This window comes from Siphateles boraxobius, unplaced genomic scaffold, assembly GCF_051911475.1.
Source record: "Siphateles boraxobius isolate OS27281-9 unplaced genomic scaffold, OSU_SipBor_1 13, whole genome shotgun sequence".
Taxonomy (NCBI): Eukaryota; Metazoa; Chordata; class Actinopteri; order Cypriniformes; family Leuciscidae; genus Siphateles; species Siphateles boraxobius.
The window spans coordinates 17,122,236-17,266,414 of NW_027508733.1; the positions used below are offsets into that span (position 1 = coordinate 17,122,236).

A 144,179-nucleotide genomic window follows, 5' to 3' on the forward strand; every position below is an offset into this window, starting at 1 on the left:
TCTTTGGACTGAGATGCAGAACAGATCGGATAATTCAAGCATGATGTTTTTTATTACTGTAGACACAGATGTGGCATTAAAGAAATGTTTCACGCAAAAATGAAAATGCTGTAATCATTTAAACCTTAATTTCCTACCAAACCGTATTGGTTTCTTTCGTCCGTGGGAAACAAAAGAAGATGGTTTGAAGAATGTTCATGCTGCTCTTTTACAGTTCACCAAGCTATGTAAAACTCCAAAAATGACAAAATAGCAACATAAATGCATTGTAAAAGTAATCCAAAAACTACAAAATGTAAGCTGAAAATCTTTCCCTTGATAGCCACAGTTCAAGTCAAAATAGCACATTGTCTTTGATTACAAAACACCAGTAGTGTCTGGAATTATTGTCAAGGTAATGCGAAGGATTTTAAACGACTTAAATGTCATTTGTTCGTGACATTAAATCATTGTACAACTTCATAACATCATATGGACACATTTATCGTATTTTAGGCATTGCCATAGCTACCACGGTGAAACATAAACATCGATTACGTTATATTAGATTATAACGTTATATTAGAACATTACGTAACGTTACATAAATGTTAAATTAGATGTGTATTGTTTAATGGTTGATTTGTTACAATTTACATTTGGTCCTCTCTAATCCTAAACCTATGTTACATTCTAGCCTTTAAGGGCCTTTCTAACAGGATGCACTCACATAACCGTCTAGAATAAAATTATTCTATGTACATATGTGCTAGAGGGACGTCTTTGACCATTAGGAAGCATCTTACTGGTCTTTCAGTGTCTCTCGAAATCAAAGTGATGTATTTAAAACATTGCATCAAGTTGAAATAGTTGTCGATCTATGAAAAAATATTTAGCATTTTGTGAAATACCATTGCCTTCTGTTTAGCTTTTTAGAAATGCAAGAAAGCATCATTTATTTATTTTTTATTTTTTTGTTGCTCTTTTTGGGAACAAAAATCATCGATCATCTCTCAGCATTCAGGAAGACATGGCATTTTCCCTTTAGACAATTAGACAATGATTTGTCCTTTCCAATAACAAATCTCTTATTAATCTTCACACCACGCGAGAACCAGACTGAAGCTAAAGCATTCCAGTTTAAACTGCCTTCATTGTTACGCCTGGGAATGAAACCATTTGTAATGATGACGCAAGTAATTTATGGGCAAGTAATTTTTAATGCATTTATAGCTTATGAGCTCTGAGTATATAATTTTCTCCTTTTAAAAGCCTGCAGGGTATAAAGTCAGCATTCATTCTCTAAACTGCAGCGGTAATTGCGGCACGAGTTCATTGAAGGGAAAAGTCATCTACGTTTCCCATTCCTTTCCTGAGCGAATGGTGATTGGTGGACATGTGGCGTATTGCAATTTTTTTAGGCATTCTAAGGAAGCAGGTTTTTATCCCAGTAGTTTCATTTTCACAGTGTTGAAGTAGAGTCCAGTTGCCGGTCTATATTCAAAGGATACATGCTGGTGTTGAGCTTTATTTTGAGGGTTATTGCGTCCTGCTTACCTGCGGTTCTCAGTGGGTCCGTCATCTTTTCTGATTGCTCTGCTTCTGACAATGAGAGCCTTAAGTTTCCTCACGCTGAGAAAATACATATCAGTCCAAACTATCAAACAAAACCAGACCAGGCCTTTTCTCGGTTGCCAGCCGTTCCACTTTCCTCTCATTTTAGCGCCGCAAAAGCCATCCTGATCATCTCAGTGTGGGACGTTCTGGCAAGTAAAAAAAAAAAGCCTTCCAATTTACTTTTACATGATTCAATCAGTTATTATTGTATACTAAATCTACAACAGAACCCCTTTTTGTTCACTGAAACAAAAAATGAAATATACACAAAATGGTTGAAAAAAAATAAAACAGATGAGGACTTTTGTCTTGTTTTTCAATAAAGCATCCCTAAATCAAGCGTAATTTTCCTTTTGTAAGATATAAAGCCTTTATACATTAAAAATAGATGTGTAATCGAATGCATGTATAAAACACCAATTTTTTTGTATTAATTTGTTTGCATTTGTGAACAATTCTCACAAAAGTGTCAAGTTTAGACTTTTTTGTGTTCTAAAGGATACAGGTCAATTAAAGTTGCAGTAAGCGATTTCTGAGAAACACTGTTGATATTTGAAGTCAACCCAAACAAGCTCTTCTTACAGACATTGACATGTTGACATTGACACCATTATCTTTTAGGTCTTGAATAGGTCATGTATGATGTGGTGTACACGAGGAACGAGTCCCAAACTTGTCCAACATAATGCCAAAGGACTGCAACACTTGTTTACAAAATGGAAGGAATATGACATAGTTTTGTAATGACATCATCCTTCAAGCTGGTACCCGCGAGCAGGATGTACAACTGGAACAGTCCACGGGCTTTGCCGTGAATGATGTCTACCCCAAACAGGACACTTTGGGGGAGTCTGCGTATTGATCAAAAGCCGTGCTTAAAATAGAGACAGCATGGAAAACACGTTAAGCTGGTTTTAGAATCACACGTGTTGACAGTTTGGTGATCCGCAGCTCTACGACTCTCCAATTTTGTGGCTCGGTACTTTGAAATTAATTAGTCTCAACTGGTATTTAATTAGTAATTGATCTGCAACCTATTTTGCTCAGTTGAAAACCAGCAGCTCATATACTCCTACAGGCCTGCGCTAAAAATGGGCCTTTATGTAGAAAGAACTGCTGTTTCCTTAGGCGGTTGAATTTACGGTAATTACCTCAGAATAATGTAATTGCCCACGTATTTAGCAGACGTGAATGTGCAACGAACAAAGAGCGCAGGCTTCAGTTCAGAGCAGTTTTATGTAGAGTGGCTCTGACGGGCCGCCTTCCAGCTGTATTGCACAACCTATAAATCTTCCTGCGACATTGCTTTCCCCCTCTAGAACCAGTTAATTAGAATCTTTTCAATAAATTAACGAACTTGAGGCACCTGGCATATAAAAATAAAAAAAATCCAGAGAAATGGAGCTCAAAAGTGTTAAGAGCTCCTGGGAAATCGGATTCGTTTGCAACAATTAGTCACCGATTGACACGACGACCACCAGTCAGACCCACGGCGATGTGGCGCTCACTAGATAAGGCTGCGTTTATTAAACATTTTGACCCAGATCCAAAAAAACAGCATTGCTCTATGTATTTGGGTACAAAATAAAACTTGCCTGCTTTGACAGTGTATTTCATAATGCATAATTAATCACCCACCGCTCAATTATTTACCACAATGCGGCGGTTCTGCGCTTTTCCCCAGCGTTGAGGGATCAGCTGTGTATACATTTGTCTAGTCTATGGATCCCTGTTTGGCTTCTGCCGACGTAGTTATAATCACCTGTTCATCTGAGAAAGGCCTGGAAGTCAAGCAGATGATAAAATAGTGTGTTCCATATTGTGATAACAGAATTGAAAGCATGTTGGGAAGCCTTTTTGTCCTTGTGCAATCTATCACTCTCTTGATATCATCTTGTTTTTTGGTGCGTTAACCTTGTAAATAAGTTAGTTAAAAAAAGTGAATTTTTTGATATTGATGACTAAATTGATTAACTAAAATGCTTTGATAGCAGGTTAAAACATGCAGTAAATGTATGTGTTCATATAATATAAAATATTAATATCAGCTAATAATATTATTAATAAACAGCTAGTTCTAACTATAGTTATCATCAAATGTATTAAGTATATTATACCATAGTGCCCTTTATAATATAATATTACACACACGCACACGCACGCGCACGCACGCGCACGCGCACGCACACGCACACACACACACACACACACACACACACACACACACACACACACACACACACACACACACACACACACACACACACACACACACACACAGTAAAACAAAATGAAACAAAATGGAGTGGTTTTAAAAAATCTAATAATTAACTAATACATAAATTTGAATGAATAAGACGTAACGACTGATTACATTTAAAAAGGAAATTATTTGGCAAAAAAACAAACAAAATATTGACCCAAAAAGAATGTGTTCACTGAAACAAAATAAAACAAAAGGAAAAACTTATCTAAACAAAACAGAGTGGGTGAATAAATACACTGTAAAAAATTCACCCGTATATTTACAGTAAAGAACTGGCAGCTGTGGTTCCAGCCCTTTACCGTAATTTTACAGTTTCAACAATACTGTAATTTCACAGTAAAGTACTGGCAGCTGTGGTTCCAGCCCTTTACCGTAATTTTACAGTTTCAACAATGCTGTAATTTTACAGTAAAGTACTGGCAGCTGTGGTTCCAGCCCTTTACCGTAATTTTACAGTTTCAACAATGCTGTAATTTTACAGTAAAGTACTGGCAGCTGTGGTTCCAGCCCTTTACCGTAATTTTACGGTTTCAACAATGCTGTAATTTCACAGTAAAATACTGGCAGCTGTGGTTCCAGCACTTTACCGTAATTCTACAGTTTTTAATTTTACGGCTGTGCTGTAATTTTTAAAGTACTGGCAGCAATGTTTCCAGCTATAATTTTACAGTATAAAAAAGTTAGAATATAAATACTGTTTTCTATTTACTCTATTGTCTGATATCTATTAGCATCCCTATATGTAGCATAATGTATACAGACATTCCAAACAGACATTTTACTCAATGGAAAAAATAAAGACAAAATAGAGTACATTCTTTGACATTTATTTAAAACAGGTACATGTTTTAACAATACATTAACATTATTTAAGAAAATAAAAAAAATAAAACAATCACAGAAAATACATTTTAAATTCCAATGAGAGGATCCAAAAACAGAAACCTTACGAAGAGGTAAAAAAACCAACAAAAAAAACAGCCAACCTCAGCCACCATGCCAGAGAAGAAGTCTGGGACATAATCAAGTGAACCCAACGTAGGAAGAGGCGAAAAACAGCCAACGCGTCCCACATCATCTTTTGACATCTGGTCTGAGGGGAAATCCAAGTCTGAGAAGAAAGAAAATCAAGAAAATCTTAGTGGTAAAATAAAGCACATGGCAAAAACTAGTGATCACATACTCTGCAAACACTTTTAAAAGATACATAAAATTATCATGTTAATGTACTTAATTAATCTTAGAGAGCAAATGAGGGTGTATGTTTGATACAGCATGGAGGAAAAACAATCTTAACAAAGATTATGGGGTTAAGACAAGACCAGAAATTTTAGCTGCATGTGTGTAAAAGAAAGTGATTGTGTGTTTTCCAGTTAGCCGGAAAGGAGTAGATAATTAATTGATTTGAGTGTGTGTATGTATGTATATTATTAGTGTATATATGTATAGAGATCTGATAAGTTATATGTGCAAACAAATGTTTAAAGCACGTTTGAGAGTACAGTGGGAAAAAAGCTATGTTAACCCTCAACCTTTTGGAATTGGTTGGTTTTCTGCATTAATTGGTCATAAAATGTCATCTGATCTTCACCAGTCACAAGTATAGACAAACACAATGTCCTTAGAGGGATAGTTCACCCCAACAATTCTCATTTACTCACCCTCATGCTATAATACATTACAATCTTTGAGTCCATACAATGGCATTGATTGGCTGCCATTCTTTTGACACCTAAAAAACAACACAGCGATCAGGACATTAAAGGAACACGCCGACATTTTGTGACTTTAACTTATTCACCGTATCCCCCAGAGTTAGATGAGTCCACACACACCCTGTAACTCTGCCTGACGCACCCACCGCTAGCCTAGCTTAGCACAAAGACTGGAAGTAAATGGCTCCAGCTAGCATACTGCTCCCAATAAGTGACAAAATAATGCCAACATTTTCCTATTTATATGTTGTGATTTGTATAGTCACAGTGTGTACAAATAACAAGGTCATATGATACACAGCCATCTTTTAACAGTATACATAATGGGAACTATATTCTCAGAAAGCGTAGCACTACTTGGGCAGAGTGATTAGTGCAATACTCTGAGCGAACTCTCTGCTCCTCACCACCGGGCTTCTCAGGCGCTGCAAGCAAATCACTCCGCCCCAAGTAGCAGTGCTTCGCCTTCTGAGAATATAGTTCCCAGTATGTATACGGTTAAAAGATGTCTGTGTCTCATATGACCTTGTTATTTGTACACACTGTGAATATACAAATCACAACATATAAATAGGAAAATGTTGGCGTTATTTTGTCACTTATTGGGAGCAGTATGCTAGCTGGAGCCATTTACTTCCAGTCTTTGTGCTAAGCTAGGCTAGCGGTGGGTGCGTCAGACAGCGTTACAGCACGCACAGAGATGAAAAGGGTATGGACTTATCTAACTCTGGGGGATACGGTGAATAAGCTAAAGTCCCAAAATGTCGGCGTGTTCCTTTAATGTCTCGATCGCTGTGTTTTTTTTTTTAGGGTGAACTAGCCCTTTAAGCTAACAACACGCAAACAATTACAATCTTTCATGTCTTTACTAAACACATCTCATTAAACAGTAGAAAGGAATCACTTGCGCCTCAGCCTAGCCAGTGCTCTCGGAACAGGACACAACAATCTGAAAAAAGGACCCAAGGTCTATAGGACCAAGGAGCAGGACCGGAGCACAGAACGTTTTAATAAATTTATTAGTGTAAAATGACCAACGTTTCGACGCACATGCGTCTACTTCTGAAGAAGACGCATGTGCGTCGAAACGTTGGTCATTTTACACTAATAAATTTATTAAAACGTTCTGTGCTCCGGTCCTGCTCCTTGGTCCTATAGACCTTGGGTCCTTTTTTCACATCTCATTAAACATTCAAATTGCTGCAGTAAGTGAAGTTCTTGTTGTTACTTAATGACCCACAAATGTTTTTTTGTTTTTGTAATAGTTGTTCATCATTCCCTTGTTTGTTCTGAGCAGTTAAACTGTCCACTGTTCTTCAGAATAAAATCCTCCCCCTGGCACCCCTTTTAATAGTCCATCAGTAGTTCTCATTGTGAAAAGATGGGTCTTAAAATCATGCAGTCACTATTGTAAAGGTTTCAATGTGCAGAATATGCTGGAAAACCAAAGACTGTGCAGGACATGGTGGATAGGATTTTTTTCTGAAGAACATTGGGCAGTTTAACTGCTCCAATCAAAGAAAGTACTCATGAACAACCATCACAAAACAAAAAAAAACATTTGTTATTCATAGAGGTAACAACAAGGTAGTCACTTACACAATTTACATTTTTATTACACAGCACTGATAGTGGCTAATGGGATGTGTTGAGTAAAGTCATGAAAGATTATAATTGTTTGTGTAGCTAGCTTAAACACTTTGTGTTTTGTCTATACATGTGACTGATGAAGATCACATGAAATTTTATGACCAATTAATGCAGAAAATCATCCAATTCCAAAGGGTTCAGATACTTTCTTACCACTGAATATGAATGCAGTTAAGAGGTGTTGATTCTTTTAGGAAGCTGCACAAATGTGAGTGTCAGTGGGCATTTAAGTTAAGTTACCTAGACAAAATCCCATTCGAAGTCGATGAGGTTCTTCAGGAGAGAAGCAACTTTGGGATTGACAGTGGCAGACTTCTTGCTGACAAGTTTTCCCGTCTTCTTTGAAATCACCTTGCCTCTGCGAGCCTTTGAACCTCTTTCAGGGTTTATCCCAACGAATCGTCTAAGGGTAATAAAAACACACACACACACACACTTTAAAAGAGAAAACTTACAAAATCTATCTTTTATCAATTTAAATATATGCATGTAAAAGCTTTTCAATGACTCACACCTGACCCGACATAACTCAACATGACATGTTAGGTCAAATGAGGTGAAGGACCTAGCACTATACTCCGTTTGGCCCTCTCCATGTCTATAGCTGTGAGACTTAAAGGCTTCAAACTTTCGAAATGTTTTGTTGCAACCAGGCAGAGCACAACTAAAAGTTATATTAGAAACATGCCTGTGAATTCGCATGTGCCTTACAAATGCACAAATGGTACTGCATGCTTGTGCACAAAGTTTGCAAGTATACATGGTGTGAAACTCACCAAAGATTAGGGCTGTGTATGGTCTCAGTAAAACATTAACGTCATCAAGTGAATAATTCCTAGAAAAAAAAGAAGAAGAAAATAATTATTTCGAAATCTTTAACCAAGCAAAGAAATTCGACGTCAGAGCACGGAGAACATTGAATAGTGATGTCTCAGCTGCTGAGATTGAACTGTCTGTCTGCAAAAACGCGTTTCGCGCCTAAAAGTGCAGTCAATAATATCCACATCGTCTTTCAAAAAACAACCTCTTTGACTTTTTAATACTATGTGCATGTCAATCTCACAAAAACGCAGGTACTATCACCACTAAATCGAATATATATAAATATCTAACGTTATTTTGCTTTTGGGAATTTTAACAGCTTTACATTATTTGCATGGGAACTAACGTTAAACAAATTGACCACTAAATTTTAATTACTATAATGGTTCTGGATATTTCGAGTAGTTTTATAATTATTCTCCATCTTATGTGCATGATATTATGCGAATAAAATTAATGCATCTGGTAATTGCTAAGAAATTCGACGTCAGAGCACGGAGAACATTGAATAGTGATGTCTCAGCTGCTGAGATTGAACTGTCTGTCTGCAAAGACGCGTTTCGCGCCCAAAAGTGCAGTCAAAAATAGCCACGTCTTTCAAAAAACAACCTCTTTGACTTTTTAATACTATGTACATATGAATCTCACAAAAACGCAGGTACTCGCACCACTAAATCGAATATATATATATATATATATATATATATATATATATATATATATATATATATATAAATATCTAACGTTATTTTCCTTGTGGGAATTTTAACAGCTTCACATTATTTGCATGGGAACTAAACAAATTGACCACTAAATTTAAATTACTATAATGGATCTGGATATTTCGAGTAGTTTTGAAATTATTCTCCATCTTATGTGCATGATATTATGCGAATAAAATTAATGCAGTAAGATTCGCATCGTGTAACGTTAGGCTACTGAATCAGAAATTAATTTTAAATCGAGGTAAGGGTTAATACAAAAGAAAGCCAAACTAATTTATAAATGGTAACTTAACTTTAACCAAGCAAAGAATTCGCAGTCATAATTGGAGCTCAGAGAACATTCATGAGCAGGCGAAAGGCCTCGACCGTTGAGAGCTCTGTCTGCAAAACGCGATTCGCGCTCAGTAACTTAGCACAGTCAAAAATACCTCGTGAAAAAGGCGATTTTACAGGTTGGGAGCAACATAATAGAATAACAGCAAATAAATAAACTTACCTTAAACAGTGTCCTTCTTTAAAACAGCCTAGAGGAGTGCTGCGAAACAATTCTGCTCTTTGACGAAAATAGACGGCGTTGAATATGCCCCGCCCCCACGTGCTATTTTTTACAGTCCAAGACTGTTTTTTCCAGGAAAAAAATGGGTTTACACGTAAATGCTGTAAATTAACCGCAGGTAATTAATTTATGGAACATAGACTGTAAATTTACAGGATTAAACTGTTTATTGAAATAACAGTATTTTACTGTCGGAAATTGGCTGTATTTTTACAGCAATTTTTAACAGTGTATATACTTATATTTGGTTAGATTTAAGGTTAAAACATACTTTTTATGCTTTACCAGGAGTGTCTAGAGATTATAGAAGCCAAATATCGTTCAGATTGGACGAATAACCTAAGGTGAAACTGAGGGGGGATTTGGTGGGAAATTTTAAAGAAATGGAAATCCGTGTGACCTCAAAAGGATTAACAGGCCAGAAAAATTAAGAGTTTAGAAGAGTGTTTTTTTTTTCTACTTGTTCACTCTCCAACTCCAGCTTTCACACTCCACTTTTCAAATTCAAGGCTGTCATCTGAGAGAAGGTGACTCTCTGTAAGAAGCTAAAATCTTCAAGTTGACTTACTTTTATCTCATTTGACCTTTCAGTGTTCGGCTTTGTATTAAAACCACTCTGTGTTCACTGAACCCAGGGGATCTTCAGATAGTTCACACAACAAGGAAAATGCTGTCATCATTTACTCACCCTCATGTCGTTCCAAACCCTTATGACTTTCTTCTGTGGGACACAAAATTGAATTTTGAGGAATGTTATAATGCATTTAAAAAAAACACCACTTTTCCAAGAAACGTCACAATCTAATGCAACATTTTAACAGTCTGTTGCAGCATTAATAAGGTCTCAACACAGGTCTTGGGAACTGGAGTGCCGATGTTCATTTACTCGCCATTTAGCAGATGCTTTTCATCCAAAGTGACTCGCGATACACTAATTGCTGGGAGAAGCAGTCCCGCAGGAGCAACCTTGGGTTAAGTGCCTTGTTCAAGAGCCCAATGGTGATGGAGCACAGCAATGATCTCACTGACTCTTGGGTTTCAGGGTCCCCTGCTACGTGGAACTGAACCTACAACCTTCACATCAGCTGCCAAGATCCTTAACCATCACCAATTTGTCCGCTCTGATGTTGGTGCAAACACACATGTGCTGAAAACAAGTCAACTAGTGGCGATTACTTACAGCATAATATAAAATAGATTGGTTGTACACCGATAAATGTCATAAAACAGTTGGGTACACACTACACATGGTACAATTTGTCGGTCCGAGAAAAATCCTCTGGCCGTCCTCTGACCCTAGGCCAAAATCTGAAGTCTTTGATGGCCAGTTTGATCCATTTTATCTCAGATGAAATTCTGTCAGAGTCAGAAGTTTTGAGGCGCAGTCCTGCAGTCAAACAACGTTAAATCAAAAACCAATAGGAGCGCAGAACCTGATGACGGAATTAGTACAACAAAACAACTTGCTCCACAAACATCGTTTTCGCTTTTTTTCTTTTCAGGACGAGCCATGAACAAAATTGTCTAGACTGATGTACAACTCAGATTTTAATGAATCTTGACTGTCGTAAAGTCTGAAGATGACTGAAATCCCACATTGAGACATGACAGGATAATGTTCATACAGTCTAAAGTTGTAAAGGACTACAATAAATCGTACAGTGTGCACTTGGCTTAAAGGGATAATTCACCCAAAAATGAAAATTATGTCATCATTTACTTAGCCTCAAGTTGTTCCAAACCTGTATGAATTTATTTCTTCTGCTGAACACAAAAGACCAGACAGTTAATGGACCCAATTGGCTTCCATAGTATGGAAAAAAAAAATATATATATATAGTCAAATGGGGCCCATAAACGGAATTGTCTATAATATAATTTAAAATGATGTTACAATAAAACAAAATAATATATGTTCTGAGCTTGGTCAAAAATTTCAAGTCAAGTAATACAAGTAATTCCACTTTATAGTAGTAGTTTGACGAAGCAGATTGACATTTTCAATTCCACACTCTTGAAAAGAACCAACCATCACGGTTTTGATCTTATAATGACCATGGCATACCTCACAATGTGTCACATTTATTATTGAAGACGTGCAGTCTTGCCCTTTAAGACATCTCGTAATGACTGGCTACATGCAATTAAACCTGGATATGAAAGAAAGCTCCAGTTTGCATGCACGTGCACATCTAATTGTCAAGGACTATTTTACAGCTACATGCTTCAGCACCCAAGGGCTACTTTAAGGTCACGAGGATGGCAGCGATCTGACAGGAAAGTTCTGCGAGGCGCCTGAGAATGGTAAACCCCTCCAGTCGGGAGAGATTTCAAAACAACCGTTGTATTTTTTTTTCCTGCGGTATCATTCTTAGAGATTACACCACACCGCACACACACTATCTCACAGTTGCTGAAGGACAATATGGAATGAGACAAGGGTCAAAGAGATGAAAAAGAAGATGAAGGGCAGAGATTGGTGTGATAGGTGTCACGCTGAAGTGTGAGGTGTGTAAGTGTGCACGTTGTGTATATGTGTGCGCGACGCTCAGAAAAATGTCCTAGTGGATGGTGCAGAGTGATAGAAATTGAGATATTCTGTCTGACACCTTCACAAACAACTCAAAGTCAGGGCCAAGACATACACAACTTTTATAAGTCCATCTGGGATTTGAAAAACTCTCTATAAAATGAATCGCTCTCTTGAACTTGTGCACAACAATATTTAGCATAACATATGTGATGCAACCATATTTCCCTTTATGGTTTTGAGCAATATGTTGGTTTACAGGGGAAGCATGATTTTTTTTAGTCAACATGATAAACAAAAATATGAACTGGGGGGAATATGAGGGGAATCAGACAAAAAGACAAAGGTATAATAAGACTGTGTACTTAAAAGGATATTTCACCCTAAAAATGGAAATGAAGTCATCATTTACTCACCCTGCAGTTGTTCTAATGCAGTATGCCCTTCTTTCTTTTATGGACGAGTCACCACAAAAAGTGAAAAAAAAAAAAAAAAATCTTTGTGCTTGTCCATATAAAAGGTAATGATTAACGACCAGCATCATGCTTTTTAAAAAAAGATGCAAAAGTAACACAAAATGATCCCATGCGACACGTGTCGTATATTGGTGTTTTGGGGGTGTACGATAGGTCACGTTTTTGTTCATGATGGGTTTATTCTGGGTTATTTTGCGTCTTTTTTTCAAATGCTTCCTGTGGCCAAGCAACTTCAGAAAACTTTGTGAATTGCACGCAATTTAGGATTTCAAAACCGTACAATCCCTTTGAACAGATGATACTTCACAAATTAAAAACACCAGACTAAGATCTACCGAGACCAAACAACAACAACAGCACTGTAGAAAATATTTATTATCTGCATACTGCTGAGTCTCTGTATTGCCAAAACTTATTAAACATCAACAATTGTTGTTTTGGCTGGAAATCAAGAGCCGCTTGAAGTAAATTTAAAATAAATGAGCTTCTCTTGATTCACAGCCAAAACAACACTCCAGATCAGAGACGTTTAGACGTCTGAAACATCTTCCCACCCACCATCACACACACACACACAAGGGGAGAAACTCATCTTCACATTAGCAATGTGAGTCATCATCAAGCTCTCTCTTACCCCGCCAGGGTTTGATTAGGTGAGATTGAAGAAATTGCAGGGGCAGATTGCCCAGTAATGGCTTTGTGAAATGTGAGTTGAGATTCATCCTCATCTTCATCGTTCTCTGTCTGGCCTCTACATCCTTTCTACTCTCACTGACGCTCTAAATACTTTTGATGAATCCATCTTGGTCTGGAACTGATGGGTTCTTTAGAGCAGGTGGTTTTTGCTTGCTGGTCCTACCAGTAATTGTAGCCCCCGTCCAATAAATGTGTCTGATTTGGGGAGCGTTACGGTAGAAGACTTATGAACAAACATGCAATACATCACAAGGTGGTCCGTGGAGATCTCTAGTGTAATGAAGGGTAGAGAGGCTATGCTGCACGGTAATAGCTTCAAGCAATGAGAGCCTGAAATGTGTGTGTGTAGAAGTATAGAATGTGTTTGTGATATGTTAGCTACTCTCATGGCAGTCAGACGTTCGATATGTTGAGTGGTTAGCTGTATTTGAGACGCCAGGGGTGCGGGTCTGTGGCAGATAGTCTTCCAGCATTTGACGCCAACCCTACGCTGTGGGTGGTAGAAGAGGAAGCGTGTCTGTCCACTTCTATATCGATTTGTGTGCATTTCATTCTCTGGTTGTAGAACAGTACAGAGATGGTAATAGCATGGTTCTTTAATATAACATAGCATTTGCATTACACTTTAAGGTAATCCACAGAACACCAAAATGTACCAAAAACACCAAAATGTACCAAAAACAAGAAAGGTATCCATATAAAACCATTTTATACATTTGCTTATTCTTTTATAATCAATAGGCTAAAGGAATTTTTTGTACTAGGGATGCTCTAATCGATCGGCCGATAATTACATTCTATGACTCGATCAGTAGACACTAAATTTGGCCGATCTCATGAACCGATCGCAATTTGAAGACTTATGCTTTCTGTACACCTAAAGACTTTGAAAAGATTTAGAAAAGACTTTATAAGATTATCAGCTCACATCTAAAGACTTGGGTTCACAGTGTTTAGTCTCAGACTAAAGACTTGCGATAATATCAAACATGTTTGATATGAAAGACTGGCATAAATCGGGTCGCCGACTGCAGATTATCACCTCACATTTAACGATCGAGACGACGGGAGCGCGCCGAGACTCCAGTAAGATTCCTAAAGACTGACGGTCTTTAGTCTGGGACTGTGAAAATCCTTTGGTGTACGCCCGGCTTTAAACCCGTAAAAAGTTTCCGCCGACGTGCATGTAAGCAGTATACATGCTTTTGAACCAAGTTCTGCTTTGTAACTTCACCAAACATTAGTAAACCATAGTAAATTGCACCTCTTTATTTAGAGCAGGTTCAAACTCATTTCAAAACAGGTTCAAAACCCACACAACATAACATGACACGTAGATTCTAAAAAATCCTCATGGAGTGACATTAACATGCTACTTGGCTAAAGCTATGACTTCCGGCATCTGATCGCGTCACGAACTTGTCACAGTGTTTTCCAACGTCATTTAAAAGTTCAGCCAATGGTAACTGGATCTCGGGTAATAGTATCGAGACTGGAGAGTGCTTGGATTGGATCGATCGCTCAGATTGACAGGTCTTGATTTACCGTATGCCACAGAATTAGAGCGCACAGCTGAAACAGTGCTGGAAGATCATCAATCATAAATAAGGATCTTAATACTTGTTACTTATTCTGTGTAATTATAAATATTTATAGGCTTTGTGGCGTTTACACATGTAAGTAGTTCTTATTTTCAGTAAAACACTGAGATCACTTGTTTGGAGAGGTTTTTGGACTGTTGATAAAAAGGCTACTTTGGTTCCAAATGTCATAACTTTTGATTGCTTTGATATATCAACACAAAATTTGGCCCAGATGCAGTTGACATGATTATGTCCAAACTTAATCTCATGAGCTTCCATTTATACTTTCTAAATAGTCATCATGTCAATCATCAATAATAACAAAATTAATAAATAAATTGCATAACTTTTTCTAGGGTTTTCTCAGCAGTGATGTAACATAAGAACCTAGTCCAAACATGATCAAAATCTTTTTTTTTTTTTTTTTTTTTTTTTTGTAGAGTTATAAGCCACTACTTTTAATTATGCCACGTAGATGTGAAATTATTAAAAATGCCTTCAGGGTGTAAGAGGTTAAACTGTTTGAAACATTTGTTTACTTTATATAAAAAAAATGGTATGGTTTTATTGTATTTAAAATGTTCAGTTATTATTGTTATAAGAAAAAAAGTTTTTAAACCTGTTATAATATGACAAATTATTTTTTTGTTTGCAATTTATTTCAATATTGTGATAGTACCGTAAACCCTGATAAAAGCTTCAGCAATTATCGCAACATGAAAATTTTATACCGTCACATGCCTACTTTTGGTGTGAGCGTGAAACCTGTGGGAATGAGTAAAATTATGCACAATACTCACAACCTCATGCCGAAGTTCAGGCCAACACCAACACTATTGAACCGGAGCGAATGAGACAAGTGAATGAGAGAAGTAGGTTGTGTATTGCAGTTGGAGAGAAGAGAGAGAGAGAATGCACAGCTGGTATCAGTGAAAAACATGTCTGAAAACATCTTAAAATGTTTTAATATCTTGCAGCAGGACATGCAATTTCCTTTATTCATTGATATTCATTTTAAACTACCTACCCACCACATCATCACTTATGTTCTAATAGGTGCAAAAAAACAAAAAACAAAAAAACGCTCAGAACAGCTCTGCCTTTCAAAAACTCATTTTAGATGGATAATGTAGGTACTTTACTAACACAAGGTGGTTAAGCTGGTTATTATTGCAGGATTCCCACATTGATAATGTAGCAAAAGCTAAAACCAGCGTGACTGACTGGAACATGCCTTATAACAACCATAAAATGGATTTAACTGGTCACCTTTAACAGTGGCGTCAAGCTCCTTCAAAGTGAGAGGGGACGTGCCCCCTCAGATTTTTCCTCCCTGATAATTTTTTTGTCACAACTTTATTCCTATTATGCTCCATAATTACCAGAGCCTATAATGACTCAAATATATTCTTCTGGATGTGTAATAAATCGGTCAGCATCAGCCCGCCCCTTTTTCCTAATATGGTGTCTGTGTATATCAAATCTAGAGCGCTACGTGCGTATCGCTCTAGAATCTTTGTTGTGTATGTTCAAGCAACTCGCTCGTCTCGCACGTTGAGCTGGCAATGTTTTACAGATGGTCTTGAAGTGGTAAGTGGGCAAAGCAACAAATCGGCTTTGAATTAGTTATCGGATGATATTAAAAGGTAGTGGGATTATTTGTGGTTGACCTGGAAATTTTAACTTGATCAAAAAGTTATGGATTTGATATTAGCTGCGAATTCAGAGCATTAACTTAAGTTGTGTCAGTGTAACGTTATCGATAGCTAGCCTAGTCTAACCGTAAACTATTGGCTAACGTTACTGCCTGCCATACAAAGCCAATAAGCCATAGTAACGTTATCTGATCAGTTTTGAAACATCTGTTCTCTTTTGTCTTGTGTCAAAGTCTCCAGCTGGTTCAATTGTTTTCAGTTTCATAGAAACGAGGGTGTTAAATTTGTTGTAGGCTAACTGCAAAATCCAAACTAACGTTATCAAGGCATCGACTTGATGTTTCTCCCATAGACTGTTATTCACGGTTGATTAACCATTTTCAAATAAACGGGGTAGTGTTAACCTTATTCAGCACTGAAATCTGTCAAACTTCTTTCAAAGTCCTTCATCACATATTAATATTAAAATAATTTAATTTCAGAGCACCACAAAGTCAGACCTCAGCACCTTTATGTACCTTTAATGTGAGAGCGTTCTTAGGTCACATACCAATTTAAAATCATAACATAAAAACTTCAATGGTACTGTTTTTAAAATCATGTGTAGTAGGCCTAAGTGTACAGTAAGTGTGTGTGTAAACATGCTTTAATGAAGTAGACTTCAAAAGCTTTTGAATTTGAGCTTACAGTTCTTTCATCAACCTGTCTTTTACATAAACGTACAAAATAGATACTTTAACTTAGTCCTCAGATAGAGGAGGGTTGCTGCTAGCACCGTTAAGGTATTTCTGTCCCTCCCAAAATGCATTGAAATGGTATGTTTAGCAGCCAGAATTGAAAAAATTCAGGGGGAGAAACCCCCTGACCCCTCCTAACATGATCCATATCACCCGTCAGAAAACAATTGCAACGTCTCAGATTGTGCCCCCCCAGAATTTTGGCTTGCATGACGCCCCTGACCTTTAATATTCAGTAGGATGAGAGTAATTAGAATCAACAAGACACAATTTGTAGAACCTTCTAGGGCAGTAATCTTTACTGCATTCTTTGTTTTAGTTGTTTAGCTTAATCGTTTGCAGAACTACCCCCAAAAGGCCACAAATGTCCAACTTGAGGCGGAGACATCTAAATCAACCCTTACACTTCCAATTGATTTGAAACAGTTATCCATGTGAGAACTGAAAAAAGGACGATGACAAAAACTTTTCAATTTTTTTTGGAGGCTTCTATATACTGTAAACCTTCACCATTCTCACCTGATAGCTTTATAGAGCTGAATTTATGTTATGTAATGTTGAGGACCAGCGCTGCCCCCACAATTCGATTAAAGTTTTACATACCGAGACGCCCGACATCAATTGAAGTTGTGCAATAAACCAGCACACCTTGGCAGCTATTTTCCCACCCTCCAAACAGATGTAGTGTGCCATGTTTGAGCCGTTTTCCTTCACCCGAAACCTCCAAAGCTTGTAGTGCCGTCATTAAACTGACTGTACAAATCAACGAGGAGCTAATTTAGTGAATCATCCAATTTTTACACTTAACAGCCTCGCATATTTTCACATCACTAATTTGCTAAATACAGCAAAAAATTAAGAAAATTAAGCTTATTTGCATTGTGATACTTTCAAGACAATTAAGCCCAGAAGTCATAAATTGTACAATAATTAAAGAAAAAGCTGCTTTGGATTAATGTTTCACTGAAATGAAAAGAAAAAAAAAACTTTACAACATGAAAATAAAAAAGTAAATACATTTATTTTTTTATCACATATTCCCATTGTGAAAAGAGGACCGGCATAGCATTATATCTTGACATGTTTTATTTTTGTTCTCTACCTATTTATCCACCATGTAAGTGTTAGTCTTCGTAAGAGGTTTTTAGACAAGCGTCATTCTAAAAATGTATCAAACAGCTCTTCCATCCTTCCTTTAGTGGTGTGTCAATCTCATGAGAGATCTACGTTTGCAGTGACGTTTGATTGGTCGAGGCTCTACAGCAATTCACCATTCCTGACAGAATTAATAGAGGGAAAGTGGCAGAGAAATTATGTTAAATGAAAGACGCATTTACTTTTAAGTAGGTACGGAGGCTTTGACAGTGCCAGCGTCGGCCCCATCAGCTCACACAACTCTCAGTGTCAAAGCATTGGAACAAAACGCAGTCAGCCTGCGAAGAACCAGGTCAGGGTTATTTGCATGCAGGAGGGAGAAAGTATGTCAAGAAGTTGCCAAAATGCATGTGAAGTTCCAAATAACAAAATGTGCAAAATCTGACAACTGATTAAAGTAAAAGGTTATGTAATTGTGGACTGGCTAGCAACTGTTCCGACAGTTGTTATTGTACCTTCACCTATTCATTTTCCAAATAACTCAAAATCACATCGGCTACAACAGTACCACTGAAATTTGTATTAAACATTTAATCAATTCCTCCCACATAATTTATAGTTACACTAGTGAGTGGTATATTCAGTGGGAACAAAGCTACAGGACCTCACAAAACCTGTCAAGTACATGTTTGGGCAAAAAAAGTTTAAATTGAACATGAAAAACAAGATGAGTTTTAGTACATTAGCATTGAGATGTTTTGCATTATTGTCATTATCATTACATTATTAACTTTCAACGAGGAAAAAAATAGGTTACACTTTATTTTAAGGTGACGTAGTTACATTGTACATTGTATAAGTACTGAGTAATATAAACTAACTACATGTAATTACTATAGTTAGGGGAAGGGTTAGGTTTAGGGTCAGTTACTTGTAATTATGTATAATTTACTGTAATTACTATGGTAAGTACATGTAGTACTGTGTAACTACGCAACCCCGTCACACTAAATAGCATGCATTGTGTTTATCGTGCAATTTGTACGCGGAAATGAGTTTTTACGTGCATATGATATACATGGGTAGGTTTAGTAGTGGTGTGGGGTACACAGAGGAGGAAAGTAACAAATTACATTTACTCGCATTACGTAATTGAGTCGTTTATTTGTGTACTTCTACTTTTTTAAGTAGTTTTTAAAATCTGTAATTTTACTTTTACTTAAGTACGTTTTGTTTGAAGTATTGTACTTCGCTACATTTGATATCATATCCGTTACTGAGGCTACTAGGGGAACCCGGACTGGCGGATTAATGCGAAAGAAAACGGGCTTAATTTTGGATACATGAAAGACGGGGTGAATCCTCCTGTACACTGGAGGAAGATTGAGGCGGACTGTCACCGGACTAATGATTTTAGTGAGAGAGAACGGGCCAAAGAATTTAGGCACCAGCTTATTTGAAATGGAGCGGAGAGCAATGTACTTGGTAGAAAGCCACACTTTGGAACCGACGACGTATACGGGAGGCCTACGCCGGTGGCGATCGGCTTGGGCCTTGGTGCGCGCCCCCACTCGGAGTACAGTCTCACGGGCTCTAGTCCAAGTGCAGTGACACCTCTGGACGAAGGCGTGTGCGGAGGGGACCGCGACTTCGGACTCCAGACTAGGAAAAATAGGTGGCTGGTATCCTACACTACACTCAAACGGTGATAGGCCCGTGGATGACATAGGCAACGTGTTGTTGGCGTACTCCACCATAGACAGTTACTGACTCCAAGAGGAAGGATTCTTGGACACTAAACATCGCAACGTTCTTTCCAAATCCTGGTTGGCTCGCTCAGTTTGACCATTGCTCTGGGGATGGAACCCGGAGGACAGACTGACAGTCGCACCCAGGAATTTACAAAACTGTCGCCAAAATTTGTACACAAATTGGGGTCCTCTGTCAGAAACCACGTCTGTCGGGAGGCCATGTAGCCGAAAGACGCGGTTAACGACAATCAACGCTGTCTCCTTGGCTGAGGGTAATTTGGGCAAGGGAATGAAATGGGAGAATGGGGGAATTCGACTTCGAGAATCGGTCCACAGCGGTCAAAACTACCCTGGGAGGGTGGGGAGGGCGGTGATGAAATCTAGAGCGATATGGGACCAGGGTCTCCAAGGCACCGGCAGCGGTTGAAGCAACCCATCTGGGGGCCGATTGGAAGTCTTACCTGTGGCGCAAACTTAGCAAGCCAAAACAAAACTGTGAACATCGCGAGCCATGAGAGGCCACCAGAATCGTTGCTTGACTAAAAACTTAGTGCGATTGACCCCAGGATGGCAAGCCACATTGGAATAATGTCCCAACTGAATGACATTGGACCGTAAACCCTCAGGCACAAATAAACGATTCGGTGGACAACGGATCGGGAGGCCTTACCCCTTCAAAGGCCTTCTTGTCCTTCGCCTCGATCTCCCATGTGATTGTAGAGATGAATAGATTCTCTGGTAAAATGCACTCGGGAGTAGACGGGCGTTCGGAACGGTCAGAAATACGCGATAAAGAATCGAGTTTGATGTTCTTGGAACCCGGGCGGTACGAGAGAGTAAAATCAAAACGACCGAAAAAAAGAGCCCACCGAGCCTGTCTGGAGTTTAGTCTTTTAGCAGTCCAAATGTATTCTAAGTTCTTGTGGTCGGTTCAGATGATAAAAGGTACCCCCGACCCTTCTAACCAGTGGCGCCACTCCTCCAATGCTAACTTGACTGCCAACAACTCTCTGTTGCCAATGTCATAATTACGTTCGGCAGGGGATAAACGATGAGACAAAAACGCGCAAGGATGCATCTTATCGTCTGAAGGAGAACGCTGGGATAGCACTGCACCTACCCCCACCTCTTATGCGTCGACCTCCACCATGAACTGACGTGATGGATCAGGGGTTATCAGGATGGGGACTGAAACGAAGCAACCCTTCAGTTTAGCAAACGCCGCCTCGGCTGCGTCTTACCACCTGAACATCGTTCTGGGGGAGATCAAGGCGATCAGAGGTGCGGCTTGTTGGCTGAAATTGCGAATGAAATGCTGGTAGAAATTGGCGAATCCCAGGAACCTCAGTAGGGCCTTACGGGAATCTGGACTTGGCCAATCCACCACAGCCTTAACCTTTTCAGGATCCATGCGCATTCCCTCAACCGAGATGATGTAGCCTAGAAAAGGAACAGACTGTGCATGAAAAGTGCATTTCTCCGCCTTGACAAAAAGCCCATTCTCTAGCAACCTCTGAAGCACTTGTCGGACGTGCTGCACGTGTTCCTGGAGAGACGATGAAAAAATTAATATGTCATCCAGGTAGACATATATGAACTGATGGACCATGTCTCGCAATAAGTCATTGACAAGTGTATGAAAGACCGCTGGGGAGTTGGAAAGGCCGAACGGCATAACCAAGTATTCAAAGTGCCCCCTGGGGGTGTTAAACGCGGTCTTCCACTCATCCCCCTCCCTGATGGGGACCAAATGATAAGCATTCCTTAAATCCAATTTCGTGAACATAGATGCTCCTTGCAACCTCTCGAAGGATGAAGACATCAACGGCAAAGGATAAGTATTCTTTACCGTGATGTTATTCAACCCCCGGTAATCAATACAAGGTCGCAACGATCCATCCTTCTTCCCCACAAAAAAGAACCCCGCCCCCGCTGGAGAAGAGGAAGGGCGGATGAATCCCGTTGCTAGAGAATCAGAAATATATTTCTCAATGACCTCCCTCTCTGGGACAGAGAGTGAATATAATTTGCCCTTAGGCGGAGACGTACCTGGCATTAACTCTTTAGCACAGTCATAGGGACGATGCGGGGGAAGAGAAGCAGCCCGAGACTTACTGAACACCTCCTTCAGGTCCAGGTACTCCGTGGGCACGTTAGATAAATCCACTGCTTCCTCCTGAAACACAGGGACAGAAACAGACGGACAATCAGAGACAAGACTAGACTTATGACAATAGCTGCTCCACGCTGACACAGACTTGAGCTGCCAGTCCACCTTGGGGTTGTGACGGGTGAGCCAGGGGTGACCAAGAACGGTGGGTGCATGAGGAGTGTCCAGAATGTAAAAGGAGATGGTCTCGGTATGGTTGCCTGATGTGATAAGGGTAATGTCTTCGGTGGCAAGTGAGATGGTGGGGAGTCTTTTACCATTGAGGGCGTGTACTGCAATCGGGTGCAAAAGCTGTTTGAGGGGAACTTGAAATGTGCGTGCAAAGTTGTGGTTCATGAAATTACCTTCTGCCCCTGAGTCCAGAAGTGCCCGACAGTCGTGGAGGTGAGTGGACCATCGGAGCCTTACCGGAAGGAGAGTAGATGTGGATGTGGTCTTCTCGGCAGAGATCCCACCCCACAGTAGCCTCATACTTACTGTCGGGCTGGGCCTTTTAACGGACAACTGTAAGCGAAATGTCCAGCTCCTCCACAGTACATGCAAGGCCAAGGGATCTCCGCCTCTCCTTCTCCTCCCGGGAAAGCCAGGCTCGACCCACCTGCATGGGCTCAGGATCGTAAACGGGGCTGACCGCGCCCCCGCCTCCAGAACGCTGTCCCTCGATCCCTCCAGAAGGACGGTTAGGTTGAATTCGTCGATCCATTCGTGAAAGACGTGCGTCTACTCTCAGGGCCAGAGCAATGAGATCATCGAGCTTGGTGGGAAGATCCATGGCATAGATTTCCTTCTGGACGCGGTCAGCCAGCCGATGCAAGAACATGTCCCACTGCGCCTCCTCGTTCCATTGGCTCTCTGCTGCCAGGGTTCGGAACTCAATCGAAAAGTCAGATACGGATCTCTCACCTTGCCGTAGATCTGCCAGCACCCTGGCAGCTTCTCTTCCCCCAGCGGAGCGATCGAAAACACGCCGCATCTCGTCGGAGAGCCGCTGGAACGAGGAGCAGCATTCGTCCTGATTTTCCCACACTGCCGTTCCCCATAGCACCGCACTCCCAGACAGCAATGTCAGGACAAACGCGACTTTGGTTCGCTCTTCCTGGAATTTCCTGGGTTGAAGCGAGAAATTGATTTCACATCGTGTTAAGAAAGCTCGACAGTAGTTTGATTCACCTGAATAGGACTCAGGAACCGGCAGACGAGGCTCTGACTGGGAGGGTTCCGCTGGTGGTGGTGGTGGAATCGGCAGTGCGGGTGTTGCAGTGGGAATCCGAAGTTGTTGGATCTATTGGGTGATCATCGACACCTGCGCCACTAAAGCCTGAACGGCGCGAGCTGTATCATTGAGGTTTTTCTCCTGCGTGTCCATTCTCTGTATGCTGCTGTTCACAAATGCGTCTAGTGAACTTGAAGAACCACTCGCTGCTTCCGTGACGGTCAGATCGTTCTGTCAGGGATAATAAGAACAGGAAGCAAGATGCAAGTGAAATATTTATTGTAAATGAAGTAGTAGGTAGTAAGTCCAGAGAAGACAGGTTAGTGGCGCAGGGACCCCGATGGTCAGATGGATCTGGTGAAGAGAGTGCAGCGGTGCGGTGAATGAGTCCAGTGACGAGAAGAATCCAAACGTAATCCACAGGAACATGAACAGGAACAAGGAAGGCACAAGACTCGAGACGTAGACTGGAACAACACCGGGAAACCACAAACAACTATCTGACAAGGTAGATGAGAAAGTGATGAGTAGGGGTGTGCAAAGCAGCCGGTATTTGTATCTGTATTTGTATTTGTTGAGGGGGGAAAAGTATTTGTATTTGTATTTGTATTCGAGTAAAATCCAAAATAGGCGTAAAAATCTAGTTTTTTTGCGTTACACTTCTAATTTACGTTATAGTGTAAGTATTCTTTAATTATATAAATCCAGCAATGAACATGTACCAAGGAACGTCATTGAAAAGAAAATAACATAACAGCCATTACCTCATCCATGGTTAAACCAACAACTAATAAAATACCATTGTGAACATTATGAATCCCACCACCCCCCGTCCTTGTTGGAGGACGCTGGACAGACAGAATAAGTAAGGGATAATGTATAGCGAGGCGGTTGATTATGAGCCTGACGCTAAGCGGAGGGGTCTTGCATCAGCCTGAAGGGTTTGTATTCGCTATAACAACCACCTCGCTATACATTATCCCGCTTACTACATGGCTACCTACCAAATGAATCAATAATTTGACTCAAAATATTGATTTAAAAAGGAGTTTATTGATTTAAAAACGATTGTATTGCTTCCGCTAAAAAAAATAGTCTGTTTCGTCTCTACGTTTAGAATCCATGGCAACGCTCTGTTTTTCGTGGCAACGGTGTGTTATACTTAGCAGCGGTCTGTTATTAAGAAATAACCATGGAAATAACAGACCGCATTCTACATTAGAATTCAACCAAGCCATGTAATAAAAACAAATAATTACGGAGCTAACAGAGCTACGTAAACAGAGCGAACATGAGAGGACCCGGCTGCAGACGTCAAAAATGCAGCGTAATGAAATAATCTCCCGATCAAACTCCACTTCCCGAAAGTTATAAACTGCCTCCGGAACCCAGTTAAGGTACAAAAATCTATTCAACAAAAATAGTAATGCAGTTAAGTGTTTTTTCACTCAGCCGAGCCCTCTCTGTTGCTGTGTGGAGCAGCCTGTGTCAGTCACTTCCTGAACGTCACTCACTCACTCGCGCACTGCGGTCTCGTGAGGAAACGCAGCTTTTTGATATAAAGTTTTTCTTGTTCCCGAATACAAATATTTTCTAAAGTATTTGTTCGAAATAAGTATTCGTAAAAAACACGTTATTTGTGCCTTTCCGAATACCGTATTCGGGTTCGGCTCCACCCCTAGTGATGAGTATATATAAACATGATGAGATGAGCTGCAGCTGTTGACGAGAGTGATAGTGATCGCTGATGATGTTAATGAGCGGGCACGCCCACCTAATCAGCACACACACACACAACAACAGAAACACGAGACAAGAAAGAGACATAGGATTTATGAACCGTGACATTACTATTGTAGGCATACAATATAACATACTTCTCAAAATAATAATAATAACAACAACAATAATAATACAATTTATTTAAACATTAATCAAGGCATATATTTTTTGTCCATGGTTTAATTTAGTAAATCTGTTTTTTGCAGCTCTTCCCCCAAAAATAAAAGTACACACGTTTAAATTTTCATTTGATTGCCACCGTTTTTGATAATATATTTGGATTAAATCATAAAAAGAAACATTAATTTTCTGAATAAAATACATTTCATAGGACTATATTATTCTTAAAAAAAATTATAAATTATTAATGTTAAAAATGAGTTGTTAATCTAATTCATTATCAATTATTGAATTTAATTGATTAGACATGTTCTATTGAAATTTTAACAAACAAAACAAACAAATGATTTCAAGTTTGTTATAATAAAAGCATTTGTTCAACATGTTTTCTTTAATTTAACTGTCATTTTAACTGATGATAATAATAATAATAACCATAATTTAATAATACCGTTTATTTAATAATTAAATAATACTGTAAACCGTGATATTTTGTGAGACGTTATCATACTGTAAAATTCTCATACCCTTACAACCCTACACGGGAGAGTCCCCCCACCCCACCCCACCCCACCTGTCACGTGTGGGTTTTGTATATTGTTCTCGTCTATCATGTGTTCCCCTGTCCTTTCATGTTCAGCTGTTCCCCGTCATGTTGATTAGTCTCCCCATGTGTTTCTGATTAGCCACATCCCCTTGTTATCTTGTTTAGCTTGTCTGTTTGTGTATTTATACCTCCGTGTTTCAGTTGTGTGGTGTCGGGCGTCGTTTCCTGTAGCTGTTCCGTGTCCCGGTCCTGGTCCTGAGGTATTCTGTATTTCTGTATCCCTTTATTCTGTATTTCACTGTGGATTACCTGTTTGTTTAATTAAAGTGCTTGCGTTTGAATTCACTCTCCGATTCATCCTTGCTGCATCGTAACACCACCCACTGTTAAAAAAGTAACTCAGTAACTTTTATTTGAGTAAATTTTAAATGAGCTACTTTTTACTTTTACTTGAGTAGATTTTTAGACCGGTAATTTTACTTGTACTTAAAGGGTAAGTTCGGCGTTTTACAAGTAAAGCCCTGTTTTAAGATCGTTTCTGATGAAATCGAACAGTTAAGATTAAAATTTGGACAAATTCTGCTGTACCGAGAATTTTAGGTTTTTGTGTTTTTGTGTACAGCATGGAAGAGGGGGTTTTGGGCTCAGTTTAGCTCCTCCTAAATGGCACAAGGCAGGCCCAGCTCAAAGGAGGAAGCTGGTAGTCAACGAGGTGCGAAAGCAGGAGGAGAGGATGAGATGTATAAAGGCCATTTCCCAGGCCAAGCTAGGGAGAGTGGATGAGATGGGAGAGTGTGGAACAACGCAAAATGGGCTGGCAAGACCTTTGGTCAATGGAAGAGAGTAGGATCAGTTTCCTTATTAGGTTAACATATGATGTTCTCCCATCACCGCAGAACCTAAACCTCTGGGTAGGAGAGGATCCCTCTTGTCCTTTGTGTTCATCACCTGCCACATTAAGGCACATTTTGACAGGATGTAAGGTGGCTCTTAGCCAAGGTCGGTTTACTTGGCGCCATGACCAAGTATTGTGATGTTTGGCTTTAGCATTGGAAGGCAAGCGTAGTATGACCAATAAGTTGCCGCCTGTTCTAGCAAAACATTACACGCAGAAGACAATATTCCTCCGCCCAGGAGAGCAACCACCAAGAAAAGGTGCTAACACCAATTCTCGCCCAGGACAACTGGAAGCTGCTGGGGACTGGAAGATGCTGGCTGATCTTTATCAACGGCTTATTTTTCCACCTGAGATTGCCACCACTAACCTACGACCAGATATTGTTTTGTGGTCTGGATCAGCACGCATTGTTCAACTGATAGAGTTAACAGTGCCATTGGAGGATGCGTGGATGAGGCATATGAGAGGAAGAAACTGCGGTATGCTCATCTGGCCACTGAAGCAGAACAGCGAGGATGGAGAGTCCAGGTTTATCCAGTGGAAGTAGGTTGTCGAGGTTTTGTGGCACACTCTACAACCCGGTTCCTCAGAGACGTCGGATTCAGTGGCCAAGAGTTGCGTCGCACAGTAAATAACTTATCTGAAGCAGCAGAAAGGAGCAGCAACTGGCTGTGGTTGAGACGGAAAGATTCTAGCTGGCTGTGTACAGGCCGCCATGCTACGGTTTCATAGAATTCTTGAAAACTTGAAGAGTCTGTTGGTTTATTTGTATAGGTTGTATAGTACTTACAGTCATTACGTTCCTGTGTATATTCCGTGAATGACGGGTGGTTGGGCAGATATTGTGTTTTGCGGTAGGTGGTATGCCATACGGAACCGTTGCCACTGAAACTGCATATTAACGCACCAGTAGGGCTCGACAGCCTTAGTCAAACGGGTTGGCGCATATGGTTGGGTTGCAGAGAGATTGTGAGATTGTGGTTAGGTCTTAGCAGCAGGAGGGAGGTAGAGGTCAGTAAGCTGGGCTGAGTTTAGTGGGGGACGGAGGGGGGTGACTCTGGGACGCCAGACTCACTGTCGAGCCCTCTTGAGGTGTCGTGGGCTACCACGTCGCTAGTCGACGAAACACTGAGGACGGAAGGTGCCCACTTGAAGACCCTACAGATGTCCCCTACTCAGCTCAATCCAGATGCTTGTCATGGGGGGACCGCACTGTGGTTGCAGCTGTTGTGTGTGCTGACGTGTGTTAACACTAGACAGAAGGAGATTTACATCACCATATGGAAAGAAGCGTAAATGGATGGAGAAGCATAGGTTACTGTAAAGCTATGTCTTAGTTGGTGCTTATCTTGGCGAAAGCCGAGTACAAATCAGCATGAAGTTTTAACATCTACTTTCGTGAAAATGGAAATCATTCTGATTAAACAATACAAATCTTGTATTAGGGTTTTACATTGCAATAGAGTAAATAATTAATGTATGACAGTTGAGAATCTAATGAGAATTATGATTTCGAATAACAAAAAAAATAATACGGTAACATAAATAATTAATAATAATGAAATACAATGGAAACAATGTTGCAATACAAAACATCAGATATTGGGGTGCAATAAATGAGATCTATATTTGTTTTTTTTATATACATGTTCTAAATGTTGCAGTTGCAGTGACAACACCGAAGCAGATCAGATGTGTCCTGGTTATATTAGGTTCTTTTTTCAAAGGCAGAGCAAACAAGTACAGCCTATTTAGAGTACATTTGGGGGATAAGCTTGAGATAAATCCACATTAAAAAACCTTTGTCCTGAACTAAATGGCACTCTCAGCCCTTTGGTCATCCACGGAGTTTGCAACCTAGTGCCACATGGACTGATGAGTGCCACAGTAGACTCTCATGAATTCAACACAGGTACAGACTTAAAAAAAAAGACATCCAGGGAACGTCAAGGGCACAAATGAGGCGCTCACTGGCACCCTTTTGAATCATTAAATGTCAAAGGGGACAACCTCCAACTCTTTGGACTTCATAGAAGTGGGATAAAGCCACAAGAAAGACCATAAGTCCACATCAAGTAAATCTTTGGGGACAGAGCTACTATCTTTGACTTCAAATGTAGAAAATGAAGACTTAACTAACACAAACTAAAGCAGGAAGAACATCAAGAAAGTGAATGGCTTCAAAGCAGGATTTCACTGATGAAAAAGATGCAAATCAGGTAACGGTGCAAAAAAAAAAAAAAAACTGAACGCAATTGGTATGGTCATACCGCAGAAAGTCCAGCTGCAGGTGTAATGTAAGGACCCTATGATTTCAAAAGTTTGGTCTAACCTGATATAACTGACACAAATATAATTCATTATATTACCATTATGTGTAATTTACTTCACAAAGTAAAAATAAATAAATAAAACAACTAATAAAACTTTGTTTTTTTAATAATTAACTTTTCACAGGGCCCTACAAAAACTAAAGCAGTAAAAACCTCAAAAAAGTGCCAGCGTATGGCTTCGAAGTAGAAATTCACTACAGCAATAGAGGCAAATCAGGTAACTGCAATGCCCCAAAATGTTACCACAGTGTGGCGATACCATAGAGAATCCAGCTGCAGGTGTAATGACATGGAGACCTCTCACTTTCTACCATGGCTTCCACGCTTGTCAGTTTTTCAATGCAACTACAGGCCTCTAAGTTCCTTCGTATTTCTGCAGCATCCAACTAGCACGGTATTTGGAGCGAAAAGTCTAAAGAAAATCTTGAGCTCATTGGAGAGATGGAGAGAATAAGGAACACTGAGCAGGGAGGCTGTTTCAATTTCATTTATCAGACATCATTTCTCTGCTCCACTGACTCAACAAATTCAGTCTGTCGGCTCAGTGTCACCCCGCCGGGTCCCTCCACCCTCCATACACACGCCCAGTGATGGTATGTTGGTAAATGACTCTCTAATAAAGATCTAAAACCATCCCACCACTAGTATACTTCTGTTTCCATTCCAGTTATTGATCTGAAACTCATTTCCCCCATTCCCAGATGAAAAGGACCAAAGGGTGGAATGGTTCCCTAGAGGTTGGGGAGGGTTTGTGTAAGGTATGAATTGGTAATATGGTGTGACGGGGTGAGTGAAGACCAAGGAGGTCTATAATACCTTGAGTTATATTAACATTCCCATTCATCTCAATGGCAGTTGCTTGGCTCGGCATTTATTCCCCTGGCAATTTGATGTTTGTTTTACTTTTTCAACAGACTCTAACTCTTCCAGACTGGAGGACCAATGGACTATTGTCTCTAAATGATGAAATACATGGGAATGATAAAAAATAAAACTCAAATATGGTTTGAAACAAGAAAAATACGAGAAGAAAGTAGGTTAGACAAACAGGGATGTTTTGAAACTGTGCTACACTCTTACTGTCTTTTGGTGTTGTAGCTTAAGGTTTATGGATTCTAACACAAAACTCGGATCAGCCCAACTCAATTATTACCCCTTTAAAGGATAGAGTAAAAGACAAATAATGTAAAGACAAGCCAAGAAGTTACTGACTTCACAAATCCCTGCACTTGACCCTTGACCCTCACAAACATACACTTTAGGAACCCAAACATCATTTTGATTTCCATAATAAAAATGACGTCACAACTGTTGATTCCTTAGAATACAGGATTTCTAAAAGAACTACAGTGAAGTGGAGCAGTAGTTTTGTTTGTCCAGGTGTCTCTATCCTTTGAATCACAACATTTAACCATGCATAATTGCATTTACACAACATGTGAATAAAATAAAATCAGAGAGTTTTGAAACGATTTCTACACAAGGACGTGTACACAAACTACTTTGTTATGATCCAAAAACTTCACAGTGTTTCTCAACCAAAGTCACATTCTCAGCATTACCATAATAAATAGTTGACTTTAGCAAGTTGCTAAGCAAGTTAAGCTGCGGTCACATTAACAAAATATTGGTGAAATTTTAAAAAAGCTTTTTCCGAATAGAGACTTTTATTTTGAAAGGCGTGCCTGAAAGCTGTTGAATCTTCTGTCAGACACAGTTTAAAGAGTTTCAAGTTTCAAGGTTGCCTGAGAAAAACGCTTTGACATAAAGCCTAACAACATCAGCAGATACTGAATCAGGACAGTGTCATCATTCTAAAGTTATTTTCGTAACTTGTTACGAAATAAAGTCTCTCACCTCAGAAACATTAAATTTCCTGTCCGACATATACTATGCTTGTTGTGCTCACTCTTCAATTGCAAGCGTGCTGTGCGTCACTTCACTATATATAAAGGACCAAAATACATTAAGAGCATGCAACGTCATAGTTACATTGTCAATTCGTAAGTCATGATATTACCAAAAATTTCAAATAAATTACATAACTTGTACTTTTGGGTGTTCGCTGCAGGTTTGATGTTCATTCTATTCATCAGGAGCCATTTGCGTATGATTAATTAACAGTTCATGTTAGTATTGTGGATTTACCATGGTAACTGTTATTTCCGTAACCCCAAAATCCCACTTAACTTTGTGTTATTATATATATATATGACTGTGGAGGCTCATACCAACTTACTAACTTCATTGTTTTAACAAAAACTAGTTTGGGACTGCTATTTAATAGCCTTATCTTATATTGTTTATTCATCAGTGTTGGTGATATTCTTACAATTTATGTGTATGTCAAGTCAAGTTGGATAATACTTGTATGTATCAACCATTTTTGTGAAAATAAATTTGTAGTTATTATTTTTTATTTTTACTTTTATTTTTAATGACCATGGGAAAATGTAGGTGAATGAAGTGAATGAATGAAGTATACATTTTTTTCTGTAGAACTACTGATCTTCTTTTAAAGCAATCTGAATTAAGATTTTCACCTGATGGAAAAAAAACAAAACATTTGACTTCCATTGAAAGAGGGACCAGAGCAATATCTAGAGTTTAGAATGTCATTGAGATTTGGAGGTCGGCTCTATTGACTTGGACCCTTGAACTGTAGCGGTGAATTTTCGTAAATGCAAGCAGCACTCACGTTCTTCAGAAAATGTAAGAGTCTATTTAATAACTGTCCTGCTTGGTTTACTGTCGGCATGTATGTGTATGAAGTGTGTGTAGATATAGACCTGTAAGCGAGTGCAGTGAGGTCTCAAATGTCAGAGAGAGGTTTGGCGACACTGTGGCTGCGACATGGGGCACAACGGCCTCCTGGGAATAAGCTACCAGTCTCAAACTTCATCTCTCTATTTCTTTCTGTCTCTGCACAAAGATTGAATTACTACAAGACCGTGGGGCCCAAAGCTAAACTTTATACATAAAGAAATAAACACGATGGCGTGAAACCAAAGAACGAGCGAGTCTCAGTGCGAATTTCTGATGATCAGGCCTCCAGCAGAGATGAAAGTAACACGCTCAAAGACATGAAGTTTATTTGATCAAGCACTACATAAAATACATATCAAACTCTCTAGGAAATGATGGAGATCTCTACATAAACCAGAATATTTGTTATAAAGTCTAGTGGAAGATCATTTATCCTGATTCACATGCTGTAGACACACTCATGTCAGGTCTTATTTTACGCTTGGAATTGTCACAGCACATCCGACACTGACAAGAGGCTAAATGTGTTTAGATTCAACGTACCTTTCCCTCCTAAAAATAAATGTTCCAATTTGAAATTTTTAATATTTTATAAGTTTTACTGCCTGACAACAAAAAGTGATTCTTTTACTCTGTACAATTATTTCACACTGTATTTACATGGACGTGGTGATCCAACGCTATATCTGAATTAATATATATATTTTTTAAAGACCTTAAAAATCAATCACGTTGGAGTGCTCCGACATATGGTGCGGTTGCACTTCGGGCGGCCCGAATTCGAGTCCCGGCTCGAGGTCTTTTCCCAATCCGATTCCCCTCTCTCCTTTCCCTTGATTTTCTATCTGTCCTATCTAAATAAAGGCAGAAATGCTAAAATATAACTGAAAATATAACAAAAACAAACAAACACTGAAATTATTAATATTACCATGTTCCAATGGTCTGCCTGAAATATCAAAGAAAGGTTATCATCAAGGTAACGATTGCTTGATTGTATTACAGCTTTTTTCACTTTCACAGCCCACATGGGGTAAAAGATTCAGACCTAGTTACTGTTCTCATTGCTTCAGAGAGCAGATCTGTAAAATTACTCTTAAAACACTACATTTTTCACCGTTAACAGACTGTGGTGTTCACTGGGCAGAAAACCTCCTCCCTCCAAAACCACAGCTATAATTCCTTAATCAGCAGAGCCAAATTAATTTTGAAAAATGCTCTATTCTTCAAAAGACAAACTTTGCCAATTTGCATAATAGGTTTAGCATTATCAGTTCAGTAAGGTCCATATAAAAAAAAAAAGTTAAAAAAAAAGTCTTGTCCTCAGACTAATGCATGATTAATGAAGAATGCCCCAGTTACCACCAAAAAAATATTAGGGGTGAAGGTATATTTGATTGTAGATGTTGTGCAACAAATGATGATGGACATTTTTGGGCTTCAAAATCCAAGCTACCATTCACTCCCATTATAAAGCTTGAAAGAGCCAGGGTATTTTTTAAAATAACTTTATTTTTATCAGCAAACATATTAATAAATTGTTAGTTTACATAAATCATTAGATAAAGTACTACCAAATAAACACCCCTAAATCAATATTAAACATAGGATTATTTAAATTACCAGGCAGAAACATCACAAGTTAAACTTTAACCGTGCGAATTATAGAAATCAATTCACACACATAATATTGATAAAATCATTTTTAGTAGGACATGAAAAGTATGCCAACTTCATTAAGGCACTTAACATGTACACTGAGTATATATTTGCATTGCATTCAATTTCACATCAATTTGGTAAATCAGATAATCAAAATACATAAGCTGATTTAGCAAGCCACCCTTTAGAAGATACGTTCTCATGTATTTTTGATAACGCTGTTGAGTTGATTGGGTTCCGAAAATGTGAATATTCATTATTCAGACCAAATGGTCTGCAGCAGATTTACTTTATGCATTGAAAGTACCATACACATTTTTTTATAATGAAAATTTGCAAATATAAATGCCCTGTGAACATTTTAATTTCTGGTGTTGAATGAGGCAAACTATACAGCAGAGCCATACAATGTTCATCTGTGAAAAATGAAATATAGATGACTCATACACATCGAAGCAAAGAAAAACATCTTAAATTAATGATAATAGTCACAAACGTGTAGTCACAAAATAGCATGTTAAAGCAAAACACATTCATTTTATTTCTTTGAAAATGCCTATATATGCAGCCTCTAAGAAATGCATTTTCTTCCATCTGCTTCATAAGACATGTCTTTATTTTCATTATGAGAGATCTATTATGAATGCGGTGAATAGCGTTATGCTACAAAGATAAAATAATAAGAACATGAACGCTTCTTAATGTAGGTCATCTCTTAAAAAAGAAAATCGTGTACTGGCTCAGCTTCTGTTTTCCGAGTATAATTGAGTCTCCTTATGAATAGATTAATAATTTAAAGCAGTCAAATGAATAATGGATGCTGTTAAAATGCCGCTGCTTTAAGAAACGCGTTTGACTTTTACACATCTCTTAATAAATGACGGGGGCAGTCGCACCTCTAAATCAGAAATAAGTTTAGGGGTTGCTTGCTGCCTGTCTGCACGCGAATAGACTCATTTGTCCTTGTATCTCATCGTAAAAAAAGATGTCATTTTACAGTTTGCCACCCAGGTGTATGAGGTCGATATGCAAAAAAAGGCATTTGAATGCAGCTGTTGATATTTATGTTTTCAAAGGGAACTGTCGATCAAGAGCAAAGCAATGGCGGTTTCTACCAAATGTTTCTACTTTCATGTTGATACGCCAACCTTGAGAAGGTTAGGAGTGGTTTAGCGCTTCACTTTAGCTAATCCTGCTGCTGCAATTTACCAATAATCAAAAAAATATTTGAGGCTTATCACAAAAAAAGCTTGACTTGAATGCTTCAAATGCATATAAAATGTCCCGTAAAGTAAAGTTGAGCTCAAGTAAAACCTTAGCTAAAATATAAAAGAAAAGAAAAATTCAGAAAACAGATTTAACAGCCAGTTGCACTCTCGCCATGGCGGATTCGCTATTTACATGGTGGATTTTGCAAATAGAATAACTGAACACATCTCTAGCGAGGAAACGGATCTGCTCGTGCACAAGGTTAAAGCGAGCAAGCAGACCATCTATGGGGCAAAGTGTACATGCGTTGTGGACTCGCCTATAGGCGCACATTACTAACGTGCTCTTTAAATAACAAAAAAATATATATATTGCGCCATTGACTTTAGACCAGGTTTCAGTTGGTGAATGGTCCAGTCTATTTCAGACCAGAACGCCCATAGATACAGACGGTTGGTCTGGGAACGCCCCCGGGAACGCCCCGTCACGTAATGTGAATTTAGCCCGTGGGGTAAAACATTGCTTTGGCCTAGATTCAACCAGATAACAAAATATGTCTGGAAACGACATCTCCGGCCATTTGGTTGGGTCATTGATCCAGTTTTGAATTAAATAAGGGCAATCATAATGTATTGCAGTTAATTTTGCAATGTACCGTTCCCGGTCGGCAGGCGTCAATGACATGGAATACGACATTTTGTCATTCAAATACACACGACGTTCGCGGTGTTTTCCCCCAGGCCGACCACGCCCCCAACTATGACTATGATAATTGCGACTAGGCGCAAATGCATTTGCTATTTAAACCACTTGGCACAGGACGTGCGTCGGGCAAAAAACACTTGCGCGGCTGCATAAAAGTCCCACATTTGAAACGTAGCAGAAATAAAATATTAAGAACCCAACAAAGTGACTTTTTCAAGACTTCAAGGTTTTTAAGACATCATATAATAAAAATTTCAACAAAAATCTAACACACAAATTTGGCATTTGCTGAAATTTTGTTTTGCTTCTTTGGGTGTATGTTTTTTTGCTAACTTGTTGGTGGTCTTGAAATGTTGTGTTACTGTATGTTGTTTTATTCAGAATTCCCCACAGAATGTCAGATGTTCCAACAATGTTATCTTGCCTTCCCGCCTTTCTGCCTGTCCGTCTGTGTTAGCCTACTGCTGGAACGTGTTGCGGTTTTAACGAAGGCCTGGTCAGCTACATGCCATTGGCGTATTTATAAGGTTTTTGTGTCTTCCTTTTCTCTCCAACCTGATCTGTACATCCTGAGCTGAGTTCTATATTCTAGAGGGTGGCAGAAATCAAACGGGTTTTCTGTTTGGGTCTAATACTGATGTACTGAACATATTAAAAAGTCAATTTCTTTTCTTATGCCTTCTATCAATGCCTTCCGAGTTGAGATCTTGACCGTGATGTGCAAATGAATGGCTGCGTCGTGTTCCATGAAAAATGTTTTTCTTTCATTGATTACAATGACAGACACAGGTGATATTTCTGTCTCTGAAGCTGCCCTTGAACAAGTTTATGCACTGATCTATCTGAGAGTAGCATTTAAAAAAAAAAGGATTCACGCAACTAACAGTAAATATGGTCATTTAAATAAATCAATTTTACACAGGGACAGCAAAGCAATCATAATTTTATCAGAACAGCCAAGTGAATAAAATGCTTATGAAATTATTCATTTAACTTTGGATACGTCATCAAGTGCATCTGGAATCTCTTTTAATTATCTGCTTTTTTAAAGGGGCCATGACATGTTTTTTCCCCCCGTTATTTTAATGTTGAGGTTAACTTATAATGTCAACGTTTTTTGCACACACAAAAAACAAACAAGTTATTATTTCCAACTTTCATTCAGATCTTCTGCCTGAAATGATTATGAAAGAATTTAAAAAAACATTTACTTACGGTTGTGATGCAGCTGCTGTCAGATCCAATAGCTACAGTTGACAGCTTCATCTTTCAACAAAAGTTTATTTTCGAACTCTCCATTACACTGTGGGTCATTTACAAAACAGAATGCTCCGAAAAAACATAATCCTCTGACGCAATCTGGGATGCCGATAAAATAAACCATCTAATGCTGATATCCTTCTGAAGTTTGTACAGAGATGCAAATTAACTGTTTAAACTGGATGCGTCAAAGCGAACATTCCTTCACTCTTCCATTTGTCGTCGTTGGACTCAAGCGTATGGAGTATCAGAAACTGAACGGTCATTTGTAAACTGTATTCAGTGTAGACATTGTCAGCGATTATAATGGGTCATATTGCTTTTAACATGATGCTGATGCAAAGCTCACATCCAATGTAGGCAAATGTCAGCCAGCCGTTATCAACTGATCATCGGTGGCCCGGGCCTATGGTTAAAATAAATAGCAATTGAATTTAGGCTAATAGTTTGGGCTCTGTTGTTAACCTTTAATAGTATGGTAACATGCAAGTAAGGGCTCCCTATATAGTTTACAGCATTACCAGCAGGGGCGGATTGGCCACGGGAATACCGGGAACAATCCCGAAAGGCCGGTCCATTTCAGGCCGAGGAACCGGCCGGTGGTCAAAGAGTTTTTTTTTTTTTTTTTTGTATACGCGAGCGGGCGGCGGAACGCTGTATCTGTGTGTGTGTTTCAGACCGGGCCAAACCAATACTTTCAATCTGAGAGGGGATACGAGCGGCCCCTCCCAACTTGGACTGATCCTTGTTTATCCAGACATCCGATTGGCTCAAACTAGGCGCCGATCAAAGGAGTTTATTTTGGTCAGGTTTGGCGGGTTTGTGTGAATGCAACAGAGACGGACGATAAAAATGGCGAAAAGAAGGATCGAAGAGAAAGAAATGGGTGGGGCTGAAAAAATAAGAATTAAAAAGAAAATAAAATTGGCACAAGAGGCAGCTAAATGGGCCAAATTAACAGACCTTTTCCGTAGTGAAAAGGGTGCTGTGGCAGGAGGTGCAGGTGAGGATGGACCTAGCAGCATGGACAGGACAGGTGAACGATTAGTGATGCATTTATTATACACTGAAATTATTTATATTTGCATTTAAATACAGGCATATATATTATATATTTATAGATATATCATATATTATAAACAGCAGTTTGCAGTCTGTCGTGACACACAGACAACATCCTTCTATAAGCAGGGAATCTCTGTATTTCTGTATATGTATATTTGCTGTTAAGGTCAGTGTTGGAGAGGGACAGGTTGAGGATGACCCCTGCAGTCATATTGATGAGGATGGAGAGAAGGACGAGGAGGAGGAGGAGCAGGAGGAGAAGGAAGAGGAAGAAAAGCAGCAAGAGAAAGAAGAGCAGGAGGATGAGGAGAATGGAACCAGTACAAAAACAGTGACAGATACAGGGGCAGTGTGCAGGGCTGGGTTGGCAATCATATTAGGCATAGATAGAATAAGATATTTTAAAATAGAGTCATATGTTTATGCCCCAAGTTCAATCAAACAGAGAAAAAATGAGCTTGGCCACTATTGCCTTTATTTTAATGGCTTGCTGAATTAGATATCTATGTTAATTTCCAATGATAAAATGAGTTATTTTTAATAATATTTGTAACTGAGTGACGTTCTTCTCATGCAGTACAACTAGTACAGACAGAGACAGGGTCCAACAATGGTGAAGATGCGTCAGGGATAGACCAACACAGAGCTGAAGATGAGGGCTTTGGTTTTTATACACGCCCGGCCTCTGAAGATTTAGACCTTTTTTTTTTGTTACCACCCTCAACAACCCCCCAGAAAAGGCACAAGTATCTATCATACCAAAGATGGTATTATGAGAAAGTGGCTCACATACTGTAAGAAAGAAAACTCACTGTACTGCACAGTATGTTTGGCATATGCAAAGCAATCTGCAAATGAAATGCATTCATTAAGGGGGGAATGACAGCCTGGAAGCACGTACATCACAGAATAGAAGAGCACGAAAGAAGCCAAGTTCACAGAGACAGTGCAGAAGCATACTTTATGATGGCCAGTCAAGCAGACATAGCAAGCTTACTAAGTGGAAAACAAGTGTCTCTTCACCGTGACCAAGTCAGAAAGAAACACTAAGTCATGGACTGTGTCATAGAAGTGATAAAAGTCATCAGAAAGTGTGGTCTTAGCTATAGAGGCACCAAATTTGAAGCTGCATACACATGGGACAACATTGCTGTTGATCATGGAAACTTCTTGAAAATTATCATTCTGCTGAGCAAATTTGAAAAAAAGCAAAAGCCTACATAAGACCGGGGTTAAAGGCAGAGGATCTTTCGTTACACTGCTCTCTAAAACTTCTGTCAACAAAGTGATTGATGTAATCAGCCACTTAAAGAAAGCATTTCAAGGGAAGTAAGGCAAGCAGGAATGTTTTTTCTGCAGATTGACACCACACAAGATGTTACCTCCATAGACCAGTGTGCTGTTATCCTCAGATATGTGACTGATGTGGTCCATGAGAAGCTCATAAGTGTGGTTGAATGTGAGTCAGCAACTGGAGAGTATTTTGTGGAGCTACTTAAAGGTGGGGTATGTGATTCTCTTTTTTGTCCATTTTTTCAAAATAACTTGAAATCCTATTCCTAACCCACTTACAGTTAGAAGCACTGAAATTAAAATTAAGCAATTTACTCATCTGTGGAATGGGCAGGACTCGAAAAACTCCAGCCAATCATTTCCAAGACCACCTGGAATCATTGGACAGTAAGTTAGTCAATCAAACAGTCGTACCACACCCCCCTCCCCCCAGCGCGTGACCCCCTTCGTGCGCATACTCAAAGTTTGTGACGCATGCGCATGTCGTCAGTAAAGCCAGCATAATTAGTAGTAAATCGTCATTACAATCTCTCGCGCATCTGAGTTTTCGCTCGTGCATGATTGCGCGTCCAAGTTCTTCGAATGGGTGGAGTAAGAGCCCGCGTTGGAGGAAAGAAGGTAGGACCATTTGATTTGTGTATTTTCAAAATCTGCCGGTCGTTCTCCAAATCACATACCCCACCTTTAAAAGAACTCTGGCAAAGGTGGTATTGAGCTTAGGAACTGTGTTGGCAACTCAACAGATGGAGCCGCAAACATGCAAGACCAGTACAAGGGGTTCTCTGCTTTGCTGTCATCAGAGTCTCCTAACCAAGTGCACATCTGGTGCTATGCACATGTGCTTAACCCTCCTGTTACCCTCAAATCCGATAACATCTTTTACCCACTGGGGTCAATTTGACCCCAGTAATTTAAACCTCCAGAATATGATTTTTTTTTTTACAAAGGTTTGTGTCTTTGTAAAGTAATTTATATCTTTGTTGACTACTTAAATAACCTTTTAAGTTGACATCCACCCACCACCCCCCCTCCCCACCCCTTATACATCCAGAATACCCATTGCATGAATATGGACAAATTTACAAATCACCATAAAATCTTACTGATTGACCTAAAATTGGAAAATTATACATATTTTTGGTGTTTTATTTGTTTTATAATATTTCTAAGTATAGATTTTGGTAATCTATAACATTTGGAAAGAAAAACGTCTCGGTTACGTATGTAACCCTCGTTCCCTGAGTAGGGAAGGGAGACGTTGCGTCAGATGACGACGAATGGGGTTTCGCTTAGAAAGCCTATCGTCTTCGAGTATACAAAACGAGCCAAAGAAATGCCATGGGTCTGCAGAATTTGCATTGCGTATCTCCGCCTTACCTTGTGGGTATAAAAGGAGGACGCCGGCAACATGCAGATATGTTTCTTCGCTGAAGATCCGATACTGAACTCAGGCGATCCCCGCGGTACAGCGGAAGTGGCAGGAAGACGTAACGTCTCAGTTCCCTACACAGGGAACGAGGGTTACATACGTAACCGAGACGTTCCCTTCCGTTGTCACTCCGAGTTACGTCGGATGACGACGAATGGGGTTACCAGTCTAATCACGCCACCCTCTCGGCTGTCTTCCAGTGCCCTGCGTAAATCTGAGATCCCTGTCGTGATACTGGCACGGACGAAGGACTCCTATTTAGCACAGGAATACCAAGGTACACTGGGGAGAATATCCCATAGCTTTATAGGAAATATGAAATTATTGCCAACCCAGAGGGGGGGGGGGACTTAGAGAATACACATATGACCCGAAGGGATGCATATGGAGAACACTGGGGTGTCCAGCCGCAGGTGGAATATTTCAACCCCAGGGGTGGCAAGGTGGCTTGCCAAGGGAAAGACACATGCTCAGAGAGGCTTACAGTGGAAATACACATGTGGGGGTCGCTCAGAGGAGGGACCATGCACACGGGAGGCACCTAGCTGACGCGCAGGCAATAGACACTGGCGCCGACGCCAGGAGTGCTGGAGGAACTCAGGGCTTTCGGGGAAGCTCACCTGAGGATAATATCGCACATTTCCAGTCCGTGGAGTGGAATGGCGAGCAAGCGAAGACACCTGAGTGGGTCCAGTACTAGCTGGTTGAAGCGAGTACATGAGAGGACACTGGCTTCACTCGGAGATAGTAGAATCTGGCGAATGTGTTAGGTGTCGCCCAGCCTGCAGCTCTGCAGATGTCTGTTAGCGAGGCGCCATGCGCTAGAGCCCAAGAGGACGCCACACTCCGGGGAGTGGGCAGTCACACCAAGGGGGCACGGTCGACCTTGCTGCTGGTATGCCAAAGCAAAGGCGTCCACTATCTTTTCCAGTGAGAGAGCCTTTCCCTTCAGCTTCCCACCAAAACAGACAAAAAGCTGGTCTGAGGTCCTGAAACACTGCGTTCTGTCTACATAGGGGCGGAACGCACGTACTGGACAGAGCGGAGAGCACGTACTGGACAGAGCAGTGCCAAGGCTGGGTCTGCCTCCTCCAGGGGCAGCGCTTGCAGGTTCACCACCTGGTCCCGGAAAGGAATGGTAGGAACCTTGGGCACATATCCAGGCCGGGGTCTCAGGATCACGTGAGAGTAAGCCGGCCCGAATTCCAGGCACGCTTCTTCAATGGAGAATGTGTGCAGGTCCCCTACCCTCTTGATGGAGGCCAATGCAGCCAGGAGTGCTGTCTTCATTGACAGGAACTTAAGCTCCACTGATTTCAAAGGCTCAAAGGGAGCACTCTGCAGGGCATTTAGAACCACTGAGAGGTCCCAAGAGGGAACAAGAGGAGGGCGAGGAGGATTCAGTCTCCTCGCTCCCCTCAGGAACCTGACGATCAGGTCGTGCTTTCCTACGGACTTACCTTCCACTGTAACATAGTGTGCGGCAATAGCGGCAACGTATACTTTTAGGGGGGAGGGAGACAGCCTTCGCTCCAACCCTTCTTGAAGGAAGGAAAGCACAACACTGATCGAACATCTCCGGGGGTCTTCTTGGTGAGAAGAGCCCAGTTGACGAAGAGGTTCCACTTAGCGTAGACATGTCTCGTGGACGATGCTAAGCGGAAGTGATGGTAACCACCACCGCTGAGAGAGATGGAGAACATAGAGAGCACACAGAGCACAAAGAGAAATGGTTTGAAAGGCTTCTGTTCATGCTTTTATAATGTTTGCTCCTCCCCTTTGTTTGGTAAACCATGAGAATTATGTTTTCCCCTCCCCCACGGCAAGGGGGGAATAAATTTATGTAAAATTATAATGAACATTATACAATTATAACATGTTATAGTGACCTCAATAAAACAACCAAAACAAATGTGTGTGAAATTTTAATATTTCTTATGTTTTATACAGCTAAAAGAGCCTGGGGTCAAATTGACCCCAAGGAACACCGATGCTTCAAAATGTGTACAGGACATTGAAAAAATATCAGAAGGTTAATTTTATGTTTACAGAGTTGTCCCCATTAAATTAGGAAAAGTCATTAAATCTGAAGCAAAAAAATTGACCCCAAGGATAATAGGAGGGTTAATCTTGTTCTGGGAGACACCACGAGTGCTGTGATAGTAAGTGCATCCCTTTTCTCCGTTGTGAACGATGTTGCTGTATTTATCAAGGACTCATACAAGCGTGGAGGAAGTGAAAATGTGGGAGGAAGTGAGTGATGACAAGCGACACAGACGGCTGTTTCCTATCGGGGAGACAAGATGGTGGGCCAAGGACCAGGCCCTAAGCAAGATATTAGGCTGTTTTGGTAACCCAGACAATGCTTTGTATGTTGATTTAATCATAACACTGAAAAGGATAGTGGAAGATATGTCAATCAAAGCAAATGTCAGAGCAAGAGCTAAGGGGTTAATGGAGTCCCTACGGAAGCATGGGACGGTGCTGGCAGCGCAGATATTCTTGAGAATCTTTGAAATTCTCTCACCACTCTCCAGATACCTCCAGACCTAATGGAGGATGGACCTAATCACTGCTCATTAACTAGTTACGGGGACCCAAGACAGCCTAAAATCCTGCAACAGGGACATGGATGGTGTCACAAAAGCTGCAAATGTCTTTGTTGAATGGGCTGACAAGGAGCTGGAGGAAAATGGATCTAAAGAGGTGGTTCAGGGGGCTTTACCTGAAAAAAAAATCAGAAAGAAGAAGTCTATGCCAGGTGAAGTAGCAGAGGAAGAACATTCATTGAATACAGAGGATCAGTACAGGATCAAGTTGCACAATGTAATTTTGGGCTCAGTGACTCAAGAGCATTCAGACTCGCTATTCTGCATATGGAGCTCTTTATGATGATTTTGCATGCCTCGACCCAAGAAATTTTGGTACACTAAGAAATAGGGGGCTTCCATCTGAATCACTCAAACACCGACCTCAGTAAATGCCTCCTTAGGTTTGATGAAAGAGCAACATCTGGAAGGCTCAATACCGAGCTCTGTAGTCTGGCCAACCAGTGGGAGAGACTTAAGTTGCCACATTCAATTCAATTCAATTCAATTCAATTCAATTCAATTCAAATTTATTTGTATAGCGCTTTTCACAATACATATTGTTTCAAAGCAGCTTTACAGAAAGTGCATTTCAGAAATGTACATAGAAAAAATACAGTTAGTTAATCATGTAGTAATTTAGGGCATAACATATCGCCGGCGTTGAGTCGTCTCTTCACAGGCGTTTAGTCATCTCATCGCAGGTGTTGGGGCATCTGAAGTCTCCGTGAGAGGCTGGATACAAACTGGAGCTGACAAACGCTATTTACCTCGGGACTAGCGTCCAGAGATAACAGCAGAAGAGCAGATGGGAGATAATTAGCATAGCTGCTGTTCATAATATTAATGCGGAGTCATACACTGTCCGGACTGCAGAAGAGACAGAGGATGGAGAAGAGATGGAACTGAATAACACCAGCAGCACCTCCTGTAAAGACTGTGCAATTTGTGTTTATCATATCCTCTCCAAATACAACCTCCTCACTGATGCCTATCATGTAATTGGACTGGCCTACAAGTTCTTGCTTACACTCTCTTTCAGTCAAGTGGCCTGTGAGAGGACCTTTTCTACACTCAAGTTTGTAAAGAGTTGCAGAGTCCAGTGAACTCCTCCAAAGATTGCTGGTGATGTGATGTTGGACAGTTTTAGGTTTTTAGGAGTTTTAGGCATGTATACCTTGGATGTTGGTTCTTTCTGTCTCCAAATATTTGCTTTGATAAGCTAATTGTTTTTATTTTCTATTTTTGCACACATACAGTACACACGCGCGCGCGCACACACACACACACACACACACACAAAATAATTATAGAGCAGGAGGAAGAGGAGAAGCAGGAGAAGGGAGAGGAAGAGGAGGAGCAGCAGGAGGAGAGAGGAGGAGGAGCAGCAGCAGGAGGAGGAGCAGCAGCAGGAGGAGAGAGAGGAGGAGATGAGAGGAAGAGGAGGAGCAGCAGGAGGAGAGAGGATGAGCAGCAGGAGGAGAGAGGAGGAAGAGAGAGGAGGAGGAGCAGCAGGAGGAGAGAGGAGGAGGAGGAGAGAGGAGCAGTAGCAGCAGGAGGAGGAGAGAGGAAGAGGAGCAGCAGGAGGAGAGAGGAGGAGGAGAGAGGAGGAGCAGCAGGAGGAGAGAGGAGGAGGAGCATCAGGAGGAGGAGGAGAGAGTAGGAGGAGCAGCAGGAAGAGAGGGGAGAGGAGGAGAAGCAGCAAGAGGAGAGGGAGGAGGGAGGAGAAAGAGCAGCAAGAGGAGCGAGGAGGATGAGAAGCAGCAGGAGGAGAAGAGAGGAGGAGCAGGAACCAGGAAACAGACAGGTAGAGGGGCAGAGTGCAGGGTTGGGTAGGGAATCATATTAGGCATATCAATCAATCAAAGCTTTATTAAGGACACACACACAAAATAGAAAAATACAGCACAATATTACATATTTACATATAGGATAAAATGCCAATAGTTCCACATACTAGATAATAACCTGACTGAAGCACAGATTGAATTAGAAAATGTATTATTTTTAGTCATATTTATTACTGTTGTTCTTCTCATGTTCTTCTCAGCTGTACAATCAAGTAAGCAGAAACAGGGTCCAGCACAGGGGAAGCTGCCAGGGAGAGTTATAAGTGAGGACACACACACATAAATCTCTATTTTATGGGACTGCACTGTAGTTTTTGAGTATCTGAGTGGGTATGTGTTAGTATTTGTAACTATTGTATCACTCCGACTGACTGTACACATGACATGCTGGTAGTTAGCAGTATACTGTGACCTGTTTTGTCTGTTTGTTTCCTGACCTGGTTGTGTTCAGTGCAGTGGTGACTTGCTTATACAACCTGAGGAAGCAGGTGTCATCCGAAAGTTTCTTGAAGGTCTTCAGTGTAATCTGATTCTCTTTATAACATAAAAACACTATTATAATAAAAATAACTTCAAAAAATCCTTCTGCTCGTGCACCAAGGGCACTCGCGTAAAAGGCCTCTCCATCTTAAAGTCCCAGGCTGAATTTCAGTCACAGTACGTCCCTGATTACCAGAGATATTTTTTTTATCCTTAAGAAAGTTTTAGTTATAATTGAATTGATTTATTTAAAGACAGAGACACAATTTGTTCAGTAAAGCACTGTTTAATAAAAAAAAGCAATGTTATGTTTAGTTTTCTCCCCCCTGCTGTACAGAACCAAACAGTGACGTCAAAATTGAGGTAGGAACCGAACCGTCAGTTTTGTGTACCATATAGCCTATATATACAGTGCTTAGCATAAGTGAACACACCTATGATAAAGTTGACTATAAAGAGGAATAAAACATCATCTTTTGGAAATTGATCTTAATGCCTTAATTAAAAAAATGAGGAAAAATTCAACCTTTAAGGACACCAATTTTCTTTGTGAATGAATAATGTATTGTAAATAAATGTTCTTCCATAAAATACAGGGTGCACTACATAAGTCAGCACACCCCTATGTTAAATTCCCATAGAGGCAGGCAGATTTTTATTTTGAAAGGCCAGTTATTTCATGGATCCAGGATACTATGCATCCTGATAAAGTTCCCTTGGCCTATGGAATTAAAATAGCCCCACATCATCACACACACTTCACCATACCTAGAGATTGGCATGGGGTACTTTCCATAAGATCATCTCTCAATGCAAATCAAACCAGCTATTAGGCTAAATGAAATAAAACCATGCCAATCTCTAGGTATGGTGAAGGGTAAATGATGATGTGGGTATATTTTAATTCCATAGGACAAGGGAACTTTATCAGGATGCATAGTATCCTGGATCCATGAAATAACTTATGTTCACTTATCCACTTAAATCTATTAGGGCTGTCCCTGATTCCTCTATTATATTACAGTACTCAATAAAAAAAAAAAAAAAAAAAAAACCCATTATACACACATACACAATATATATATATATATATATATATATATATATATATATATATATATATATATATATTATTATTATTATTATTATTATTTTTGTCACAAATCAGTACGACACAAACAGGTAAAGTAAGCAAAAGGTTTATTTATATGCACTCGGGGACAGATAAGGCAGGTGAGAAGCAGGTTTGAAGTAAGATGAATGAATGGATGGTAGCATAATGGTTGATAGAGTCTCTTATCTGATGCAGGGTGATGAAGATATGGAGGAAGGCTGAAGGAAGACTGGCTGAAGACGGACCGGACTGGAGTGGAGTGGAAGACGGGATCGAGGTAGCAGACGGGTAAGTATCACAGCAGGTTGGAAGGGTTTCTTGATCGTGAGTCAGGTTGTCGTATGGATAGATGAGACCAGACAACTGGGAAGGGGAACTGGTGTGGCTTTTAAGCAGTGGTGAAGTGAATGCGGATTGCAGACAGGTGGTGATGACAGGTGCGGATGATTAGAATTCGGGTGAGGGTGAACGAGTGGGCGGATTGTAGAAGTATCCGTGACACATATATATATATAAAATGCAGTTAGCCTCATGGATTTTTTTTTTAAAGTGGTGGTAAAATGCCCTTTTCACAAGATGTAAAATAAATCTCTGATGTCCCTAGAGAGTGAGTGTGTGTGTGTGTGTGTGTGTGAAGTTTTAGCACAAAATACCCCACAGATATTTTTATATATGTTAAAGTTGTCACTTTTTGAGGGTTAGCAAAAATGCACCCTTTTGTGCCTGGCCCTTTAAATGCAAATGAGCTGCCTCAGAGGGCGGGGTTTCAAGAGCTCTTGTGCCTTAGCAGCTTCGATTACCTCACGCAGACACACTAAAATGACAGAAACTGTTCTGCCTTTAATGTTAAAACAGAGTCAGACAAAGATGGAGGGACTCAAGAAGAAGTGACAACATGAAAAATGCAACAGGACGTCTCTGAATGGTTAGTTGATGAATTTATGTTGCTGATGTGGAGTTAACTATCTTCAATTAGCATAATTCTGTCATGATAATCTAAAAAGCGCTCGTATAGGAAGTGTTGTGAGATGCAAACAGAGTGACATTTTTTATTGCATGTGAAAAGAGGGATGCTAAAGTTTGAACTGAATCACAAAAGTACTCTTATACAACAACTTGTGCTCTTCTCAACATGGACTGCGTGTTCCCGGGGGCGGGGTTTATGTACATTTTAGGGTAGCAGATGTCACTAACCTGGGAGGAATGTCGTGTAGTCCCTACCGGCCATTTGTTGTAGTCCTTTTCTTTAAAAGCAAATATCTTCCTTCGCTTTGAACTTTGAGCTTTGTAACTTTGCATATGTTGTTTATGCTCAAACAGCAACATTTCACACTAGCTAAAGTTAGAAAAGTGAAATCGTGTTCTACCACCCCTTTAATCGAGTAATCAGGGACAGCCCTAATAGATTTATTATGAAATATATGTGTAACCCACGACTTACAAATTCATCTCAATATTATCCTATTTCACCACCAGAAAAAGCTATTATATTTAGCTTTAAATTTATATATAAATGTTTTCCTCCAAGTTCTCAGTATAGGAATGTTAAAAAAGTAACTTATACATTTTATGTAAGCATTTCTATTTATATAATACATGAAAAATTACACAACAAACAAAACAAAATAGAAATGCTATTTATACAAAATATTGCATTTCTTTCCCTTTAAATTGGAGGTGAAATGTTACCTAGACATGCTTTTGTGAGTTTAACCCATATGTGTTCGGCAATGACCAAAGTGTAATTTATCTTCACTCATCGTTGCTCTATGCAAATGGAAAAGCATTTCGGTGTAAAACGTTGTTGAGATAAAATTGCTGCTGGATTTTTTTGGGAGAGGTGGGGGTGTGTCTATGTTAAATCCCGCTTAATATTCATGATAAACATTGGCTGAGAGAAGCAATTATAATGGGGGTAACCGGGTTCAGCGTTAGACTTAAGCCAATGACCTTCATGTGTTTGTCTCATCCCTCATTTGGTATTTAAATACAGTCATTTATCACCGCAGAGCTGTCACACTGTTGTCACTGACGCAGGTGTGTTTCTGATAAGACACATGAAACAGCTTTTCATTTGTGACTTTTTTACGGTTTATCACATTGGGTATTCTTACTGCTGTCTACTACCTCCTTATAGCCCTGTTGGTTTCCCTTCGCTCTCCCTCTTTTCCTTGCTGTCACCATCCCCAAACTCAAGAATTCAGTGTCGTCTCACTTTTTCTTTTGGTAAAGCAGTTATCTGAGCAGTCAAGTGTAACAAAGTTGACATCCAACAATTGACATTTGGGATCGACCGAGTGACACAATTTACTGAATTGTTTATTTTTTTCTAATCCAAAGGATCTCAAAATAGCCTAAAATTTCTGAATTTTGATGTATGCAAAGCAGAAAATTGTTTGCAAACCCAATTTTAAAATATTGCTGATTACTAACAAAGCACTAAATGGTACAGCTCCCCAGTACTTAAGCGAGCTCTTAACGCATTATAGTCCTTCACGTCTATTGCGATCTCAAAATTCCGGCCAGTTGATAATACCTAGAATATCAAAATCGACTGCTGGCGGTACATCCTTTTCCTATTTAGCACCTAAACTTTGGAACAGTCTTCCTAACATTATCTGGGAAGCAGACACACTCTGTCAGTTTAAATCTAGATTAAAAACACATCTCTTCAACCTGGCATAAACATAGAACAGTATACATTCCTATTATTCAAATCAGTTAGATGATTATTAGGCTGCATAAATGAGGTCAGCCGGAACTGGGAACTCTTCCTATAACACCTGATGTACTCGCTACATCGTAAAAAGAATGGCATCTACGCTAATTTTATTCTTTCTGTTTTTTCCAAGGTTTATTGTAATCAGCTGGATACAGGCCGAATCCAGATCAGATGGTGGACCTGCGCCTAGACACGACCACAACGCATGATGTAATCAGCCGGATCCAGGCTGTATCCAGATCAGATGGTGGACCTGCACCTAGACACGACCACAACGCATCCCTGAAGTGTCAGCAGAGCTTGTGTCAACTAGACTCTCACCTGTGAAGGCCTCATCGACACGACAGCCATCTGTTAGGATTCCACCAGCTTCACTCACTCCTCCCACTCATTCACTCACTCCTCCCTCTCGTTCACTATCACCTGAATACTGATCACCATCACCTGCACATCATCATTACACCTCCCTTTATATTTAGCTCCCTTTCACACACTTATTGTCTGGTCTCGTCTATACATGACCCACAGACTCTCCCACAATACTTACCCGCTACTTACCTGCCTTCCGTTGGACCTTATACAAGCCTTGCCTTCAGCCTTCATCATCAGTCTTCCGTCTTCTGTCTTCATCCGTTCCTGGGATCCTTCGCCTGCATCTGCAAAAGAGACTCAAAAGTACAGACATTCAAAGTATCATCTGTCTTCATACTCACCATATCTATGTCTGCTTCTGCAAAACCTGTGAAATAAAACTTACCACCAGTCTGACTCCTGTACCATCCGTGACAGAAGACCAGACCAAGCATGCAGCATTCAGTGGAGCCCGTGGAGAATCTATCCCGCGATCCGTTTGCTGAACTCGTCCGGGCAGTTTGCCAAACGCTACTTTCCTCAACACCTACCGATCCACCCGCCGTCTCCGAAGATATAATCCACTCGGCACGCCAGCACTTACTTCCGCAAACATCCGCTGCTTTGTCAGCTGCCTCTGCGAGTCCCATGGCCCGACCAGCGACATTCACCGGAGAGGCGGAGGACTGCAGCGGTTTCCTCCTTCAAACCTCCCTTTACTTCCAGATGCAAGCTCACCAGTTTTCGAACAATTCAGCCCGTGTGGCCTTTATTATCTCCCTGTTATCCGGTCGAGCGCTCCAATGGGCACAGTATTTGTGGAATTCGAATTCTCCTGTAGTGAAATCTCTATCGGACTTTGTGCAGCATTTCAAGGAAGTGTTTGGTCAGACAGCATCTGATCTCTCCGGGCACGATCAGCTGTTCAATCTCCGTCAAGGAGCGTCCTCAGTAACCTGTTATGCACTCCAGTTTCGTACATTGGCGGCATCGAGCGGCTGGAATGAAACCGCTCTGATAACAGCTTTTTTCATGGTCTCAACCCCGACATCCGCCAGCTGATCGTGGTGTTTGAAAATTCCATTGGAATTGAAAGTCTCATTCAGAGAACCATTCGGGTGTCCCAACATTTGTCTGTCTGCAATAACCCTGCTTCCGCTGTATGTCCTCCGCCCCCGGCTCAATCATGCGCTCCTCCAGCACCCGAGCCTATGCAAGTAGACTCCACTCATCTTTCGTCTTCTGAGCGGCAGAGTTGCTTTCAACATCAACTCTGCTTGTACTGTGGCGGTGATAAACATCTCATCAGCACCTGCCCTGTTCGACCTCAACGCCCAGCGGTAAGCACTATTCATATTCCTCCCAAGTTAGCACCTCTGAATCGTACTACTGTCTACCTATTAACCTCTCATGTATGCGTCTCAGCACAAGCCCTCCTCGACTCTGTTTCCACGGGGAACTTCATATCCACGCAACTCCTTAAGAAACTGAACATCCGTAAACAACGAAATCTCCAAGATCTTCGAGTTCAAACCATTCAAGGTAAACCGCCGGGTCGAGGTCGAATTCGCTATGTCACCCCCACACTGAAGCTCTGCGTCGGCTCCCTTCACATGGAGGAGATCTCCTTCATGGTGCTGGAGGAGTCCACTGCTGAGCTCATCCTGGGACGCCCTTGGATGGTCCAACACCAACCCACCATCGACTTGACATCCGGGGAGGTCCTTCGTTGGGGTGAGAACTGCTTCCCTTCCTGCATATCGACGGTAAAAAGATTTAATCAGAGTTCTTCATCTTCCGAGGGAAGCCCCGAGTTTCCCGTTTGTTCCACGTCCATTGAGAGTCCAGAGATCCAACACCAGGTGGAGATTCCCGCAGAGTACAGGGCGTTCCAGGATGTGTTAAGCAAGTAACTGGCAACCAAACTACCACCTCATCGACTGGACGTCCAGGGAGGTCCTTTGTTGGGGTGAGAACTGCTTCCCTTACTGCATATCGACGGTAAAAAGATTTCATCAGAGTTCTTCATCTTCCGAGGGAAGCCCCGAGTTTCCCGTTTGTTCCACGTCCATTGAGAGTCCAGAGAACCAACACCAGGTGGAGATTCCCGCAGAGTACAGGGCGTTCAAGGATGTGTTCCGCAAGCAACTGGCAACCAAACTACAACCTCATCGGCCATGGGACTGCGCTATCGACCTGCTACCTGGAGCCACTCTGTCTAAAGGTCGTGTCTACCCTCTGTCCATCCCGGAGCAGAAGGCCATGGAGAAGTATGTGGAGGAAGCCCTCAAGCAAGAATACATTCGACCATCCACGTCCCCTGCCGCTTCCAGCTTCTTCTTCGTGGCCAAGAAGGACTGAGGCTTGAGGCCGTGCATAGATTACAGTCACCTCAACTCTCAAACTGTCAAGTTCAGCTATCCCCTTCCTCTGGTCCCAGCAGCTCTGGAGCAGCTGCGTGGAGCCCGCATCTTCTCTAAACTCGATTTACGCAGTGCATACAACCTGATCCGAATTCGTCGAGGCGATGAGTGGAAGACTGCTTTCCTCACGCCCTCTGCTCAATATGAATACCGGGTCACTCCCTTCGGACTGTCTAACGCTCCAGCTGTCTTCCAGGGGTACATGAACGAGGTCTTCAGAGAGTATTTCAACAGGTTCGTGGTCGTCTACATAGCGGATATTCTCATCTACTCATCATCTCTATCTGAACATCAATGTCACGTCTCTCTGGTCCTGGAGAAACTAAGAGCCCACCAACTGTACCTCAAGCTGGAGAAGTGCGAGTTTCACACCGCCTCAGTCCAGTTCCTGGGCTATGTCATTGATCAGTTTGGAGTGGGGATGGACCAGAGGAAGGTGGAAGTTATTTAGAACTGGCCACTTCCTTCAACAGTGAAGGATCTGCAGCGGTTTCTAGGATTCGTTAACTTCTATCGGAGATTCATCAAGAACTACAGTCACTTCAGTGCTCGCCTCACTTCTTAACTCCAGGGCCGGCCCAAGTCTCTGTCCTTGTCCCCAGAAGCCACAATCGCCTTTCAGCACCTCAAAGAAGCCTTTCAAAACGCTCCAATCCTGGTTCATCCGGATACCGAGATTCCCTTTGTCGTCGAGGTGGACGCGTCCTCAACCGGGGTTGGAGCGGCACTCTCACAGCGGCAGGGTGATCCTCCCAAACTCCATCCATGTGCCTTCTTCTCAAAGAAGCTGTCCCCGGCGGAGCGGAATTACGATATCGGCAATCGTGAGCTGCTCGCCATCAAGTTGACTTTGGAGGAGTGGAGGCACTGGCTAGAGGGAGCTAATCATCAGTTTCACGCCATCACAGATCATCGCAACTTGGAATACCTCAGAGAAGCAAAGAGACTGAATCCGCGCCAAGCTCGATGGGCCCTCTTCTTCACTCGCTTTTATTTCCTCGTATCTTACCGTCCTGGCATCAAGAATTGCAGAGCTGATGCTCTTTCCCGAATCCATAGTCCTCCCTGTGAAGAAAACGCTCCGGAATCCATTCTCCCTCCAGCCGTATTCGTCAACCAAATCATCTGGGATATCGACAGATGGCCGTTAGCCGATGAGAACGATCTCCATCCCGCTCCGCCGGGAGGTCCAGAAGGGCACGTCTTCGTTCCTCGCCACCTTCGTACCGCTCTTCTGGACTCCGCTCACACCACTCCGGGCTCTGGACATCCAGGTAGCAGGCGTACCCTCTCGCTCCTCAGTAACCGGTACTGGTGGCCGTCCATCGCCCAGGATGTGTCCAGGTACGTCAAGGGTTGCTCAGTCAGCGCCGTTACCAACACCCCCAGAAAACTCCCGGAGGGCAAGCTCGTGCCACTGCCTATTCCCCAGCGTCCATGGTCTCATATTGGAGTGGACTTCATGACTGACCTGCCCCGATCCGACAACCACACGTGTATTCGTAGTTGTGGATCGCTTTTCTAAAGCCTGCAAGCTGATTCTCCTACCAGGACTTCCTACTGCATTCGAGGCCGCTGAGACCCTCTTTAATCATGTATTTCGGAACTTCGGAATTCCCGAAGACATTGTCTCGGACAGAGGTCCGCAGTTCATTTCTAGAGTGTGGCAAGCATTCTTCAAACTCCTCGGGGTTACAGTCAGCTTGTCTTCTGGATACCACCCTCAGACTAACGGCCAGACTGAGCGGAAGATCCAGGAGATCGGACGTTACCTGAGGACCTACTACCACCAGTACCAGGACGGCTGGAGCCAGTTCCTTTCCTGGGTGGAATACGCCCAGAACTCCCTTCGGCAGTCAACCACTGGGCTCACCCCCTTTCAGTGTGTCCTGGGCTATCAACCTCCTCTCTTCCCTTGGTCGGGTGTGCCCTCCCAGGTTCCAGCTGTTGATTACTGGTTCCATCAGAGCGAGAGGGAATGGGACTCGGCTCACATGCATCTCCAGCAGGCAGTGCGGAGGCATAAGGACCTAGCTGATCGTCGGGGCTTGGAAACTCCTCAGTATCAGCCAGGACAGAAGGTGTGGCTTTCGACTCGGGATATTCGCCTCCGCCTGCCTTGCCGTAAGCTGAGTCCTCGATACATCGGTCCATTCACCATACAGAGGCAGCTGAACGACGTCACATACAGACTCAACCTTCCTCCACAGTACTGGTTTAACAGTTTCCCTGTTAAAACCCTTCACTGATCCTTATTTCTTCATACTCACCATATCTCTGTCTGCTCCTGCAAAACCTGTGAAATAAAACCACTTCACTTACCACCAGTCTGGCTCCTGTACCATCCCTGACACCATCGACACTGATCCTCAACAAACTCGTCAAAAAGAGGAACTGCATAATATAATGTTCCGTTCCAATCTGACTTCTGACCTGTAATGCTGCCTGAATCATATTCATACACTGTTCGTTCGTTGGCAAGAGGAAAACATTTAATTTTATATTTAACAATAGTATTACAACATTACTTTCCTGTTATCTCTGTAAAGCTGCTTTGACACGATCTGCATTGTAAAAACACTATATAAATAAAGGTGACTTGACTTGATAAACTGCCGTTCAAAAGTTTGGGATCAGTAAGATTTTTAATGTTTTTAAAAGAAGTATCTTATGCTCACCAAGGCTGATTTAAAAAAAAAAAAACAGTAATATTGTGAAATAGTATTACAATTTAAAACATCTGTTTTCTACTTTAATATATTTTTAAAATGTAATTTATTCCTGTGATGCAAAGCTGAAATGTCAGCACCATTACTCCAGTCGTAAGTCACATGATCAGAAATCATTCTGATTTGCAGCTAAAGAAACATTTATTATTATTATCAATGTTGAAAACAGTTATGTATTTTTTTTTCAGGATATAATATATATTATATATATATATATATATATATATATATATATATATATATATATATATTAAATACAAAACGTAGGCCTAACATTGGCATGTGTAGATAGTGTGCATCAAAATCTAGCCAAAAAAAACCCCACTTCAAACCAAAATAATTCAACATAAACTCTCCTTTGGGACCGATAAAATAAATTAATCTCCATGACAGGCATCCACAAACCTTTTTCCGTCACTACAAATACAGTAGCAATTTATGGCTTGTGTCATTTCGTAAGAGGTTGAATAGAGACACGTTCATAAATAACTGTAAGTGATCGCTGACATTCAAAGGGGAGTGGACAGTGAAAGTGAGTAGAATCTGAAGGACTGGGGAGTATAAACCTCATCTAGCCCTGATGAACTGAGACCAATCCCTTATTCGGCTATCTATGATGTGTAAACACTGTTAGACAGACTCACTGCCTTTCCAAAACACTTGATGAACTTCTCATGTTGATCGTTTAACCCAACGGTTGAATCGCTTTATGTTTTGAAGAGACTTATAACGCTGGGCCAATTGAAGAAATGTAAGCTTTTTGTAGGTATTCCTTTTTCCTCCTTTTTGACCTTGGGGCTGGTTGTATAATCCATGCGTAAGTTTCAACTTACCCCACGTGTTGCATAAGCTGGCAACTTCCGGGAAACTAACACTGAAAGCTTCATACATGAAGTATGCCATTTGGGACAGTCACGTTCAGAAGTCTGCAGCGGAGCTTTGTGCATCAAGGGCGCATGTCATATGTGGTCTTGGGGATTTACAATGACCGCCACGTGCACAAGACTGTTGGGTGTCCCATTTGTCATTTCAGGTTTCAGAAGGGTGATTGTGAGTACCCCCTTTGCGGCCGACATGCACCCTCGATGCGTGCTTTTGTGAGGGAAAAAAAACTCTGTTGGGGACGATAGAAAATGTGTTTAGGACGAACAGAAATATTTTCCAGGACGCCTACAGGACGAAAGACATTTTTGTATGCGTGTTCATTTATTACTAGCCTATTAGGCAAACTTACTTAGAAAATGCCAAAATAAACTGACCAAGTGCTGACTACAAAGGAGCGCGTCTTCATGCTGTTAACGTTACTATAGTTAATATCACTGGCCAGCTACTCACCCGGAGATTTGTTCCGCGGTACATCTATCAAATGGCTTAAATGACATCGCAAATATGTTGCGCTGGTTACACAACGGTAAGGTAAAACAGATCGAGCACCAAGACGGCCCTGCATCTCCTCCATCATTGGATTGAAACAGTCTGCTAACTGCTTGCTGCTAACTGCTTGCTACTAACTTACTAACGTTAGCTAGCTAACGGGCGCTACCCCGGCTATGTGTGTGTATGTTAGCTAAAGCATACATTTAGATTTCAATATATTTGTGGTCTTTTTTCTTTGTCGGTTTAATTTAGGGTGACCAGACTTTCACGTTTTCTGGGGACAGTCCCTGTTATTGGTGCAGTGTTAATTTCGTTTATTTTCATCAACGACATTTTTTCACAGACGAAAACGAGACGGTAACTAAATAAAAACTAGTTTTGAATGACAAAACCTATGACAAAATTCTATTGACATTTTATTCAACGAATAAAAACTAGACAAAAATTTTAGATAGTGACGATTTGGGAAGCGATCCAGTCAGAACTGATGTCCTGCGTGTGTGGTAGATGCGCACATTTGTACATGCGCTGCATGTCTCATGAAACGTTAAAAAATGTAAACGTCTGGGAGAATGAGTAGAGCAGACATATAGATCTGAATAAGAGTGACGACGCAAATAAAGAGCTCTATTCGGTACGGTTTTCTGTGCGCACACACCCGACCCGAAGCGTGCAGCCATGCACATAGACACCTATACAGCGCGCGAGTACTGAATTGAGCTCTCTTTTGTGTCTGAATGGACAAATACACACAACATTATGTCGAAATGTCCGTTTTGGAGAGTATTCACAAACTATGTTGGTTATGTCTTAAAAAGTTGTGAGTCTATCGGATGTGCATCAGTGCAATTGGATTGGAAAGAGAAAAGCATTCACTCCTCGTTAATAGCTTTAATAAGGATTCACTATATTTAATTCATACAAATAAATATGTCTGCTGCTTGATATAATAAAGAATGATGTATGCAAGTAGTTATAAAGAATGCATAAATCATTCATGGAAAAGAAGACTGTTCTACTTTAGGAAAAGTGGTTTTATTTAATTTTAAGATATTTTTTTAAATCACAGTAGTTAAATCTGTATCTTGCATGTTCAAACTTTAAAATCATTCATATAAACAGGTTAATAGATGTTTTCTCCGGAATTTTAGAGACATTCTAAATTAATGCATTACAATTGAACTAAACCCATTATATTTTAGTTAATGAATTGTTTTAGTTTTAGTCTATTTTTAGTCGATGAAATACAATAAGATTTTAGCCGACTAAATCTACAGTAGATCAACATTTTTATTTTAGGACGGTTGACATTCACTTTAGGACGGTTCAAATTGTTTTTCAGGACGGTTCCAGGACGGAGGTGAAAAAAGTTAGTCTGGAGCCCTGATACACACACACACACACACACACACACACACACCACACACACACACACACACACACACACACACACACACACACACACACACACACACACACACACACACACACACACACACACACACACACAGTATCTCACAAAAGTGAGTGCACCCCTCACATTTCAGCAAACATTTTAGTATATCTTCTCAAGGGACAATACTATAGAAATGAAACTTGGATAAGCCTATATTTTAGAGTAGTCAATGTGTTGCTTACATAGCAGTATATATTTACTGTCCTCTGAAAATAACTCAACATACAGCCATTATTGTCAAAATAGCTGGCAACCAAAGCGAGTACACCCTAAGTGAACATGTCAAAACTGTGTCCAAAGTGTGTGAGCACCATTGTTAGCACTGCCTTAATCCTCCTAGGCATGGAGTTCACCAGAGCTGCACAGGTTGTTGCTGGGATCCTCTTCCACCCCTCCATAATGACATCATGGAGCTGCTGGATGTTAGACACACAGTACTTCTCCACCTTCTGCTTGAGGACGCCCCACAGCTGCTCAATAGGGTATCAGGTCTGGAGAAGTACTTAACCTTCACCTTCAGCTCCCTCAGCAAGGCAGTTGTCATCTTGGCGGTGTGTTTGGGGTCGTTATCATGCCATTCGACACAGTTTCTGAAGGGAGGGCATCATGTTCTGCTTCAGATTGTCACAGTACATGTTGGTATCCATGTTTCCCTCAATGAAGCTCAGCTCCCCAGTACCAGCAGCACTCATGCAGCCCCAGACCATGATGCTACCACCACCATGCTTGACTGTAGGCAAGACACAATGTTCTTGGTACTCCTCACCAGGGCATCGCCACACATGCTGGACACCATCTGAGCCAAACAAGTTTATCTTATGGCTCTTTTCCATTACCAGTACCAGCTCGACTCGACTCGACTCGCCTTGGCTCGCCTCGACTCGGCTCGCTTTTCGTTCCGTTTTCCATTGCAGAAAGTATCGCCACAAATAGTACCCGGTCGTCATAGCAACGCCTTTCGTTCCTCGTTGCCCCATCAAGCTCTCGCTGGATCCTCTCTTCGGCAACCAAACAAAGGAATGTCTGCACCTTCTCGTTTGACCACGGCGTATTCTTCCGAGTTGCCATAATAATAGTAGTAAGTTTAGTAACTATCTCTGGCTAAACTATTTAAAAAAGGCGGGGTTATTCTGGATACTCCATCTGGGTCGTGCAATGATGACGCAGTGAATAGTGACGATTCTCTCTGACCAATCAGCAGTCGGCATTGTTTTCACGTCACATTTTAGTATCGCCTTAGCTCGCCTCAGCTCGCTTAGAACCTCGCCGGAGGTGGTACGAAAAAAAGTACCCGAAAGCAGGTACAGGTACAACTTTTACACAGTGGAAAACCAAACAAAGGCGAGTCGAGTCGAGTCGAGCCGAGCCGAGGCGAGCTGGTACTGTGTAGTGGAAAAGCGCCATTAGTCTCATCAGGCCACAGGAGATGGTTCCAGTAATTCATGCTCTTGGACAGGTTGCTTTCAAGAGGCTTCCTTCTGGGACGATGGCCATGCAAAACGACTTGTTGCAGTGTGCGGCGTATAGTCTGAGCACTAACAATCTTTCCTTGCGCTTCTGCGACCTGCGACAGCAATGCTGTCAGCACTCATGCGTCTGTTTTTTGAAGCCAGCTTCTGCACCTGACACACAGCACGAGGACTCAACTTCTTTGATTGACCCTTGCGAGGCCTGTTTCAAGTGGGACCCATCTTGGAAAACCTCTGTATGACAATAGCCGGTACTGTAACTCAGTTTCAGGGTGTTACCAATCTTCTTACAGCTTAGGCCATCTTTGTGGAGAACAACAATTATAATTCTCAAATCCTTAGAGAGTTATTTGCCATGATATGCCATGTGGAACATCCAGTGGTCAGTATGAGAGAATTGTACTCAAAACACAAATTTTACCTGCTCTAATACACAAATTTGTAAGATACACAAATTTGTATGGTCCTGTCAAGTAGGGCTGAACGATTATGGAAAATAATCTAATTGCGATTTTTTTAACCAATATTGCGATTGCGATTTAATATACGATTACTTTAAGTTCTTTACCTTCTGTATTAGTCGACAAAGAAAAGCAATAAATCATTGTACAGTAGGGATGGGAATCTTTAGGCAGCTCATGATCCGATCTAATTTTTTTCTTATTAATCTTAATAACACTTAAAAATGTATTTAATTGCATGTGTAAATACATACTTTAAATTATATATATATAAACATTTAATTAAACCAATTACATGTTAAGAATTTTAAATGGGCTATAAACTAATATAGCTTCAAAATATAAAAGCTAGTAAATAAAGAGGAATAAAAAAAACATTACAAGCAATAAACAAAGAGTGCTTTCAGTATTTAAAAGTAGGCTGTCTGAACGTTTTCCATTCAAGAGCTGGAGTGATTTTCCCCCTATACGATAAGCTGCATTCACACTAATGCACATATCTCTTTTGAAATTGTAAATGTGGTTTGGTTTAAGATATAACTGACCGTATTTACATTAATTTCACGTCAAAAGCATTTTGAGATGCAAGTACATTTAACCAATGAGTAGCTCACAGCCGCATGCACGAGCACTCTTCACAAAGTATTTTAAAATGAAAGCAGCTTTCTCAGTGATTTTTATATTTTTAATATATAAGCCAACTGCATTCCAAAAGACATAAATAATGCCTTTGTGGAGCATTTGTAAGGAAAATTCCGGCGGCCAAGACCGCGCACAGCAAGAGTAACGTCAAAGCGGCAAAACCTGTGCAATGAAGCCCGCGACTGTCCTTGTAATTCGCTTAAACCCCGAACTTTATGAAAGCTTATTTTTCGGAAGGTTCGAGCGGTGTCGTGTGTGTGTGTGTGTGTGTGTGTGTGAGAGAGAGAGAGAGAGAGAGAGAGAGAGAGAGAGAGAGAGAGAGAGAGAGAGAGAGAGAGAGATTAGAAGCAAGCAGAATACGGTTGTTTCTAAAGCACACGCAGCGTCATCACGCATAGTGTTTAAAAACTAAGCTCAGACTCGATTCTGAAATTCTCTGAATCGATCCAGAATTGTTGGAGAGAGAATAAATAACACAATATCACATACATAAAAAATAAACTGTTCTTTCCTGTATGCCAGACCTATGCGTAGCGTGCCAAGTTGATGCTTGATCTGTAGACTACTTTTCTCTCGCGTGTCACGTGACCAGTGTAATCGCAGCTTTTGCGGTTACAAAATCGCATTTAATCATATCGCAATATTATCGCAAATGCAATTAATCGTTCAGCCCTACTGTCAAGCAGACATAAACATGAACATGATGGATAGGACATGTGACTTTGCATGGTTAAAGGACATACAGCTATTATCACTTAGTGTATCACAAGTGTACTCACTTTTGTTGCCAGGTATTTAGATAGTAATGGCTGTATGTTGAGTTATTTTCAGAGGACAGTAAATATATACTGCTATACAAGCAACACATTGACGACTCTAAAATATATCCAATTTTCATTTCTATAGTATTGTTCCTTGAGTAGATATACTAAAATGTTTGCTAAAATGTGAGGGGTGTAGCCTACTCACTTTTGTGAGATATAGTAAATACTTACAAATTAACTTAATTTGGATGTGTAGGGTATTTTCCCAATATAAAATTATTTTTGTAGCCTACTGTTAGGCTAGTTCTTTTATATTGTTAGATTGTCAAGTGTGATAGTTGTGAAACAAAACAATAAAAGAAAATTAAAAGAAAACATCAACAGTAAAAAGCAAAACTACAGCTAAACATTTTGCCTCAAAGCATGTATTAAATGTAATAATTTGGCCTCAAGTCAATGGCCATCAGCAGGGTTCTACTGACAAGGATAATTCGACCAGTTGCACGTGACATTCTTTTATTTACCTAACGCATGAGAGAAAACTTATCAAAATCTCAAGGTGACGCCTTCCATACCCTAGTCCGGAATCAAACTTTATATTTTTAACTTTTTTCCCCCAAGCAAGTACACTGCTATTATCGGACAAATGTGGACAGAACAATGCAATCAATCACACGGACACCTGCCGCAACAAGCTTTGGGACAGAGCTCAGGGCTGCAGGCCTATTTTACAACACAGCCTGTTTGGACGTTATGCTTACAGCCCTCTCAATAAATAGGCTTTATTCAAACTCTCAAAATGCTCTGAAGTTTTCTTACCTTTCCAATTATCAGCGTTAGGTCAGAAAATCCCATCATTTACTCACCATCTTGTCGTTCAACTTGAAAAGATGATTCCAGTATGCCAATATTGTATGTTGGCTGACGGCTGTCATGTCCTTGACTGAATACTGAAGATTGCAGTTTACGAACCAAAAATATTTTGCCGCTCAATTATGTCTCATTTCCTCTCAGCTTTTCAGAAACGAACTACGGTTGACCAATTCGTAAATTAGGCCTACTCTTTGAGCTCAATGATAAATGAATCTGTCAAAGGAAAACGGTTTGAAAAGGTTTAGATTCATTATGATTCTGAAATCTAACTCACCACTCAATCATTTGGAGTTGTCATTTGATTTGTCATTTTTCAAGTCTGAATCGGGATAAATTATAGAATAAATTCGGTTTGGATGATTCGAACAGCTAACTCTTGGACGGAATCGTTTGGAACAACGAATTACGCAAATGAGCGTTGGATGGAAAGTGGAATATATTTATTTTTTAACAATAAATTCAAAATCAAGCCTGTCTTCGATTAAGAACCTCAGTGACATTAGAGAAACAGAGAGTCAAATAATGTGCCGTCATGTTTTCTCTAAGCTCTTCCCGTTTGATTCATATTTTTATATAAAGTGCAATGAATCAGTCAAACCTGTTAGGAGCCTGTCTGAATCATATGGTCTGAATCGTTTTTGTGATTCAGAATCGGACAGCACACTCAAGCACTGAATCATTTGGACCGGACACCTCACACACATTGAATCGTTTGGCGCGGATTCTCCCTCAGTGAAACAGACAACAACAACTACAACAACTCAGAAAATGAAAAGAGGTCGATGAAGTGGATATTTAGCTACAGTCTAAACATGCATCCTGTTATCGACAATGAAGGTCGTTACTGCACAACTCTGGTAAAAAAACACCTTCACAAAACACTTATAGAACAAGAAATATTAGCCTAGCCTACACAATTTTGTTGCCATTTACTATTATTAATCTTCTAAAACCATGGTACTTACTTATTATCTTGGTATCACTGTTATTGTAGCCTACCATGGTATTAGCTTTTTACGGGTAATTCTGTTGAAATTGTGTTGTGTCATGTCATGTGAATAACTGTTTTGAACATTAGTCCTATTTTAAATAATGTTAAATAAGGATTGATGCTTCTGTGCAGTTTTTGTCAGTATATTCCCAGCATGTCATGCCTAGTGCCAAATGGTGCAGCATGTGTTTGGATTGAAATGAGGGTGAGAAGAAGATGATGGAATTGAAAGTTTTGGGTGAACTATCTCTTTAAACTCATTTGCTTTTTTTTTGCTTTTTTATGCTGCCTTTTGCTCAAATGGGTCTGTACAATCTACTGAACACTTACGGTTTTGGGGTCGGATAAACAAAGTATTAAAATATATACTGCACACATTCTAATTTTACATCAGTCTATATTTATAGCATGATACAGTGCATCTCCTCTTTGGCTGCTGAGCTGGATTCAGCCACTCAGGGCCGGTATAAACATGTTGATTTGTGTGTTCCTATCTGTTCATGTCCACGGCCCACATTGATTTCATATGAACTTCACCTTTAAGGGCTACCATTTTGTGACAAGGTCCATTTTCTCTTTTACCATTTACTGGCTGACGGTTTCACATGTAGAAAATATATTGAGCCTCTTTTTATTGATATTGAGCGGATGCACCGTGCAAAGTGACCTTCCTGCGAAATGGCTTGAAAAGGGATCATCTTGCAATGGGCCATGACAGTACAATTTAAATCACTGTATTTATTTATTTATTTATTTATTTTAATAAAGGTAATACATAAAGGATATAATACATTTTGTGATATAGTCCTTTAGCTAAATAATTTAAGATTTCACAGCCTTATAAACTACAATTGAGCCGAATGAAAGAAATTGTTTCAGTTTACAAAATGCGTATCATCTGTGTTCAGAATGGATACTAGATTGCTACGCACTGAATACTGTTTAGTATATACTGTGTACTGCCTAATATTGTAAAAAAAAATATTAAGAGAAACGGTGCACATTATGCAACAAGCTTTGCATTGTGGGGTACAGTGTGCTCTGTTGTATATTTGTCAAGCAGGATATTTTATGCATATACACAGAAATTTCCAGACAGGAGAAATAGTACAAGTAGTATGGTAATTTGCTATTTAGAAAATAGCCATGAAAAAATGTTTGTGTGGCGCTATATTTGGAATGGAATTCTACCTTACTAAGTATTGAATACCGTACGGTTCTGTATACATTATATATATATATATATATATATATATATATATATATATATATATATATATATATATATATATATATATATATATATAATATGTGTGTGTGTGAATGGTGTGTTTATGGTTAAGTCAAATTTTGGAAAACAAAATGTCCTAAAATTTGAGCAAAGTCAAGCACATAACATTTAGAGAAACAACAGTCCATGTAGTGTGTTATGTTGTATACCTTACTTTTTACCAAATGTGCATACTCTGCACACTATAGCTACATATTATACTGCAGAAAGAGTAAGAGTAGTATGCATTTCCTAACATAGCAATGGAAATCAAATGTGTATGTGTTTGTGAGAGAAAAGAAACAATCAGGGTGTGAAGATTCAAATAGATAGATCCCACAAAATTCCACATTCACCACATCCTCCCTGTTCTCCGTTCATACCCTCCACCCAGCCTTCATTTCGTTCTTATTTTTTTTTTTTTTTTTTTACAGTACTGCAGCATTTGCTGATTGATGAGGGAGAGCAATTGGACTCATCCATCATGACTTGGCCAGGTTAGGTATCTTTCTCTCACTCACCCTCTTTCATTCTCTCTCCTGCTTACAGCCACACGTCTTGATTGAAACTCGGAAGAAGCGTATGTCAAACTTTTTGCCTCTTGTCTGCTCGCCTGCTACATCTCTGGCATTTTTCGCTAGACCTGCTGCCCAAAAATGAAATCTTTGAACCTAGAGCTATATAGGTACCGTCCTTTCTTTCATCATCTTTTCAATCTTGCACAATTGGAGAATTAGTATACCTTGTTATCAGATTCTGTATGCTTGTGGAAGTAATTCAGCAACTCATTGGACCTCATTAATAAAACACAAGCAGAACAAATGTATCCATATATCCTCTGTAAAATCATTCACACATAAATAGGTGCATTACGTAATAATGAATTTTACGAATTATTCACGCAGAAATTCTTTCTGCTTGTGTTTCATGAATGAGGCGTAATGCGAGATATGAAAGTTGCGGCCTTGTTCTGCCTTGACTTATTAATGTGACTTTTAATAATTCACATTATACAAAGATACAGTAGAAGTTTAGATGTGCATTTAGATCAAATACAACACAGCGATGTACTATTTTTAAATTCTGTGATGTATAGAAAGTTTTGGTCCAGCGGCTGCAGCCAAACGTTTATTCCTGGTCTTATTGTGGACGATTCATTAGTGCATGCTCTAAAGATAGTTTGTCTTCATAATTGTTCATCAAACTTCAAGAACTTCCATTTCAGCTCATAACCAATCCAGCACATGCTAATTATCTAATAAAATATCCATATTGTTTTAGGCTATAGTTAAATCTTATAAATTGTTAATGCAGTCATTTTAATGGTGGTTAAAACTGGTTTGGTTTGAAAATGCCAAAATCAAATAAGATTATCTAAATGCATGTCACTGATACAGTATGTTACTGCTCTTTTTGACCTCATACTTTAAAAAAAAAAAAAAAAAAAAAAATTCAACTCTTCCAGTGAAACGACTGGAAGTCTCTGGACCTCTCCAATAATTTTGTCCTCAAACCTTGTTACTTTCATACAATGGATTGCAAGCTCGCATTCGAATTAACTCTCAACTCTCAGGTCAAGCTCTTCCATCCAATCAACAACTGATAGATGGAACCAAATCCTACATTTTATTTTTTCAATTATCTGTTTCACTCGTTTTTGTGTGACAACATGGAAGAAATTATCTTTCTATATATTGTGACTTTAAATTCTGATTTGTTCCTCAAACAAAGTTATTGTATTGTATGTCTTCTGAAGACTTGGAAGAGTATGAGTATGGACCATTTATTGATAGCTTTTATGGTGTTTTTTGGACCCTCTCATATGAAGGTGAGTAAATGTCCATTTTCCTTTTTTTGTGAACTATTCCTTTAATCCAAATAGAATTTATTTCCCATTTGGCAGTAATAGAAGACTGCCAACAGTCAATCCCAGTGTGCAGTACCTGTCAAGCGTGTAAACATTTTTTTTAAAGCTTGGCAGTATGAAATATTATTCTTTTCCTGCATTAAACAGATACTGTCCATCAAACCATGGTCCATGTGGTAACCACAAGACCCTTTACATCAACCTAAAGCAGCAGAAAGACAAGGGCGTGATATATACGAGAGGTCGAGATGGAGAACACCGTCATAATAAAGATGTTCCAAAACAGGATACAGGAACACTCTGAGATAAAGATGACCCGACTCTCCACTGCACGGCTGATGTTAACAAAGCCAACGGCATTATGGGATATATGGGCCAGACAACGTAAAAACCCTCAGCCTGTTTTTTTCTTTCCCATCACCTGCTGCTGTCTCACGGGGAAAGAGGTGCTGGTTTTTACCCCTGCGTGATGAATGACCATCGCTCTCAATTTCTGCCCGCGCATCACCTCTCAGTCACTTGACGTCAGACCATCACGCGGCTGGCAACAACGACACCTGGGGCGGCGATAGACGGAGAGGTGTGAGCCGAGAGGAGGATGCCTGGTCAATAAATTAATCTGTCACTTTATTCTTCTCATTTCTCTTTTTCATTTTTACGCCTTCAGGACAGGCAAAATGAATACATAAGGGGCAAAAAGGGCAGCCGGTACGATCAGAGATTGACAGCACAGAGGAGACCACTGATGCCCCAGAGATCCCACACAGATGACACTTGTACATTCCAGATTTTAAGGTAAAAAACAAGGGGAACCCTGTAGATTTGCATATATTCACATCAAAGTGCTAATTCTTGAGCTAGCATTGACCTGTGAGGATGTGCTTAATGTGATTTACACAACATGTTCAACATCCTTGTTGGTGCTGGAATGACATTGGGTTGAGTTCAGGGGCCTAAACTAATTTTATCAAGCTATGCTTGCTAAGATAAATAGTACTATTTATTGTTGCTCAGTTAAAGGGATAGTTCACCCAAAAAAGAAAATTCTGTCAGTATTTACTCACCCTCATGTTGTTCCAACCTCGTAAGACCTTTGTTCATCTTCGGAACACAAATTAAGACATTTTTGATGAAATCTGAGAGCTGAATCACTGGATTGAAACTTGCCAGCCCCAAAAAGTTATTAAGACATCGTTGAAATAGTCCAAGTGACTACAGTGGCTCAATCTTAAGTATATCAAGCAACGAGAATACTTTTTGTTCGCAAAAACAAACAAAAATAACGACTTTATTTCAACTATTCATTCCCTTCTCTGTGGGCCTTGAGTCAGTTCACTAGTGTAATAGCGTAAGCTTATGTTGTTGTACGTATACGCAATCACACTACGTTAACTGATTAGAGGCCCACAGAGAAAGAAATGAATAGTTGAAATAAAGTCGTTATTTTTGTTTGTTTTTGCGAAGAAAAAGTATTTTCGTCGCTTGATAAACTTAAGATTGAGCCACTGTAGTCACTTGGACTATTTTAACGATGTCTTTAATGACTTTTCGGGGCTGGCAAGTTTCAATCCCTGAAAAAGCCTATGGAGGAGTGATCCAGCTCTCAGATTTAATTAAAAATATCTTAATTTGTGATCCCAAGATGAACGTAGGTCTTACGAGGTTGGAACAACATGAGGGTGAGTAAATACTGACAGAATTTTCATTTTTGGGTGAACTATCCCTTTAAAGTTACAGGTTTTGATAAACTGCTAACCTGAAATATCAACTTTGGTGCATAAGAACAGAAACAAACTCTATCCAAGTATGTATAAATATGCTTTTATCTATTCAGGTTCAATTTTACATTATGGAATTCCAAATTCGAGTGCAATTCGCCGTTCTTTGCAAGTTACCGCAAATGTGGACATTGGTGTAAACAGATTTCTTCTTCGGTCAGTTTGTCCTTCCAGGTCAACTACTGTTGGCAGAGGAATAGCTTTAAGAGTATCTTGCTGAGTCAGTTATATGTAAATAAGTATAGCTACTTACCAGTACCTGGTTTAATGGCAACAGATATTTCAAGGTAACTCTAGTGCCCCATAGAGTACTTAACATAAATAGACCAAAAATCGCTTTAACAGATATTTTTGTCAGTATATACAAAGAGTATATTTCTGATCTAATTTGTTCCATAGCATTTTAACTACAGGAATGAATGACAAATTGTGATGATACATGATTTCACTTTTTTATGTGACCTAGAAAGGCCAAAAAAAATCTAATTGACCAGCATTGAAAGAGGGTCCCGACCCATATCTAGGAGCGAGAATATCATAGATTGGGTTCTTTTGACTCAAGCCAGCAAGTAACCACCTAACAACCACACTGAACATCCTATCAACCAAATAGCAACACCCTGAATGCCAGTCTTAGCATTTTGATAGTGGGTTTTGCATTTGCAAGAACTTATTCTTCAGAAAATGTTCTTATTAACGTAACATCTCTCTGTAATCTGTAATTTTAGCTATGGTTTTCTGGCTCTTTTTTTAGGATCACGTCCTACTTGGGTAAATAAAGAAGCATTTCTATGCAATTAGCCGACAGATGACAAATTGGATGGTTCTAGCATGGCGTCACTGTTGAAGAATTCTGGCTGACTGCGGGTCTGGACCGATGACCTCTTCAATTTTCCCTTGGTCTTTAGTATGATGGAGAGCAGCTTATGGTTTCACACAAACACACACTCACACATTTCGATATTTCACCCACTCTATCTCTCTTTCACACTCTCTCTCTCCATGTCTCCCTAGAGTTTACTCTGTCCTTGCCTGGAGCTTTCTTGCGAGCGTCTCACGCTGTAAGTGATGACCTGAGAAATTAATCCTGCCAGTGGCTCATAGACACCCAGCTTTTTCAGAGCTGCTGAAATCACGGCTGGGGCATCGTTAGATACGGATGTTTTAGACAGATGAAGATGGAGAAGGAAGTTTGTGTAAACATACAGTACACAACTTAAGTTGTAGAATGATACAGAATCGGTGCGCCGATGCAATAGTTTCAACAAAATCTGTCAGCACCAATACCAATAATTTGATGGTTCTGCTTTTTCTCGAGCTTCAAAAGAAATTTAAATAATTGTATTCTCTTTATCATTGTCTAGTTATGTTACCAGTTCAACTACCGTTTGACATGAATGGGAATGCTAACGAATAGCTTTTTCCATGTGGTGGTGGTAAAATAATAGAAATAAGAGATAATGTAGCAGGACATTTTGATGAAAGATTGCAACAACTACCATTATTGTACTCTTGAATAATGTTCAACTGAACAACTAAAAATTGTAAATAGAATCCATTTTGATTTCATGTTGACATAAATGAGTAAGCTACAATTTACAGCCACTTGCGTAACGGAAATTGCAACTTAAACCTTATATAAAGCACCACAGCTTTCAGCTTTGCTACATTACGGCTGTCATATATTTAATGTTCCTTACCCTGATGAAATGAACCTTGTTTGGAAACCATTACAGCACAGGGAACATCAGCTCCCCGGGGGCGCTGGCATCACGAAAAACAGGCGGCAGTGATCATGGCGTTCCAATAACACAATATCAGTCTCACCGTTTAAAACTAATCTATTCTTCATCAGCTCCCTCATTTTACCATATCATCCCTATTGAACACGACAGTCTGAGAATTTCTTACAAGACCTTCAAATCAATGGCTATCATGTTGCTTGTGTAATTTTGCTAGATGTAACCATGCATGCAGCAGGTGGTAAGAATCCAGGGTTGGTAAGTAATCAAGGTTCATTTGCTGAACAAGGGTGCACCTTTACCCACAATGCATTGCTGTGAATACATAGCCTTGTTATGTTCGTCCCATTATGTTTGCATTATTTTTATGTTTCAATGCGATATAAACATCTCCTTGGACAGGCTGCCACAGAGAACCACAACATTATTAATGTGTTGTCATGCATTTTGTGCATTTCCATTTGTTTTATCTTTATGTGGCAGTGAAGCAACCTTTCAGCTGTGGTCTCCATAATTAGTTATCTCCAGCAAAACAACTCGGTGAAAAACAAGGCCTTCATTTTTACTGAAGCTGACATTGCTTGTGTATCCCGAAAGCTTAATGATGCTATAATGTGCATACAGCCCTCCACTGCGGCAGAAAGATTGTGAAAGGTTAGTATTTGAGTATCATAATTGAGTGTATCATCAGTTGACTGTCATTTTAAATCTTAACTTGAAGTAGGTGGTTCATAAACCTTGCAGAGGCCTTATCACCTGGAACAAGGAATGTTAGAATCTCTTCCAAATTACTGCTGAAATCAATAGTAAGTTTTACTTGTTTTTAAGTAAAAAATATATCTAAAAAATAATGTACTTGCAACGCTGCATAACGTGTATAGATTGATATATTTAATACAAGTGTATTTCATATTACTTTTTATTATTAAAAATCTGCCATGCGGAAAGACAAAAATACACTTACTGTATATTAAAGATACATTGTGAATGTTACAAAACAAGTCATAATAACTTATGCATTGTGGCTTCTCATTATTGCAATTTTTTTTTTAAAACATATATTGTATATTTATAAGAAATATACTTGTTTGGATTGGAACAAAAAAGAAGATACTTTGAATATAACTGCTGCAATTTGGGTATTTTTATGACTTAAAATTTTTAACCTTTAGCATCTTCACAGCTCCTGATCACCATCTGCTTTTCTCATATAGAAAAGAGAAGCGTGAACATTTTGTTAAATGTCTCCTTTTACTTACCACAGAAGACCAAAAACATTGGACAACATGAGTGTGAGTTGATGACAGATTTCTGGGTTTTCCCTTCAAAGAATATTCCTCCCTTTTTGAACTGGATTTTTTTTTAGCCTATATTATATTGATTTCAATTTGATCAGTTTAATGATAAACCCCCTGGCGGCTTTCTGACCTTCAAGGGATATTAAGAAGTTCTATTAAAGTATAATCTGGTATTGCAAGTGCAGGTCCACACTTTCATTAAAATCAATGACTTTCATTCACTTAAGAGGTGTTACTTTATCCCAGAAGATATCCTGTAAATGAATTCAACTGCCAAATGCATTAAAAAAAAAACATCTCAGGAGATCCACTGCATGTCTGTATGTATAGCCTACGTGTGTGATCACATGCATGCGACATTTATATTGATGGGTCACAGAACCCGGAACAACGTTCCCATTTGTCCTTCCCTCTGACGACAACCCTGGTCGACCATTTCCTACAGCTACGAATCGCTTTAGTGCCAAGCATTTATATCTTGTGTTCTCCACTGACAAAAAAAGCCAAACCCATCTTCACGCATCATTAAATTTCATTACCATTTTCGAATTGCCTCCCGACTGCATGTTACCTCTGTCTCGCTTTAATCGCACAAACGCACAATCAATCCCTGCCTGTCCTGCGACGCCAACTGTTTATCTTGTCATTCGCTGCCCGTGATAGAGGAGGTTCCCCGGGGACCGCTGAATAGTGCTGATAACACAAATGGCCATATTTAGATGCCTGAAACAGGTAGGGTCAAAATGTGTAAGTAAGTGTGTGTCTTCAAGCATTTTTCATCATGTTTAAGAATCTCTCGCCCAGACAAGGATCTGAAGGTTACCAAGTACTGAGGCCTAGTTGTTTCGGGTAGTTTGATATCATTAATAACATCGAGACATTGCACCATGTTCTCATAAATGTACAGGGGTGGGGGAAAAAACAATAATATAAGTATCCTGTAGGGGTTCCTCATATCTGGTTCTAAAGGGCCTCTTTTCATCAGAGTTTATTTCCAACCCTAATCAAACACACCTGAACAAGCTAACAAGGTCTTCCGAGTTAGTAAATTGCAGATAGGTGAGTTTGAACAGGGTCTGAGCTAAACTGGATTTGAGAGACCCTTAGACAAAAAGAAAATGGAGGGATTAGGTTGCACACCATATTTTGACTACACACACACACACACTCACTTTATCAGTCAAATAATACAAAATACCTTGGTTTACCATCTGAAACTATATCTATACTACGCCACTTGCACAGTACTTTTTAAGAGGGCAGTGTACAAAAAACCTCATAATGGTTTTAGTAGTTTTTGATTAGTATGTCAATACTGTATCACCACTGATAGTTGATATAAAAGTGTGAAAGTAGGCACCAAAAACCAATGGCATAATAAATATACAATACCCATATATAGTATGTTTTACCATGGTTGGCTTTAATGTAATTACACAATAGCAGCAATTTTTTTGTCCATGCTATAGTTTGACTGATTTCAATTTTAAACCAGATGCAACTTGATTGGCTCAGTACGTGCTGTTCCCAAATGAATGATGGTCCTGTTACAGTGCAGATAATGATAGACCTGTCCTCCTTGATTCTCTCACACACACATACACTCACACATTTTACTCCCAATAGCTTCAGTTTCCCACATCAGCTTGGCAAAATTCTGGAATATGAAACCATCTTTTTTCATTTCACAGATCATCTTGCAGTTTGTCCTAAAAATGTATGTGTAGCGACTGAGAAAAGAGAGAGCAAGCCCAAGCGAGAATCTGTGACTGTGTGTGAGCACAATCGGTGGCAAACTCGGGGTCTACGTGAGATGCTGACAAAAATGGTGTGTTCCTGGAGAGAGAGACAGAGCAATGAGCTGGCTAGAATCTATCAGCTGCTGCTGGGTGCGAGACATCTGGAGCGGCCAGATGCCCGTCCGGTCACTAATCACACCAACATCTCATTATGACCATTGATCAATCAATCTGTCTCGCCAGGCCTGCAGACCGCATGTTTATGACTATAAAGAAAAATATCCTTTCTTCCCAACAAGGGTGAAACGTCGCCTAAAGATTAAGAAGTATTTATAATGGCATGCTGGGAGTATTGTTTTTCATGGCTTTTAAAAAGACATTAAAGCTTTTAGTATTGGGAAATAGTTCTCAGGGGACCATCTAATCCCAGAGGAAAATTTTATTGCTCTTTCATGGCCCTTAATGGAGCCTTAATCAGCTATTTTTAATTTATAAAACTTTGTCTCAGTTGTTTCTACTTAAGTTCTTAAGGGGGAATAAAGTAGATGCAAATAAGACATACAGTTATAGCAGTAAATGGACTATTTTATGATTATTTTTCTCTTTAGGATCTTCACAGCTACTGGTCACGTCTATTGTTGCTGTGTGGGGAAAAATGCCTGTATGTTTTGCTGAACAACTTTTATTTTGGTTCCACCGAAGAGTGAAATGTGGAACAATATGAGGGTGAGTGCATGATGACATTTTTGAGTAAATATTCTTTCCACAAATTATACGATTGTCGATAGTAAAAGTTTAGCTCAGATCAGTTTGTCCTTTTTGTCAGAGCTTAATTGATTTCTTAGGAAAATCTTGGCAGACTTTTAAACACGATTTGAGATGACACCCAAAACGTTGTTGTCGTGTAAACGAACGACCAAAACGCATAAAAAGTTTTACGTTTTTAATTAAAAACGGTGTTGTGTAAACAGCCCCTGAGACTTACCCTCACGTACAACTCTAGTGGAGCGATATGTGAAATAACTACCTCGAAATTTTGGTTGCAGTTGCATTTGAAAAAATGTTCTAGAAACGATAGCGAAAATAAATGCAACCAAATTATGTTTCACTAGACAAAGTCCGGGAGGAGCACGTTCAAAAAATCAATCCAATTAAAGGGTAACTCCACCCATTTGCATTAAGCTTTCCATTGTTAGAAACAGAGTTATACTATTGAATGGTCGTGCAAAACTCTCTCATTTTCCCCTGAGACGAGAGAAATCCTCTATTTACCTTTTTCACTTCCTCCTACAATCGTCATTTTTCGTCATTGTAGGAGGAAGTGTAAGACAGGGGGATTTCTGTAAAGACTACAAGCACTAGATCTAACCCTTTCAAAGCCACCCATAGGGGGCTGGACCTAATGCGCTAACAGACCAATCACAGATCAGTGCCAGTGTGTTTGATTTCACCAGCAGAAACTTTTTGAAAATATGGACGAAGGTACTGAATACGCAGACGGATGCATTATGGAGGATTGGGATTACACATAGTGTCAGCCATCTTTTTTGGAAGGTAAGCTAGCAGGCTCTTGTTCTGTGGAGAAAGCGGAGTAGTAACTTTAGGGGTTACCGTCCTCTTTTTCCCAGACATGTCCGGCCGTCAATGTCCGGGATTCAGCTTTTGCTTTCTGCGGTCGCCATTCATTGTTTACATGCACAGCTTTTGTTTCAATCTAACTGAATTCATTCTGATTGGTGAATCTGAATGTAGTGTTTACATGAACCCTAAACAAGTGATCGGTTGATGTGCGTTTTAACATTGCTAAGAAAATTCCCGCCCCTCCGTGAGAGATACGAGACCGGTGCGACTCACAGGTGTCGCTCATCAGTAATCACGCCACCAGCCTCGCGTCGTTCTCCACACGGCCTTCACTCATCCTGCTCGCCACAGTAAACATGATGAATGGCGACTGTAGAACGCAAAAGCCGAATCCCGGACATTTTGGGCGATCTCGAAACACATTTTCGGGCAGACTCACGGAGACTCACTATTAGCCTAGACTTGTTGTTTAACTACTGTGCTCTGTTACCAGTAGGCGTGGCCTCCTGGGGCAGCAAAGCAAGTGCATTCTGGGAGTTGTTGTCTTTCATCTACATAAGCCAAAAATACATTTTCTGTCTTTTCTCAATCTAGAAAGCTCCAAATTCAAAAATAATTTCACATTTCTTCTACATATATTACCCATTTTAAATACACATTCATCTTTCCAGAGGTGGAGTTACCCTTTAATTTGTCATCAACAATCATCATGACTATCCCATCAGCATGAGAGGAAGCATATATATAGGCACTCAGTCGACTCACCTACATTCCTTGACAGTTTTTCAGCATTTGGTCCCACCCATTTGTTTGCAATGTCAGAGATGGAACTCTACCTGTCTGATGACGACTCCCTCGTTGCCCAGGATCCATCACAGCATCCCAACGCTGCAACGAGCTCCCATCCTCAATAGGACACCGCAACTGAACCTCCAGCAACACAGCGTGGCCGCCGGGCCTAGCCGAACCACTTCCTGTACCCCAAAGCGCAGTGGCTTGCCCTCACCTCCACCATCAAGACTTCCACCACCCTCTCCAGCATCCTCCTACACCTCAGCACAACCCACCATTCCTGCAATAGAGAAATGGACAGTGTTGGGGTTGAGACAAGCACTAATCAATGTTAATTTTTCTAGGAGAATGAATAAAGCACAACTGTACAACCTGTACGTTTCACTCCAAGCAGTTTTCCCTTCTCCAAAATCCACTCCACTGTCAAAATCCGCAAAAAAGGCAAGTAATCACAAGAGCCCGAACTCACGTTCGCAGAAAACACCTTCTCCCTCTCTTGCAGGTCCCAGTCTTCCACGGGCGTCAGGCCGCAGCAGGCCTTCAGCTAGCCTGGGCCGTGCCCCAGATGTCACAAGTCTGTCCTATCATATGTAGCACATGTGGTGTTCTGTGTTCCTGTCTCTGTCTTGACTCCTCCTTCCTTGTTATCTGATTATTGGTTAATTTGTCTCACCTGTTTTTCCTCGTTACCTTCCTTGTTTGCACCCCTATTTAGTCTCCCTGTGTTTGTAGTCCTGTGCTGGTTCATTGTTATCATGTTCCTTGTGTTTCCTGCTGATCTGATTTATTCTTTTTCTGTTTTTGTTTGTTAGTTTTTGTATTTATATTTACTTTATTAAATCCTCTTCCTGCACTTGAGTCCTCGATCCTTTCCACTACCCAGCCGTGACAGAACGAACCAGCCCTGATGAGGACTCAGCGGAAGACTTCGGGTCAACCACCAGTCGTGCCGATTGACTGCCCACACTATGACCGGATCATGAAGGTCCCTATATTGGTTTCCTTGCACCAGGAGGGGAGGAATGTGAGAGACTTTGCCCAGGAATTTTTCTCCGCCAGTGAGGGTTTAGGGTTGGGAAAGACGGCTCTTAAGGACCTCTTTAATTATGCCCTGGATAAGCCATTTGGTGTGTCGGAGATGGAAGTGCTGAGAGCTTTTGACTTTTGGGCTTTTATTAACGTTTTAGACCCACAAGGGAAACCGCCGTTGTGGCAACAGCCAGCGCCTCCGGAGGCAGTTCATCCCACACCGTCTCACATTTGTCGGCGGAGGAGAAGGAAGAAACCCTCCGTACCAGTTCCTGTGGGCCCGAGTCCGGTGGTCCCGAGTCTGGTGGTCCCAGTTCCGGTGGTCCCAGTTCCGGTGGTCCCGAGTCCGGTGGTCCCGAGTCCGTTGGTCCCGAGTCCGGTGGTCCCGAGTCCGGTGGTCCGGAGAAGGAGGAGACACGTCCCGTCTGCCCAGTCAGATACTGTTCAGGTCAGGTCTGCCCAGCCAGAGACTGTTCACGCCCCGTCTGCCCAGTCAGAGACTGTTCACGCCCCGTCTGCCCAGTCAGAGACTGTTCACGTCCCGTCTGCCCAGTCAGAGACTGTTCACGTGCCCGTGTCCGTTCCAGAACCGGAGGCAGAGCCAGTGCCCGTTCCAGAGCCGGAGGCAGAGCCAGTGCCCGTTCCAGAGCCGGAGGCAGAGCCAGTTCCCGTTCCAGTGCCGGAGGCAGAGCCAGTCCCCCATCCAGAGCCGGAGGGAGAGCCAGTGTCTGTTCCAGGGCCGGAGCCAGTTCCAGGGCCGGAGCCGGTGTCTGTTCCAGGGCCGGAGACGGTATCTGTTCCAGGGCCGGAGCCGGTGTCTGTTCCAGGGCCGGAGCCGGTGTCTGTTCCAGGGCCGGAGCCGGTGCCTGTTCCAGGGCTGGAGTCGGTGCCTGTTCCAGGGCCGGAGCCGGTGCCTGTTCCAGGGCCGGAGCCGGTGGCTGTTCCAGGGCCGGAGCCAGTGTCTGCTGTTCCAGAGCCGGAGTCAGAGCCAGTGCCTGTTCCAGAGCCGGAGGCAGAGCCAAGGCCTGTTCCAGAGCTGGAGCCAATGACTGTTCCAGAGCCAGAGCCAGTGTTTGTTTCTGTGTTTGTGTCTGTTCTTGTGACTGTTACAGCTCTTGTGTCTGTTCCTGAGCCGGTGTCTGTTGTTCCTGAGCCGGTGTCTGTTGTTCCTGAGCCGGTGTCTGCTGTACCTGAGCCGGTGTCTGCTGTTCCTGAGCCGGTGTCTGCTGTTCCTGAGCCGGTGTCTGCTGTTCCTGAGCCGGTGTCTGCTGTTCCTGAGCCGGTGTCTGCTGTTCCTGAGCCGGTGTCTGCTGTTCCTGAGCCGGAGTCTGCTGTTCCTGAGCCGGAGTCTGCTGTTCCTGAGCCGGAGTCTGCTGCTCCTGAGCCGGTGTCTGCTGCTCCTGAGCCGGTGTCTGCTGTTCCTGAGCCGGTGTCTGCTGTTCCTGAGCCGGTGTCTGCTGTTCCTGAGCCGGTGTCTGCTGTTCCTGAGCCGGTGTCTGCTGTTCCTGAGCCGCTGTATGCTGTTCCTGAGCCGCTGTCTGCTGTTCCTGAGCCGCTGTCTGCTGTTCCTGCGCCTGAGTCACTGCCCTGGCCGCCCGATGGGTCGTCTGCTTCGCCCTGGCCGCCCGATGGGTCGTCTGCTACGCCCTGGCCGCCCGATGGGTCGTCTGCTTCGCCCTGGCCGCCCGATGGACTGTCTGCTTCGCCCTGGCCGCCCGATGGACTGTCTGCTTCGCCCTGGCCGCCCGATGGACTGTCTGCTTTCGCCCTGGCCGCCGGTTTAACAATCACCCCCTCTCTCTGTTCCCTTCCATGGACCTGGCCCCTCATCCCTCCCCCTGATCCTCCACCGTGTCACCTCCCGCCTGGACTCTTGTTTTGTATGTAACGTCTTGGACCGTCTGGTAGACGCTCCTTAAGGAGGGGGTAATGTCACAAGTCTGTCCTGTGATATGTAGCACATGTGGTGTTTCTGTGTTCCTGTCTCTGTCTTGACTCCTCCTTCCTTGTTATCTGATTATTGGTTAATTTGTCTCACCTGTTTTTCCTCGTTACCTTCCTTGTTTGCACCCCTATTTAGTCTCCCTGTGTTTGTAGTCCTGTGCGGGTTCGTTGTTATCATGTTCCTTGTGTTTCCTGCTGATCTGATTTATTCTTTTTCTGTTTTTGTTTGTTAGTTTTTGTATTTATATTTACTTTATTAAATCCTCTTCCTGCACTTGAGTCCTCGATCCTTTCCACTACACAGCCGTGACACCAGATTCTGCCGTCGCCGCCAGGCCACACTCTTCTCTCCGCTCCGCCACGCTACAGACTGCAGCTTTCTCAAGCACCACACCTCACGTCACAATGCCGCCCTTTCATCTCACATCTCCTCTTCTTCGCGTCTTCAGTTAAAGCACTAGAGGACCAAATCTCCCTAACTATTTCATGCTGTAACAAGCTCAGTTTATGGATAACCTTCCTTAAACAATGGAACGGCCTGTTCTTTTTCTATAACTTTTTTTCTAACTTTTCCAGCCATTCATTTCGTATAGGCGCAGCAACCACAGCTGCCCAAAAAGGCCTCTCCCAGCAGCAGATTCAAGAACTTTGCAGCTGGTCGTCAAAGGCCTTCAAATTGTTACATCCGCTTAAATCGCTTCCATATCAAAGAAGCTCAATGAACCCTCATCAGCTAAATTTCTTTAGTATCAACTTTCTCATACACCCAACCCTACAAGCCCACCACTCCCCCAGGAGCTGCGTTTCCCAATTCCAACTTGCTCCACTACCACAGCAGTACCATCTCTTCCACTCCCGCAGGAGCTCAGCTCTCCATCCAACTCACCTTTCGGATAGCTTGGAAAGCAAGTCGAAAGCAAGTTTGGTTCCAACACCGCAGCAGCATCATCTCTTCCTTTCCAACAGGAGCTCGTTCTTCCGAAATGGCTTATCGGAAAATTCGAGAGAAAGTCAGAACCAAGTCTTTCCACTACAGCACAATCTACTCCAGCGTTATCTTTTCTGCTTCTGCAGGAGCCCAGTTCTTAGTCCAACTTACTTTTTGGACAGTTCAGTTCAGAAAGCAAGTTTGGCCCACTGCCGCAGCAGTGTCATCTCCTCCACTCCCGCAAGAGTTCTGTTTCTTCTTCCAACTCGCTCCATTCCCGCGGAACCATTATTTCTTCAGCTCCAGCAGGTGCTCAATTCTCCATTCAACTCACCATAGGATACTTGGAAGCAAGTTGAAAGCAAGTTTGTCCACTGTCGCAGCAGCGTCATCTACTCCGCTCCCACAGGAACTCCTTTACTCCATCCAAACTTGCTCCACAGTCGCAGCAGTGTTCTCTTCCACCTCCGCTGGAGCTGTGCATCCCTCCAACCTCCACTCGACTTGTTCCTTCCACAGGAATATGAGGGGAGTACTCTGGGTTTGGGCCAAATACCGAGCCCGGAGCCCGCTCCTCGGACAGCACGCCAAATATGCATACCATTTATTCTATTTGACTTTTATGTAACTGTGAACTCGTGAAATTCCATCATGCAGTTTACGTTTTAGCATTAACGAAAATTAATAATACTTAACTGCAAATTTAAAAAAAAAAAATGAACAATTGTATGCAACAAACAAAAAAGAGGCTTTGGAAATAAAAACTTTAATATTACGTTTACTACGTTAACATGCCATTAGCCAAAGTAACTAGCTGTCAACTGGTAATTAGTATTGTAGCTAATCAACGATGATGTTAGCTAACGTTAATGCTCCTGCTATCTGTCAGAGAAAGGTTTCAAACATTAGAGATAATTATTAGTGTAAATGAACTTGTGTTGGACAAAAGGTAAGCATAATAAAATATAACACAAACATATATATTTTTATCAGAGCCATAACCACCATAGACATTTATGGGATAAATATGCTATCTTTTACTTGCTTCATGTTGTTCAGAACTGAATGTGAGAAGACAAGGAACGTTTTGCATTTTCGACATAATATATTAATAAACTATTATTTGCAGATAGTTTACATCACTTTATAACTACAATTAGACCTTAAACTTTTTACCAATCTTATTTCTTTTTTCCCTCCCTTCTAATATTTTATTATTTTATTATTTAAATAAAAAATATAAATTATTAAAGATATATAATCTGCAATTGTCTGTCCTATAGAATACAGGTGAAACTTGAAAAATTAGAATATCGTGCAAAAGTTATAATTTTGATGATTATGGCTTATGAAAACCCCAAATTCTCTGAAAATTTGAATATTTCATGAAATCAATAAAAAAAGGATTTTAAATATAGAAATGTCAGCCCTCTGAAAAGTATAATCATGCATATGTAGTTATATATACTAAATATATTAGTTTCACCTTTTAATTTGAATTACTGAAATACACAAACTGCACGATATTCTAATTTTTCGAGTTTCACCTGTATGTAGTTTGACTACAGTAGAAATCCTTTATTAAATATTACTTCAGGTCACTGTTTCAATCTGGGGAAATAAATCGGACCAGAGATTTGTGGGAAAGTAACCTCGCATCAAACCCAAATTCATGAACAGGGGATGAATGAAGAATGCTTGATCTAATGCCTCACCTGCCAGCAGCAGTTAAAGAGCACAGAACAAGGATCGGACATTTGCTTCATGTTCCCAGGCTTGATCTGTTGGGCACTGTAAATACAAACTGCAATTTCAAGAGAGACGCTCAGAGCTTAGCCTGCGGCAGGGCCAGTGTTTTCACTCGTGTGCAGAGGACATAGCCGCCCACAGCAGGACATAAACTCCCCTGAGATCCGGCTTTCATTAAAAAAGAAAAGAAAGTTCTGCCAGAGAGCCTGTTATTGGAGACCAGGATGATACGGTGGGTAATTTCCACAGGTATTCATCTTTTGTGGGTGAATAGAAAACAAGTGATAGTGAGTTTTTAATCGTAGCTTTATTGAACACGGTCATTATGCAGAAACATTGTTTACAGAAAATTCACAGCAGTTCAGTGGGGAGAATACAAATACTACCACTCTAGATCTCCAAAACACAATGTTATAGAGTAATTTAGCCCTAAAATGAAAATGGTGTCATCATTTACTCACCCTCATGTTGTTCCAAACCATATGAATTGCTTTTATTCAGTGGAACACAAAAGGAGATGTTTTGCAGAAACTTCAAGCTGCTCTTTTCCATACAAAAAAACCATAAAGGGCTTAATAAATGGTTTGATAACACTTTATTTTGATGGTCCACTTTAGATATTCTACTAACTATTCATAACTTTGCAACTACATGTCAACTAGTAGTCATTAGAGTATTAGTAGACTGTCTGCTTATCTGTTAACACTTTATTTTGATGCTCGCCAACAGACATTCTACTGACTATAAGTAACTTTAAAACTACATGCCAACTAAATTTACTAACCCGAACCAACAGTCTACTAATACTCTAATGAGAGTTAGTTGACTTGTAGTGCAAAGTTACTTATAGTTAGAAGAATGTCTAAAGTGGACTATCGAAATGAAGTGTAACATATGGTTTTGTTTAATTGGGGAAAAAAGCTAAAACGGCTATAAGCAATAGATTTATTTGAGGATGAGAATGAAAAAAGCAATCTCTTTAAAGTTCGAAGCTTTTGAATACCTTTTGCACTTAGATATTGACATGAGTAAATTGTGACAATTTTCAAACATGGCTGAACAGTTTGAACTTCTCTTTAAAGTTCGAAGATTTTGAATACCTTTTGCACTGAGATATTGACATGAGTAAATTGTGACAATTTTCAAACATGGCTGAACAGTTTGAACTTCTCTTTAAAGTTCGAAGATTTTGAATACCTTTTGCACTGAGATATTGACATGAGTAAATTGTGACAATTTTCAAACATGGCTGAACAATTACTTTACAAACAACAAGTTTGCAGTAATAAAAAGCCCTTTGTCAAAGTTGTAATTACTAGTTGGAAACTTTTATGGACGTTTCCAACCAGCAATAAATTGAACCCAAACCGCAGGGGTTCCAGTCGTTAACGGTACCCCCAGGGATCTATCTTTACATATATTAGCATTTTATGTGTCATTTTATTATAGCTGATGTTACCTGGTGGGCCCTCAATATTTTGCGAGAGAATACAGCGCTTGATTAATGTAGTAATTAAGTAGTTTCCTTTGAGCATTGCCATAGAAACAAATAATTTAGTCTAAAGACGTGAACTGTGTAGGATCTCCAAGTTATCTAGCAATTATGGTAATTCAAACAAGACATGAACCTGCTTAGCCATTTGCACAGGGAAGCTATTTTAGGTGATTTTACATCCTTTTTTTGATTAGCATGTTTCTTAGAATTTGCACATTAGTAGCTCTCACACAAAACTTATTTGGTATCTTACTGTGTCAGTTGCCATTGTGTATAAAGTTTTGTAATCAAACGATATCATGGTTTATATCAAAGTATAGTTTTGTAGGGAGGCTAATATGCTAATCTAATAAACATGCTAATACAATTTGACCAAAAAGTATTATTATTAAAAAAGCTGTTTAGTACCACATTGTCAAAACGCCACTGTAGTACATACAGAAAAGTTAGAAGGAAATAATATTTTGTTTAAGAAACTAGCTGGCGAACCCGTTTTCTGACTTCCTCGTCTGGTGTGGTTGAAATTCTGCAGTGGTGTGTCTGGTCAGTGTGTTCGAGTCATTGGTCACTCATGATGAATGGTTTCACAGTAGACAAAACACCACCTGTTCGTTCCTGCCACACACCTGTGTGGAAACACCTCAGAAAACCACTAATAGCTAGTGTTTCACTTAGATTGTTGTAAATGTTGGTTGTAATTTATAATCTTAGACATGTTTTTTGTGATTTTCGGGCCACCAAATAATTTTTTAGCACTTTCCGTATATAGCTATAGTACTGAGTTTTGTTAGCGCACAGCTAATTGCCTCAAGCTAATAGCACTCAGTTTTGTGAATAAAGTGTAGTGTATAAGTTTAATTTACATACTGTAGGCTGTTTGTATTGAAATTCCACATGTAAATGTGTTTTAACTGTTTAATGAATTTGGCCCAAGCTTAAATTCAAAGACCTTTTAGCAATTTCTTCACAAATAAGCATGTATAATGCAAAGTTATACTGTCAGCTTGAATGAAGAATTCTCTGTCATTACATTTAATTCTGGGAGCCACTCCAAACTCTGATAACCTCAACTGTTTCATCTTGATGCGTCTGCTAAAGAACTTGAACTACTTTGTGCACAGTGAACTGCATTGCTGATTAAATGTTGCATTAAGTTCTGCTTATAATGCTGTTTAATGGAATGAGAATAGGAATGTAGGACTCTTTCAGGACTTCGGTTGATAAATGACTAGTAAAATTAACTCAATATGAACGAAGGAGGAGTTGATGTGTGGGCTCTGATTGGAAATGCATTAGCCAGGTGCAGTGGTATATTGCAATTTGCATTTCGATTAAAGTGAATGTTTTTTTTAGTCATCATTTTAAGTGTATTGCAGCAGTAGATTCACTTTTTTGCATTCACCAAGAAACTTTGGATCCACTTGTAAAACATTTATGATGAAAATAATCAGCTTGATCTCATCAAATGCGTCTCCATAGCAGGTATTTATAGTGCAATTTATACACGAAAATTAGTTTTTACGTGCATATGGTGTAATACGCACATACCCCACACCAATAATCCTACCCAAGCACATAATTTGCACATATACCCACATTACTAATCATATCTAAGGGGTTTACAGTGCGTATCATATGCACGTAAAAACTAATTTACGCGTATAAATTGCACGATAAATACAATGTATGCTATAGAGACGCATTTTATTAAAAGGTAACTAAACCCCTGGTCAGAGCCTGACTCCGCCCACTGGCAATATTTGAAAAATGCTGGAAAAGTGCATATAAGTGCCCGGAGGGGGGGGGGCGTGCACCTGAGAGCATCTCTGTGTAGGCAAGGGCGTGGTTAGCTGGTACCTTCTGACATCAGAGGGTACCACAACTTCCAATAGGAAAATTCAACTGCAGTAGCCACCATTCAACCTGAAGAGGGCAGCACTCAGACATTTTTACACCATATATTGCAGAATTAAAACACTTTAGACCCAAATGTCAAAAAATCACTCGAATCAATGAACGTTCCGGGTTACTTGACTGTAACCCTGTTCCCTGAAAAAGCGGAACGAGATGCTGCGCTGCTTAGCGCATTGGGAACCTCTTTAATCGTGACCCGCTGTGAATATAGTGTGTAAACACGTCGATAGAATCGACCGGAAGTAATATAGCCTCGGTCGGTGACGTCATCGTCGCGCGCCCGCGCGAGGCTATAAATAGATGAGCCGCAGGTGCATCGTCAGGATATTTTGTCTGAAGAGCAGTCCTGGGACATCATCAGCACGGCAAAGTAGCGCAGCATCTCGTTCCGCTTTTTCAGGGAACAGGGTTACAGTCAAGTAACCCGGAACGTTCCCTTTCAAAAGCTACAATCGATGCTGCGCTGCTTAACGCATTGGGAACGAGAATACCCACGCCGCCGTGCTTGAAGGTGTCTGGACTCCTTACGGTTGTGTAGGTGTGCTCACAAGAACGCAAGAAAGCCCTAGACATTAGCTTGTGATGTCGACTCAAGGACATGAGAGCCAGGAGTGGCATGAACATCTAAACTATAAAACCTTATGAATGTGTGCGGAGAGGACCAGCCTGCCGCATCACAAACATGCTGTAAGGGGGCACCCCTTGCCAAAGCAGTAGAGGAGGCGACTCCTCTGGTGGAGTGAGCCCTTAGACCCGTTGGCGAAGCTTGGCCGCGCGCCTCATAGGCAAGAGCAATAGCATCCCTGACCCAATGTGACATGGTCTGTTTAGTAGCGGCAGCACCACTGTTACTGCCCCCATAACAAACAAATAGTTGCTCTGACTTACGCCACTGGCTAGTACGGTGAACGTAGGCCTGAAGAGCACGGACTGGACACAGTCTGTGAGATCTCTCCTGCTCCAGCGTTATGAACGGTGGAGGGCAGAAGGCCTCAAGAGTGACCGGACGTACAGCTGAAAACGGTACTTTAGGCAGGTAATCAGGATGAGGATGCAAAATCACTTTCACCATTCCTGGGGCAAAGTCTAAGCAGGATGGCGATATTGACAGAGCCTGCATATCCCCGATTCTTTTTAGAGAGGTTATAGCCATAAGAAAAACCATCTTTAGGGTCAGAAGTTTGTCAGACGCTGACTCTAGAGGTTCGAAGGGGGTCTCAACCAGACCCTCTAGGACTATAGCTAAGTCCCATGAAGGGATCTTGGTTCTTACGGGAGGCCTCAGTCGTCTGGCCCCACGAATGAAGCGAGCGAGCAAAGGATGTCTCCCAAGTGGCACCCCGTCAACCAAGGCGTGGCAAGCCGAAAGAGCGGCCACATAAACCCTGAGAGTGGCGGGGCATGTGCCTGTTGATAATTTTTCCTGCAGGAAATCCAGAACTGAAGCAATCTGGCAGTTGACCGGATCTGCATTATGTAAAACACACCACCTTTCAAAAACACCCCATTTGTTGGCATAACTCTTTCTAGTGGAGGAAGCCCTAGCACTTAGAATAGTCTCAATAACGGCAGGCGAAAGCCCAGTGTCCCTCAGTTGGTACCCATCAGGGGCCAAACATGAAGGTTCCACAGGTCGGGCCTGGGATGGAATATTGTGCCCTCTGCCTGGGACAGAAGGTCCCTCCTCTCCGGAATCGCCCATGGCGAGCTGTTGAGGAGAGATATTATCTCCGAGAACCACATTCTGTTCGGCCAACGCGGCGCTATCAATAAGAGGCAAGACCCTTGCTGGCGAACTCTGGCTAGAACTCCCGGGAGCAGAGCCACTGGAGGAAACGCATACAGGCGCATTTTGGGCCATGTGTACGCCATCGCATCCAGACCCAGGGGGGCTGGGTGACTCAGAGAGAAGTAGAGGGGACATTGCGCTGATGGGAGGCGAAGAGGTCCACTTCCGCTTTGTAAAATCTGGTCCAGATCTGATCGACTACTTCTGGGTGGAGTTTCCATTCCCCCGTCAGCAGTTTCTGTCTGGACAGTAAATCTGCTCCCACATTCTGGTGCCCAGGGATGTACACTGCCCTGAGTGACAAGAACTTCTCCTGGGCCCAGAGGAAAATCTGCCTCGCTATTTTGTTCAGATTGCGTGAGCGCAGACCTCCCTGGTGATTTACATAAGAAACTGCCGCTGTGTTGTCCACCCGCACTAGGACATGACAGCCTCTCAACTGAGGGAGAAAGTATTTCAGGGCCAGAAATACAGCCATCAGCTCGAGGCAGTTGATATGCCAATCGAGCTCATGACCCTCCCATTCCCCTTGAGCTGGACGACCACTTAAGACCGCTCCCCAGCCCAACAGGGAGGCGTCTGTCGTTAGCAATCTGCGATGACAAGGCGCCCCTAGAGTGGGACCCAAGGCGAGGAACCGGGGTCTGAGCCACAGAGATAGTGTACAAAGCCCGCGGCGCGTCATTTTTATTTGCCTTTGAGGATTGGCCCTTGGATGAAATCCCCTGGCTTTTAGCCACAACTGAAATGGTCTCATGTGCAATAGCCCCAAAGGAATCACCGTGGATGCTGAAGCCATGTAACCTAACATCTTTTGGTACTGACGAACAGTACGATCTTGACCTAGCCTGACTTTGCTCATAGTTACCCGAATGGTCTCGATTCGAGCGGGGGACAATTGTGCCCGCATCGTAATCGAATCCCAAACAATTCCGAGATAAGTCGTTCTCTGGGCAGGACAAAGAACACTTTTCTTGGTGTTGAGTCTCAACCCTAGAGAAACTAGATGAGCCAACACGATGTCTCTGTGTTGAAGCACCATCTCTTGCGATTGTGCCAGTATTAACCAATCGTCGATGTAATTCAAAATGCGAATGCCCTGGAGTCGCAATGGAGCCAGTGCTGCATCCATGCATTTTGTGTACGTGCCGGGTGATAAGGCTAGGCCGAATGGAAGAACCCGAAATTGGTATGCTTCGCCCCCGAAAGCGAACCTCAGGAACTTCCTGTGTTGTGGCAATATTTGTATGTGAAAATATGCGTCCTTCAGATCGATCGTGACGAACCAATCGTGATGTTGAATTTGCGACACGACCGCCTTGACGGTTAACATCTTGAACTTGAGCGCTTTGACTGTACGGTTTAAGCCTCGAAGATCTAAGATTGGACGCAACCCCCCGTCCTTTTTGGGGACCAGGAAGTATCTGCTGTAATAGCCTGACTCCCTCTCTGGCAGAGGAACATGTTCTATGGCCTCTTTGCTCAGAAGAGTTTGTAGCTCTTGTGATAGTACATGCATCAGCTCCGGTCTCACGGAAGTGGAGACCACGCCGTTGAAACGCGGAGGACGATGAATAAATTGGATTCTGTATCCTATTTGTACTATGCTTAATACCCAAGCAGAAATGCCTGGCAGAAGTTGCCACGCTGCCAGACTCTCTGATAGTGGTATCAGTTTTAATACTTCCTCTTGAGGGGATGTTAGATGTTCCGTGCCCTGGATGAAAGCAGGGAGCAACGGAACATCTAACATTTCGCTGGAAACCGCTGCCCCCTGAAGCACCAAAGGTGGCGGGGATGGAGAGGTTTTGTGAGGGTAACGAGAAGGGGCGGTCAGATATAATACGCGCCCCGTCCCGCGGGGGGCTACCCCCACCAGACTGGGCGCCAGACCATCAGGACTTCTTCTTTCTGTTGATGATAGTCCTGAGGTCTGGCTTGGGAGGTTGCTGAGCCTGCCGAGCCTGTCTCCAGTTCTTTTTAACCTCCCTAGGTTTTGAAGGACCAGGGAGAGGTTGGGTGGCCGATGGCCCCTCCCCTTGAGTGCGGTGAGGAAGGAACTGAACAAACGCCTCCTCATGCTTCTTGACCTCCCTGAACCTGGTGACTACTGAGTTGACCGAGTCGCCAAACAGGCCAGAGGGAGAAACTGGAGAGTCAAGAAGAAAGACACGATCTTTATCTTTGATGCCTGTGAGGTTGAGCCACAGATGCCTCTCCGTGCTTACCAAAGCGGACATAGAACGGCCGATGGCACGGGCCGTTTGCTTAGTGGCACGAAGAGACAGATCTGTGGCTCGGCGCAGTTCAGAAAACGCTTCCTCGTCTATCGTTGTACCCGCACTCAAGTCCTTCAAGAGGTCAGCCTGGTATGCCTGTAACACAGCCATTGTGTGCAGCGCAGCACCAGCCTGACCTGCAGCTTGGTAAGCTTTACCCACAAGCGAAGATGTTATTCTACACGGATTTGAGGGGAGGGTAGGTTTTTTAAGCGAAGATGCAGACCCTGGCGAGAGATAGCTGGCGAGCGTCTCTTCAACCTGGGGCATCTCCGCATACCCTCGCGCCTTTGCACCCACGATAGTCGAAAAAGTCGACGCCGAAGGCACGAAGACACGAGAGGTATATGGTTTTCTCCATGATTTAGATAGCTCATCATGGAGGTCCTCGAAGAAGGGGAGAGACTGATGTTGAGGTCCCTCCCCCCTGCCACCGGACAAAAACCTATCCTCAAGCTTACTGCGTTTGGGGGTCTCTTGTTCACGAGGCCAATCAAGCTGCAATCTGGCCACCGCGCGAGTAACCACCTCGAGAAGCTCCTCGACAGATTTATCGTCGCGCGAGGAACGCTCAGAAGTTGGCTGCTCGAAGTCCGTAGACCCAAGAGATTCATGATCGTCCCCCGCGTGAGCCGAAGAAGCACCGGGATGCGCTTCGGGATCACGCGAGGGAACGAGTGGATCTGGTGAACAAGCAAGCGAAAGGGACGGACCCGTCTCTTGCTCGTCAGCCAAATCCATTCGGGAGCCCCATGATAATGCGGTTGCGGACTGAAAGTAGCCAAGACGAGCGCGAAGCATTTTAACAGTGAACAGCTCACAATGCTCGCACTCCCCTGATGCAGCGGCCGCATGCTCCTCCCCCAAACACACAAAGCAGTAAGCGTGTGTATCCAGTTCTGACATGGGTCGAGAACATGGAGGGACACAGCGCTTCGCTTGCTGACTCATTTCTCTTTTTGCTTTTTAAACTCTTTAAATGACGTTAAGAGATGAGAAAGAGTGAAAATTCTGCACACTGTCAGGTATAAAGCTAAATAACTCCTAACAAAGATCTGTAGCAGAGAGAAAATAGATGCTTGCACACCAACACAGAGAGGTCTCTGAAGACAAAAGACCTGACGATGCACCTGCGGTTCATCTATTTATAGCCTCGCGGGTGCACGCGAGTGTGCGCGAGTGCACGCGGGCGCGCGACGATGACGTCACCGACCGAGGCTATATTACTTCCGGTCGATTCTATCGACGTGTTTACACACTATATTCACAGCGGGTCACGATTAAAGACGTTCCCAATGCGCTAAGCAGCGCAGCATCGATTGTAGCTTTTGAAAGGGAACAGCATTTATGAAGCTCCATTCTTACAGATCATTAACTAAAAAAGTTGTTTTAGTGTTTATTTACCCTTTAAATCGGGTTGAAATCATATGAGGTGAGAGAAAAAAAGCTAAGTTTTTGTGAGCGATTGAAACATTTTCAAGGGAATGCAAAAGTTTTATGAGTAAACAAAATTACTGAAATATAATTTAATAGAAATATAATTTATTGTCCCATCTAATTTTTTTAATCACTTCCCTTGGGGTTCAGTATTGCAGAAAAGCTTGGCAATATATATTTTAAAAAAAAACTATTTTGCGACAGAACTTACCGAACATCCAAAACTGTGTGCTGGGCTAAATGTGCTCATTGTATGTGAGTACGTATGATGGTATTTTGGCCAGCTGAGAATTTGTGAAACGTTCATAAAATGTCTAAAGAAATCTAAACAGCGGGAGGAATTCCTCCGTTGCACACAAAAGAAGATCTGCTGGTCTATGACTACCCTGAGTAGGGAACGGAGACGTTACGTCGGATGACGACGAATGGGGTTTCGCTTAGAACACCTATCGACTTCGAGTATTACAAAACGAGCCAATGGCAAAGAAATGCCATGGGTCTGCGGAATTTGCATGACGTAACTCCGCCCCACCTCGTGGGTATAAAAGGAGGACGCCGGCAACAGGCAGATATGTTTCTTCGCTGAGGAGCCAAGACTGAGCTCAGGCGATCCCCGCGGTACAGCGGAAAGTGGCAGGCAGACGTAACGTCTCCGTTCCCTACTCAGGGAACGAGGTTTACATACGTAACCGAGACGTTCCCTTTCGTTGTCACTCCGAGTTACGTCGGATGACGACGAATGGGGTTACCAGTCTAATCACGCCACCTTCTCAGCTGTCTTCCAGTGCCCTGCGTAAATCTGAGATCCCTGTCGTGAGACTGGCACGGACGAAGGACTCCTATTTAGCACAGGAATACCAAGGTACACTGGGGAGCATATCCCAAGTTCAGGGGGAATATGCAATTACTGCCAACCCAGAGGGGGGGACTTAGAGAATACACATGTGACCCGAAGGAGACATGGAGAACACTGGGGTGTCCAGCCGCAGGTGGAATATTTCAACCCCAGGGGTGGCAAGGTGGCTTGCCAAGGGAAGACACATGCTCGGGAGGCTTACAGTGGAAATACACATGTGGGGGTCGCTCAGGGGAGGGACCATGCACACGGGAGGCACCTAGCCGACGCACAGGCAATAGACACTGGCGCCAACGTCAGGAGTGCTGGAGGAACTCAGGGCTTTTCGGGGAAGCTCACCTGAGGAGAATATCGCACGTATCCAGTCCGTGGAGTGGAATGGCGAGCAAGCGAAGACACCTGAGCGGGTCCAGTACTAGCTGGTTGAAGCGAGTACATGAGAGGACACTGGCTCCACTCGGAGATTGTAGAATCTGGCGAATGTGTTAGGTGTCGCCCAGCCTGCAGCTCTGCAGATGTCTGTTAGCGAGGCGCCATGCGCTAGAGCCCAAGAGGATGCCAAACTCCGGGTGGAGTGGGCAGTCACACCAAGGGGGCACGGTCGACCTTGCTGCTGGTATGCCAAGGCAATGGCGTCCACTATCCAGTGAGACAACCTTTGCTTGGAGAGAGCCTTTCCCTTCAGCTTCCCACCATAACAGACAAAGAGCTGGTCTGAGGTCCTGAAACACTGCGTCCTGTCTACATAGGCGCGGAGGGCGCGTACTGGACAGAGCAGTGCCAAGGCTGGGTCCGCCTCCTCCGGGGGCAGCGCTTGCAGGTTCACCACCTGGTCCCGGAAGGGAGTGGTAGGAACCTTGGGCAAATATCCAGGCCGGGGTCTCAGGATCACGTGAGAGTAAGCCGGCCCAAATTCTAGGCACGCTTCGTCAACGGAGAATGCATGCAAGTCCCCCACCCTCTTGATGGAGGCCAATGCAACCAGGAGCGCTGTCTTCATAGACAGGAACTTAAGCTCCACTGATTGCAAAGGCTCAAAGGGAGCACTCCGCAGGGCAGTTAGAACCACTGAGAGGTCCCAAGAGGGAACGAGAGGAGGGCGAGGAGGATTCAGTCTCCTCGCTCCTCTCAGGAACCTGATGATCAGGTCGTGCCTTCCAACAGACTTACCTTCGACTGGGTCATGGTGTGCGGCAATAGCGGCAACATAGACTTTCAGGGTGGAGGGAGACAGCCTTCGCTCCAGCCTATCTTGAAGGAAGGAAAGCACGACACTAATCGAACATCTCCGGGGGTCTTCTCGGTGAGAAGAGCACCAGTTGACGAAGAGGTTCCACTTCAACGCGTAGACATGTCTCGTGGACGACGCTCTAGCGGAAGTGATGGTAGCCGCCACCGTAGGTGGAAGGGTACTCAAACCTGCTTCGTCCCGTCCAGGAGCCACACGTGGAGGTTCCAGAGATCGGGACGAGGGTGCCATAGGGTGCCCCGTCCCTGAGAAAGGAGGTCCTTCCTCAGGGGAATCGGCCAGGGAGGTGCTGTCGCGAGGAGTACTAGTTCGGAGAACCAGGTCCGGGCGGGCCAGTATGGCGTGACCAGAATGACCTGCTCCTCGTCCTCCCTGACCTTGCGCAGGGTCTGCGCAAGAAGGCTCACTGGGGGAAACGCATATTTGCGGCCCCGCGGCCAGCTGTGCGCCAGTGCATCCGTGCCGAGCGTGCCCTCGGTCAGGGAATAATACAGGGCGCAATGGGTCGAGTCGTGAGAGGCAAACAGATCTATCTGTGCGTCCCCGAACTGGTCCCAAATCAGCTGGACCGACTGGGGATGGAGTCGCCAATCTCCCGGGAGGGGCTGAAGCCGTGAGAGCTCGTCGGCTGCACAGTTCAGGGCTCCGGGGATATAAATGGCATGAAGCGACCTCAGATGCTTCTGACTCCATATGAGGAGGTGGCGGGCGAGTTGCGACATACGGCGGGAGCGTAGACCACCTTGATGGTTGATGTACGCTACAGTGGCGGTATAGTCTGAACGGACTAGTACGTGTTGGTTCTTGAGCACGGCCCGGAAGCGGCGCAAAGCAAGACGTACGGCCAGCAACTCGAGGCAATTGACGTGCCAGAGGCGTCGGGGTCCTGTCCAGGAGCCCGCGGCAGCACGTCCATTGCACATGGCACCCCAGCCGGTGGAGGAGGCATCTGTCGTTACAACAACATGCCGCGAAGCTCGTTCCAGGGGCACTCCGGCCCGTAGAAAACTGAGGTTCGACCACGGGGTGAAGGTCTGACGGCAGGTCGGAGTAACTGGTACTCGGAGGGTGCCGTGTTGCCATGCCCACCTCGAGACTCGGTCGCGGAGCCAAAGCTGAAGCGGTCTCATATGAAGCAATCTGAGCGGCGAACCGCGGCTGCAGATGCCATATGCCCCAGGAGCCTCTGAAGAAACTTCAGTGGAACCGCACTCTTGCGCTTGATAGTCTCAGGCAAGTCAGCAATGGCTGAGTGGAGAAGGCGACCAAGTCCATACCGAGAAAAGAGCTCCTCTGCACGGGGCAAAGTCTACTCCTTCCCCGGTTGACCCGAAGGCCCAGACGAGCTAGGTGCCGGAGCACTGGGTCCCTGTATTCGCAAACCTGGTCTCAGGAGTGAGCTTAAGACAGCCAGTCACCGAGATAGTTCAGGATGCGAACCCCGTGTTCAAAGGAACAAAGGCAGCCTCAACAACCTTGTGAAGGCGCGAAGAGACAGGGCTAGCCCGAATGGGAAAACAGCGTACTGATATGCGCGCGCCCTGACAGCAAACCGTAGGTATGTTCTGAGTCGAGGGAGAACGGAGACATAAAAGTAGGCGTCCTTCAGGTCGATCGCTGCAAACCAATCCTGTGGCCGCACACATCCAGAAATGCGTTTGGCCAGGAGCATCTTGAACGGCAGCCTGTGAAGGGAGCGGTTCGGACCAGGATTGGCCGTAACCCACCAGACTTCTCCGGGACAATGAGGTAGGGGCTGTAGACCCGGACCTCCTTTCGGCTGGAGGGACAGTCTCAATCGCACCCTTCGCCAGTAGGGTAGCAACCTCCTCTCTCATGATAGGGCATAGCCATCGACCAAAGTGGAGCGGACTCCCCTTAAGTAGGGAGGAGACCGTGCGAACTGAATCGCATAGCCGAGCCGATGGTTCGCACAACCCAGCGGAACAGATAGGGAAGCTCTAGGCAGGCTCCCAACTGTGCCAGCGGCGTCGAGAACCACAGACGTCCCCCCGGTGGTGCAGCGAAGCGGAATGACCGGCCCAGACGTGGACGGCATAGCGGCCCGGAGTGGGGGCAAGGTCAAAACCGCACCCTGACAGAGGAGGCCAGGGAAGGACCAGCGTTCCACGGGGGCCTGCTCTGTCAAGGGTCTGGCGACAGAGGGGGACAGGGGCGAAGCGGTCGTGGACGGCACGCCGTGTCAACCACCTCCGGGACAGAGGGGGACGAGGAGAGCACGGCATGTGGGCGGCGCTCTGTGACGTCCGAACTCTCTGTGCTCAGAGACGGGAGAGTCAGTTCTTTGGAGAATAAGGATTCTTCCCCGGCCCTCACCCGGGGAAAGGAGTGGTCCTGCTACCAGCTCCTGGAAAGAACTGAGTCCCATCTCTGAGGAGCCCATCCCAAGAGCGCCGCTTAACCCGTCGTGTAGCGGGGGGCGGGGCTGGAGAGGACTGTTTTGGCGTCCGACCGCGGCCTCCAGAGCCGGCCCGGCTGAGCGGGCGGGGTGGGAGCCGCGGGGGGCGCCCACGGCGGTGGGCAGACCGAGGGACCTGAGCGGACGGCGGGGCCGTCGGGACAGAGTCAACCTCAGTCTGCTCCATCCCAGAGGAGCCCGTCTCAGGAGCGCCGCTTAACCCGGCGTGTAGCGGGGGGCGGGGCTGGAGAGGGGCTGTGGCGTCCGCCCGCGGCCCCCAGAGCCGGCCCGGGTGAACGGGCGGGGTGGGAGCCGTGGGAGGGCGCCTTCGGCGGTGGGCAGACCGAGAGACCTGGGCGGACGGCGGGGCCGTCGGGACGGAATCAACGTCAGTCTGCTCATGAGCGGCTGAGAGCTGTTGGTCAAGCCCTCAACCGCACCGCCGGAGAGGCCGACCTGGGATATGGGAATGTCGGACAGACGGGTCCGCGCGACATCCAGCACATCAGACAGGTTCAGCCACAGAATGGTGAGCATCACCTGACCCAGGGAGCGCACGGCCACTTTCGTCGCTCGGAGAGCAAGGTCAGTGACGGCGCGCAGCTCAGTGAAGAGCCCTGGGTCAGTCCCGCCCTCGTGCAGGTCCATGAGCATCTGGGTCAGGTGGACCAGCAGAATGACCATGGCATGCAGAGAGGGGGCTGCCAGTCCCGTGGCACTATTGGATCTCGCCACAAGCGTAGACGAAAAACTACAGGCCACGGGCGGGTGCTTAGGATTGCGCCGAGAAGAAGCACTCTGAGGACACATAGCATCGCAACAGAGCGTTCAGCCGGGGGAACCCCAGTGTACCCAAGGGCAGCGGCCCCATCGAGGGGAGGAAAGGCGGATGAGATCAGCGAGCGGTCCTGAGAAGACAAGGGGGTCTTCTAGGACTTCGAGATCTCATCATGCACGTCCGGGAAGAGAGGTATTGGGGTTTGCCACGGACGAGGGTCGGCGGCCTTACCCAAAACCAATCGTCCCAGGAAAGCATGGCCGTCATCTCCGGATCAGACTCAGGCACAGCCGTATGCACACCGGAAGGTGGCAGCTGTGACGAGCCCTCACTTCCAGAAGACTCAAGCCCACCTAGTGATGCTGCAACAGACATGGCATCTTCCTCTGTAGCTTCAACTGAAACACGCGGGCCACCAGAGGGTAGACTCGCGGGAATCAGCAGTTCACTAGCGGGCACCGTCATTGAAGAGGGGGGCTGGGGTCACGGACACATAGTCGGCGCCTTGTTCCAGACCGTAACCCTCAGGTCACCCTGGCCACCCGCCGAAGATCGGGGGGTGGATGAGGGGACTCTCACTCTTGCGAGTTCACCGAGTCTCGACCTATTTATGACGTGATGATCACGTTCCCTTGCGAGAACATGAGTCACCCACCAGCGCTGTTCAAGCATGATCAAACACACTAGACAGCGCTCGTGCCCATCAGAGTCCGATACCAGTCCGCTGCAACCAGAAATGTACGGGCGAGCCGTCTTTAAAAAGACGTGCCGCGTGCAAGCTCTTTTATGAGAGGAGAGAAAAAACTCCGCGATGTTGAAGCGCACAGGGAGACACACACACACTGGCAGATTACTGCACAGATCAGCAGGCACTGTGAGCTCGCTGCAGATCGCCGTCACACCAACACCGGAGAGAGAAGCTCGTCTCGTAGAGCGAAGTCAGAGATGACTGTGGAGTGAAGAAATGCTCTTGGCTCCGAAGCGAAAACATATCTGCCTGTTGCCGGCGTCCTCCTTTTATACCCACGAGGTGGGGCGGAGTTACGTCATGCAAATTCCGCAGACCCATGGCATTTCTTTGCCATTGGCTCGTTTTGTAATACTCGAAGTCGATAGGTGTTCTAAGCGAAACCCCATTCGTCGTCATCCGACGTAACTCGGAGTGACAACGAAAGGGAACAGGTATGCTTCAGCATTCTGTCCTTTTTAGAGTCGCATCTTGTGACATCATGTCCTGTTTTTTTTTTTTTGTATATATCTTTGGCCCACTTTGCATTCATAGTTTGATCAAACCGCACCAGAATTTGTGTATTTCTTAGTCTTGATTTCTCACAACTTGTGTGCTATTTCTGGGTAAGTCTAATAGAATCTCACAAAACCTGCACAGAAGGCCAATTATCATTACAACAACACCAGGGTGAGTAAATGATGACCATTTTATGATGAAAAAATTATCATTTTAGGGTGAACTAACCCTTGAATATGTATTTGCTATAAGTTTTTGAATCTTTAAGAGTACACTAGCAAATATAGCCTCCAAGCTAATATACATGTACTAAAACTTAGAGTTTAGAGTTTAAAAGAATCATTTTTGTATGTTCCTTAACACAGTTAAGGGTAGCATTTTCTTTCTTAAGCTGTGAAATAGGGGGAAAAATCAGCATGGATGAGAACAATCATTTTGTGTACCTGTCAAATAAGAACATCAAGATTACAGAGTTCATATTAGCATATTTTAGCTGGAGAGGAAGTGACAGGGATATAAAGAACTCTTGAGTGTTTGAAGAATACATCCCAGCCTGAATATTGTACATGACGTTATCAGTTTAAGAGCTCAACGGCAGCCTGGATGCCCGTGATCCAAGGCAGGGAACGAAGTGTTCTTGACACTGGTGAGCTATTATCAGTACAATCAGAAAAAAAGGAGACAACTAAGCCAACAAGAGTGGAGACAACAGATAACGACATGAAAGAAACGAAAAACTTAGAGCAGGGCTCAACTATAAGAGTATTTTTTTTTTTTTTTTTTATCTGCAGGCCTAGTTGTACTTTTTATGTAACCTGCCAACATTTGTTACTGGTCCAAATACACATACAGTTTGTATATTTATTTTTATTTTTATTTTTTATTTTTTTTATTAAATAACACTTGGCATATGCCATCAGGTTAAAGTTATTATTGAGCCCTGAAACATCAGTTTCTAAGAACTGTATGCAGAAGATCAGAGTGCAAAAGAAACAAAGTCGCCCTGCCAAAAACTCTGTCTGAGTTTATACGACCCAGGCCTAGCTGATATGAGCTTATTAAGATTAAATAAAGGCCGAATGTACTTTAGGTATACACCCGGCCGAGACAGCACACCCGCATACGTTCTGACAGCACAAGAAAAATGAGCTGACTCCAGAGGAGGGGGGACTAATTTTTCTCCAGCTAATGTTGGAGATGACGTTGAGGCCTGGGAGGCCTGTGAAGGTCAGAGAGGAGGTAGGACCAGGCTGAACCCAGGAGAAAAACGGTTGTGGCCCCGGAGAACCGCCGCAGATGAGATGTAAAGGTGACTCAGACAGCTCAGAGTGCTTCGGATTGGAGAGGCAAAACGAAAAGAACTGCCTAAGGAAATTGGTCACTCTCTAGGGCTATATTTGATGTGGTTTATATTATATTATATTAGGACAAACCTTATGATAAGATTAGAATTCTTGCATGTTCTTTTAGTTTCTAGAATGTTCCAAAAGTAAAACTTGAGCAAAGTAATTTGTATAGTCTGCAATAAGTGCTTTTGCACTGGGTAGTTATAGGAACTAACCACCATGGTGGTTCGCTGAGAACTAAATGTTCCCCTAGGGCCATTTTGCTGGTTGCATTCGCACCCTCAGTAGGAACGCTGAAGTGACATAAGCCGTGCTTGTTGTTGTGACTTTTATTTTTCACGCCGCTGAGAGAACCTGAGCACACAGCACTCACATTCTCCATCTTCATTAGTTTATCTGTTTAAAAGTCCTGTCTAATACATTATTAGAATTGTTTCAGGGGTGGTTGATTGCGATTTCACTTTTTTCATTTTAAATAGTGTGTAATGTTGCTGTTGGTGCATGAACAGTATCTGCAAAGTTGCTGCACTGAAAGTTCAACGTAAACAAAGATATCGTCTTTTAAAAATCAGGAAGTTTAATACCTACAAAAACGACTTGAATGGGACTACAACGAGATACTTTCCGGGTTTTATACGTAACTAACCCATAAATTTACATCAACCCTCCCTCCGGAATATGCAAAAAAGGGAGCATGGCCATATTTCTGCGGCTTTGTCGAAGAGGAAGAGTTATAGTGGAGAGCAGTAGCCACGCTCTCCGCGCGAAAGCGTGTTATTTTCACCCAGCTGTCAGGTATTCTGTGTTCGGGCTTCCTACGGACGCTGTAGTTCGTCAACAATGGCTAAAATTTATGTTTGATTATGTTCCTGAAAATTACAATCGTAATTTAGCTCTCTGTGCTGCGCATTTTACGGAAGACAGCTTCCAGAATCTCCATGAATTCAATGCCGGATTCAACAACAAACTGTTACTAAAACATGAAGCAATTCCAACTTTAAAACCAGAGGCAGCAGTTGTTGGGCCACAACCTGTAAGTAAGACTTGATAATTTTAAATGTATTTGCATGTATAATTTCAGACGTAATGTTTTAGTTTTGTCAAGGACGTAAACAAATGCCGCGGCTTTAGTAGCCATTAGTTATGCTATTTCATGTCTATGACAAGTGCGTACAAACATTTTGGACCTGAATTTGTAATTATGTACTAATTTTGTAAATGTATTTTCCATGTATACTTTATGACGTAATTTGATCAAGAATGTAAACCAATGCGTGTATAAAGTTCAAAAAATTATATGTAATCGCAACAGCAAACTTCAGCTGTTGTTATCAGTCTACACGTTCTGTTGGCATTTTAACACAGTTGCCACATGTAACTTACATCTAAAGAAAACAATACACTGAGTAAACTAAATTTTTTGAATAGATAAACGGTTGTTCATTATATCGATAAAACAATAACTTTAAAAAATGGTATTACTCAGTCATTTATTCAGTTTTAAATGTTTAATCAGGAGAAAACCGTATCTCAAAAGCTAACAAGCAGCAGTAGCATTTTCAAGTAACAGCGTATCGAAATTCTTATATAGCCTAATAATAGTAGAATAGGATAATAATAATAATAATAAAAAAATACCATTCAGAAACGTTTTGTAAGAGCCGTGTTTGGGGAGGTTCTGCTTGACTCTCTTCATTGCCGCTTTCTGGGTCTGATTCTGGCTCAAACTGATACGCAGTATTGACACCATTATTTAAATTTAACAGAGCACATGCAACTTTCGCCTGTAAAGGTAATGGCCGTGAAGTTTCCGGACAACGTGCGCTGCGCAGTTTAGCCAATTACAGCACAACGGCTCAACTAACTAATCTGAGCCCATTGCCTGTTTCTGAGGGAGTGGTTTCATAGAATCAGGGAGTCAACCGGTCGTTCAAATGACAGAGGAGAAAGCAGCTTACAATAAAGGTGAAATTTATGAAAAATAAGGCTTAAAAAAAAAACACGAAGACATGTTAAATTGTACCCAAACACAATCATGCAAAGAAAAAAAGAAGTAAGCCACCCCTTTAAACAAAAACAAGTAGACAGTATATGAAAAAGTATTAGTGTTTTCTGTGTGGTTGATTCCGAATGTAGCTGAGCAGAAATACATAATCATGTTTCGCTTGGTCCACTCAAAGTTGTGTTGGTTTTCTCCTTAGCTTAAAGGTTAAGAGGTCCATCTATCACTTTTTTTCCATGTTCATAGAGTTAGATATAGGCTATAATCTGTGTTTACACAGCTTTTTTAAAAATGTCGGGTGCTGGTGTTCCGTGTGTGTTTGGCCAATCAACATACACTTATGTCACTGGTAGTTCCTATTGTACTGGGTTAGACCCTACTCTTAAGTAGGAACTAAAATGGTTCCCCCAAAAGGAGTTCCTAGAACTAAAATCGTTCCTAGTTCCTGTTGTGCAAACACGCCAAAAAAGCGGGTACTGTACTTCCGCCAATAGTTTAAGGAACTATGAACTATTCCTCCGGTACGAAAGCCCCCAATGAAATGAAAATTTACTCTTTACTTTCTTAATACACTTTTCTAGTTTCTTTGTAAATGATCCTTAATTGGAAAAAAAAAATTGTTCATTATTTTTCTTTAAAGAATCCTTAGAAAAAATAATGATGTTAATGTTTAGAATTTCTGAGTGCCTTTATGTTTTATAATCACATTTAGCAGATTAGATCTGGGCGATAATACAAGCAATCAAGCAGTTGATATATATACAGTATATATATATATATATATATATATATATATATATATATATATAGCAGTGGTTCTCAACTCCAGTCCTCGGGACCCACTGCTCAGCACATTTTTTATGTCTCCTTATTTAACACACCTGATTCAGATCACCAGCTCGTTAGGAGAGACTCCTTGATCTGAACTGTGTCAGATAAGAGAGACATACAAAATGTGCAGAGCAGTGGGTCCCGAGGACTGGAGTTGAGAACCACTGATATATACTGTATATATTTGCCCACGTCCTGATTTTGCAGAGTTAGACGCGTTCCTAGGGCCAACATACTTTGTTGATCCTGAAACAACATTTCCTGTCCGAAAATTTAATCCTAACCATATTCCTAACCCTAAACCTGAACCTACCCATAACGTTTCCCTAAAATCAGAGGGACATGATAGGTGAATAACACGGATGTAGAAGCACCTAACCCTTGTTGTAAGCCTAACCTTGACATACACTGTAAACTTGTCCCTCAAATCTAATTGGCTAAATTGAATGTTGTTTCAGGATCAACAAAGATGTTGATCCAGGAAAATGTTGCACTTGGTGAAATCAGGTTCTGCTATTTCCGCCACACCACCCCTTTAATAAACATACCTTGTGTAAAAATGGATTCAGTTTATTTTCCATTCCAAGACGAAAAAAGAAACTTGGTTGAATCCAAACAAGTAAGCAAAAATAGCCGTTTCCAGGCCACATGTAAGCAGTCAGGCCGCAGCATTTAATTTGTCTCGATAAGCATGACAATTCCAATCTAGAATGAGCAACTTCTGTAATGAAACTAATGCCAATTGCAGTAATTGTGTTGACATTTGGAGCTGTTTACTTGATTCTGAATCAATTCTTTTTTTTTTTTTTTTACATCCAGGGAAGATGTGCACACTGATGCCCGGAGCCTCAGCCAACCATGGAAATACTGCGCTTTTTTCATGAATAGCAAATTCTCAACCATGGATAAACAGAGCGGGAGCTAAGAGTAAGCCCTGGATTAATCCTCTCTGCCAAACAGCATGGACTTCTCAGTTGTGATGCGACGGCCCTCTCTTGTCGTTCCTTGGAGAGGAAGCACATGAAGATGAAAAAAACCCAACAAGAAATAATCAGCCAGAGTCATTCCGTCCAAGATGTGGGGAGAGGATCAGTCACATGGCTGCTTCTTTAAAGTGAAAAAAAAAAAAATTCATGTGATATGACAGCCTGTGCGGGCGCTTTCCACTCGTGGATGCCTCCGAGGAGATTTCGGCCTGCCTACACAATGAAAAGAGACGCATACCTGTGGGCAGAGCTTTATCGGAGCTACCTAACCAGGCATGTGTCAGTTAAATCCGCTTTGGATGTGCTCATAAGATCAGATATCTCACCTGAGATGGAGGGACGTGGGTAAAAACTGACTTTTTCAATGTGATTTCACCGCTCAGGCGGCTAGAGATGTCTGACGGTGGTCTGCCGCATTTGGCAAGAAGCCATACATGCATCATCTGCTTCTGAATGGTCTTATATTTCCTCTTCCATTCGCTGTAATCATTGTAAGATGATAAAGTTACTTGATACTCAAATGACAACCACTATTAATGTTGCACATACTTTAGGTTAAAACAACCTATGAATGTTTGCTACTGATGTTCTAGCTGTATGGTTTGCTGGTTTTAGCACTTTTTAGCTGGTCAGGCAGGTTTGTTTTGTTATTTTAGAGAGACTTTGAATACTTGTGAGCACCCCAGCCTGGTCTAGTTTTCTGATTTCAGTGGGATTTTGGGGCATTTGTCAGCTATAGTAGTTTTAGATGGGTTTTGGGCATTTGTCAGGTATTCAGGTTGGTCTAGTTTGCTGGTTTCAGAAGGGTTTTGGACACTTGTCAGCTGATTAGGCTGGTCTAGCTTGGTCATTTTAGAGGGGTTTTGGGCATCTGTCAGCTGCTCGGGCTGGTCTAAGATTTCAATTTTAGTCTAGTCTTGGCCATTTGTTATCTGTGATTGTTTAGAGAGGTTGTGGGCCTTTTGTCTGCGGCTCAGGCTTGTAGTTTGTTTGTTTTAGAGGTGTTTTGGGAACTTGTCCTCGAAGATGGTTTTAGAGGGGTTTTGTGCATTTCCAGCCCGATCTCACGGCAATTCGTACGAATTTTACAAGGTGGCTAATTTCGTACGAATTCATACGACCTCACTCGTACGAATTAGTACGATTTTTTGCTAAATCGTACATATTTTACGAGTTGCCCAATTCGTATGAATTTGTACGAATGACCTACCCCTGACCCCGCCCCTAAACCTACCCATCACGTGGGTTTAGACAAATCGTACAAATTCGTACGAGTGAGGTCGTACAAATTCACACGAATTTGCCACTTTTTAATCACTCGTACAAATTCGTACGAATTGGTTGTGAGATAGCGTTGGCATTTCTCAGCTGGTCTTGCTTAATGGTTTAGAGATTTTTGGGGACTTGTGCTGGTCTGTCTTGCAGATTTTACTGGGTTTTTGAGTACATCTCAGCTGGAAGACCAGCTTGAGCCATCTTAGGCTGGATTAAAATATTTTTCAAATTGTAACAGGAGGGTCTCTAGCTTTATTTAGTGAACATAATATCATGAAGACTTGACCAGTAACCACCAAGAACATTGTCCTGGAAATCACTCCTGCAATGTGGTGGTGAGTTTTGTAATATTGTAATGTTCCTCAGAAAATGTAAAAATAGACATTCTTTCCTATAAATCCTTAACTGAACAGACCCTGCATTACATCACCAGCAGGACTAAAGGTAACCGACTGTCAAATTTAAAAGTGGAGCTATGCAATATATCATTTTTTCTTTTTTTTTTTTTTGAATGAACACGGGCAGAAATAGAAGCAGGGAGGAAAATAAAATGGAGAGCAATGTTGGGTTGGGTTAAACTCAATGGAGAAGAAGACCCACTTATGTTATTTACACCAAAATTACATTCCCGTCACTGTAACCTCACAGGTATGATGGCATATATTAGATTTTACTAGATTTCTCTTTATACTATTGGTTTATAGTTTTGCTCAAGGCTGAATTTTGCATCATTTATGTTGTTTATGATGAATTATAATATTCCAAAGCGCACTAAAACATGAACTTTTTTTGATCAAATGTACAAAAATAGCATGCACAAAAAAACAACCTCAGCAATAATTTCTTTAAGGTAATATCACGAAATAAAGACAATAAATCTTTATATTGCATTGTCCTTGCTGGTCATCCATGACAACAAATTAAGTTTGATTTAGCAAACAAATGACTTGTTTTTTTTTTTTTTTTAAACTGGTTATTTTTAAATAATTATTTAAAATGAGTCACAAATCTCTAAGTCACAAGTTATTTACTATACTGAACCTCAATGGTTCTTGCGGAAGCTCAAACGTGCTGCATAACACAATAATTAACCTCATTGGTTCTTGCTGAAGCTCAAACATTCTGCGTAACATGAGAATGAACCTCATTGGTTCTTGCTAATGCTCAAACATGCTGCATAACACGAGAATGAACCTCATTGGTTCTCGCCACTGATCTATATAATGACTTGACAGCTCATGACGTTCTAAACTGCCATCAGGCAGTGAAGCCACCGGAAGTGTTCGAGCGGCCATCTTACGATTCCCTACCATCAGAGGGCTCCAAAGCCCGTTATACAGAGATTGGTAGCCCCGACGGCACTTTAAAGATGAACCAACCGCTGAGCAGCATACAAGTGTAAAACGACGTTCACAAAAGGACGTAGAAAAACTGCCACAGGTTGTAATTCAAGCCCTATAAGTAGTTATTTATATGCAAAATTGTCGCTATGCCCGTGTTGTTTTCTCCGAGGCAAGAGTAACAGTAATGCTGCTGCTTCTTTAACACGCAACGATAAAACAGTCAACAGTAGCCTATAAGCAACATCATAGCAGCAATAATCACAATTAAGTGTCCAATAGCGACACCATTTAACAGCTTCAAAAGAGCTTTGTGTAGAGTCCGTTTACCGTTACATTAACCCATACAATTTGTATTATGCATTTCCTGAACACGTACTTGCAAAGCAAACACTTTATATGAACAAACTTCTGGACTCCTTTCTGGGAGGAGCCTATGGATAAACAGACGTTTCAATATTTTGGTATTAATGCATTTTCTGAGAATTTATATAATTATATAAGTTTTGACTGCAAGTCTGCAAATGTCATGTCCATAACGCTGGAATTCCCAAATTTTAAATAATTTATCCTCAACTAGTTTTGTGGTGTAGGTCTACATATTTTATAATGTTAAGTTAACTTCAAATAATACTAATAGTAATTTAAAGATGTGGTAGCATTGGATCTGGACGGTATGGATAACGCTGGGAGTTGGAAGGGGTGTGTCGCCATTCTGCAGGTTCGTGGATCTGAGTGTCGCGATTTCGGTTTCATATCGCATATCGTTACAGCCCTAGTCATTTTAGAATGTTAAGTTCTACTTCTGTATAGTTATTTTGGTGAAAGTAACTCAAAAGTAATACAGGAGTAATGTAACGCATTACAATTCTGAGACAGTAATATTGTAAGGTAATGAATTACTTTTAAATAACAGTAACAAGTAATATATAATGTATTACAGTTTGGAAGTAACTTGCACAACACTGTGCGTAACACGAGAATGAACCTCATTGGTTCTTACTGAAGCTCAAATGTGCTGCGTTACTCGAAAATAAACCTCATTGGTTCTTGCAGAAGCTCAAACATGCTGTGTTACATGAGAATAAACCTCATTGGGTTCTTGCTGAAGCTCAAATGGGCTGCATAACACGAGAATGAACCTCATTGGTTCTTGCTGAAGCTCAAACATGCTAGCTGTGTCCCAATGTGAAGGCTGCATCCTCCGAAGGCCGCGGACTTCGAAGGATGCAGCCTATTCGTCCTTCGAAGGACGCACCATGTAGCCTTCGCATGATTTCCTAATTGGCAACCAGGTGTTCCCGATTATGGCGCCAAGCAACGGTGCGAGAGTACAGCTGCCATTCTGATAATTAATTTTTGACAATTGAATAAACAGCTATGGATCCAGAATTGGCTATTGTCATTTTTTTTTTGTTTATATTTTACTGGAAGACATGGTGAGGATGTTTCAGTCATTTTCGGCTTTAATAGCCAAGATCATGGCCAGAGCTGGTTTGCTGCATCCCAATTCAGAAGCTGCTTCCTGAATTTCCAGATTAGGCTACACTTTAAACTGTTCAAGTATTGGGTGTTAACTTTTGTAAATAATGTAATGAAAAGAAAAGAAAACATAGCCTACATAGGCATATGGTTCAAATGTTCACTTATATAGGTTACCTTGATGTGATTTTGTAGGCTAGTGTATTATTTTTATTATGTAGCATAAATGGACAAGTGATGAATATGGTAAATATATATTTCAACCCCGTATTATGGAGGGAAAAACCCTCCATCTGTGGGAAAAAAAAAAAAAATCTGTGGTGACGGTTGTGCAATCCGTCCCTTACTCACAATATTTTTATGTGTAAACATAAATGTATAAAAATACACAATTTTATTTGTGTAAACTCACAATAACAAGAAAACTTTGTGCTTTTGTAAAATAAAATTTAAGAATCGGGCGCGCTTTCATGATCGCCATGAACTGGAGCGCCTCTCAAAAAATTAACTGAAACAAAATATAGCCAACCTATACAAAGCTTGAAATGTCCACTTTTAAACTAACAAATTCGAATATAATTTCCAGGTTCTAATTTGGCCTTAGAAAACCAGTAACATCGATTTTTTCCATATTAATTTGTGAATATTTCAAATATTTAATAAACGGGAAAGAAGTCATAAACAAAAATCTGAAAATACGTCTATTTATTTTTTTGCGCAGCATTTGGTGTGTACAATTCAAATTCAAATTTTGGTGCTCAACTTTGCGTTTTAAAAATATCCTAACAACAGTTCATTTTTCGTTTTTCAATTACGGGTTAAAAAAAGAAAAACGAGTGGACGCAAAGGTACACGGACCTTATTATTATATTTCAAATAATGTTGGCTATTTGTAGAAAAAGTTAGTCTTGGGTCCGTGTACTTTTGCGTCCATTCGTTTTTGCACAAATAAAAGTAGGCTAGTTGTGAATGATGTATTATTCTTTTCTGTATGACCAGAAATGATAGAGTAAGTTCTTTCCACTGTTGATATAAAAATGCATGTTGTTGAGTCCGCGCCTCCACAGCCACACTCCACACACACACTTGGATATGCGTCAAAATCTTGTGTTAGGCTATTTATGACAATCTTAGCCCTGTATTATTATTGTCTAACCATTTATTATGACTGACATTTGACAAATTGCTTTGTTCCTTTTTTTTTATAAAAGCGGCTTCTATGCATCCTAAATGTACTAATAATAATGATAATTATTATTATTTGTGTTTATAATTATAACTATAAATGAATTCACTGAAGACAGTAATATGTTAATCATAAAATAATTTATGAATGTTTTATTTTTATATAAAACCTAACCTTGTGTTTGTGTTATATTTCTTTTTTATATGTGAAGTCTTTTTTTTGCTTATTCTATTATACTGAGCTTTTTTCGTTTTAGAAATTGAAGAAATTTTCCATTTTAATTTTTTTTCCATTTTTAAAAGTTTATGCAAAGCATCCCTCATAAACAGGTGGCCTGGTTGAATCATCGTGGGCAAGATTTGTTAAACCAAGGGTAATTTAAGAATTCGTGAGTAGGCCTACAGTTTATAAACTGAGGGGAAGGATTGCACAACCGTGGCCACGGATTGTTTTTTCCCCCAAAAGAGACTTTCCGGGCTCCGTACTACGGGAATATAAAACCCAGTTGAATATAAAAAAGTGCAGTTCAAAGTTACTCCCGCTCTTCATCGGTAGCTGTCACAGTTGCTAGGCGACAAGAACAATCATCCGTCATCTTTTTGAATAAAAGTGGTGTCATCACCGGCCCGCAATGACTTATGGGGTAGGATCGGGTAGGATAGACCGCGAAGGATCCATTTATGCATCCTTCCTTTCACGGGGAAACGAAGGGTGCATTTGGCGTCGCTTTTGAATCAGGGTAGCCTTCGTCGCGCCGCGATGACGCAACCGGCCTTTGAATACGGCCTTCGAAGGATGCGAAATTGAATTGGGACAGCCTTCATCGCGCCGCGGTGACGCAATCGGCCTTCAAATGCGGCCTTCGAAGATGCAGCCTTTGAATTGGGACATCCTTCGTCACGTCGCTGTGACGCAATCGGCCTTCAAATGCGGCCAATCAGCCTTCAAATACGGCCTTCGGAGGACGCAGCCTTCACATTGGGACACAGCTACTGTGTTACATGAGAATGAACCTCATTGGTTCTTGGTGAAGCTCAAATGGGCTGCATAACACGAGAAAGACCATTTTTTCTTGCACTTCAAGTGAACATGCTTGAGCTTCCGTTCATCTCAACTGATGTGGGTCACTGGTGGGTTGCAGGAATGCAGACGGAGGCGAAGATATAATTCCAAAATGAAGGTTTTAATGATAAGATAACACAGGATAGCAGAACAGGCAGCAACACGCACTAAATACAACGAAGATCAGACAAAGACTGACTAAACAGACGGAACTTAAATACAAACACAGATGACACTGATTAACAGAACACAGGTGATACAGATGATGAAGATTAACTAAACACAGGTGATACAGATGAACTGATAAAGACAGTGAAGATGACACATGACGTGATGAGAGGCAGACAAGTCCAAATGAAAACAAACTAAACCAAACACCACTGTGACAATGTGTGAGTTAATTGATGTTTATAAGGGAATACAAGCCTAAATATAAAGCGATTGTGTCTCTTCCGAGAATTTTGACTCAATTCATTTGGATTAGTTGTACGATCTCTTTATGAACGTTTTGAAGCGTCAAAGTGGTAGTTGTGTAGCTGTCAATGGAGGGACAGAAGATCTTCATTCGTGTTCCGAAGATGAACAAAAGTCTTATGGGTTTGGAATGACATGAGGGTGAGTAATTAATTAAAGATTTTTTGGTGAACTAACATTAAATGAAAACTACATGGAAAACTTTAATTGAAACAGGAAGCTCAAACAAATGGTGCATGAATCTGTCAATTCCTTGCGATTTCAATCCCTAACATTCACAAACATAAATATGACCTAATTTTTCTGTCCTCTCATGTTGTCCTCTTTTTCAGAAGTTCCACGCCACCACTTGCTCTTTACAGGGTGATTCTTCATTTAAGGACGGGCCTTTGAAGTTACCAAGGAAACCCAGAGCTCCGCAGACAACTCCTCTTCAATATTTCCATATCAAAGCCTACTTACCCGGCTATCATCTGTCAAATGGCAATTAAAATATCATACTATCATTCGAGATTAGCAACTGAAAAGTCATGTTATCCATGACCATTCACAGACTACGGTCATTGTATATTGAACAAAACTGTTGAGAAATTTGTCAGTAGTTCTGGAGAAATCGTGTTTGTCCCTGAGGTGTTTTTGTGGCCGAGAAGATAGTGGATGTATTTGATCTGTATGTGATGGTGCTCAGTTGTTAATCACCATTATGTGAAAGTTAAACACTCCCGTTCAATCTTTATCATATTTCTGCTTTCATTTTCGATGCTTGTATTGATCTTGCTACGAACTGCAAATTCAACAAAATATTTCAATCGCAAGATACCCATAGGAAAGAAAAATCACAAATAAGATCTCTTTAATATCTCATTTGTTTTCCCTGGACAGCATTGAGATTAAAAGAGTTTTTTTTTTTTTTGCAGGTTTTACTGCAGTAAACTCACATGCGTCCCCTCTGCAGTCTCAGAAGAGATGTCTCACTTTGTCTGCAATCAGAAGTCTAAAGTTTAATACAAACTGAAATATTTCTCATTATAGACTAAATTAATGGCACAGTATACAATTAAATCATTTAAAATTGTTTAAGATCTTTCAAGGAGTGTATATTCCAATATGTTTTTTATATTTTTACTATATTATACTGCAACATTGACCGTTTTCGCCCCTCCCTCACCCTGTCAACAGCTGAAATCCTCATTCAAGCCTTCATAACTTCAAGACTTGACTACTGCAATAGCCTTCTCTACGGACTTCCTACCAATAAACAACATAAACTACAATACATTCAGAATTCCGCCGCCCGCCTCCTCACCCACACCCGGTCCCGGGAACACATCACCCCCGTTCTCCAGCAGCTCCATTGGCTACCTGTTCATTACCGCATTCAATATAAGCTCCTCCTCCTCACCTACAATTCCCTCCATCACCTGGCCCCGCCCTACCTCACTGAGCTTCTGGTACCGCATCAATCCACCCGCCACCTCCGCTCATCTGGTACAAACCACCTTACCCCGATCATCCGCACTAACCGCTGGACCTTGGGGGATCGAGCTTTTGCTATTGCTGCCCCCACCCTTTGGAACTCACTACCCACATCCATTAGAAACTCACTAACCCTAACCTCACTTCAAATCTTCAAATCAGTACTCAAAACCCACCTGTTCAAACTAGCTTTTTCTTAAAATCCCCTTTTTATTCTTCATGTGAAGCATCTTTGAGTGTCCTGAAAAGCGCTATACAAGTGTGATGTATTATTATTATTATTATTATTATTTATTATCTATATTTTCTTAGCCGATTGGTAAAGTTGGCCTAAAATAAGTTTTAATTATAAAAATCAGTAATTTTCTGTATTATGCTTAAAAACAAGACACATAGTCATAATATCTAATGCAGTTGTGCTTCTAATATTTTTGGATTGCGTGGGATTGCGCATATTGTGTATAATTTTACTCATTCCTGCAGACGTTGTGCGCACATAAAGCCACCTCTCTGCATTAAATCGAGTTCTTTTTCGCTGCTTATAGCGCTTAAACAGTCAAATACACACAAAATAATGTCCAAATGCCGGTCTTGGCGTGTATTCACGTAAACGCAAGTCAGTTATGTTTTAAGTGAATTTAAACAGTCGAGAAAGAAAACGCATGTGTAACAGTATAATGGTTCCGTTTGTCAGGTCTTAAAGTGACAGCAGCCCAATATACCAAATTATGAGATAATATTAAAAAGATATAGCAGTTTTTCCTCATGGTATCGATGTCAAAATTGTTGCCAGTGAAAATGCTGAGTAGCCGGTAAATTTGGGAAACCACTAACCACAGTGGCTGGTGAGCAAAAAGTTAATGTTAGGCCCTGTATATATAACTAGCTGCAATTTAGCAGATTGTTTCAAAATAGATAAACCATAAAGCCACGTCTTCCAAGCCCCCTGCGTGTCCATATACGCCAGTGTCACTTTTTTTGACATTTCAGCACACAGAAGTGCACATATGACCAAAGCAGTGCATTTCTCTTTTTGAAATAGCCACACAGTTCGGGTGCCCCACGTGTTTATTTCACACTTACAGTGCAAACATTCAAGTCAAGTCAAGATCGGGCCATTTGATGGAGTATTTACATTAATAAAATGTCCACAATATGAGCAAGTAATAAATAAGGTATGAAATAAAGCTTCTCACAACAATATCCTGTGTTTGTCAGGCTGGCAGGAGTGACATCATTCCCTCCGCTGCTATCTCCCTCGCCGGATGAAAGCGCCATAATGTTCCCCTCATTAGAATTCATTAGTCATTGTTCTCATTTTGCAATATTCATTCAAACATTTGTTTTCTTTTGATAAAATTATGATTTCATGGTCTGTCAGATGTGCTCCTTTGAAACTCAGGAGATGAAGAGGGGTTTCGAAGAAGGGCTCGATAATTACAGTACTACTTTGGTGGATGAATAGACCAGAGGCAGATTTATAAACCAACTCTGCCATCTGTAAATAAATGTATTCGGCCGTCTGTTTGTACTTTGTGGCGAGAAAGTGAGTTCCATTGCGAAAGTTGCAATTTACATATAAATAATTTGGTAAGTCACAAACTAATTGGTTCATAGAGGTGCAAGGTTTCGCATTGCACGATAGTTCATAATTGAGAACCGATGCCGCCTTAATCAGAAAATAATTTCTTATAGGCTACTGTTCGCTTCATTATAGACCCCCAGATATGTTTACAACGAGACCTCCATTTAAAGACGTGTGTGGGGCGAAGTTTGACCTGCCTTATTAATTAAAACAAATACGAGATTAAAATTGCAGTGCCCTTGGCTAGCATATGTTTAACCACGGAGCAAGGACAATACAAATATCCATAGAAAACAACCACTTTGAAGATCTGATACGGGCCGGAGATGGGTATCGATGCATCTGGCGAATGCGTGACATCAAAGGCGTAAGGCATTGCAAGGCATTGCTAGCGAGATATTGTGAATATCAGAGTAAAAATCTGGACATTTACTGGATTTGCCGTTTGCAAGCGGTGACGTGGCCTGTTAATGGGTATTATCGAAGCACACAAATATCAAATTAGGTGTTTTTTTTGTTGTAAACACTTTAAAAGCAGCATGTTGCTAACTCTCAAAGGCGTCACTCTCTTTAGGCTTGTGTTTTGATGTGTTTATTCACTATCTGAAGTCTTTGCTGCTGTCTGAAGTCATTGAAACATGCTGTTTGTTTTTGCGTTGACTGAACTTTTTTTTTGCTCTATCAGAGAAAAATCAAAACACATCAAGTCTTTAACGTGATACCAAAGAACCTCATAACGCAAACAGACATTTAACAGACTTAAATAGACCCAAACACACCACAGGGATCTGTTTGCATTTCAAAGCCCAACACTCAAGTTTCTAAATCATAATCTGATGTTTGGGTTTGATATATTTTTTATGGTTTGGTTGGTCTCTTTTGTTTCATGTTGACGTCTGTATTAGTTTGGGGGCAAACAAGCAAACTTAAATTGGTTGTTGGTACTAAACCTTTTCCCAAGGTACCCAGAAAGCTTTGAACACGTTCTTTTAAGAAGTTCTCTGATGGGACTGTGTGTTATTTTATAGTTTTTGTCACAGAGGCAGGGTTTCTTGGCCATTTTATCCCCTTCAAGTTTGATGAATAGCCTACATGTCCAATCACACACATAGTAGTCATGTAAACACAGGTCTCGTATATGTAGATCATGGCAGAGGACAAACATCTGGTTACATAATGCAAATTTAGCCCCTAGAGGCAAAGATAGTGGGTTTGTGGGAAGGATGAATTGGTCGACGTTCAGATTATCCATCTTGCGTCCCAGTGGATACCTGCTTTAGCCTTCACGGTCAGCCACACAAGAGATTTATAGATTTCAGATCCTGGGTTTCCGGCAATGAGAGCAAGTTACTAATCGTGACATTTAGACAAATAATGTTTGTGATCAGTGACATGAAAATACAATACAACCATAAACAATGTCATGTAGTTAATTAACTGAAAGACAAACAGTGCACCAACATGAATAATCACACCTAATGTCGACCTTAGAAAAAATAAAAAGCCAATTGCGACTTTGTTTCTCACAATTGTATCTTTGTTTCTCACAGTTACAACTGTTTCTCATAAGTGACACAATTGCAAATTTGTTTCTCACAATTAAGACTTTCGCACAATTAAGACTTCATATCTCATAATTACAAATTTGTCTCTCAAAAGGTGGAACTTCCGCATAAATTGCGACATATCTCATAATTGCACATTTGTTTCTCAAAATTTGGAACTTTCGCACAATTACGACTTCATATCTCATAATTACTATGTTGTTTCTCACAATTGCAAATTTGTTTCACGACTTCATAACTCATAATTGCTGTTTTTTTCATAGTTGTGACTGTTTTTCACTATTGCAACTTTCTAAGAATTGAGACTATATCTCTTTTGTATCTTTATATCTTAATTTAGACTTTCTCATAATTGCAACTGTGTATCTTCCAATAATTGTGACTATTTCTTGTAATTCCTTTCTCAAAATGACAATAAAAAGTCACAAAATGACACTATTTTTCAAGCTCTTAATTTATATTTTACTCTGAGGCACAAAAGGGCTTCAATAAATGCCAATTTCACAGAGAGCAAAAAAAAAATTTAATTTCTTGTCAATTATTGCCTGTTTTTGACACTAACAGATGGATATTAAAGGAAACTTGTAAAATCTACAGATCACAATAAATCTGAGGGAAAACCTTGAGCATTTCCATCAGGGTATTCTCAGATTCAAATGGAGATGTCACTCGGTGTCATTTTACTCCCATCGAGCAAAGCTCTGCAGGTTTGAGCGGGACCCTACGGGACCACAGCGTCTTTATCTGACACGGCTGTGTTCTCGACAGCACGTTGCCCACTCAATAGGACTGATTGATGTCTGCGCTTCTGGATTTGCCTTCAATTTAGTGGGAGGCATGCAAAGTGCAGCTCTGATTTCTGTTCGGTGGTGTATAGAAACGTCCAATTATGGTGCCGCTGTGACATTGTGCGGGAGGTTTCCAGCTGTGCAGTGTGGACCATAAGATGAGGTGCATAATAGATGTGAAAGTCAGCACTGTTTCAGCATTCAGAGAAAAAAAGAAAAACACGTGGGCTAAAATTATATTGGGAATACTATTGTAGAGGAAATGTCTATTTAGAGAAGATATGGAACCGTATGCAGTTTTTGACAAATTGTACTTTTTTCCCCGATGTATGTTTTGCTTTATTTTTTATTTTATTTTATTTATTTATTTTGCTTTTTGCATGTTGAATGACTTTTGCTTAGTTATTTTATTGTAAATTAGTGCTTTTTATGGAAAAAAATTCCGCCACTGAAACAAAATGTAAAAGTTAATTGCAACTTTTTATATCACAATTCAGACAAATTTTCCTCTGAATTCTGAAATGATTTCTCGTAATTGTTTTTTTCCCCCGGCAATTGTGAGTCTAATTGTTCAGACTGTTCTTCTCAGAATTGGGAGTTTATTTTTCATTTGCGAGTACATTTCGCAATTCTCACTTTTTTCCCCCTCATAATTCTGAGTTTATATCTCGCAATTCAGAGGTCAGAGAAAAAAGTCAAAATTTTGAGATATAAATTAAGAGCTGTGAGAAAAAAGTCAGAATTGTGAGATATAAACTAAGAATTGAGAGGGAAAAAGTCAGAATTGTGCGATATAAACTAAGAAAACAGAATTTTTCTGACTGTAAACCCCTTAGGGTAAACAGAACAGAACCAACATGAATGTATTGCAGATATCATTCATTCTAAATTTTAAAGTACAACATAATTCGAGAATGTATTCTGATTCAAGGGGAATCAGAATGCCATACTTACTGACGACAGGAGGAGCTGGGGATGGAGGAGGGAATTAGCTCCTGAGAAACGCCATAGCTGCTGATAATACTGAAGGAGCTTATATACCGTATGTATACAGTGATAGGCGTCGTATTCCTATAGGGTCAGGTGGGTCAGCTGAGTCAGTTGATGTGAGCTTGACTAATGTGACCTGCCAGAACTGACGCTACGCTTGATAATTGTGAGATATAAGCTTGAATTACAAGAAAACAAATCTGAATTGTAAGATGTCATAATGCCACTGTACCTTTTCATTTTTTTTAGCTTCCATAGCATTTGGCTGTTTTTGTATATAAAAAAAGAACTAAAATACAAATTATCATATGACTTCAGAAGACAATATAATCATATATCATAAGCCGTGCCTAGAAAATATGAGCTGAAAATATCCATATTTTTAAACTCACTGGTACATACTTGACTCTATCACACCAAACATCACCTTCTAAGATGATAAGCACCCTGTTATATAGCATGAACGCACAATTAGCGCCGCTTGCAAAGCTGCATGTTAGCAGTGTTAACTCTCTAATTGAATATGTATTGTATTTGCAAACACACCGATTGCCAAGTTCTTATCCTGTGGCTTAGGGTTAGCATATACCTCCGTCCTTGTGCTGTGCATTTTTCAGAGATGACGGTGGCGGCCTGCGTGTATCTGCAGCGAGAAGATAAAGGCCTCTCGCGTCCCGAACATGACATGTGGATTATAATGCCCGCTCCCACCCGCGGCTCGGCAGACCCCCAGTCATGCTCACTTGACGGCAATCCATGGAGCCTTTTCCTCTCCCAGTCAAGGATGGGTCATTTTATTTTTAGAGCCTGCCAGCCGCTGGGTTGGATTTACCTGGTAATATTTATTTAATGTGAGCCGGTGAATGTAAAATAAAATGGCTTATTGACTAGAAAGTCCAACCGCTTAAGTGTTTACCAACGTCCTCAAGCGCAGGCACTAAAACATGGAGCCCAACCTATTCCCTCAAGTCAATCTGTCTGAATTACACACATAATAACCAACCAATTGAAAAGGTTTGTCATGGAGGCACGTGCTTATGCTTCAATTGTTTATGGGTGTGTTTTGCATGAATTTACACTCTGTGACTTTTTAACGGTGTAATCAGGGATGGGTCATTAGGCGAATGAGTTCGAGCGTTAATGACATTTTGATTATTGCTGGTGCTGTGTACCTGGGTCGTTGTGTCGGGTATTCATTTACATTGTTAATGATTCAGCGTCTGGTCGGATCAAGCTAAGGTCAAGAAAGTTATTGAAAACTTTTGGCCGACTGAACACACTTGGTCATCTTGACAAGATCACAAACCCAAAATATAGACAGTACAGTAACAGTACATATGCATTTATGTAGCTTAGACATGAATGATAAAAGCCAATCAGAATCCACCTGACTTTAAAGAGCTTGAGCATTTAAATGCAACATAACTGAAGCACGCTTATAATAAACAGAACTTTAATATCCGTTGGTATGGACGCTAATATAGTTATCTTTATAGTTATCGTTCTTGGTCTTAAAGGGTTAGTTCACCCAACACTGAAAAATTATCCCATAATTTACTCAAGCCATCTTTGGTGGATATGACTTTCTTCTTTCAGCCAAACACAATCGGAGTTATATTAAAAAAAATATCCCGGCTCTTCCAAGCTTTATAATGGGAGTGATGGTACCTTAGATTTTGAAGCCCAAAAAAGCCCATCCATCATAAAAAATAATCCATATGTCTCCAGGGGGTTAATAAAGGCCTTCTGAAGCAAAGTGATGCGTTTTTGTTAGAAAAATATCCATATTTATAACTTTATAAACTATAATCACTGGCTTCTGGTAACTCACCGTACGCGAGTCTAGTTCCGACGGAAGAGTGACCTCTTACCCAACGTATAACGTAGAATGTAGGAGTATAGTAAGCTTAGGTGAGATTAGATGCCTCTCGCGGTTCAAACAAATATGGCTGATCAACAAACTCAAGTTCTTCTCTTATATCAAAATTCTCTGACATTTCTCTTTAAAAATTCTCGTTTCATTCATTTCATTCAAATTCATGACCGGTGTTTTGTTTTGCTATTTCCTCTGCACTTCCACATTCGTCAATACGTCATGCATCAGGTCAGAGGTCACTCTTCCACTGGAACTAGACTCGGGTAAAGCCATTACCAGAAGCCAGTGATTTTAGTTTATGTAGTTATAAATATGGATATTTTTCTAACAGAAACACATCACTTTGCTTCAGAAGGCCTTTATTAACCCCCTGGAGCCGTATGGATTATTTTTATGATGGATGGATGCACTTTTTTGGGCTGATATTTAATATAACTGCGACTGCGTTTGTTTGAAAGAAGAAAGTCATGTACACCTAGGATGGCTTGAGGGTGAGTAAATAATGGGATAATTAAACTTTTTGAGTGAACTGACCCTTTACATCCAAAAAAACCCCCAAAAAACAGAATTGCGAGAAAAACCATACTACTAATATTTTATACTGGTCAGTTTTCTGTGTCAACAATGACTAGATTCAGTATTTGTTTACTCAAGAAAGTGGTGAACAAGCGTCCTTGGACTGTCGTTATCAACTAATCAGAGGCAAAGGCGAGCACTTCAACATTAACTGTACTCAAAAAGTAGTTTGCACCGCATGGGCGAGAAAATAGGGAAAGTTTTGAATGACTTGGTTGCTCCATGACATTTGCTAATGTAACCAAGTTCCCCTGAGTGTACCTTCAATCTGAAGGTACTCGCCTGCAGCCACACACTCAATTTATTCGGCGATAAAGTAGGCTGAAGTTATCTAGAATTAAATTCATAATGCAGAATGACAATACGATATTCCCTCAGAGGGCACGCTTTTTTACCCCCCGAATCAAACGTTGGTCCATCGGAAGGGTCAAATATTAATAGAGATCTTTCATAGTTTGCGCATATTACGTTTTTTACTGAAAGTGACCTACAATGACGGCGGAGCCGGTGACCTCAAGCAAATGGAGAAAAAAAAGATTCTCTTCTGTTTTAAATTAAATTACTGGATTTTCCTGTGCCACAATTTTCAAATAGGATGAGGTACCGCCGTCGGGTTGACCTTCAGATGTGGCCACCTGGGAAATCTGCTTATAAAGAAATGAAAAGAATGAAGCAAGATACAAGTCGACTGTTTAATTTTCAAGTTTAGATGGTCAATTATTTGTTCTTGTTTAGCACGAAAGATGAATCTTCATTAGATAAAGGTCTCCGAGGGGAAATGATTTCCTTCATCAGGAAGTAATATTCCCCTTGCAGTCCTTTCCCAGATAGTTGTCCGTCTCCATCTTCAGATATCTCCACAGCTTCACCTGTGCTGATAAATTAAATATGTATGCATAATTAAACTCTGCTCATTGTTAACAACATTGCTGCTTGTAATATTTGTTGCACTTCTCCTCCTTGATCACATGTGGGATTGGTCGAAAATAAAACAGAAATATTTGTTTAGAGTTAGTAATCCTTCTAAATGTTTTACATTTTGGAATAGAGCCCTCCATCACAGTTCAACAGCCTTTAACCTTTGGCGCCGATATACAATACTGATATAATCATTGAGTGCTTGGCAACTATGCAGTGGACGTGTTACAGGGGTCAGTGTGTTTATTCTGATGAGGGCCAGGGCAGAAGGACTTTAATACCCTGTGAATGAATTATTCAGTGTGCAAGGCTATGCTTATCTACTTCATTAATTTCATTTCCTGAATAATGAGGTTAATCCCTTCTTTCAATGGTCGAGACATTTTTAAAGTGCAGATTGACTATGCAATTGATTACGAACAAAATCCAGTTCATTATAATTCTCAGTCAGGCACTTGTGGAGGTTGTGGGCTTTTGATCAAAAAAATTTTATTGATGGATTTAGAAGTGTGTCATACATGCTGTAATATGGAGAGCTGTGAAAGGGTTAAATTATGGATTTGTTCAAAATAATGTGCCGCCATACCGTTGTTCACAGTATCCTGTGTACATATATGTAAATTTTCTATAAGCATATGGAATAGTTGAACTAGATAAGTTAATGTCAATGAAAATTATGTCATTAATGACTCACCCTCATGTCGTTCCAAGCCCATAAGACCTCCGTTCATCTTCGGAAAACAGTTTAAGATATTTTAGATTCAGTCCGAGAGCTTTTTGTCCCCCCATTGAAAATCTATGTACGGTATACTGTCCTTGTCCAGAAAGGCAATAAAGACATCATCAAAGTAGTCCATGTGACCTCAGTGGGTTAGTTAGAATTTTTTGAAGCATCGAAAATACATTTTGTTCCAAAAATAACAAAAACGACGACTTTATTCAGCATTGTATTCTCTTCCGGTTCTGTTATCAATACACGATGCACACCGGCCGGAATACTGTATCCCACAATGTAGTGCACTCATCTTGACCTTCTGTTTTCAGTTTGATGAATAAATAGAAACTGATATCAATCTATTATTTGACTGGCAAAAACATTTTAACAAAAAAAAAAAACACAAAAAAAAGCAAAATAACATTGATTTGTGTAAGTATTTAAGTTGAACCTACTTGTCTTTCAAATAAGCAGACTTCCAAAAATACAAATTAAACGACTATTAAAAATTAAAAATAACATAGTAGCTTACGAGGTTTACGTAACTAACATAGTAGATTATGATTTTTCCTACTAACTCAAAAAAGATAGATCATGTGACAATTAAACATGCTAAATAGCACAGCAGCTTTCAACATTTTCATAAATGACAGAGTAGTTTACGCATTTTCCTGCTAACTAACAAAAGCAAGATCATTTGCCAATTAAAAATGCAAAATAGCATAGTAACTTGTGAGATTTTGTAAATAATATTAGTTTACGAATTGTCACCAACTTAAAAAAAGCAAGTTCTACTAGAAAGACTTGAGAGGCAAATTGACGTAAAAGAACATAAATTTATTAACAAATTTATAACGTGCAAGCAAGTTTATAACGTTCTTTGGCGTAGGACCCGTCCGTAGCTTGCAATCCGAGGGTAATGGAATCTGCATTTCCTGTCTGAAAACAAAGGCAGGGTCGCAGCCGACACCCCTGGGAGGTATGGGAAGGGACCATCCTGGTAGTGGTGGGGAGGATGGAGATGAATGTTTGCGTCAGCATCTGCGAACTCAGACATTTGTAAGTACCGATTTTTTTATTCCACGATTATTAGAACACGATTGGTTAGATGAGAAGGCATGATGAGTGACGTAACAAATGAGTCTCCCTGGCAGAAATACGCTAAAGCTTTCATATCATTTGACACCTAAAAATTCAAAAAAATAAAGTAGCGTATGAGATTTCCATAACTAACATAGTACTTTACGAATTTCCTTGCTAACTCAAAAAAATTTGCAAGATCACGTCACAACCATGTTGCACACTACTTTTTGAAATGTTTAGAGTTGCATGTATGACAATTTTAGTTGAATTATAAAAGTTGAAAATACTTGACATGTTTGATTGCAATTATTTTGAAGCTAATTTAAACAAATGTAGAAAGGTCATATGACAACAATGTAACATGTATTGTTTATCGTTGCATAATCTTTGTACTTTAAAAAAATTATATACTGTATTACAATGTAGGCATTTTTATTTAAATTGCATTAAATCTATTTAAAATTATATATTCAAATGTATTTTACAATGAATGAAAATGAAGGTATTTTTTAGATACCACTCATAGATTTAAATCACAGCTTGAAACAGTTTGGTTTCAAGTTCGTATTTAAAAGTTGGGAAGTCATAATTACAAACGTCAGGTGCGTTCAAGTCACATTCTCTTAAATAACAAAGATACAGCAAGATTTTTTAACTAAAGATTAAGAACAACAATTGCGCATGTCTTATTAATAATTTCTGAAAATTTATCATCAACTAGAGACATTGCATCCATTGATTCCACCATGTTTCTCTACGTCCCCCAATTCGGAAACTCGAAGCTCAAAGAAAATCCTGAGTTTCCAACTCGCAATTATGTCATTCATGTGCATTGAACTCTTAATACTTTTCCAAATGACTTGATCGTGCCAATACTCTTTGAACAAAAGTAGGCCAATACAGTATGTACAGCATAAGCATCATGCTTACAGCATTTTGCTATCAGTTTATTCTCATGTTAACTTGTCGCCAATTGAAACACAAACACATTTGTGGTCCCTAAAAAAATTATATTGTATATCTTTTTCTTGCTCTCAATCTCTGTCAATTTTTTCTCTCTCGCTCTCTCTTTCTAACTTCCTCCATAACAGGACGTTCGCTGGCTGTTCATCTCTGCCAAATCCGGATTGCCAATCTTGGCTGTTGGATTGTGTGAGTGAAAGTCACTAGAAGTCAGTACTGTCCCACATCAGTCAGGACGTGAGGGGACACACAGTGTCAGCATTCCCACAGCGGTTACAGGGGCGGAGACGAACAGATGGCTTGTGGGTGATTACTGGGGAGAGTGAGTGCACGAGAGAGAGAGAGAGAGAGAGAGAGAGAGAGAGAGAGAGAGAGAGAGAGAGAGAGAGAGAGAGAGAGAGAGAGAGAGAAGAAATGAGTTTTCAGAGGGGACGTGAAGTTTTCGATAGTTAGAACTCAATGAAAAATGGGACACGCCAACACTGTGGCGGCACAAACAAACACAACGCAACTGGAACACACAGGCGGAATTTGCTGATGTGGCGTTGTGAGGAAATGTAATATCATACAGTTGTCAATTAACTTTTACTCTGGAGAGAGGGGGAAATATGTTTCCTATAACCTTTTCTTCCGGCACGTCATATTCACCGGTCAACCCCGGCGGCTTTAATGAACTCCAGGCTGCAACCACGCAGTAATTTAGTGATGAGAATGACAGCACTGCCAGAGCCAACACTAGCGAAGCAAGAAAACAAACATAACATACGACCCCGCAAACAGAGTCTTACACTGGCAATATGTCACTCGCTGGGAAGCCTTCTCGTATTTTATTCAAACTGTGCAGGTCCAATAACAAATGGTGTCAGCAAGGCATGATGTTGATAAACGTCCTTTCTTTCCCTAGAATACACTTGAATTACTTGCAAACTTAAAAATGTTTTTCATTTAAGTTGATTGAACTTAAAAATTTAGGGTAAATATATATCAAATTTATTTACATTTTCTGCCTTTATTTTTGACGGGACAAAGAGAGATAAGAGTCGATCGTAGATGAGAAAGGGGAATGTGATTGGGAACCCAGTCAGCAACATAGTGTCGGCTCAAATCCGGCCCACATCTAGAACACATGGATTCCACACATCCCAGATGTGGGCCGGATCTGGGCCGACACTATGTTGCTGTCTGGGAAAGGACCATGAGTCAGGATGTGAACTCAGGTTGCCCTGAAGCATTAATGCTACAGTACAGGAAAGGTATATTTATGATATATATTTTAATTATATTTTCATGTGAGAATTTACATTTACATTTTTATTATTTTGGCTAACATGCATTCAAGGTCGACATCCTCCCTTTACGGGAATCAAATCCATGCCACTTTTTCTCGACACACTCGACTCAACTTTTGGCAAACACTATTCATGCAAAGTAAAATTTTTATCTTTATACGTGTTTCATGTGAATTGAACCCATGGCCTCAGCATAGAGTTTTCACATACTCTCAATAAAAAGTAAATATAATAAAAAAAATTAAAAAATACCAAAAATAAAAAAAAAAACACATCAAGGCTAGAACACAAAACATAAAGACCACCATGTGGGAAGAGTGGGAATTGTATAGGTTGTCGGAGTTATGTGTGTGTGAGCTTGATGAGATTTTAAGTGATGCTCACCGCATTCTTATTCCTCTCCTATCATTCCGATATCAGGCTCCGGATCGCTCAGGATATTAAACAGACAATAATGAAGGTTCATGTTTTTGTGCAGTAAGATTGGCATGGAAAACAGCCACCTGCGGCCAGAAATGTTCACTGATCCAGAAAGCGCAGCGGTGAGAGAATGCGGAGATGGTTTGCTCGTGGACGATAATCAATTAACACATTGATTTCAAGCAGAAAAGGGCACTTTAACAGTCGGATTTTAGTGGTTTTGCGGCTGTGGCGTAAGACCTCTTACCGAGGGTCGGTTATGATCGTGAGCCATTGCACAAAACAACTTGATTCCAAAGAGTCTCAGAAGGGTTTGGAAAGACTCCGAATTCACAGATTAGTCACCACACTGAGAACTTATTTGGGGGAATGGACTCAACGGACAACTTTTCCGGTCAAGGGGGATTGGTAGCAGCTTTTTAATACACTTTGCAGACTGGATAGCTATGAGTGTAGGGATGAAATTCCTCTTATGAGCCACCGTGTGCCAAATATTATATCTATTCATTTAAGAAGACACTTTTATCTAAAAAAAACTGATGAATTAGAATAATAAAAGTAGAAGCATTTAAAGCAAGTGAGAAAACAATTCAAGCACACCATATGCGAAATGTCTTTTAAATGCATTTTATGGCCTGGATCAGCTTAAAGTAATTATGATTAAAAATGATCAATGTGATTGGGTGTCCCTACAAGAATACAAAGCTTTTTTCACTGCAATTACAAAACTACCCAGAGGAAAATCTTATTTTGTTGCTCAAAGTTTGCTTCTTCTTAGCTCAATAGAGTGCTCTTTGTCTCAGAAGTATCTTATAAAAGTCCTTAGGATGACCACAAATAAACATAAATGTTTAAAATATTGTAGAGCTATTGAAAAATTGTGAATTACATAGCCAAGAGAACTTAATGAGAAATGTTTGAGTACTTAAGATCTGACTATTGGTTTTAAATTTGAGTTTCTTGGCAAATCTGAGCAGAGCTTGATACTATGTGATTTCTTCTGAGACTCTATTGTAGATATAACATTGGGATCATTCCTCAGGGGGAGAAAGTGAAGCAGAAGATTTAAGTAGAATCTCATCTTTTATTATTCTATAGGCTGGCACAGTTTTAGGATCTGAGCAAAGTTTAAGACATTTTGTTAATATATCTTCTAAAACTTGTGAGGAAAAATGTGAGATTACTAGGAGTAAAATTTGAAGAGACTGAAGTCTAATTTTAGTTTGTTCTCCATTTGCTCTCATTGCTGCCTAGGAGAAACAAGACATTACATAGATTACTTACTAATGTTATTTTTAATTTTTTTTCTATCATTTACCAAATCTGAGCATAGTTAGAGACATTGATGAGATCTCTTCTGAAAACTCAAAGACACATTTCTTTTCTCTCAGGAGAAAAATATGATAAGTTCGCTTCAGCAAAAGTCTATAAATAGTTCAACGTTCTCTAGAAGAAACAATTGAGACATTAAAGAGATCTCATTTGTGATTTTTATTTCTTGGTTTGAGTACAGTTTGAGATCTCTTCTGAAATGCGAGATTACAAGGGTCCTTTATCTTAGAAGAAAAATCTCAGTAGCAGAAGGCTTTCAAAGCTAAAAGTCCAAATAGTCTCATTATTGTGGTCTAGGAGAAACACTTAAGATATTAAATTAAACTTGTTTTCCATTTTCCTTTCAAATGGTTGAGTTTATCACCAATAACTAACATCAAGCAATTTATTGATTCCTACAAATGTAAAATTGTAAAGATACACTTTTTTTATCTTTCATCAATATATTTGATTCATTGCAGACCATTACAGATCCATTTCCATGTTGTCTGTCTACATGATGGAAATACAAGTCTCGTGTGTCTTATTACTTATGGGCTATGCTTTCATCAGTGATATTCATAGAGCCCATGTTTGCTCTAAACAGTCATTCTCTTCCCATAGCTCTCAACAAATGAGAGTGGTATCACGCTGTGTGTTTTCATTCTGAACAGCATTAATATTGCACTAGGCCTCATCTGTGCGTTTAGAGTTGTTCGCGCCCATTAAAGGTTCATCGTGGCCTGTAAATATTAAATTTGCCTGCTGTTTCGTTTTGGTTCGGCTAGACATGAGTGTAATGGATGGATGCTGTATGGAGGCACAATGCAGAGCACTAAAAGGTTTTTGCTCTTGGCCTTGATTTAATGCAATTAGTTCTGTCAATGAAAAGCACAGCAGGAATGGTCAGTTCTGGCCATGGTTGTTATTGCAGAAAAAAGATTAGGCTTTGGTGTTTGGTTGCAACACCTGATTTCATACTTTTTCGGTTTTTACTTATAGCCCCTGTCTTTGTTTAGTCTTTAGTTTTTCACAACTTTTTAATATAAACTGAACAATAGACAATTTTATATGAAAAACAAGATGTGCTTTTAAAAATGCCAAAAAAGTTTTTTTTTTGCTAGTTTCAGACCAACGCAGTTCCCTATCAGGGAACTCGAGCTGCGTGACAACGCTTTGGGAACGCCCCTGCGTGAGTGCGTCATGAAGCACATATGAAATCAGTCCAATGGTGAGACGGAACGTCATAGGCGGGTGACGTCATCGACCAGGAAACTATATAAGCACCCCAAACCACAAGCGCGTCAGCTTCTGAGTCTTCAGCAAGCGCTCTGTGTGTAAATATATCAGTCTGTGTCTCAAAGTGTTTTTGTCTGTCCTTAGAAGTTGCTAGGCAGGAGTTTTTCACATATAAGAAAAAACATAAAAGAGACGATACACACATAATATATATATATATATATATATATATATATATATAATATGCTTATCCCTGCCCACATGGGAGTGCAGCATACCCAGTCAGCTCTCGAGGGAGCTGGCTTTTAGCATTGCGAGCGTTTATCCATGAAAACGCTCCGCTCCCGCCGAGCCCTCTTCGAGGAGAGTAGTTCGGTGCGCGCTCCCCGCGGTTCGGGTCCCGCTGCTGCCGAGGCACAGCGGAGGCTTCAATCGTGGGGTTCGCAGATGGATCTATCAGCGGGGATTGAGACGGGCTCTGCCCTATCTCAGCCCTTACCTGGTAGATGCAGCGCCTCAGATCCGGGTCTGGAAGCACGCGCTGCGGTTTCTTCCGCCCGGGCTGAGGCACCATCACTTCAGCGATCCAGTTCTGAGGAACTGGATGTTGAGAGTGTGGATACTGCAGAGACTGGGGACTCGTCACTTCAGTCTCCTGCTAGTGAGGAGCTAATAGAGGTGCTGACTCGTGCAGTTAAAAAATTAAGCATTGAGTGGCCAGCTGATTGGCAGGAGTCTAGATCTAAGAGCAAGTTGGATGAGAGATTTTTGCCATCTCGCGCTGCACCTCCGTGCCAGTGTCTGCCGTTTTTTCCTGATCTCCACACCGAGGTGTCAAGATCATGGAAAAAGCCGGTTACCTCCAGAATATTTACACAACAAACATCTGTCTATTCAAATATTTCTGAGGCTAAAACTTATGGTTACGGGGCGATGCCTAAGGCTGAGGAAGTGTTGGCGAGCCACCTTTCTCCGATCTCGGCATCGTCCTTTAAGACACCGGCGTTGCCCACCAAAGCCGAGGTGTTTCTCAGTGGTTTGGTGGGCAACGCCGGTGTCTTAAAGGACGATGCCGAGATCGGAGAAAGGTGGCTCGCCAACACTTCCTCAGCCTTCCTCAGCCCAACACTTCGCCAACACTTCCTGGCCTGTTTGCACACTATGTCCATTCTTCAAGCTTATCAAGCTGATTTGTTAAAATACATTAGTGAGGGGGAGGAAATGAGTGCTGATGTGTTGAGGGAATTACTTCAGCCAGCCGATCTCTCTCTCCGTGCCACCAAGGAAACGGCCAGATCAGTAGGCCGTTCTATGGCAGCCCTGGTGGCAACGGAGAGGCACTTATGGTTAAATTTATCGAACATGAAGGAGAAAGAGAAGTCCTTCCTTCTGGATGCCCCGCTGACCACCGCTGGCCTCTTCAGTGACTCCGTAAATACGGTCATCGAGAGGTTTCAAGAAGAAAAAAAGCAGGCGGCGGCGCTCCAGAAGTTCCTCCCCCTCAGGGTGCATGTCCCCGGGGCTGCTGGGCGGGAGCAGCCCCGGCCGTCGAGTAGCTCCTCGCATAGGGCGCAACTGAAAAGGAGCGTTGCGTCTCGTGCCCCCCCCCCCCCAACAAGACTGGGCCGAGGCGCGGCGCTCTCAGACGAAGGGGCAAAGCCGATCTGAGGACGGTTATTTTCGCCAGGAAGGCTTTGTCGAAGAAGAAGCCCTGACGCCACAAACGTCAGGGTACTGAGGGTGGTCCCCACCAGGAGAGAGAGGTGTTCGCCGCAGTACACGGCGCCCGTTCATTCTCGGTGCCCTCAGGGGCCCGTTCTGCCAACCCCGCCTGCGTGCCGGGGCGTAGGCGGTCCCAGCGAGCGCTTTCCCGAGGGATGCTCGCTCGCTCCGAGGAGCGGTATGGAGTGGTTAGACCAGTTGTTCCCTGCCGGTGCGCCGTTACAGGGCACTGTGCCTGTCACTCAAAATATTCCAGAGGCCAGTCTCGAGAGACTGGTACCCTTAGTAGAATTTTTGGCAGAGTGGAAAAGCCTTCCAAATGTATCTCAATGGGTCCTGCAGACTATCGAGTATGGGTACGCGATTCAGTTCAGATCACGCCCGCCTCGCTTCAAAGGGGTTCTGCCCACAGTGGTGGGCCCCGAGCAGGCTCTGGTTATGGAACAAGAGGTGAAAATTCTTCTGTTGAAGGAGGCTATAGAACGAGTTCTTCCTCCCAGCAGCGAGTCAGGTCATTGCAGCCGATATTTCATCGTTCCAAAGAAGGATGAGGGGCTACGTCCGATTTTAGATCTGCGCCTGTTAAATCGCTCAGTAGGGAAGCTCAAATTCAAAATGCTTACTCTCAAGCAGATCGTGTCACAAATCAGATCCGAGGACTGGTTTGTCACGATAGATCTAAAGGACGCATACTTCCATATTTCCATCCTTCCACAACACAGGAAGTTCCTGAGGTTCGCTTTCGGGGGCAAAACGTACCAATATCGGGTTCTTCCCTTCGGCCTAGCACTGTCTCCCCGAACTTTCACGAAATGCATGGATGCAGCTCTGGCTCCGCTGCGACTCCAGGGCATCCGCATTTTAAATTATATCGACGATTGGTTGATTCTAGCTCAATCGGAGCACAAGGCGATTCGGCATCGAGAAGTCGTGCTCGCCCATATCAAGAAGTTGGGGTTGAGGCTCAACGCCAAGAAGAGTGTGCTTTCTCCATTACACAGGACCACTTTTCTGAGTGTGGTTTGGGATTCGACGACATTGCAGGCACGTCTGTCTCCTGCTCGTATAGCCGTCAAACAGGCAAAGCTAGGCCAGTCACCTACTGTAAAAGAGTAAAAGAGAATTCTGGGTCTGATGGCTGCGGCGTCCAACGTTATACCTTGCGGCCTGCTGTACATGAGACCGCTGCAGTGGTGGCTCAGGGCCAAGGGGTTCTCCCCAAGGGGAAACCCGCTCTGCCTGATCAGGGTCACGCAATGGTGTCTTCGCGCCCTGGCTATGTGTAAAGAACCTTGGTTCCTGTCCCAAGGGCCTGTGTTGGGGGCTCCGTGTCGTCGTGTAACACTAACGATGGATGCCTCTCTCACAGGCTGGGGGGCGATCATGAGTGGTCGCCCAGCTCAGGGTCTGTGGCAGGACCATCATCTTCAATGGCATATAAATTGTCTAGAAATGCTGGCGGTGTTTCAGGCTCTGAAGCACTTCCTCCCAGACCTCAGAGGTCATCATGTTCTTGTCTGGTCAGACAACACATCGGTGGTCTGTTACATAAACCATCAGGAGTGTCTGCGTTCGCACCCGTTATACAAGCTGGCTCGCCAGATCCTTCTATGGGCCCAGGGGAAGCTTCCTTCAGGAGCGCTTCTCCACAGGGTTATCCCACTCCACACTGAAGGTGTATGTGGCGGCCCTATCTGCCTACCACGTCCCTTTGAGTGGAGCTTCTCTCGGGAGACACCCACTTGTAACCCGTTTCCTTCGTGGCACTCTGAGGCTGAGGCCAGCAGTTCGCACGAGGGTGCCGACCTGGGACCTGGCGGATGTTCTAGAAGGTCTCTTTTCTCAGAAGTTTCTGAGAAATTCCTCACCCTAAAGACTGTATTTCTTCTTGCTATATCTTCTTGCTATCTTGCTATGTATAGGAGACATTCAAGCTCTGTCGGTCTCTCCCTCGTGCTTTGAATTTTCACCCGGCATGGTTAAGGCTTTCCTCCTCCCTACACCGGGGTATGTTCCCAAGGTTCCTACTAATGTGGTCAGGCCTATTGTACTGCAGGCTTTCTGTCCTCCTCCATTTTTGACGGACCAAGAGAAACTAAATCTGCTCTGCCCAGTTAGGGCTCTAGATGTGTATGTCCACAGAGCTGCCCCGTGGAGAAAGAGTGAACAAATATTTGTTTGCTTTGGACCCCCTAAGAAGGGCTGTCCAGTATCTAAGCAGAGGTTGAGCAAGTGGGTGGTCGAGGCCATCTCACTTGCCTACGAGTCCGCCGGTCAGCCTTCTCCTTTGGCTGTCCGGTCTCATTCAACCAGGAGTATGGCTGCCTCTAAGGCTATTTTATCAGGAGTATCAATTCAGGACGTTTGCGATGCGGCAGGATGGTCCTCACCGCATACATTCGTAATGTTTTATCATCTTGACTTCAGCTCCACTCCAGGGGTGAAGGTGCTTTCGTCCGAATGTGCGCTCTGACTTCACACGACGGACACTTGCTCTTATGGCGGCGTTGGTATTAGCGTTCCCAAAGCGTTGTCACGCAGCTCAAGTTTCCAGATAGGGAACGTCTCTGGTTACGTATGTAACCCTAGTTCCCTGAAGGGAACGAGACGCTGCGTGTCTGTGCCATACTCCCAGCATGCCCGTGAGCACTTGCTTCAGTTTTATCAGAAGCTGACGCGCTTGTGTTTTGGGGTGCTTATATAGTTTCCTGGTCGATGACGTCACCCGCCTATGACGTTCCGTCTCGCCATTGGACTGATTTCATACGTGCTTCATGACGCACTCACGCAGGGGCGTTCCCAAAGCGTTGTCACGCAGGGTTACATACGTAACCAGAGACGTTATCATCTTCACGTCCTGCCCCAAGTTGTTTGAATAGCAAATGCATTTGCACCCATTTGTGCGCCCATGGGTGGTCTGAAAATGAGGTGTGTTCGGGCGCATTGTTGGCACTTTGCTATTTTGAGACAACTGAACACTGAAAAAACTTTTTAAAAAGATATTGCACCATTGAGCAACTGAAACCTGGTCTAAAGTCAATGATGAATTTTTTTCTCCAGTTTTTTCAGTGTTCAGTTTTCTCAAAATAGGAATAGCAACGTGCCAGCAATGCGCCTGAACACACTTTGTTTTCGTTTTCAGACCAGAACGCAATATTTTTTTGTATGCGCCTATAAGCAGGTCTGCTTGCAAATTCCGCCATGTAAATAGCAAATCCGCCATGGCGTGAGCACAACTGGCTTTTAAAGGGAATGGGAGATGAGACTCTGATTGGTTTATTTTCCCCTTTACACCCAAAACACACCCATTACTCATTAAGAGAATAGGGACAACCCTTTTAGACCATGCACTGGGTGCGCTGACCATTTTCCAGTCTTTAAACTAGCAAAAGTGGATTCAGACACGCCCTAAGTGTACTTGCGCCACACGGTTTAGACCATGCGCATAGATTGTTAAAATAGTTTATTAAAATAAATTATGTTAATACTACATCTATAATGGTATAATGCATTTAAAAAGTATTAACGATGCATAATAATATTCATAACTTTCTATTCATCAAAAAGTATCACGTTTCCACAATAAAAAAAAGAAATGTTCCTTGTGCAGCAAATCAGAATATTTGAAGGTTTTTTGACGGATCATTCAGTGTGGATAACGTCGGCGATTATAATGGGTTATATTTACTTTGTGTATAGACTACTGTAGACAAATGTCAGCCGTTAAGTGACTGAATGCCAGTGGGTGGGGCCTATGGTGCAAGGAGCGATGATGTATAACTTATGTATAATCAATGTCTTTCTTGTGAGGCCGTCATTTGCAAATTTAACCTCAAAGTAAACGTCAGACGTTTGTTTAAAAATAACGTCAAATATCACGCTTTGTTTATAATAAGGAGGACATTGTAATCATTGAAACTCGCAGTGTGTTTTAATGGTACAAAGTCCTCTTATATGTAAAAAGATCAAGGCAAATTTGATTTCTTATGTCATGACCCCTTTTAAAAATCCATTTAATTCAGATTTCATTCACCGCTGTGTCTCTTCTCATGTCTCAGGCTCTCAGGTTGAAATATGTGCCTTCCACCTATGCTTGCACGAGACAGAGGATCATAAAATGCAAAGCAGCCCAGGTTCTGTAGAGTTTACTCAAGGGTGGAATTTGATTCCGTGTTCTAAAGGGGACAAAATGATGAATGGTTTCAACACGCTTGGAAATTATTGTAGCAGGGGTCACGTATTAAATGGAATGATTCACACCCTTTTTCTCCATTTCTCTCTCATATGACATTTTTACGCTCCATCTCACTTGATGAGGAGACCAAAACTTCTGATTCTCATCCAATCTAGAAAAAAAGATGTTCTTTAGTCATTATATTCAAATCTTCCCTCTACATAACAAGTACTTCTCATCCAGACCTGCTGATTTGGAAGCAAGATAATTTCCCCACCTAGCAAATCACTATCGTTCTAACAAGCTGAGTATTTAAAATATTCCTGTGCTTTAGGAGCAGTTCAGTAAAAATGTAAAGTAGGCGACTCACAATAAGACTAAAGAGACCTTTCCAAACATAATTAAAGTGCATATCTCAGTAGAAAAGTATTTACTGCTAATGCAAGGTGATAATGACGAGTCATAATGGAGGAGTATCAGAAAGAGAACTCTCTGGCGGCTTTGAGGTTCCATCCACATGTGTGAGTGTGTGTGTGTGTTGTCCTTGGACCACATAATGAGTTCTGAACAGATGAATGCGGTGACCTGCTAGAACTGAGCGAGAGACCAGTGGTGTTCATGTCACGTTGTCATGTGTTTGTGTTTCTGGTCTGTTGTGAGCACATGACTGTCTTGTTATTTCTTGGGCTATGTGCTCTCCTGTCTATTGTCTAACCCTATTGTCAGATTATTGGTTAATTTGTCCCACCTGTCCTGCTCGTTACCCTCCTTTGTTTGTTCCCCTATTTAGCCTCCCTGTGTTTGTAGTCCTGTGCTGGTTCGTTGTCAATGTTTCCTGTTTCCTTGTGTTACCTGCTTTTGCTTGAAACCTCTCTTGTGTTACCCCTCGGGGTTGTTTTGTTTATAGCTTGTTTTATTTTGTATTATTTAATAAACCTCATCTCATCCTGCTCTTGTATCCTTGTCTCCGTTCAACCGTTTCGTGACAGAACGAACCAGCCAAGTATGTGGATACAGCGGGATGAGATTTTTCCTACGGGAGAGAAGGGATCTGCTATCTCCTTATTGGACTATTTCGATATGTGCGCTCATAGGACTGAGGAGACCATGGGAGCCGGCGGTTTGATTGGAGGAAGTAAGCCCAGGACTGCGACTGGCAGCTTGTCTGGGACTCCTGCTCGGTCGCAATCTTTTGGGGGAACCCGCTTGGCCAGATTCTCTGGGACTCGTGGAGGCCATGGAGGGGGACATGGTCGTCACGGGCACCAACATCGGTCCGCAGTCCAGTCACCCTTCAGCCAGGTTCCTGTGCACGTGGTTCCGCCCAGCACTGAGCCTTCACCGCTGGTTCCGTCCAGCACAGGGCCATCACCGCTGGTTCCGTCCAGCACGGGGCCTTCACTGCTGGTTCCGTCCAGCACAGTGCCTTCACTGCTGGTTTCGTCCAGCATGAAGCCTTCGTCAATGGTTCCGTCCAGTGTAGGGCCTTCATCGATGGTTCTGTCCAGCCCAGAGTCTGCACATCGCCGTCAGAGATGGTGGAGGAGGAGGAAGACCTCCAGCCGCCTTGAGAACCCGGAGGCCGTGCCCGAGCAGCCCGCCGTTTTTCCGGAGGTCGTACCTGAGACCGCTCACGTCACGTCTGCCGATTCGGAGAATGTTCACGTCCCGTCTGCCCAGTCAGAGACTGTTCAGGTCACGTCTGCCCAGCCAGAGATGGTTCACGTCACATCTGCCCAGACAGAGACGGCTCACGCCACGTCTGCCCAGTCAGAGACCGATCGGGAGATGCCCATTCTCGTGGCCGGAGGGGCACTGACCGGCTATTTAGAGCATCTAGCTCGGATCATGGAGACGCCCTTCAGACCTTTAGTGTCTGCTGTTCCTGAGCCGGAGCCAGTGTCTGTTCCTGAGCCGGAGCCAGCGTCTGTTCCTGAGCCGGAGCCAGTGTCTGTTCCTTAGGCGGAGCCAGTGTCTGCCGTTCCTGAGCCAATGTTTGTTTCTGTGATTGTGTCTGTCCTTGTGGGTGTTACTATCCTGGTGTCTGTTCCTGAGCCAGTGTCTGTTCCTGAGCCGGTGTCTGTTCCTGAGCCGGTTGCTGTTCCTGAGTCGGTGTCTGTTGCTGTTCCTGAACGGGGTTCTGTTCCTGTGCCGTCGTCGTCCTCACCCTGGTCGTCACCGCCCTGGCCGCCCGAGGGGTCCTCACCGCCCTTGCCGCCCGATGGGTCGTCTGCTTCACCCTGGCCGCCCGATGGGTCGTCTGCTTCGCCCTGGCCGCTCGATGGGTCGTCTGCTTTGCCTTGGCCGCCCGATGGGCCATCTGCATCGCCCTGGATGCCCGATGGGCCGTCTGCTTCGCCCTGGCCACCCGATGGACCGTCTGCTTCGCCCTGGCCGTTGGCTAAACCATCACCCCCTGTTTCTGTTCCCTTCCATGGACCTGGCCCCCATCCCTCCCCCTGATCCTCCATCGTTCCACCTCCCTCCTGGACTCTTGTTTTGTTTGTTTTTTGTGGGTCTTGGAGCGTCTGGTATCCGCTCCGTAGAGGGGGGCTATGTCACGTTGTCATGTGTTTGTGTTTCTGGTCTGTTGTAAGCACATGACTGTCTTGTATTTCTTGTGCCATGTGCTCTCCTGTCTATTGTCTAACCCCGCCCATCTTGTTATCAGATTATTGGTTAATTTGTCTCACCTGTCCTGCTCGTTACCCTCCTTTGTTTGTTCCCCTATTTAGCCTCCCTGTGTTTGTAGTCCTGTGCTGGTTCGTTGTCAATTTTTCCTGTTTCCTTGTGTTACCTGTTTTTGCCTGAAACCTCTCTTGTTTTCCCCCTCGGGGTTGTTTTGTTTATAGCTTGTTTTATTTTGTATTATTTAATAAACCTCATCTCATCCTGCTCTTGTATCCTCGTCTCCGTTCAACCGTTACGTGACAGTTCACGCATGCATAAACACATTTAACACAACGAAGTCCATTTGTTCAGGTTGTTCAATAATTGTTAATAATTAAAGCATGTTGTAAGACGTATCAAGCTTCCCATTTCAAGTCATTGTAAATGGCCAAATGTGTCTGGATCCTCAACAAGAAAAAAATGTAGGACAGGACTTGATTTTAATCACAGGAATTGGATTGGATGGTGAAACGTGGCTGTTACATCCTAAAATGGAGCCAGAATGAATAACAGCTCACTGTTAAAGGGATAGTTCACCCAAAAATGAAAATTCTGTCAGTATTTACTCACCCTCATGTTGTTTCAACCCCATAAGACCTTTGTTCATCTTCGGAACACGAATTAAGATATTTTTGATGAAATCTGAGAGCTGGATCACTCCTCCATAGGCTTCTTCAGGGATTGAAACTTGCCAGTCCCGAAAAGTCATTAAAGACATCGTTAAAATAGTCCAAGTGACTACTGTGGCTCAATCTTAAGTTTATCAAGTGACGAGAATACTTTTTGTGCGCAAAAGCAAACAAAAATAACGACTTTATTTATACTTTATTTATAACTTATTATAATTTGTTATCGTCTATATTATGTAATTGATATTTCATATTCTATTGCTATTATTATAGTATTATACATAAACTATGTGCTATTATCAATATAGTATTATTATATTATTTTACTTATGATATTATATAATTATACTATTCATTACTATTTTATTTGCTGTATACTGTTTGTTTATTTTATTGACTATACACTAAACTATTTACTATTACTTCTCAATTTTTTTTTTGCTATTTGCATTGCACTGTAGTTGTACCATATCATATGTATTACCATAAAGGATCCATCAGTTATCTTTGTTTTTGTATATATCTATCTGTAAATAGCTGTCATTTTAGTGCTATAAAAATACAGAAAGCGGCCTGCCGGTGTGATTTATATTTGTGGATTTGTTTCATTTTCTCAATGGCGGTCAAGTCTAGGCACAAGAAAAGCTAAAATCGGGTTAAAGACAGAAAATGTTTTTTTCCACAATAAGAAAACTTTATTTCATTTAATGTGAAAATTAAATTATATCACAGTACGGGGAGGCTTCACAATTCTTATCCAAGAATAAAATCCAAATACATGACAAGCCTGAGCTTTGTCAATTTCTTATTAATAAAATATTTTATAAGTCTAACTATCGAGATTTTAAATAACTGGAACTTTTTGTACACCACGTACAAACCACTGAAATCGGTTGATAAATGTAAACGTAAATGTAAATGTAACTCAGATTTGGAGAGAGTTTTACAGTGCACCTGCTACCAATTTTCAGCATTATTCTTCCTACACGTCTGTGTTAATTGTACCTTGATTTTTAAGTGATATATTTAGAAGACGAGTCGGTTTGTCTTTCGCTCTTCATACACCAGGAATGCTAACTGAATAAACGCGTTGAAGGGCTTTGCCACCAAGCAGCCAATTATCACATATTTTCATTAGAAACTTTTCAGTCAGTCAAGTCACACAGGGGAAACATTCCTATAGCTGTGAACCACCAAATTGTTTTGCTATTTAAGCGTATAAAATATGAAATAAGGGACAAAAGCAATTTGCAGAGATATTTTCATTACATTTACACATTTGGCAGACACTTTTTTCCCAAGTGACTTGCATTGCATTGAAGGTATACAATGTATCAGTTCATACATTTCCTGAGAATCAAACCCATGACCTAGGCGTTACTAGCACCATTCTCTGCTGTTTGAGCTACAGAATTAAAATATTGTATCAGTTACATTTGCACGATAGTCCAATCAATGACTGATAGAATGTTTGGGAAACTTGTTTGAAAACTTCTCAAACAGGCCATTTGAACCCATTTATACATACATTAATACACACACACACACACACACACACACACACACACACACACACACACACACACACACACACACACACACACACACACACACACACACACACACACACACACACATATATGTGTGTGTGTGTGTGTGTGTGTAAGTTGAAACCCAATACTTACATTTAAAAGTGTAATCCGGCAATTTCTCTCAAAAAATGTGTTTATGAAAAACATTGCTTACCCTACTTTTAGAGGATATGTTAAGGTCATACATTTTTTCCATAAAACCCAACTCATCCAATTTCACCATCTTCTACAAACTTCACCAACTTGCGCTTTATTTTTATCTTGGGTTTTCAAAGTTTTGGTTTAGGTGCACAGTGCCGAAGCTTATTGTTACAATAAAATATTGTCAGCAAATAAACATCTTGTATGAGCCTATGAATGTTGACTTAAAAGCTGCAGGAACACATCGAACATCCTCACGAACAAATGTGTCAATCTCCCCACTTAGCTGTCAAAATTAGTAGCACTTGCTCCACAAAAAACATAAATGCAGACATCCAGGTGACAGCAGGAAACGTGCTACACCTCCAGTCGTAAGAAAAATGTCAAAATTACTCCTGCTGAGTGGATTAATGGGACAATAAATGGCCTCCATGTCCATCATTCTGGTAAATTTCTGGAACTGGGACAGACAACATTATTATCCTACTGAGTGCTATTTCAGACCTAATAGTCCTCTCAGCATGTGTTTTACAGACTTTCATAAACGACTACTCGATATAGGCTACTCAAAGGGAAATGTCTGTGAAGTCAATCCCACTGATGTTCAGAGATGCTGAAATAATGTAGCTGGAAATAGACCTCACGGGTTTACTGTAAATGTGATCTATAGCGGGGCTATTTTTTCATAGAGCTGCCCTAAAAAGCATTTGGACACTTTTTGAATGTAGTTCGTAGTTAATGTGATGAACTGGCTTCTTACATCCAATAAAAGTCACCTTGGAACCAGTTGTTTAAATGCAAAGTGAGTTTTGCTCATAGTGAAGTTAGTTCTTGCAACTCTGCTTAATATTTTGCAGTGACATTTCAATTATGACAACCATTTTAGGACCCTGTATATGTGATTATTGCACAGTTACGCCAATATTCGTCATTGCATGACACATCAGACAAAAACACTGAAGATCAAAACGTGAATTTTGGTGAAGACAGGCTTTAGCAACTATCACAGTTAATTCTCTCCTCAAAGCCATGCGCTCCGCAGGAGGGAAATTGGGGAGTGCGAAAAACTCTCTGTTCTCACGGTAAACTGTACTTAGAGATCCAATCTGAAGATTGCACATACACGAACACACATTTTAAAAACGTTCTTTAATAATGTTATATGGTAACATTTCAGCTGGTTTTTAAGTTTTTATTACTAAAGCCGGCATACAGTATCTCGTCTGCCATTTGTAATATCCGAGACATTGAGACCTGGTGAGCGGATGTTGTGTAACCGTCGTGCATGACTCAAACTGTGCCCTTTCATTCAGAGAAGCATGGAGGTGATTGAAAGCATTGTGTCGTTAACATGTTTTTCAGCCTTTGAGTTTATAGAGGCTCGGAATGATGAAGAAATCCAAGCTTTTGGATAAGAGCGATTGCATCATTTTGTAATGGAAATTTTGCTGTCCATCTGTGTTCCAAAATCCTACAGGCTCGCTAAATTATTTTCTGTTATCGCTATCAGTTTAACATTTTGATGAATTATTAAGAAATCAACATGCTAAAAAATTAACACAATTAATTATGGTTCTGGCCCATAAAATACCATTTACATTTTAACCATTAAAGTGATAGTTCACCCAAAACATTAAATTCTGTCATTAATTATTCACCCTCCTGTCGTTCCAAACCCGTAAGACCTTCGTTCATCTTCGGAACACAAATGAAGATATTTTTGATGAAATCTGAGAACTTTCTGTCCCTCCATTGACAGCAACATCATTGCAACTTTCAAGGCCCAGAAAGGTAGTAAAAATATTGTTAAAATAGTCCACTTGTCTAAGGTGGTTCAACCTTAATATTATGAAGCTGCGAGAATACTGTTTGTCAGCAAACCCCCCCCAAAATAACGACTTTATTGAACAATCTCTTCTCTTCCACGTCATTCTCCTTCACTGTTGACGTAGTGTAAAAAGTGCAGTGCTTCTGGGTTCAACGTCAGAACGCCGGCTCACTATTGGCCGACGCTGGTCATGTCAGTGATGCGTGTGATGCTGGTCAATAATAAGCTGACGTTCTGACGTACAACCCAGAAGCGCTGCACTGTTACACTACATCTACAGGGTCGGAGAAGAACGTGGAAGAGAAGAGATTGTTGAATAAAGTCGTTATTTGAGTTTTTTTTGCACACAAAAAGTATTCTCGTCGCTTCATAATATTAAGGTTGAACCACTGTAGTAACATAGCCTGGGTTTCCCCATGCTGCCTTGCGCGCAGCGCAATTTTATTCACGCTGCTAGGCAGCCTGGATTCCATGGACCAGATTTTCACCTCAGTGAGGGGACCAATCACAGAACGGGGAGGGAGCAGCAAGACGATGACGACTCAGTGTTTTTTTCTTTTTTCCGATAAAACATGTCTGTATAGAGTGCCCATATATACCTTCTACCCTTATGTCTGTCTTGCACAGATGGCAATAGTCGCTGAACGCCATTGTGTACACATAAACCTCTGACCCATCGTCTTCTTTCTCGCCTAATTTCTGTCGCTCTACATACGTCATCTGGTATAATTGAATAATTGGCTATGACCTACGTACAGGCGCATTTGATAGACATTCGTAGCACCCAATAAACGGGTCTGGGCATTCGTAAACCACGCCTCAAATACGAGAAAATGAAGATGTTGTTCCCAGACCCACGTCTCAATGAGACTAGGTCTGACGTTAGCCAGGCTAGTAGTCACATGGACTATTTCAACAATGTCTTTACTACCTTTCTGAGCCTTGAAAGTTGCAATGACGTTGCTGTCTATGGAGGGACAGAAAGCTCTCAGATTTCATCAAAAATATCTTATATTTGTGTTCCGAAGATGAACGAAGGTCTTACGGGTTTGGAACGAAATGAGGATGAGTAGTTAATGACAGACTTAAAATTTTTGGGTGAACTATCACTTTAAGTTTGAAGTACCATCTTTATTTCTTGCTTTAGATGCACCTCACCAACCACGTGACACAAGACATGTTTTTGTGCCATTTGCACTTCAAATTCCATCGAGAAGCAAAATTGCGCAAAAACATAAGACTTGTTTTGAGAGAATGGGTATGTTTACAAGACAACGTGCTAAAAACTGTTTTTCCTTTTCATTTTTTCCCGTACAGACGTCGACAAAACGATCCCCGTTCACACGGATCTGCAAAAACGACAAAAAAAGCCATATTATTCATGCCAGGCCAGTAGTTGGCAATGTCACTTTGTAAAGAAAAAATTCACACCTTTAGACTGAGCACGTAATACGCATGCGCATGACATCACCTTTTTTAAAGATTTGTTTTTTGTAGTTTACACAGAGACGAAAACAGTATCCTTTTCAAAAACTTGCTCTTTGAAACACGTTTTCATGCCCCCAAAATGCTGTTGTCATGTAAATGAACGGCCAAAACGCATAAAAAGTTTTACGTTTTAGTTGAAAACTGTGTCGTGTAAACGGCCCCTAAATCTTGAATTTTTTTGAAGTTGACTAAATGTTTTTTCTTGTTTTAAGCATAAATCTAACCTAATGTTGGGATTCTGTTCCATTCTAACATGCTTCATCTGTTTTTTTTTCAAACAGCCTCTAAATCTACTCCTGACATATTGACAAACTCTATTAAATGGATTGCTGTTCACTAAAGGTCAGCGATCAATGTTGTCTTCTAAAGCTACTTGTTAATGTGTCTATACAATTATGTAATTTAAAATTCTTCTTTTTTCTGCATAATGTCAGATCAGCCAGAATTTCTGTGTAAATAATCTGACTTCAGTTGTTTAGTCTAGACTCCAGCCTTTCTCGTTGCCCTTGTGGAAAAAAAAATTACTGTTTTAGGCCTTGAGTGGCGTGGATTCTGATTGCTTCCACTTGATACAACCAATTCTGATGGTGGTAAATCCCACATCATGATTGCTGCCAACACGTCACATCAGTCCTTGAACATCACTAGTGAACTCCTGCTCCGTGAAGACATCTGCCCCTGCCTATATACGGACAACCAGAGGAACGAGCACAGCACTTCTGCGTCCATCTAACAAGGTTTGCATTCTGCACTCCACTGCAAGGTTATATCAAAGCCTTTTACATTTTTGGAAGAGATTTATTTGATTTTATCTACCTCTAAAATGACTAATGTAAATTCACATCCCACTCTTTATGATCTGAGCAACTGCCAATGGATAGACTCATAAAGTTTCACCTTAATTATTTCCAATGGAATACGTATTTTTTCTATTTAATATGGCACATTACAAAAGTTTAAACACATTGCAAATGCGATTTTATGGGTTTTTTTTTTAAATTGGAGGCCATTCCCTTTTTTTCCTCAGTGAAATGAGTTCAAACAGCTGTAGAGTCCTCCAGAAATGAAACATAACGGTAATTAAGCTCTTCACAAAACGAGCCCGGCGTGTTTAGTTAATTTTTTATTTTGCGAGTGTTTAAGCAAACCTGCGACGTGAATCCCTTGGCTGTGCTAGTTGGCACAGGATTACATCACGGGTCCTTCGTGAGGCTTCCAATTTCTCATTTTCTTTCCCATCTCTCATTTTATTTCTCATACTATTGTTTCGTTTCATCATTACTGAAGAAATGATGGGCCAGGGCTCCATTTCCCACACGTCCAAATGTCTCTGTTATGGGTGGCCGTGGTGAGGTAATCAGAGAGGGACAGCAGGATAGTGAGGTCATTAATCTGAGACGTTACTTCTAGATGGAGATTGATAACCCATAAAATCCAATATGGCGGCATGGCACTGCAGGCTGAGTGGGCTTGTGTTTAGGACAGAGAAACTTTGGGCAAAACGCTATAAAGAGAAAAATGCAGCATTATAATAATGATATATGGGGACATATCATAGATATTTTGAGATTTTGAAACAAGAGTTTAATGTACTGTCACAATATCTACGAATATTTCCACATGCCCTCCACGGCAAGGTTTGACATTTTATATTTTCAGTGTTTTATAACACATTTTCAGTGTTTTAAACCACATTATACCAAGGTGTTGCTATGTAGTTGCTAATGTGTTAAGAATATTTTTATTACAGCTCTGTGCAGTTTCTAAAATGTTGTGGGTGGTTGCTAGGGTGTTGCTATGCAGAATCTAATGATTTGAATATTTTGGTATGTTACAGTGCCATTCCAAATGTGTTGTGGGTAGTTGCTTGGGTTTTGCTATCCAGTTGCTAATGTATTAAGGAAATTTGAGTATGTTTCTGTGCAGTTCCTAAAATGTTGGTGGTGGTTGCCAGGGTGTTGCTATGCATATGCTAATGAGTTCGGAATATTTTAGTATGTTACAGTGCAATTGCAAAAGTGTTGTGGGTGGTTGCCAGGGTGTTTCTATGCAGATTCTAATGAGTTCTACATATTTTTAGTACATTAGTGTATTTCTTAAAGTGTTGTGGGTAGTTGCCAGGGTGTTGCTAAGCAGTTGCTAATGTGTTTGGAATATTTTGTATTACATTGCTATGCTGTTGAAGAACATTGCGTTGCATGTTTTGTCTGTTTTTTAGAGCATTGCTATGTAGTTATCTTGCAGGTGGTTGCCAGGGCATTGCTATGCAGTTGATGATGTGCTCTGGATATTATTATTGCATTTCTATGTGGTTCTGAGAGTGTTGTGTATAGTTGCCACGGTGTTGCTATGCAGTTTTGAGTCTGTTCTAAGGTTTGCACTTTGCTAAAGTGGTGTTACGAGTGGTTTTCAGGGCAATGCTATGTAGTTATTAATGTGTTCTAAATATTTTTAGTGCATTGCAATGAGGTTCAGAGATTGTTGTGGATAGTTGTCAGGGTGTTGCCAATCAATTTTGAGCCTGTTCTAAGTGTAGAACTTTGCTAATGCTGTGTTATGAGTGGTTGTCAGTGTGTTACTATTCAGTTGATAATGTGCTCTGAATATTATTAGTGCATTGATATGTGGTTCTGAGAGTGTTGTGGATAGTTGCCATGGTGTTTCTATGCAGTTTTGAGTCTGTTCTAAGTATAGAACTTTGCTAATGCTGTGTTATGTGTGGTTGCCAGGGCGTTGCTATGAAGTTGTTAAGGTGTTCTATGCTATGCAATTCCTAAAAGGCTGTGGGTGGTTGCCAGGGTGTTTCTATGTGTTTGCTAATGTCTTTAGAGTGGTTTTAGGTTTTACCTATAATGTTGTGGGTGGGTCTTTTTTTTTATTTTTATAAATAGAGCGGTTCTCTCTCCCTCTCTCTAGCAGTAGGATAGTCTGTTCCCTTCAAAGACTGCCATATGAATTAATTATGGATGTCACAGAATATCTCTCAGGACTTTTCTGATAAACATTGATTACATACAATAACAAACACGGGGGAACACAAGGGATTGCAATAAACAGTACATCAGCGTATGAATATGCAACAAAGAAGCAGCCTTTTCTATTCATGGGGGAAAAAATTGAATTTAATCTATCTTTAAAAGCTAACATCAAAAATGTAAGATTAGAACTAAGACTCGATTTAAGATTAATTGAGACAATACTTTTTCAGATGGAAGCTGTATCTCCTACTACTTTGTTTGAGGCACTTTATTAAGAATAAGAGACTTGGCACAGGCGTTTAGCACTAGATATGTATCAAAGTGAGGTTTCGTGAAAGTACGCTTTGCTGAATTTTTAAAGGTTTGGAGAAAGCCTTGGAATGAAGTCTGCAGGGCTTCCTTTGATCTGTTCCTACACCCTCCTGATATTTATAGTGCATATCAGCTCAGGGTCAACCTTTGTGTAAACTTCTTTAATAAATGCATTTACATTATATTAGGTCTGATTATTCACTGTTTAATATTCTCAAAGCTCATTTGAAAATGAAGCCAGTAATGAGATTCCAAAAGAGCATTTAATATGCATTTCAGACTCTTTGCTAATGAAATAACAAAATATATATTTTTTATGTATTCATTGTTTTTTTTTTCAGTCTTAAGTACAGAGACAGAGATAAAAACGATTTTATAACCCTTGATATCTCATTTCATATTCTTTATTTCATGTTCCCTTTTTGGAGACAAAAATTAAGAATTAGTCACAGTAAAGCATGTAGTGTTACCTTGATAAAAATCTGCATTTTTTAGCACATTTTACTGCTCTTTCTTGCTTCAAGATATATATATATATATATATATATATATATATATATATATATATATATATATATATATATATATATATATATATATATATATATATATAATGTAAAAGGGAAATAATTAATAATTAATAATTTATATAAGTATAATTAATTTATATAAGTAATCTAAAGCATTTTAAAAGTATTATTGTAAAAATCACAGTCTATAATAATTAAAGAAATAATATAATAATACAAATAATGTGTTTATATATATATATATATATATATATATATATATATATATAATTTTAATTATTTAATAATCATTCAAGTATATTTTATTTAGTTAGCTATTTGGTTATTAAACAGTTAACGTTTCAACAGTTAACGTTTTAGTAATGTTTTTATTTAAAAAAAATACATTTTTATTTTATTTATAGTTATTTTAGTACATCAAGTTAAACTAAATGAAAACGAGAACTGTTTTGGCAACTATGCTGAATCGTTTTTTAATTTTATTTAAGTTAATGTTTATTCTATTTCATTTTATTTAAGTTAACATTTATTTTATTTCAAGTATTTTAAAAAACAATGATGTTTCTTTTTTGGATTTTAGATTCAGTTTTAGTTTTAACGCTGATTATAACACTATGGAGGAAAACGATAAAGTAGGCTACATATATATATATATATATATATATATATATATATATATATTATTATTATTAAAAAAAAATTTTAATGAGCATGAAACCTTTACACCAAAACTGCATACATTTTTAAGTATCATTTTATACTGCATATACACGCTCTCTTTATTCCCTGACGCGCGTCTCCTGTCAACACTGCTCTGTATTTACATGGACCGATGCCACAACTCTACGAATCTACCAACCAGTAAACCCCTCCTCTTAAGCCGAGGATTGTGGGTAACTACTGGGATCAAATTTGGTCAGCATCGACCGTGTCCCTATACACTCTTCTTCAAAACCAAAGGCTCGCCTGTCCTTTTGCGACTGTGCCTTTTTTATTTAGCCTGAAAGACTCTTTGATGGGCTTAATACATTTAAGGGCCCTCTGCTTGAAAAAGACGGCAGACAGAAAAGAAAAAGAGAGTGGAAAGACGACAAAATAAAGCATCCTTTCTAAGAAAAGAGGTCTCCGAGGAGAATACAACCTCGACTCCATCTAGCCACACATTTGATTGTCCCCAGTGTGTGTGTGTGTGTGTCAGTGAGTGTGTGTGTGTGTGTGTGTGTGTGTGTGTGTGTTCGTTCTATTCTGTGGCATCCCACAGTCACCCTAGAGAGTCTTGTAAATGGACACTGCACTGTTGAGATGTTTGTCTTGTGGACAGCGGGAGCTGAGAGATCTCATACAGTTCCACTGCAGAACTGGAGGAGTAATGTGTGTGAGAGGATTGAAAACCCGCCAACATCAACAAAGACGCAAACAAATCTATCACAAATTATTTTGCTGTTCATTATTCATACATAGCCTACTAGTTATTCATTAGTTTCCAAGTTGCTTTTCATGGCAAAAAGAGGAATGTGTCAATTTGACTTATTTGAAATGTGTGAAAAGTGTGTGTGTGTGTGT

General features: G+C 41.5%; 1 long non-coding RNA gene across 1 annotated transcript; it reads right to left on the reverse strand.

Annotated features, from left to right (window-relative positions):
• Positions 1 to 1,360: 1,360 nt before the first annotated feature.
• LOC143735886 (uncharacterized) lies at positions 1,361 to 61,872 on the reverse strand. The gene is made up of 3 exons (XR_013203326.1): positions 61,598 to 61,872; positions 55,396 to 55,654; positions 1,361 to 1,473 (listed from the first exon to the last, which is right to left on the reverse strand). It is a non-coding gene; the product is annotated as an uncharacterized LOC143735886 (long non-coding RNA).
• Positions 61,873 to 144,179: the final 82,307 nt, after the last annotated feature.